The 126,712-nt window shown below is 43.2% G+C and overlaps 3 protein-coding genes and 1 non-coding gene across 8 annotated transcripts; 2 read left to right on the top strand and 2 right to left on the bottom strand.

Moving 5' to 3' along the window:
* Positions 1–15,343: 15,343 nt before the first annotated feature.
* Positions 15,344–76,615, bottom strand: Pak2 (p21 (RAC1) activated kinase 2). Of its 3 annotated transcripts, none has more exon segments than NM_001393703.1 (16): positions 15,344–17,735; positions 19,049–19,186; positions 21,543–21,739; positions 24,944–25,043; positions 29,062–29,179; positions 31,364–31,476; positions 32,145–32,193; positions 34,559–34,622; positions 37,185–37,317; positions 38,667–38,774; positions 39,767–39,798; positions 40,698–40,845; positions 43,140–43,240; positions 54,151–54,358; positions 74,571–74,687; positions 76,395–76,615. In NM_001393703.1, coding segments are annotated over 14 exon segments (1,575 nt in total). In that variant the 5' UTR covers positions 54,338–54,358; positions 74,571–74,687; positions 76,395–76,615; the 3' UTR covers positions 15,344–17,648.
* Positions 64,293–64,422, top strand: LOC120095749 (small nucleolar RNA SNORA17). The gene has a single exon (XR_015633803.1). It is a non-coding gene; the product is annotated as a small nucleolar RNA SNORA17 (small nucleolar RNA).
* A 4,873-nt stretch (positions 76,616–81,488) lies between the features above and the next one.
* On the bottom strand, positions 81,489–97,018 carry Pigx (phosphatidylinositol glycan anchor biosynthesis, class X). The gene is given in 6 exon segments (NM_001100651.1): positions 81,489–81,685; positions 82,309–82,409; positions 85,463–85,676; positions 89,971–90,112; positions 94,852–94,915; positions 96,767–97,018. Coding segments are annotated over 6 exon segments (759 nt in total). The 5' UTR covers positions 96,861–97,018; the 3' UTR covers positions 81,489–81,541.
* Positions 97,019–97,083: 65 nt separating this feature from the next.
* Cep19 (centrosomal protein 19) lies at positions 97,084–106,234 on the top strand. Of its 3 annotated transcripts, none has more exons than XM_087575404.1 (4): positions 97,084–97,402; positions 101,188–101,265; positions 102,116–102,294; positions 105,109–106,234. In XM_087575404.1, the coding sequence occupies exons 3-4, from the start codon at positions 102,129–102,131 to the stop codon at positions 105,468–105,470; spliced, it is 528 nt and encodes a 175-aa protein (XP_087431530.1). In that variant the 5' UTR covers positions 97,084–97,402; positions 101,188–101,265; positions 102,116–102,128; the 3' UTR covers positions 105,471–106,234.
* The last annotated feature ends 20,478 nt before the right edge of the window (positions 106,235–126,712 follow it).

The raw sequence follows: 126,712 nt of genomic DNA, 5'->3' as shown, positions 1-126,712 counted from the left end.
ATACTCTAAAACCACAGGCTAGCAAGCGAGATGTGGCAGTGAACAGGTTGTTAGGGGAAACGACCCATTTTTTCCTAGGTGGTTCTGTTTCAGGTACACATGAAATCAGGCCTGGCAAATGAATAGGCAGTACAAGCAGAACTTTAAGTCACTAAATCAACAAACTTGTATCTAATAATTGGATTTTTACTTTACTGTACTTCACAACTACTTTTCACTTTCAAGTGGAGCGTGTTAGCATATAGTAATCCCATAGGAAGAGGCTGAACTAGGAGGACTGCCATGGATTTGATGCCAGCCTGGTCTGCCCAGTGAGATTAATGTGATGATTAATTTCAGTTGTGAACTTGATTGGATTAAGAAACACCTAAAAAGGAGTGGTGTCACCTACTTTTAATCCCAGCACTCAGGAGGAGGCAGAGACAGATGGATCTCTAAGTTCTAGGCCAGTCTAGTCTACATAGTGAGTTCCTGGCCAGCCTGGAAGACAAAAGAATCCTAAGAGAAAGTTTCCCAGAGTTAAGAACAACTAGATGCTTCCAGGCACTTGTGAGGCAGAAGCAGGCAGATCTCTGAGTTCAAAGTCAGCCTGGTCTACAGAGTGAGTTCTAGGACAGCTAGGGCTACATAGAGAAGTCCTGTCTTGAAAACAAAATAAACAAGCAAACAGAGAAGGAAAGAAAGGAAGAAAGAAAAGAAAAGGAACAAGATGCTGATCAGATACAGGAGGTGTTTAGTACACCAAACAGACAAGACCAGAATAGAGCTTCCCTTCATCGTATTACAATTAACAAGTTAACTATACAGAACAAAGAAAGTACATTGGAGTGGCAAGAGAAAAACACCAATTTACAAGCAAAGCCCGCTCATCGGAATAATACAGGATTATTTGCCCGTAACTTAAAAGCCAGAAGAGGTTTGGCACGATGTATTTCAAGTTCTGAAAGCTAACAGTCGGGGCTGGATAGGGATTTGGTGGTTAGGATCCCTCGTCACTGTCACAGAAGGCTCAGCTTCAATTCCCAGCACCAAAACGAGGGCTCACAACCAACCGTATGCAACTCCAGACCCAAGAGATCTGGTGCCCTCTTCTGACCTCCTTAGTCACCAGGCACTCACTCACGTGGTACACAGATATACCTGTGGGCAAATTATTCATACACACAAAACCATGAGATAAATAATCTAAAAAAGTAGTAAACCTAACAACTGCCAACCTAGACCTAATGTGTCCAGCAACACTGTCATAACTTAAAAAAAAAAAAACCAACAGAAACTTTCCACAGTTAGAGTAGACTAAAGGAATGCATAGCCAGTAAACCAGTTCTACACAGCATACCTGAGTGAATCCTTAGGATTGAAGAGAAAAACAAATCCATAGGATTGAAGAGAAAAACAAATCCATTCATGAGGCCACAGGAAAAAAATAACCCATAGGAGAAGAACAGTTTAAAAAAAAAAGGAAGGGGGTTGGGGATTTAGCTCAGTGGTAGAGCACTTGCCTAGCAAGCGCAAGGCCCTGGGTTTGGTCCCCAGCTCTGAAAAAAAGAAAAAAGAAAAAAAAAAAAGAAGAAGAAGAAGAAGAAGAAAAAAAAAAAAACAAACAATGCCAGCTCAGCAAAATGGCAGGAATGAAGAACCAGAATCAGCTCTCAGTTATAATAATGTGTTCATTGGTGGTCTCCACTCCCAATCAAAAGATTCTGACCAGTACACTGGATCACAGAGAAGGAACCATCTCTTTCTTTCTTCCAAGACACTCAAAACACATGCATGCACATGCACTGTTAGGTAGAAGGATGGAAAAAGATGTTCAAAGTAAAATGGAGCTAGGAAACAGTGGGTGTTACTGTTGCGGGATATTTGATCACATTGTGAACTCCTAGATTGTGAACTGTAACAATGTTTCTTCCCTTCCCCCACCCCAGCTGGGGACCGAATGTAACAATGTTTCTAACTGTGGCTCAGCCTTTGATCCTAGAGCTTTCTGTTTACTATAAACAAGTAGTTGTGCTAGAGATCAGCCTTAGGTCAAGAGGCAGAGCAAGCAACCAGCTGATAGGGCCTGAAAAGGTAAACCGGAAGGAGAGCCTTTGCGTTGAAGCCTCTGCGAGGAGACAGAGCCCTTTCTTCCTGGGACATCTGTGGAGCAGGAATGTCAGCTGGGTGCTTTCTCTGACTCTCTGAGGCAGCAGGTTTTCAGCAAAGCACCTGGGTCCTGAGTTGTCACTGGTAAAATTAAATGTCTGGGATTTTTGTGTTTTAGCACAACTGTTCTTTCAAATACCTTAAAATATAATTCTCAAAGTAAAACTAGTAAGATGAGTGAAGAGGTCACTTTGTACTAATCACAGGCACAAGCCAATAAAAGGACACTAATAATCTAAGAGCATATCGCCTGAACACAGGTGTGCTCAACGTCATAAAACAAATATAACTAAAGTCACAGGTCAACCCCAGAACAATAGCAGTGGGTTACTTCAATACACCGCTGTCATCAAGTGACAAGTCATCCTGACCAAAGAACAAAAATACAATAAAATAAAAAACAAAACCAGAAACGTCTGGATTATATGACACCACGGGTCAATGGATTCAACAGATATGTCCAGAATATCATATGTCAACACTACACAATGCACCTTTTCTCCACAGCCTTTCTTTTAGGTCATACGTTAGGACAAGACTAGGAAAGTTGAAATGATCCCAGGTATTCTCTCTGATGGCAAGGGGATAAAGCTACCAATGAAGAGCAAGAGAGATGCTAGAGCATGGAAACCTCATGGAAGTTAAAGAGCATACGGCTGAACAACAAATGTGTCCTTGACAAAACCAAGGAGACTTAACCATAGAAACAAACGCAAATGAAAACATCAAAACCCACTGGACAGAAGGAAAGCAGTCCAAAGGGGGAGCTCTAAGTGCCTACCTTAGGTAATCAGATAAACCTCAAGTAACTCAAGGATACAGCCTGTGGGATGATCTCATTACGCAGGTGAAGGCAGGTACAAGATAGAAGGAGGCCTGTCATTGGACGAGAAGGAAGGATGGCAGGAAAAAGTTTGAGGGAAGAGACTGGCACCAGAAGGCAGAGGAAGCCAGGGAGAGAACATAGAAGCTGATGTTAAGATTTCACTCTGTGTATTTACAGGTTGTTATGAATTTTCTTTTTTTTTTCTTTTTTTCTTTTCTTTTTTTTTTTGTTGTTGTTCTTTTTTTCGGAGCTGGGGACCGAACCCAGGGCCTTGCGCTTCCTAGGCAAGCGCTCTACCACTGAGCTAAATCCCCAACCCATGAATTTTCTTAAGGGATGGATGTGTACAGGGCTTTGTATGTTCAGGTGGGCGATTGTATCTTATCAATTGGATCAGAGGTTATTGTGTTGTGTGTTCTTTCATACAGTGATTTAAGTTTAAGAGTGTGCAGCGGCTAGAGACCCCGGGCTGCCACGGAGTTGGGATGTGTGCTTCTGGCATGGTGGCAACCTGCCTTGGGAACTAGATGGGTAGAGAGATTGCTGCCAGGCTCAGAGAGAGGCCATCGGCAGTGTGATATGGCAAGGAGCAGATCAGGTGAGACGCTTTGCTGACTGAGATGAAGATATCCACCAGATATCTTGGTGCACTTGGCTGCAGGAGCTAGTGTGGGACAAAGTAAAGCCATTTTTTATACTTTTACAGCAACAACAGCCTAAAGCCCTGCAAAGAAGCGAAACAGTCGAGGAAAAGAAAACATTAAGATCAGGGCAGAAGCCAGGCATATGGAGGTAGGGGCAGGTAGATCTCTGAGTTTGAGGCCAGCCTCTACTGCCTACAGAGCAAGTTCCAGGACAGCCAAGGCTACACAGAGAAACCACCTGTTAAAACAAACAAACAGGGCTGGAGAGATGGCTCAGCGGTTAAGAGCACCCGACTGCTCTTCCAGAGGTCATGAGTTCAATTCCCAGCAACCACATGGTGGCTCACAACCATCTGTAAAGAGATCTGATGCCCTCTTCTGGTGTATCTGAAGACAGCTACAGTGTACTTATATATAATAAATAAATAAATCTTTAAAAACAAACAAACAAACAAACAAACAAAAAACAAAACCTGAGTTTGAGTCTTAGTACCCATAACCCTGTGTGGTAGTTCATAACCGCATACAGCCCAAGTACAAAGGGATCCAATGCCCTCTTCTGCCCTCTAAGGACATGCACATACAAAGACATATGCTTATATAGACACACACACACACATATATATATGTGCATATGTATATGTGCATATATATATATATATGTGTGTGTGTGTATATACATACATACATATATATATATATATATATATATATATATATATGTTAAAAAATAAAAGTAAGGGGTTGGGGATTTAGCTCAGTGGTAGAGCACTTGCCTAGCAAGCGCAAGTCCCTGGGTTCAGTCCCCAGCTCCGGAAAAAAAAAAAAAAAAAAAAGAAAAGAAAAGAAAAAAAAAATAAAAGTAAATCTTTAAAACAAAAGTTGGGAGGGAGACAGCTCTAAGAGCATTATAGACGCTCCAATGCTAAGCATTAAGACTAGCCCAGTCCTGTGACGCTGAAAGGGTTTGGACATGCAGGCTAGCCCTTGGACATGCAGGGTGTTGTTTGGACATGTAGGTAGGTATTGCCTCGCCGTAGAACTAAGACTAAGGCTCGGCTCTGAGAGGAATATAAAACCAGGGTGAAAGGTTTGCAGGGTCTAGAATCTTTAGTGTTGTGGCAGTCAGAAGGGTCTCGTTGATCTTGGGGAGCGGGGGTTGGCTAGGTTGGGAGGGGTCCAGAGAGGTTTGGGTAAGACTTCAAATTTGGGAATCCAGACACAAAGATAATCTGCTAAGCCCAGGAGGAAGAGAAGGTGACTGTTTAGGGTTTGTTTGTTTGTTTGTTTGTTTGTTTGTTTGTTTGTTTGTTTGGGGAGGGTTATATCCTGGATTAGAACTTTGCAGTTTTGAGCTATGGGTAGGAAGAGGGATTCAGGATGAGACCAAGGTCAGTTCATATGGGGAATGCTATCTGGACCTTGGGAGGGAGTGTCAAGTATTCCAGGTCATCCAGAAAAGTAAGGGCGGTGGAAATGTGTGTACAGTTTAAAGAGAGGCAGAAAAGAAGAGTAGGGAGAGTGCTGGGTACAGGAGGCTTTACAGGTAGCTAACAAGAGTCTGGGCCCAAGAGACGCTGCTGCCGCCTCCTCCTTTCTCCTTCTTTCTTCTCCTCCTTCACCTTTTTCCTCCTCCTTAACCCCCGCCACTCCTTCTTCTCCCTTTTCCTTCTCTCTACATGAACTTCTCTGGCCTCCTTCCTTGAGGCCAGTGAACTCACCCACCTGGTAGCAGCATCTCAATAAACTTGTACACACACACACACACACACACACGCGCGCGCGCGCGCACACACACACTAATCAGGCTTGAATTGTCTCATTTCACCAGTAGAGAAATAACGTAACAGGTCTGAATGTCAACAGCTATTTTCCCTTGCAGGACATTTTTAGGGCATACCTCCTCTGACCAGTAGTCAGGGTATACCCATTGTCAAGGGAATACTGTGCGACTATAAGTGTTACAGTAGAACTTGAGATTTTTTTTGACTTAATTGAGCCTGCGGTAGATAAATCTGTGAGAGACACACAAAGGCAGAGTTCCTAAGCATCTTAGAGAGACTTTGGTCTGTGGCTGTGAGGAGGGAATAGAAAGGAGCTATTTCCTAGCAGAGGTGGGCCAAAAAGAAGGGGCATCCTAGCTAAGCATGGATTAACATTTAATCTCAGAACTCAGGAGGCAGAGGCAAGAGCATCTTTGTGAGTTCAAGGCCAGCCTCATCCACAGAGCTAGAGCCAGAACTGCATAAAGGGACGTCTCTGAGGAAAGGAGCGGCATGTCAGGGGAAACTCGAGTTGGCACAGAGGATTCAGAGACGTGTACCTGGTGGGTGACTACGATGGTTAAGTCAGTGTGGAGCTACCTGAGGAAGGCAGACAAGGAGCCAAGAAAGGGAGGAGGAGGAGTGGAGGCCCCACATCCTGATCCCCATGTGGGTCACCACATGAAAGGTCAACAAGCTCAGACAGCTGAGCGGTAATACCTCAGGGCAGGCAGCACAGGCCCAGGCATGGTGCAGGAAGAAGGCCCGCACACTGGGCCTCTAGAATGCAGCCCGGAGCAGGTAGTGGCTGCCGGGCAGAGAAAAGGAAGTGGGAAGAGATTTAAAATCCTCTCTCTTTTTTTTCTTGCCCTTTGGCCCGGCGTTGCTAGGAGTATCCAGGGAATGAAGATGAACAGTGGGTTAAAGAATGTCAGGTAATAGACAAACATCTCCCCTCAGGGAAGAATCTGGACCAACAAGTTACTTTAGTTTTGAGAACTGTCATTGTTTAACCAAAATGGAGGCACTTTACAAAATGGTGCTGTCATGGCCAGAGCATTCCAGTGCTCCCCCTTCCCCCCCACCCCAGCACATATACACAGGGGAGGGTAGTAAATAAATTCTCTGTTGACAAGTCTTCAGCCATCTTGTCACCAAGGGCAGGGTCCTGACACAGACATTTCAAGCTTGCTCCAAGCAGGACTTACTTGTGCCAAAAACTTAACTAGAGGTTGAAGCAAAGTTTAGCTCCTCTGTCCTTCCTTCATTTTGGTTTGTACTTCCACAGGGACACAGAGGTCAGTTTCTTCTGGAGTCATCTTGAATTCCATGAGGAACAAAACCTTACAGAACAGGCTCATCTCCCCACCTAGATGAATACAGCAATTCTCACCTTTCCTAATGCTGTCGCCCCTTTAATACAGTTCCTTGTGTTGTGGTGACCTCCACCATAAAATTATTTCCATTGCTACTTCATAAGTTTAATTTTGTAACTGTTATTACTTTTAGTGTAAATATCTGTTTTCCAATAGTCTTAGGAGACTCCTGTGAAAGGGTCATTCAACTCTAAGGTTGAGAGCCAGTGATCTCAGAGGTCAGCAACTCTGGGATGGCCTGGACTCCACCTTAGCCAGGACTGTCTAGTTATGTGCTTGCCCTCATACTGCACTCTCCACTACAGATGTGGGATCCCTGGGCTCCATTTATTTCTCACTGGCCACACTGCTTTTCACCATCCCACCTCTCTAATTGATGTACCGGAGACTGGAAGAATAGCCTAGCATTGAGGGGCGGCCCAGGCAAGATTTTGCCCTAAAAACTCCAGTCGTGGTCCCTTTTACAAGATCTTGTGTTGCGACAAAAGATACTCAGAAGGAAACTCGGAAGGAGAATTTTCTTGCACTCTGCATGATGATGCACACTTGTAATCCCAGCCCTTGGGAGCTAGAAGGATGCAGAAAGATCTGGAGCTGAAGGCCAGACTATGCTCCACAAGACCCTATCTAAAAAGGAAAGGAGAAAAAAGAACGATAGCAAGAGTTACTTACAGGAGTGTGGGTGAGGGGTTACTTATAGGAGCAGAAATGACTCAAAGGCAACTGTGTCACCAGAGCCAGACAGCATAGGTGATAGCTCATGAAAACTGGAAACCTGGAGCACACTGCACAGCCTGCAGGCAGCTTGACAGGTTTTAGTCTCTTTTTCAGGCAGCTCAGATGGTCTGAGAGTGTCTCTCAGTCCTCATTGCTTACATAAGCATGGGGAAGGTGGAGCCTCACATGGTTGGCTGAATTGGACTTTTGTGGTATCCTTACTTTGGTCTGTCCCTGGTTACTTATCTGGGGGGGAAGTATATGTTTAGTCACATCTTTGGGAATGTGTTGACATGCGGACATAACACACACCATCCTGGTTAGGATTGTTAACTTGACATAGCCTAGCCTAGAGTCATCAAAGAAAAGCTTCCGTGGAGGAATTAATTACCTTGATCAGATTTGATTGTAGGTTATGTTTGTGAAGAGTGGATTGGGGCACAGCCCACTCCGAGTGGCACCATCCCTTAGCAAGGAGTCCTGGGCTGTATACAAAAGCCAGCAGAGGATGAGTGCACCAGCAAACAGTAGTTTTTATTGTACGTCCCTGGATGGAGTTCCCTGATCAGAGGAAATGCTGACTGGAGCCACCTTAAGATACTGCCCTAGCTTCTTTCAGTGACAAACTGTGACCTGGAAGTAGAAGTCTACCATGAAATAAACACTCTTTTTTTTGGGGTGGGGGGAGCTGAGGACTGAACCCAGGGCCTTGCGCTTGCTAGGCAAGTGCTCTACCACTGAGCTAAATCCCCAACCCCCGAAATAAACACTCTTACTCCCATAAATTGCTTTTGGTCAGTGTTTTGTTTTGCAAAAGAAAGGGAACTAGCACACCATGTGTGCACACACACACGAACATGCACACACACACACACACACACACACACTTTTTTTTTTCAAGACAGGGTCTCACTATGTATGTAGCTCTGGCTGTCCTGAACTCACTGGCCTCTAGACAGGCTGGCCTCTAACTTGCAAAGATACAGTTGCCTCTGCTTCCTGAGTCCTAGGAATAAAGGCTTTCACCACCACATCCAGCAATGCGTTATTTTTAATTTTTGTTATTGTCTTTGCAAGACAGTTTCTCTGCATTGCCCTGGCTGTCCTGGATCTCCATCTGAAGATTAAGATGAACTTGTCTGCCTCTGCCTCCTGAGTGCTGGGATTAAAGGCCCACTACCTGGCTATTTTTTAAAAATTTAAAAGGAAGATCTGGGTTTGGGGTTCGAGGGACACTGAGGTGTTGGATTATCCTCTTGGGTGAAAAATTTATCCCAAGAGTTATTTTGTAAATTGTCATTACATTTATGGAGGGATGCATTCCAGGGCATGTGGTCAGAATGAATAATCAGTTCTCTCCTTCCACCATTCAGGAGTCAATCTTGACAGCAGAGGCCTTTATGCTGAGCCATCTCACCCGTGCCATGCCTTGCAAGGGCATATGTATGCTTCACATTTGCAGAAAGGGATCTGCACACACACTCTAAGTGACTTAGCATAGACACTCTCTAATGGTTCATCTGCTCTGACTGGATCTCTAACCCAGGTGCTGCCTCAGGAGAAACGTAAGGCTTCAAGGCCCGGCAGGCATGCAAATTCTTCAGCAGAGACCATTATGCTAAGGTGTAGGAGATAACAGAGATGAGGCTGACTGCACAACCAGAGGGGCAAGACGGAACTTGGGAATGACCCCCCCCCCCCCGTCTTTGTTTCCCATCCCTACGAAACATGCAAGCTTTTGGCTGTTTCTGAGGCAGGTTTGATATAGCCCAGGGTGGCCTTACACATTGTATGCAGCTGAGTACAACTCTGAACTCCTGATCTCTTGCCTCCACCACCCAAATTCTGGGTGCCACACATACATACCACTGTACCCGGCTTTTTTGGTAGGGCTAATGCTGCAATCCAGAGCCTCCTGTGTACTTACTGTGAGGGCATTCTACCCATGGCTTCAGTCCAAGATGAGGCAATGCTTTAAAGATGTTAATGTGTCACCTTCTCAAATCACCAGCTCTATGAAAAAGGAACAACTCAGGGATTTGACTCGTGACTTGCTGGGGTGACAGGCAACACAAACTCAGGTACCATGGTTATAGTTAAATGATGCCATCTTTAAAGGTAACAGAATCTAGGCCTCTGTTTTGTCTGCCTCAACTGGACTTTCAGATAGGGTATAGGCAGAGGACTAAGAGGACCTAGAAGTTGGCCAAGGACTGTCAGGCTGGGCACTTTTGCTATTGACGAGGGAATCTAGTCTGACAGGTTTTCACTTTTCTCTCCCCTCTCCCTCTCTCAGATCACTTGTATCTGGGGCTAGTCTCAATCTATATAGCCAGGTATGTTATGGTTTCTATTGCTACGATTAAACACACCAAAACCGAGTTGTAGAGGAAAGGGTTATTTGGTTTACACTCTTTTTTATTTTTTATTTATTTATTTTTTTTTTATTTATTTATTTTTTTTTTCGGAGCTGGGGACCGAACCCAGGGCCTTGCGCTTGCTAGGCAAGCGCTCTACCACTGAGCTAAATCCCCAACCCTGGTTTACACTCTTACACCACAGTTCATCATCTAAGGAAGTCAGGACAAGAATTCTAATAGGGAAGGCACCTGAAGGAGCCATGAAGGCCAGGAGCCACTGCACCCGGCACTTACTGGCTTGCTCAGTCTGCTTTCTTATAGAACCCAGGACCACCAGCCTAGGTCCTCCCACATCTATCACTACTTAATACCCTACAACATGATCTTATGGAGCACCTCCACACACACACACACACAACTCCCAGGGTGTCTCTGTCTGTCCTGGAACTCTCTGTGGACTAGGCTGGCCTCAAATTCAGAGATCCACCTGCCTCTGCCTCCCCAGTGCTGGAATCAATGGTATGTGCTACCATGCCTAAACTCTGTCCGTCCATCCATGCATCCCAGTTGAAGGGAAGGGTTTTATTGTAGACATGAGGGAAGAGTGCTGCATCTGGAAGAGTTTAGAGCAGGGAAAGCAGACTAAGCATGGAATGAACTTGGCCATGAGAGGAGAGTTGGGCAGACAAGAGAGGAAGAGAAGGGGGCAGAGGGGCGAAGGCCAGGAGCCCAGAGGTGGTTTATTTAAGACTGGGCCTATGCACTCCTGGCTGATCTTGAACCTAGAGATCGAAGTGTCTCTGCTTTCCCAGTGCTGCAATTAAAGGCAAAACAACCACACTTGCTTTGCACAGCTTTTTTTTAAAAAAGGATCTGTCCATCTGTCTGTCTGCATAAATATGCATTTCTTTGTGGCTCAAAGCCCAGAAGAGGGCCTTAGGCCTCTTGGAGCTAGAGTTACAGGCATTTACTGAGATCAGAACTTGGGGCCTCATGATTGTGTAACACGTGATTTTAATGACTGAGCTATTTTTCCAGTCAGGTTTTATTTCTTTCATCTTTTAAATTTTGTGCATGCTTAGACACAACTGTGTACTTCTTTACTCTCAGTACTCAGGAGGCAGAAGCAAGTGGAGTGTGTATTTTTTTTCCCCAGGACAGCTCGGATTATGTAGAGAAACTTTGTCTCAAACATAAACATAATTGTATTACCATGTACGTTCTGTTGTGAGTAGTTGTGTATAAATGTGGGTACATGCCTTACAGTGAGCAGGAGTCAGAGGATAGCACTAGATGTTTGTCCTCAACTTCAAGACCAGCATGTACATTAGCTTCTAGGGATAATCATCTAAACATAGCACATGCCCATGTCATGATTACAAATGTTCCTGCTTACACATCCAGCATTTATGTGGGTTCTGGGCATTTGTTCAAAAGTCTGCCAGCCCACTGGGCATCTCATTTTTTCTTTTTTTTTTTTTTTTTTAAATGTATTTATTTATTATATATAAGTACACTGTAGCTGTCTTCAGACACACCAGAAGAGGGTATCAGATCTCATTACAGATGGTTGTGAGCCACCATGTGGTTGCTGAGAATTGAACTCAGGACCTCTGGAAGAGCAGTCAGTGCTCTTAACCACTGAGCCATCTCTCCAGCCCCCTCATTTTTTCTTTTTGTGAGTCAAATCAACTACTATGTCCAATGTGACAGAAGTCATCCAGAAAGACTAAAAAGAGCTGGTAAAAGGCCAGGAAGATAGCTCAGTGGTAAATGCCTTTGATACTCTAAGACCTCAGTTGAATTCCCAAGTCCTTCTCTGATTTCTTTCTTTTTGGGGTGGGGTGGGGATGGGGGAGCAGAGTTTCTCTGTGTAGGTTTGACTGTTCTGGAACTCACTCTATAGACTAGGCTGGCCTCGAACTCCCAACCTGGGAATAAAGGCATGCACCACCACTGCTGGCCTTTCTTTGATTTGATGGTATGTGCCCTGGCTACTGGGGAAGCTGAGAAAAGGCACTACTTGATTCAAAGAGCTTAAGGCCAGTATGGGGAGCACAAAGACCACCTTGCTTCAAGAAAAACAACAAAACACCCCACAAAACAAAAAGACCAAAACTTTAGAATACAGAATTATGTATGTACTCATGAACGTATGTAAATGAGGTCATTAGCACTCCTACCTCCAGGACTTGGAGGCAGTTTAATGTTTGCTGACAAGGAGAGACATTATTTTCTTCATGGTATATCCACTTGGGCAAGATGCTCACACTCTTATAAGCAACCCTAATTAAGTTTACTAGGGGTTCCCCCAATAAAACCAAACATAAAGTAGAAAAAGGAGACGAGAGAAGGTAATGAATGGGGTGTGCATAATAGGACTAAAGATAATATACATAAAGAAAGTATAATGAAATCCATTATGTATAGTAAGTTCTTTGTGTATGACAGAAATTCCGGCTAGACATTTATTACCAAGTCAAACAGGTAAATGTTAGTTTCTATGGTCCTCAAACAGATCTGAAGCGCTCCCCACCCTCCAGCTCAGGACAGTGTGTTATGGAAGTCTACATGTGTATTGGGACGCAGAGGTGGATGTCGGGTGTCTTCTGCAGCTGCTATTCCCCTTACATTTCAAGGTAGAGTGTCTGTCACTACTGGATCTGGAGATTATAGGGATTGGCCAGACTGGCTGGCCAGTGAGCCCCAGGGACCTGCCCACCTCTACACCATCTTTACCACTGGGATTCCACATGCATGGTTGTGAATCACTCTGTGGCTGCTGGGAACTGAACCTGGATGCTCTTCAGGATTAAGTACTCTTAACCCTCAAGCCATCTCTGTCCCCCTGCCTCAGCTTGGGTATAGAGTCAAATAATGCCAGGTGAGGCAGCACAGCTTGTACTCTTAGCACCTGGAAGGCGGGGGTGGGGATCAGAAGTCCAACACGAATGTTGGCTATGTATCAGATCCAAAACCAGCTAGAGCTACATAAAAAACAAACATGGTACCACGACACAATTAACAGGTTTAAAACATTTATCCTGGGGTTGGGGATTTAGCTCAGTGGTAGAGCGCTTGCCTAGCAATCGCAAGGCCCTGGGTTCGGTCCCCAGCTCTGAAAAAAAGAAAAAAAAATTTATCCTTAAAAATACCAGAGTGGGGGCTGGGGATTTAGCTCAGTGGTAGAGCGCTTACCTAGGAAGTGCAAGGCCCTGGGTTCGGTCCCCAGCTCCGAAAAAAAAAAAAAAATACCAGAGTGGACTCAGTGGAGTGCTTGCCCACCATTGTGAAGTCCAGGGTGTGAGCATTTGTACTGCATGAAACTGACTATGTGGTGTGTGTCTGAGTGCAATCTTAGCACCTGGGAATGTGAGGCAGGGGACGTTTGTCATCTCGGGCAGTACAGAAAATCTGAAGTCAGCCTCAGCTATGTGAACCCCTGTCCCTCCTGCCCCCTCCAAAATACTAGTATTTTCTTTGAGAATCTTTTTATTTCTTTTTTTGGCTTTTAAAATCCTTTTATTTTATGTTCACTGGTATTCTGTCTGCATGTATTCTGCATGTATGTCTGCATGTATGTCTGTAGAGGGTGTTGGAGCCTCTGCAACTTGAGCTACAGATGGTGGTGCTGGGAATCGAACTCAGGACCCTTGAAAAAGCAACAATTGATCTTAACCACTGGGCCGTCTCTCCAGCCTCCTCCCCCCTTTTATTTTCAGGATTGGGTTCTCTGTGTACCTTGGCTGTCCTGGAACTCTGTAGATAAGGCTGGCCTCTACCTCCTAGAGACCCAACTGCCTCTGCCTCCCAGAGCGCTGGTATTAAAGGTCTACGCCACCACTGCCTGGCTGAAAATCTGTTAAGACTTTTAAGTATTTATGCTTTTATGCTATTCTGACAAAAATGGAAATTTATGAAAATGGACATGAAAGTTTATTTCTAGCCCTGAAAGAACAAAATTATTCAGTCATCAAATACAGCAGTTAATAGCAAAGTACAGTTGATTATGTTAGATTAAATTAAAAATAGAGGGCAATATAAAATTTGAAAACAAAACAGAAATAGGCTACTTTTACCCAACTCAACTTCTACCTACCAAAACAAGGAAAACAAAACAAAAAATAAATAAATAAAAAAGTGACTACTTTCCAAATCCTTTGAACTTCAACCAATTATTTTGACACAGAATGAGCATGTCTGACAGGGTTATCATATTTTTTTCTGCTCTTTGGGTAGCACAGAGCAGTGAATGAGAAAGTCTTGAGTCTTTTAAGGCCAGGCCAGTGCTTGAATCTGCTCTGAACTCTAACACCGGCAAACACAGCATCCTTGTCAGAGTGGTTAGCGAATGCACGGACAGGAGATGGAGGGTGTGTGGATGTTTCCTGCACACGTGCTACAGAAAAACCACTCAAATACCTATCACAGAGTAGTGGTGGAAGGCCAATCTGTTTTGTACAGTGCGATGAGATTCTGTTAGAAAAACCAAAAAGGAATACTTAACAAGATTTTAGCATTTTAAAATTTGAAATTATATAAGACTGTCAAGTAGTGGCCTAGATACTTTCTAATTTTAGTGGAGCGAGGAATCAGGCTTGGGGCTTTGTGCATGATAAGCATGTGATTCCCCACCGGTCCCATTAGTTACAGTCTGAATCTACACTAGAAAAAAACTTAAACACAGGACACAATAGTGCATGCCTTTAATTCCACTAATTGGGCAGCAGAGGCAGGAAGACAGCTGTGAGTTCCAGGCTAGACTCATCTAGGCTAGCCAGGCCTATATGACAAAACCCTACCTCAGAAAAGAAAGAAACCATTTTGTTGTCTATGAGACTGTGTGTATGGGGGAGTGTACACTGAGGTCAAAGCCAATGAAAAAGAATCAGTTCTCTCACTCTAGTGGCTGGGCTTAGCAGACAATGCCCTTGCCCACTGCTCACCGGCCCCATAACATTCTGACAATTTGTTGATTACAGATCTCAATATGCTTCTAAGATTTTCATATTCAAAGCTGGATGCACCTGTTTAAACACCTGCCTTCTAACTCGAACCATGGTCTGATATGGTCTAAAACCATTCAGGCAGGAACACAGTGCACACACGTGTGCCCATGAAGAAATATTTCTTGGCGGCTTAAAGCTGCCTGTCAAGGCACAGCAGGTCTAGGACTGGCGGTCACTAGATGCATTTCAAGCAGCGTGACTGTCTCTGTTGAAGGGATCTCCAGGAAATCGATGCATGAAGACACAGCTGTCCCAGCCAGGGTGCTCACACTCTACTGTTCTAGCTGGGCATGGTGTTCTGTAAACACAGCGGGAGAACGAGAGAAGATACCTTTGTGGCCACCACAAAGTCTGTAAGGTAATAAATAGTAAGGCAAACAGTTCCTAACGACACAATAGGACTGCTAAGGGAGGCTCCGATGGGCATTCTTAATCTAAGAGATGGCAAAGAGGGAATACAGAGGCAATTATTAAAAAAATATGAATCTCAATTCATACAATTGTCTTTCAACAGGATCTCAACATTTTAATTTAAAATTAACTAATAAATCACAATTCTATATTGCTTTAAAGATTATTTTTGTTTAAAAATGACACATCTCAACATTAGCCATTTCTCTTTGCTATTCCAGGTTAGTTTATCCAGGTCAGAAAGAATAAACCACAGTGCAGCTCCCTTAACCTCGGAGTCAGGTTTGAATGACAGAGTCCGTCGCCAGCAATGGACACGCAGATAACCATCCAAGAAAGTGAAAATACAAACCCCAGACTGCTCTGTTGCCTAAAAGCCCTTGTGGAGTCACAGCACAGGAGGGGCAGGGGCACGTGTCCCCTGCGCTGTCTCTGACGTAGGATGGAGCACCTCCTTGAGCAGTCCAAGACAAGCAGTCCCACTGTGTGGCTGGCTTTCTACTGTGTGGCAGCACTGTCACCACAATCCACCCAGACAGCTGTTTACAAACAGTGCACACAGCCAGAGCATGAGGCAGCACAGCGTCCCACCACAAACAGACCAGTTTGCCTCTGTAATTTAGTGACAGTTGTAGAAAAATATAGTCCATAGGAGAAAGAACTCATGGAAAACAGGCCAGGAAGTTCTCTGGATGTTGACTTTCGCTGAAAATCTGTTATCAAAAACCCCCAGTGATCTCTTCTTACCCCTGTATTTTAATGGGAACAACAGGAGATGAAGCCCTGCCCTTCCCCTAATACCCTGAAGAGCATTCGTGACTCATCCATGGTTCGTACTCTGCAGAGTGGCAAGCATGTGTCAAGTTCTTTGAAAGGGGATGGTGGGGACAAACCTGAACCAACCACAGAGATTTCTTTTCTATGGCGGCAGGAACGTAGAACAGACAGTAACACCTCCTCCACAGGCAAAGCAACAAAGCAGAGAGAAGGAAAGACAGGAGGGGAAAAGGGCAGCTAACAGCTAATACTACAGGTCACAGACCTTTTATTAAATCTTTAAAATAAAAAGTATTACTAACAATATGAACACTGCAGTTCTTTCTCCAGTTTGTTTGTTTGTTTGTTTTACAATGAATACCCTACTCATTGGAAAAACAAAGTACCCAACACCCCAGATGATCCATCAAGCTTCACCTCTCGTGAACAGTAAACACTGACAATGGGCTGGGAATACTGTAGATTAGATGAGTCTTTACAGTTTACTGCCATAAGCTTCACCTCTACAATATTGACATTTCATTATTACAACTAGCCTAGAACCTACCAAGGTTCAAATCTTCCTTGGTTTCTGCTAGTCCCAAATATTTTTTCCTTTTAAACAGGAAGTCTTTTAACTTTTAAATTCTGACAATTCAATGGTTGTTATTTGCCCTAGAGGATAGAGGGGGTGAAATATGTGAAATAAGGGTTGATTCAAAACTGACACCTAAATCAGAACATACACAGACACCCATTCCCAAGGAAGTGCAGGGAGGCAGCGGCACCAAAGCCATAAAGCTTGTGTGAACAAGCACAGATCACTTTGGTTCCTAAAGCCGAGTATGAGGAGAAACAGGCAGAGAAGAAGACAAAATGGTGAGAACATACAGTCAGTGGGATTTTTTTCTCTGTATCAATGATTTAGCTATAAATATAGATTATTAGTCTTTTTTCTATACATGTAACAAATGTCAAACTCACTACCATGAAATTTCTAAAGCTGACTCTTTCACATTTGTTAAAAAAGGTAAAAATCACATACTTTCTTTCCCCTTCAGTTTAAGCTCTAACTGAAATACTACACGTACAACAGCTGGTCCTAACTTCTATAAAAAGTTAAAACATGTCAAGCTCCTTTCCCAATATAAAGAACTACATAATTTTTATCACATCTCTCTTGGATTTAGGCATAAGAAAAACTCAAAGCAACAACTTGAAAGGAACGGGTTAGAGGAAGGGAAGGTTACAAAGGAGAGGTAAGACCAGCAGATGCAATCTAGGAAAAACTCGAATCTGACATTCAAGTATGGGAAAGACCCAAAGGAGACACTGAGCAGGATCTACCATACTAAGAGTCATTAAAACAATATGCAAACGTCAAGCACTGTCTGCTGGGAAATGTAAGGCTAGTGATGCAGTCCACAACTCCTTTTGGACCCTAAAGCAGGGGCTCATTGCAAAGTTGTAACTCTCTTACTGCAATTTTCTCTTGGTCATCTTTAGAAAATAATAAGTTTGCTTGCTTTTCTCCATGTGATGCAAACTGTCTCTTTACACCCCTCAGAGTAACAATTTCATGTATTAAAAGACTTCTTTAGAAAATGGATAAAGGAACATGAGGCCTCGCTGACGACGTTAGCGGTTACTCTTCATTGCTTCTTTAGCTGCCAGGATCAGAGGCGTCAAGCTGGATAATGGTTTGGCCAGTTTCAGGAAAGGATGCTGCCAAATGGAGGGAGAAAGGAAGCGTACATGTTACTCATTTGGAAACTAAAGCCCCCCAGTTGCCACTTAACAGCCTCAAACCCTCACACTCAGCACATCACTTGTACAGCTCCAAGTGGGTGGTTTGTGTGTGGTGTATGAGCTTGCCTATGTCTGTATGATGTCATGACATCTGTGTGCATCTGTGGAGGCCAGAGGTCAACGTCAGGAGCTCTCTGCTGTCACTCTTCCCCTTCTTTCCTGACAGTCCCCACTTATTGGTGGGGTTGAGCTGACAGGCTCCAGGGGTCTGTTTATCTCCTCAGCACTGGGTTAGGACACACACAGCCTCCTCACTGAGCTTCTCATCAGTTCTTCATGTCTGTGTAGCAGACACTTCATTCACTGAGAAATCTCCCAGCCCTGGTTTTGGCTTTCTGAGCTAGGGTCTGTACAGCTTATCCTGGCCTCAAACTCACAGCAGTCTTCTTGCTTACTACCTAAGAAGTTACCCACTTTCTCCCCCTCCTCCCACCTCCTTGTTCTCTCTCTACTTTTCTGTCTTTTGAGACAAGGTTTAACTGTGTAGCTCTGGCTGTCCATGAATTCAAAGATCCTCAAAGTGCAGGACTACACTTGTATCCTTTTTTTCTCAAATCATATTTATTTAGCGTGCAACTGTGTGTACTGGGGGTGGGGAGTGTTCCAGAGATCAAGTTTAGGCATTCAGGCTTGGTGGTAAGTACTTTTACCCAGAGAACCATTTAACCAACACCAAGTAAGTTTTGCTCACTGCTTAACACTTAAGGGGGGGAAAGACAGCTCGGAAGGTGGAGTAAGCACTCCGCCTTACACACATAAAGCCCTGGGTTCAATCCCTAGCACTGCATAGGCAGGATGCTCAAGATCACTCCCTATCTTTAAGCACATTAGTGAGCTGTAGGCCAGCTCGGGTCACATATAAAGAAATGAATAAAGAAATAAAAACTAGTTCTTCAGAGTTAATAGTCATAAATGAACATTCTTTTTTAAGGGCCAAAGAGATAGTTGAGCAGATAAAGGCACTTGCTAACACGTCCGATGACCTGCCTCCCATCCCTGAGCCTTACTTGGTGGAAGGAGAGCACCAACCACCAACTCTTAGAGTCTCCTTCATGCATGTCTGTATGCACACATACATGTACTCGCACATGCACACAATACACACAGTTAAATTCTAAAACAAACTTTACTAACAGAAATGAAAGCCTAAAATGCAGCAGCTGCTGTGTTCTTGGCGAATAAATAGGCAAACATCAGCACCATCAAGTTTACCCCCTCACCAAACTTACCTGTAATAGTTCTTTGGCTGAACCCCTCTTCTCCACATCCATTTCCAAACACCGATTTAAGAAATCCCGAAATATGGGGGAAAGTTTTTCTGGATTCTGGAGCTCAGGTGTTCCATTCGTTGCTATCAGGTATAATGCCTAGAAATACAACATTTTGGCACATTAAGGTTTCACAAAATGATCGTGCACCGTGCACCAAGTTTCACACTCTGGCCTCTAGGAGCCACTAGAGGCAGGGACTAGAGAGGCCAAAGGCTTTAGGCTCCTCGCTGCTCTGAGACCTTCTGCACCCACCTAACTCATGCACCCAATGGCGTATGGCTCTCTTCTTGTCTCAGTGCCAAGGACGTGCAGGTGACTATCCTCACTCCTTCACTAGAGCTCTTTGCACCTGGATCTCTAATGCTACTAGTTCTCAGCACTGGGTTAGGACACACCAACTTGTGTCCCAATTTGTGGTAATTTCAGCAGCCACAGAGAAGCACATCACATTCCCGACTGCTCTCCCGATGCAGACACATGCTTCTGGGCACACTCTCCCTCCGTCAGCACGGGCAGCTGCAGTAACTGACGCACTCCACAGTTCATCCTTTGCACATGGAGTGCCCCAACACCAGCAATGCTGGGACCCTGCTCCTCCCAGTGTCCATCATCTCCGTGTGTGTGTGTGTGTGTGTGTGTGTGTGTGTGTGTGTGTGTGTGTGTGTGTGTGTGTGTGGTGTGCGTAGTGGGGATCAGGCCTCACTGCCAGCTCCTGTCACTTCTTTGCCTACTTTACTTCACAGTATTCTCTTGGCTCAATGTGGTTAAAGTTCTTACCACTTCTTCCCTAAGTCTATGCAGATAAGTATGGTGACCAAAAAAGCAAAATCATATTGGCTAACATCTCTCAAAACTGACATCTGCTTAAACTGGGTATGCGATCTCAGCATTCCAGAGGCAGAGGCAGGAGAGTTAGCTGCTGTATGCACAGCAAGTTCTAGGCCAAGCAGGGCTTCACGGTGCCTACCACCCACCCAAGAAACAAAACAAAACCACAACCAAAATAGAGTAAAAATACCCCTCATTGCCTCATATAGGATTAGTGTTTCCAACAACCAGGAAACATTTCCCTACTCCCATACTCCCTGTCCTTGGGGGGGGAGGAGTGGTGAGGGGAGGGAAGCGGTGGCTAAAAACTCAAGACAGGGTTTCTCTGTGTGACCCTGTCTATTCTGGAACTCACTCTGTAGACCAGGCTGGCCATAAACTCAGAGATCCATCTAACTCTGCCTCAAGTGCTGGGATTAAGGGTGTGTGGGGCCAGTCCCCTTTTCTTACTGCAGGGCGTACTTCACTGCTCATGGAGAGAGTGGCATTACTCAGTGAGGACACACTTATCTCCATCATAGCATAGCAAAGGCCCACGTTAGCAAACAGCCCTCTCTTAGCCCATCTCTTTCTTTAAAGTTGCATTCTCTTACTTCATGCGTTTGGTTGCTCTGCCTGCATGTGTGTCTGCAGCCTGTGTGTCCAGTGCCTCTGGAGGTCAGAAGAGGCTGTGGGTCTCCTGGACCTAGTGTACAGATGACTGTGAACCACCATGACTCTAGGAAACTAACTTGGTCCTCTCCAAGAGCAGCTTGTGCTCTTAGCTGCTGAGCCATCTCTCCAGACCCTCTCCTGGTCTCTTGAGATAGCATTTTGGCTTTGTAGCTCTGGTTGGCCTGGATACGTAACTGAGACTGGCTTCAAACTTGTGGCTATCCTCCTGCCTTAGCTACTGTAAGGAATTTAAAGGAAGGAGTAGCAGAATCCCCTCCTCTCAGCCAGTCTACTCTGTGAGAATACAGTGTAGGGGACCTAGATGTGTAGGGAAAGGCACCGAGTGGGCTGGTTCGTGACCAAACAAGGGTTCTTCTTCCTCAGCATCCATGATGCCATGGGTGCAGTTCTCAGCACCACATAAAACTGTGTGGTAGATGTACCCATTTGTATTCCCAGAACTTGGGAAGTTGAGGTAGGAGAATCAGAAATTCAAGGTCATTTACAGCTGCAAAGCAACCACACACACTGTAACCAAAAGAAAGAAAAAAAAAAAAAAAAACCAACCCCACCTATTTAGGGCAATTTAGGTGATTAGATTTACAGACACACAAAACTATGTAACTCACTACCCCAAATCTACAACCTTTGAATTCTACCCTGTAACTCAGAAGCAATACAATACTTAAATACAGAAGAGGAGATTAGTTTCATCAACCATATATATTCAAAATTCTAGTACAATGGTAGACACAAGCAAGTGCAGAGTATGTTCTGAAGAGAAGAACCTTTTCTGGGCCAACTTGAGTTAAATCCGAGAACCTATAAGGTAATGGGGAGAAACCACCCCGACATGTTGTCCCCTGGCCTCAGTGCATGGGTTGTGGTAAACTTATATGCAAAACATTTTTTTAAAGAAGAAAGCAAGCTATTATTTTTTACAGCTAGGCTAGTATTTTGTTAGTCTTACCCGTAAAGGATTTTCATTGAGGTATGGAGGCTCTCCTTCCACCATTTCGATAGCCATGATGCCCAGAGACCATATGTCAACTTTGGGGCCATAGGCTTTCCGCGTGACTACCTCCGGTGCCATCCAGTATGGCGTTCCAACCATAGTACTGCGTTTGCTCTGTTCAGGGGTGATCTGGGCACAGAAGCCAAAATCAGCTACAGAAAAAGCAAAGCACCAAGATTAATGGCTTCAGGGGAGTTTCCCTGTCTCCTCTTCAGAATAAAGCAGAGCACCAGGGTTAACATCTGAGGCGCCCACATATCCACGTCACTAGACACGGCTGCACGTCCTCCATCCAACTTCTTCTTTGTAAAGAATGAGAAAATAAAGCAAAGTATGCCAAGCTTAAAGATTTTTAAGGTTCTAATTTGTTAATAATTTTCACATTTACTTTTGACAACAGCATTTAAGTTATCAGGCCTTTATCTTCTGAGTAACTTAATTCCTAAGAGTTAAAACTGAATGAGGTCTAAAAACATTCTCTAAGGTGAACTATAAAACTAAAGGCAGTGACTGAATTTGAACATGCTCAGTACATGGAATGACATTTCTCTTTTGGTTGGCTGTTGTTTTTTAAAACTTTCCTTTAACATTTATTTGTGTATATAAGATGTATACCTGAGTTTAAAGGGCAATTTTCAAAAGTTCATTTTCTCTCACTGTGTGAGTTCTGACAGCAGGCTTGATAGCAAACATGTTCACTGGCTGAACCACCTGGCCAGGGGAACTCACACTTGAGTAAAATAAGCAAAGCCCGAGTCACTATGCATCCAACTGAGCAGAAGGTTAGAAAGAGCACACCTGACTGGGCTGCACAGCACAGGAAGGTGCTCCAGCATCTTCCTTACATTCAAGGAACAAGGGCTCTGCAGCACCTGAGGCTAAATGGCTGGGACAAGAAGTTACAATCTTTTCTTTCCTTCTAATGTTAAACCTATTAACTCCTCACTTTACGTTTTAGATTTTATTCAGACAGAATTTCATGTAGTCTGGCTGGCTTTGAACTCAAAATATAATCAAGAAAGACCTTGAAGGTCAGGCATGGTGGCACATGCCATTAATCCCAGTGACTGATAGGGAGACAGAAGCAGGCCTATGCATTTAAGGCTGGTTTACACAGTGAGTGCCAGGACAGCCAGGGATACCTACTGAGTGAGACCTTGTCTCAAAACAAAAATAAAAACACAATAACAACAAAAATCACGCCCCAACATGATCTCAACTGAATCTGGACTCTCCTAACTCTCCCTGAGTGCTAGGATGTGCTACCAGGTCCATCTGGCATCCACTGACTCCTGATGTAACCTCTGTTAGCAAGTGGTCGTAACCCTTAGATGTTAATTATGCATTTACTACTTATAACTAATATTGATGAACTGCTTGACGTGTTTTATTTTGTAACTTGAAACTTCATTTTTTTGGAGATAGAGTCTTAATGTGTAGTTAAACTGGCTTTCAACTCACTGGAATTAAAGGTATGTGCCACCATAGTTGGCTTTATTTCTGGCTTTGTGAAGATAGGGTCTCTCTTACTATGGTCCTCAAATTAGCTGACCTCAAATTAGCAGCAATCCTTCTGCCTCAGCAGAGTGTAGGGACTATGGGTATGCCCCATCCCAAATTATTATTTTTATTTTGAAAAATGATCTCTTTTTCTTTTAGATTTATTTATTTATTATATATACGTACACTGTAGCTGTCATCAGATACACCAGAAAAGGGCATCGGATCCCTTACAGATGGTTGTGAGCCATCATGTGGTTGCTGGGAATTGAACTCAGGACCTCTGGAAGATCAGTCAGTGCTCTTAGCCGCTGAGCTGTCTCTCCAGCCCAATATTTATTTATTTATGTATATTATATATATGAGTACACTGTAGCTGTCTTCAGACACACCAGAAGAAGGTATCAGATCTCATTACAGATGGTTGTGAGCCACCATGCGGTTGCTGGAAATTGAACTCAGGACCTCTGGGAGAGCAGTCAGGGCTCTTAACCACTGAGCCATCTCTCCAGCCCCCTTCCAAATTATTTTTAGATTATCTTTTCATTTTAGTACATTTATTAGGTGAATTCTTAAAACTAAAGATATTAAATATCAATGTTCTGATCAACATTTAAGATACTTTAGTTTTCCCTTATAATGTTCTGGGACGCCCTCATATATATATTCAGTAATTCTATAAATGAAGACTATTAAAAGTGTAACTGTTGGGTAAAATATTATTTATAGTGAAAATGAGTATTTATAATAAGCCAGGGACATCGCAAGTAACCTTTAAAAAGTTATTTAGTGGGTTGGGGATTTAGCTCAGTGGTAGAGCGCTTGCCTTGGAAGCGCAAGGCCCTGGGTTCAGTCCCCAGCTCCGAAAAAAAGAACAAAAAAAAAAAAAAAAGTTATTTAGTATGTGTAGGGGAAAGAAAAATGAATACACACACAAACATCTTGAGGCTAGAGGAAATACAGGATACTGTCTCAAATATAAACACACAGCTTGGAAGAGTTATCTAGGTTCAATCCTCAAATTGCATAAAACTGGGTATGGTGGGACACCTGTAACTTGAGAGGAAAAAGGCAGGACTGCTGCAGGTTCATGGCCAGCTTTGGCTATACAGCAAGCCCCATAGCAAAAGAATAACAATTTTTGATTATTAAATAACATTTTAGAAAATATCTCTGAGAAAGGAGGGTGGGAGTGGGAAACAGGCCCTTTTAGCAGATCAGATCTAAAATAATCTTGGTTTCTTATTCAATGCTTTGAGTTTTGAAACTAGAGAATTCTTGAGTCTTGCTGACTCCTCCAGAGGGTTTTCTTGGCACTGTGGAATTATGTTCCTAAAGGAAAAATGTCTGGCTGTTTCATGACTTTCCTGCATCTGACAAATAAGATCTTAGGAAAAGGAGACCTTTGTCACCCCTGAGGCAAAGGTCACACAGCCTTCCTCTAATTAGGCTATCTCCACAAAATTCTTTTCTTTTCTTTTCTTTTTTTCAGAGCTGGGGACTGAACCCAGGGCCTTGCGCTTGCTAGGCAAGCGCTCTACCACTGAGCCAAATCCCCAACCACTGAGCCAAATCCCCAACCGCTGAGCCAAATCCCCAACCACTGAGCCAAATCCCCAACCCACAAAATTCTAAGAGGGTGAAGAGGCGGTAAGGTAGCCCAGACACTGGTCCTCTGAATATTACTTTGTTTTAATCTCAAAAATAATTCCCAACATTTTTTCCTTATTGTACATCTGCAAAAATAGATCAAGTAACTCACTCAAAATATTCATCAAGTTGTAATAGCTTTGCTATGAACACAAGGTGCCCAATTCACATATATATTAGTAAAATATCACTTCATTGCTACTCACTGAGTTTAACTGAGCCTTCCATTCCCAAAAGCACATTGTCACTTTTGATGTCTCTGTGGATCACTTGATTAGCATGTAAAAACTCCAACGCCTGTAAACACTGAACAGAGAAAACATCTATCAATGAAACAGCTCAACAAGTCTAAGCGAGGTCACACAGAGCTGCAGTAGTTCGAGTACTACTGCTCTATCTAGTAGGAGACCCTCTAAGACTGAACATCTATAGAGAAAAGATAACCTCTCACCTGCAAAGTTAAGTACAAAGCCACAACTCTGTGTGGACATGATGCCACAACTCTGTGTGGACATGGTACAACATGACTAGAATCTAAGCACTGGGAGGCAGCAGGCTGTACAAAGGAACACTATTAAAAAAAAACAGCCTCAAAACCAAGGTTTTCTTCCCCGGTCTGCCCTTGAATTCTACTGTGTAGCAAAAGATGACCAGAACTCCTGATCCGACTGCCTCACCAGATTTATTAAATAAAGCCTCCTTATTTTTTTGGTCACTGCTTTTGGGGGTTGAGGGAGGTAGCATTTTCTCCTATACCCTAAGCCGGCTTGGAGAGCCCCGTAATCAATCCTGTTGCTTCCGTCTCACAAAGTACTAGGACTACAGGTGCAAGTCACTGTACCTAAGGATGGCTTCCCAAATCATTAAAAAAAATTTATTTATTTATTTATTTATTTATTTATTTATTTGTAGGAAGGGTAGTTTTTATTTATTTATGTGTAGGAAGGGTAGTTTTGCACATGAGTTCATCGCTTTCAGAGGCCAGAAGAGGACCCCCTGTAGCTGGAGTTACAGGCAGTTGAAAGTAGCCGGATGCGGGTTCTGGGAACCAAACCCTGGTCCTCTGAGGAGCTGGGAGCATTCTTTTTTTTTTTTTTTTTTTTTGGTTCTTTTTTTTTCCCCGGAACTGGGGACCGAACCCAGGGCCTTGCGCTTCCTAGGTAAGCGCTCTACCACTGAGCTAAATCCCCAGCCCCGCTGGGAGCATTCTTAACCACTGAGCCATCTTTACAAGCTCCACTTCCCACTGATTTTCCAAACTTGTTTTCAGTGGCTTCACTTATAAAATGCTGACTGGGCCTCTCTAACTTCTAGGTCTTTTGGGGTTTAAATGACGAAAGGTACACAGTATTTGGTAAGCACACACGGGTTCTTGAGAAATGATGTCAACGTAAAGGGGACTTATGACCAGGCACAGAGTAGGCACACATCTTTAATCCCAGCACTTAGGAGGCAGAGGAAGGAGCGTTTTTGTGAGGCCAGACAGAATGAGACCTTGGCACACAGATACAAGAATGAATTGTGATTACTCTCATTAGAAACTGAGATATTGGGGGCTGGGGATTTAGCTCAGTGGTAGAGCGCTTACCTAGGAAGCGCAAGGCCCTGGGTTCGGTCCCCAGCTCCGAAAAAAAAAAAAGAACCAAAAAAAAAAAAAAAAAAAAAAAAAAAAGAAACTGAGATATTTCAAGGTCTAATGTAAGCCATGGAAAAAGAAGATTTGGGTAGTCTGGCTGTGGGTCAGGGCTGCAGTGTGTAGGCTGACATTCTCATACTTTCCCCAATGCAGTTTGATGAGATGAGGGCTGGCAGTAGGCCAGGGGCAAAGCACTAGCACCCATGAAGCTCTGGGTTTCAGTGCCAGCACAACAAAGACAAGATAGAGAGACCTCAGTATAAAAGGGGAACTTTACCCTGATGCTTCACACCAGAAAGCACTGAGTAGAAAAGACTAGGTTTCTCCCTTCCTTAAATAGAAAAGGAGATTTTAGGAGGACTGGAGAGATGGCTCAGAAGCTAAGAGCACTGGCCACTTTGCTAGAGGTCTTTGTTCACAGTGGCTTCAGTCCAAGGGGATCCAGTGCCCACTTCTGGCCTCCTTAAGGAACTGCATGCACACAGTACACTGATATACACACATACAAAATACCCATAAACACAAAACAAAACAAAACTGTTTGGTCCAGTGCTTTTTTTTTTCCAGAGCTGGGGACCGAACCCAGGGCCTTGCGCAAGCGCTCTACCACTGAGCTAAATCCCCAACCCCTAGTCCAGTGCTCTTAAATATCAGAGATTGTAAACTGTGAATCTGAGGAAAGTCAGTTGTATTTTCTTAAAAACTATTCCCATCAGAGTGGAACAAAATCTGTACACCATTTATAACAACTAAAAAAAAAAATCTTATTCCAAATACTCAACTACTCAAAGGGGGAAAAAATAAAACAGACGCCCAATCAGGTTATTGGAAAGGATAAAGGGTAGGAAAATACTTATACAAATGTACAAATGTGTTACAGTTCTAAAATGCTGGCACATAAAGAAAGTCAAATTGAATGGATGACAGAACTTTATATCAACTGTTATATCAACTGAGAAGAACTGCTAAAAAAAAAAAAAAAAAAGAAAAACTAAACAAACCCTTAGTCAGCTTTTAGGTGATCAAACATAAACCCGCTTTAAAAGGGCTGAGTGCTGTGTGGGATATGAAAGAGTTCAGTTGGTAGAATACTGGCCAAGGATGGGTAAATCCTGGGTAAATCTCCAGTACCTTGTCATACTGGGCATGGTGGTACATGCCTATAATACCAGCACTCAGGAGGTGGAGGCAGGAGGATTGTACTGGTTGGTTTTGTGTGTCAACTTGACACAAGCTGGAGTTATCACAGAGAACGGAGCCTCAGCTGAGGATATGCCTCCATGAGACCCAGCTGTAAGGCATTTTCTCAACCTGTGATCAAGGGTGGGAGGGCCCACTGTGGGTGGAGCCGTCCCTGGGCTGTAGTCTTGGGTTCTATAAGAGAGCAAGCTGAGCAAGCCAGGGGAAGCAAGCCAGTAAGACACATCCCTCCATGGCCTCTGCCTCAGCTCCTGCTTCCTGACCTGCTTGAGTTCCAGTCCTGACTTCCTTTGTTGATGAACAGCGATGTGGAAGTGTAAGCTGAATAAACACTTTCCTCCCCAACTTGCTTCTTGGTTATCATGTTTGTGCAGGAATAGAAACCCTGACTCAGACAAGGATCATGAGGCCATCCTCCCTGCATACTGTTTGAGGCCAACTTGGACTACATGAGGCTTTATCTTACATAGCAATGGGTTAATATTTTCTAAGAATCATGTTTTAAACACCTTTAATAAAAGCTGAAAAAGAACGATCTCATATATGCAATGTTTCCAGCTCACATATCCATCACTGTAGCTGCTGAAAGCTAAAGCAAATGACAGAGAGCACAGGACAGCATTGCCAACTTAGCACTCTGGCTTAGGCAAACAGGAGTCCAGACATTCAATAGTAAATATGGAAGGCAGGCCAGGGAGGGGCTCTGCAGCATGTATGGGCTTCCTACTGCCAAGCCTCAAGATCTGAGTTCACTTCCCCAGACACCCATGGTGGAAGGTGAGAACAGGCTCCCACAAGTTTTTTTTTTTTTTTTTTGTTACTTCCATGTATGTGTCATGGTATGCACATGCTCACACATATGCATACACATACAAGTAAAAATTTTAAAATATGTAAGAAAATAACTAGTCTCTTTACCTTCAGTGGTCTTTACGAAGACCAAGGGCAATGCACTTTAGCAAATATGTCTTGTTTATCACACTGGCTCTGCTTTTCGCTACTAAATTACATATTTACAAAAAGATTTATTTATTTATATCGGTCCACTATAGCTGTCCTCAGACATACCAGAAAAGAGCATCACATCCCATTATAGATGGTTGTGAGCAACCATGTGGTTGCTGGGAACTGAACTCAGGACCTCTGGAAGAGCAGTCAGTGCTCTTAACTGAGCCACCTCTCTAGTCCTGAATTACACATTTTTAATGCTATCACATTTTACTTTGGAAAGTGTCCTATCTGAATGGCATAAACTGTTATGATTAATGCTGCTAAGGTCAGCCTGTGAGATCCATGCCTCACAGGACTAAGTCTTGTTCCACTGGAAGGAAAGAGCTAAAGTTCGTTTTGTTTTTAGCTCTTACCTGATGACATGGTAGAGGAAAACCTTCCAGCATACAGAGAAAAATCTTTGCTCACAGAACCTTTCTTTTTCTCACCCTTGCAAGCACACAGCTCCCTAATGTCCAAAGGAGGGGGCAAACCCACCTCTCTGCACACAGCTGCGATCTGCGCTTCATCCATGCAGGTTTCTGTCACGACATCAGTGAGGGACCCACCAGCAAGGTACTCCATTACCACAAACAACTCGTCTCCTACCAGGTAACTGAAAAAGAACACAGGACATACACATGGCTCTGCACTGAGGAGTTAAAATCTCTGTGAGTTTAAGGCCAGCCCGGTCTACAGAGTGAGTTCCCAAACATCCAGAGATACACAGCGAGACTCTCTAGATGATAAAACAAACAGAAGAAAACAAAAACAAGCAAAAAAATTAAGATGCTCTCTGCAGGCTGAGGACAATCCCAAAACTCAGGAAACAATTAGAAGGATCACTCTGAATTAGAGGCTTGTCTCAAAACAAAAGCCACGAAAAAAGTTTCAGAATCATTTTAAAGCTAGTTTGCCCACAGCTTGAGTATATGTGTGTATATATGTTATTACAATTAGAATCATCCAAGGGAAACAGCTTCTTATTTAAATTGCCTTATATATTTGAGTGTTTTGCCTGCACCTATTCTGTGCATCAGTGTGCACTGTCTAGTAGTAGCACATTGCCTAGAGAGTACTGGATCCCCTGGGACTGGAAACAGAGTATGAGTGGGTGGGTGATCAGAGTTGAACCCCAGTCCTCTGTAAGAGTAGCTAGTGCTCTTAACCACTGAGCCATCCTTCCAGCACTGTGAAAATGTTATTTTAATAAGGCAAGAAAATGAGTGCTGGAAAGACGATTCGGTGTGAGAATTTCCGGCCTTTCCAGAGGATCTTGGTCTGGTTCCCAGCGCCCACATTGGAGTTCAAAGGCCCTTGTAACTCCAGTTCTAGGGCTCTACACTCCTGTGGCCTCCACAGGCACCATCATGCCAAGTAGTGCAAACGCAGACTAGCAGACACATACATAAACATCAGTTACAAACATTCGTAAAAGGGGAAGCGTAAGTGATATAACCATACTATATATAATTAAAAAGATAAAGAAGATTCCAAAAAGAAAGCAAGGAAATGGACCTGAAAATTTTGTTTCTTTGAATATAGTCCTCACAAATAAGGCTTAAAGTCTCAAAACATGTTATCTTTCCCTTATTCTAAGCAAATTTAAATATAGAAAATTATCTGTAATTTATTATAACTAATATAATCTATGCTATTATTCACTAAAGTAAATGTGATTCCTTTTTTAAAACATCATTTGTAATATATACAATTTTATATTCTGTCCTCTGTGGTCTAACACAATAGCTATGCCCAGAGACCTTTTGAGAGTCACCTGAGGTGGAGACATGGAAAGTAAGGTCTGCAACAGAACCGAGGGACATCGTGACAGACTCTGGAGACCAGGAAGCTGTAAAACAACTAATCTCATAGTTCAAAACTGGGTGGCTAGTGACCTCTGAGACCACAGCACATACCACAGACAGCCACTCCTCAGTGTCTCTGCTCTGTTCATTTCAGGGAGCCAAGCACCACCAGCAGCCCTTCAGGGGATGCCCTCTTTTACTGTCAAGCGAGAACCTTGAGGAAAGGCCCTCCCTCCGGTGCAGGCGACTGTCTTGCCCCACCCCGACCCCCTGCCATTTTAATCTGAAGTGCTACACCAGCACCAAACAATCAAACTGCAAATTTCTGTATTTTCTAAAAAGATCGTAGGTACTAACTGTCAGGTTTTATTTTGTTTGTTTTGCTTGCATGTAATGTGTACAGAGGCTGGAGGAGGGACCCGGATGCCCTGGAACCACAGTCACAGGTGGGTATGAGCCATTATGTGGGTGCTGGGAACCACCCTGTGTTCTCAAAGGCTCTCAACTCAACATCTCTCCAGCCAGACAGTTCCATATTTTTATTTCAGTGTATGTTTCTTTCTTCATTTATTTATGCTTTAAGGTTTATTGATGACTTTTTATGCATATGTCTGCCTTAGTGAGCTTCTGTGTACATGTGAGTGCTAGCAGAGGCCACAGCAGGGTGTGGCTCCTCTGCAGTTGACTTCCAGGCAGCTGAGAGCTGCCCTGCGGGTGCTGGGCCCTCTCATTTCATCCATCTCGGTTTTAAAGACAGGCCCTCATCAGGCCCACTCTGAACTCTCAACCCTCCTGTCTCAGCCTCCACGGCTGAGATTACAGAGATGATTCACCATTCTTCAGTTGGTCTCACTTTTAAAGAAAATACTTGGGGTTGGGGATTTGGCTCAGTGGTAGAGCGCTTGCCTAGCAAGCGCAAGGCCCTGGGTTCGGCTCCCAGCTCCGGGGAAAAAAAAAAAAAAAAAAAAAAAAAAAAGAAAATACTTAGTTACCTGTCCAAGAAGTTAACTATGTTGGGATTCTTTAACTCTTTCATCACCAGAATTTCATTAATGATCAATTCCTTCTTTGGTTGTTTCTGTAAATTAATCTGCTTGATAGCAACCTGTAATAAACATATTTGAAGCATCATGACCGCGTTGCTAATTCTCTAACAGAATTACAAGCACCAATTAGCTGGTGATTCACCAAGTACATTTCACACAGCAAGGCTGTTTTCACATGCATACAACTTACGCAGTGTTTGGTGATACAGATTCTAAATTATGCTTGAATCTGTACTTCAAACATTTTAAAATGATATTCTGTCTGTTTTCCGTGTGAGGCTACACATGCTGAAGCAGAGGGGTGAGCTCAGACTGGGAGTGCCCTTTCCCACAGAGCCATCTCACTGACCAACCCAAGGTCAGGCTATACAAAAATTAATTTTTAAAATTTGAAACTGGTAAATATTTTAAAAATACTTCTTTATTCATGATATTAAACATATTCCTTCTTTGCCATCTAAGTTCCTTCCAGCCCAAACCCTGCTGTGGTGGTTTGTGCTTATAAAGCCCAGGGCAGGGAAGTGCACGCAAGCAGAGCTGCTGGCTTCCTGTGAAGACAGCCTCCGGTCACTGCACATTCCTGTCCATGAAGCATGCAGTCATTCTCCTTCCCCAAACAAAGAGCTAACAAGCAGACTCGAGCAGTAGCTACACATTCCTGTCCATGAAGCATGCATTCTCCCTTTCCCAAACAAAGAGCTAACATGCAGACTCGAGCAGTAGCTACCTCTTGCCCCAGGGCCACATCAGTTGCAGTAAAAACTGTACCAGAAGCCCTGCAGAAAAAACAAAGACAGAATGAAATCCAAGTTCTTAAATTACAGCATTTACACAATTCGAAGACTTCAGACTTTGAACAACTAAAACATGATTTAACATCTTAGACTCAAGAGTTATAAAAAACAAAGAGAAAATGAAGAGGCAATACTTATGGCCAAGACTTACACATGAAGTATTTCAGACCTATAAACATAGAAAAACAGCATACTCTCACAAATCTACTCTGTGCTTAAGACAAAAAGAAGTGACGTGGTATGGTGGTGCACACCTGTTAGCCCAGCTCTCAGAGGGCGGAGACAGGGAGTTTGAGAACAGCCTGTTCTATAGAGTGAATTCCAGGATAGCCAGGGCTGTGCAGAGAAAGACCCTATTACACAAAACAAGAACAACAACAAAAAACCCAAGCAATGCCCCTCCCCCCAAACAGAAAACAAACCTAAATAAATAAATAAATAAATAAATAAATAAATAAATAACCCCTTCTCTGCAAAACAAAGAAATACGGCAGGGTGGTGACTGACTCAATGCTAACTTGGATGTCAGAGTTTGTCTCAAGAAAGCAAAACTCAAATCAACCATCAAAATCAAACAATGAACTACGACAAACTTCAAGGCTGCCTCCTCGCCTCTGTAACAAGGCTCTGGTTTATGTTCTATGTGTATCCTGGGTTTGATATGTGTAGAAAGAACACCTATGTCTGTATGGATGTAGCAACTAACAATAGTAAATTTGCTTAGGCAAGAAATAGGTGGGACACCCTGGAGGAAAAAGAATTCTGGGATAGAGCCAGGCCGGCGAATCACCTGGGAAGATGTGAGGAGACAGACACATGGCATCTGAGCACAGGTAACCAGCCACGTGACAGAATGTAGGCTAAAATAACTGGGTTATCTAAGTTATGATCTAGTCAGAGAAGGGCCTAGATACATGGTCAAGAGATTTGTAAATATATTTTGAGTCTGAGTCTTTTTCAGGAAGCATGGGGCTGGGAGGAAGAACTGGGACCTAACTTTACAGATGTGTCCATTCCTAAACATTTTTCTGAACTTCTAGTCACAAAAAGACATCGGTATGTTTCTCAAGAAAATATATTTGACTTTAATTTTAAACTTTACAGTGTTTTGTCTCATGAATTTCTCTGCAGTTTCAACGCTGGCTTTATGACTGTCATCCATACACATAAGATTTATTCTTGCTCTTCCATCGTTATTACGATGTCACTTCTATATCATTTATGCAAAACACAAAGGCGAAAAAAGGCTGGAGAAGTCGCTCAGTGGTAGAGCTCTTGCCTGGATTGCACAAAGCTCTAGGTTTAATCCTCAGCAGCGAAAAAGAAGTAACTTTCATTGTTTTGGTTTTTTCCTCAAAACTTCTTTTTTTTCCCCTCAAAACTTCTTTTTTTTTTTTTTTTCCGGAGCTGGGGACCGAACCCAGGGCCTTGTGCTTGCTAGGCAAGCGCTCTACCGCTGAGCTAAATCCCCAACCCCCATTGTTTTGTTTTTAAAACCAGTGCTACAAATAAGATTTGCAGAGAATAAACAAAAACCAATACTGCCAAAAGCCTGCAATAAATATATATATATATTTTTAGAGATTTATTTATTATATATGAGTACACTGGAACTATCTTCAGACACACCAAAAGAGGGCATCAGATCTCATTATAGATGGATGCGAGCCACCATGTGGTTGCTGGGACTTGAACTCTGGACCTCCAGAAGAGCAGTCAGTGCTCTTAACCACTGAACCAGCTCTCCAGTTCGCAATAAATATTTTAATTGTCTTTAAAATACATTGTGAGTGTAACATTTCTATCAATCTGATTCCTACCACCTATGGGAAATGACACACAGCAAAAAAAGCAATGGAAACCACACCTAGTGACACACAGCTGGAGTCCTAGCACCAGGGAAGCCGAGGATGGAGGATCACTAAGATCTGAACTACACAGTGCATGTAGGGCCAGCCTAGGCTACATAGGGAAACCTTACTGAAGAAAATGACAACGATGGAGAAAGAGAAAAGGAGGCGAATAGGGAAAGAGGGAGACAGTGGAAGGCTAGCAGACGGTCTACTAGTAACCAGTGCTGGACTACGTTTATCTTTTTGAGACAGGTCTCACTGTGAGCTAAGGCTATTCCTCAACCTGTGGCAATCCTGCCTCGCATCTCAGGGGATAGTTTTACAAGGGTGCATCATTACAGTTGACTTACAAGTACAAGTTTTATTTTAACATACATACATAATATACATACAACTGAGTTATATATTTACATTCTCCCAAAGCACCATGCAGAACAGTTCTGTGCTTAATGTCAGAGGGAAGTGCCATGATGTCACAAGAGAGCAATACTTACCCTTGCCCGATTTTTTCATATCTTGTGTATTTTTTCTTAGGGTCACCTATGCTCACAATAGTTCCTGTTTTAAACAAAAATTAGAAATCAGTCAAGCAAACTAAATGTAAACAAAATTTGACAATTATTCCTTTTAATAATCTACATTGATTATAAAAGTGCTTTTCCATATACACCAAGCTTCAAAAATAATTTGCTTTAAATAATGAACACTAATGAAAAAGAAGTAGAGGCTAAAGAAATGTCTCGATGGTTAAAAGCACAGGACCTGGGTTCAGTTCCCAGCAACCACGTAGTGGATCACATCCACCCCAACTCCAGTTCCAAGGGATCCAACACCCACCTCTGACCTCTGTTGGCACCAGATATGCACTCAGTACACATACATACATACATACATACATACATACATACACACACACACACACACACACACACACACACACACACACACACACACACACACACACACAGGCAAAAGGCTTAATACACAGAATTTAAAGTTGAAAAGAAATCAAGAATAAGCAATAAAAGGTGGTTGTACTTTTGCACCAGTTAGATTGTTTGTTTTTTGAAATAGGATTTCTCTGTGTCCTGGAACTTGCTCTGTAGACCAGGCTGGCCTCAAACTCAAGAGATCTACCTGCCTTTGTCTCTTGAATGTTGGGATTAAAGGTGTACGTCATCATGCTTGACCAGGTTAGACTTCTTAATTACTTTCTTAGAAATAATGATGTTGGGGGCTGGAGAGATGGCCCAACAGTTAAGAGCACTGACTGTTCTTCTGGAGGTCCTGAGTTCAATTCCCAGCAACTACATGGTGGCTCACATCCACCATGGGATTGGCTGCCCTCTTCTGGTGTGCATGAAGACAGTAACAGTGTACTCACATACAAATAAATAAATCTAATTAAAAAAAAAAAAAAAGAATCATGATGTTTTAGTATAACCAATTGTCTTAGTGAGTCTAAAACTCATGGAGTCCTCAAAATGTAGGAGTATAACATTATTAATTTAAAAACCAAAACCAAAACAAAACAGGGTTTCATCTATCCCAGGCTAGCCTGGAATTCACTACATAGCTGAAGATAATCGTGAAATTTTGACAATCTTCTTCCACCTAACAAATGCTGGGATGCAAGCATTCAGAATCCTATCCTATGTATGTAACTGTGGGATCTAACATCTTAGCACATGCTAGGCAAGCACTCTACCAACTGAGCTCCATCCTCAGCCCTTTCCTCAGACTATTATTTGTTTGAGAAAGCCTTGATTAACTCAGAACCTACTCTGTAGCTTAGGCTAGTCTTGAAGTCAAACCAATACTCCTGATCAGGCTCCCAGGTACTGAGATCAGGTAAGAGTCACCATGCCCATGTAGGACTTTAATAAACTGTGAAATGACTTACTATCAGAAAAAATGAACAAACAGTCAAGTAACCCTTATGTGGCTGTTCAGATGTCTCTAGTCCAGTCTCTCTCTTTCTGTATCCTTATGGAAAACTTATACTGAAAAAACTTCAATATGCTGAGATATTAAATCTAGGAAATTGGGAAAAATTCATAATTTAAACTCATATTTACTATTAGGTCAAATGGGAGAAAATGACACAGCACTGTCATGTGCTCAAGGTAAGACACGAACATGTGATGCTCAGAGTAGTCTACAAGTCCCCGCTGCAAGCCAGCTGCTTCACTCTGAGCTACACAAAAACTTAAAACTTGAAGTGAGACAAAGCTGCAGAGAGAACCACAGCAAAGAGGACGAGGTAACTGAGTCATGACTTGATGGTGGCATTACTGTTCTAGCCATCATCTCTCTGCTGCTCTAGCAGCTCCCCTAAGAGAAGGAACATTATGTATTTCTACAAAATGCCAAGGTAACAGCGGGCTCACACTTTAAAGTACTGAGGAATAAAAGCAGTAACTAGAGCACACCCATGTCTTAAACACCATCTACACCGAACCATTCCCTGACTCCCTCTCCCTGACCTCCACCACCTCCAGCAGCAGCAGCAGCAGCAGCAGCAGCAGCAGCAGCAGCAGCAGCAGCAGCAGCACCACCACCACCACCACCACCACCACCACCACCATCACCACCTCCACCAAGCCTCTGAAGCTGCTGGAGATTTGCCAGCAGATATTATTGTTACCTTTTAATGCTTGAACTAAACCAACAATGGTGGGTTGTGGGTTAAAAGGAAAGCAAAGAACCTACCCCCTACAGACTTTATGCTGACACATCAGAAAAGGATGTTCTTTAGGAACATTGGTGTTTGTTTACTGTCTTGTGCATAGAGGTCAGAACACTTTGGGAGTGGTTCTGTCTGTTCTACAATTGGATCCTAGGGATGGGACTCGGGTCATCAGACTTGGTGTTGTGACTTTTCTCACAAAACTCCTATGACGGTCCATAGGAGACATGTTCATAGGTTTGCCCTGAGAAATTGTAAACACACACACAAACATGCAAGCCCCCTTTGATAGAGTTCCACATTATGTCCTTTCAATGTGGCTGGCAGGGATCAATGTTTTACACAAACTAAGCAAGTGCTCCCAAATGAGAAAAAAAAATCCCCAGCTCTGGGACGAATGTTCTTTAAAAATTAAAGTACAGACTGCATACTTAATTTCTCCATAATCTCTTCATCGGTCATCTTGGCTTTCTTTTTCTGTTTGTCTGAAGACTTGGCACCACTGTCGACATTAGAGTCACCAACTGGAGCAGGAATAGGGTCGATGACAGACCTTGTGTAGATCTGCAGAGACACAGGTCCATTGATGGGCGTTAGAAAACACATTCTCAGACGGTCTTGGTAGCAGACCCCCCCACACACCTTTTTTTTGCAGAACTAAGTTATCTCTGCCACTGTTTTGAAGAATGGGAACAGTACGTCACACAGATATATACCTCCTACACATCAGATAAAAATGACAGAAGAGCAAGCTTGCAGCTTGGCATGGTGGCACACACCTGTATTCGGGGGCTTGAGAGGCAGAGACAGAGGTCAGGAGTTCCAGGCCAGCATGAGCTACACAGTGAGTTTGAAGCCAGCCTAGACTACATGAGACACTGGCTCAAAACAAAACAAAATGAACCCCAACACAACTTACTAGGAAAAAAGAAAACGGGTCTTGATATTGAAATAACTGTAACTACCTGCCCTGTAAATTTTTCACCAATTCAACATTTTCCTTTCTTTTCAAACAGCCTATCCTAAGTCATAAAGAACATAGTCGTCTATCCCTGAACCAGTCTCAGACCTGTCTGCCGAGCCTGCTCAGAGTCCTGTGGCAGCACGAGCCTCAGTTTGCATGCCAATCTCACCACATCGGGAAAGGTGGTGCTGGAGCAGTTCCTTACTGCCTGAAGTCATAGAAGCCCCTACTCTTAAAATTCCTTAGTTGGTGAGTAATTTCAGTCTTAAATACCTCTTCATTAGACATACAGCCTTTGAGAACAAGATTAAAATATATAACCGAGGGAACAGCAATGATGTTAAGTTTTAGATATAACAGTAACCTACATTGAGAAAGATAGAGAAATACATACTCTTTAGAATAGGGGGAAAATCTAGAAAGGAGAGCCTCGTGAGTTAAGAACTCTAACTTTTGAAGAAGCTGTCAACTTTCTTTTCTGTTTGTTACTTCAGAGACAGGGTCTAGTGTATCAGTATGCAGCTCTAGCTGGCCTGGAACTCACAGACACTACCTGCCCTGCTGGGATTAAAGTTGTACACCACCATAGCTACGCAGGGCATTACGTTTCAAAGGGGTTTTTATGAACTTTAATTTACTCATTGTGTGTATGTACGTGAACACACGCCACAGTGCGCATGTGGCAGTCAAAGGACAGCTTGCAGGCGCTGGTTCTCTCCCTGCACCATATGGGTCCCAGGAATTGGATTCGAGCAGTCAGCTTGGTGGCGAGCACCTTTACCTGCTGGGTCGTTTCATCAGCTCCAAAACACAGGTTCTGAAAGACAACTCGGTCTCTCACAGTACAGTATTTTAAGCTTGAAGCCTTTCTAATGTTTTGACTGCAGGTCAAACATAGATCAATGTGTTCAAAAGTCAAACAGTTACAGATCATCAGTCTGTCACTCACTGATTTTGTATGATCTGGCCGAGGGGCAATGACGGGAGGAGCAGCATCTTCATCGTCATCGTCTTCCTCTGTCACCATAGCTGATGTCTCTGACCCCTTGGTGTTCAGCTGCGTTCACCATAGCAGCAAACAGAGGATAAACCAATAACATCAAAGGTTAAAATGCGACTCCCCTATAAAAAGTCTTACAAGCTTATTTCTTCAATAGCTAGTATATAAAAACTACAGAACTTCACTGGTTCCAATATAACCAGTTAAAAAGGAAATAAACATATACGGTTGAGTATCACTTTAGTGGGGAGGGGACTCAGCTAAGGACTGGTCCTGAGGCTTGTGAATGGTGTGACTGCTCACCTTCTGAGCTACCTTCAGAGCTCCCAAGTGCGGCAGGCACTATTCCTGCCCTTCACATAAGCACACGTGGTGCTCTGTTAATAAGCACTCCTCTTCTGAGGACCAAACTGAAGGCTCTCTGGATCTGTAGACATTTGAGTGCTTTAAAAGATCCAGATTCACCAGTTAACAAAGCAAGAAAGGGAGCTGACAAAGGTTTTTACCTATTTAGAATGCGACACAGTTTACCACACCCAGAATGGTACTGGTAGGAGGTCTGGGGAGGAGAGACTATGCCATCTAGTTCACCATATTCAGGTTCAAAATGGCAACAATGGAAAAGTAGTTAATTTGCTCTGTAAGCCATTATGAAGATTAGTTGCTTTAAACTGTCCGACAGGAAAATCCTATTTACTTAATATAGTTTCTTCAATTAATCAAATGGCTAACTTTAAAAAAGAAAAAAAAAAAGAAAGAAAAAATAACTAAAAAGGTATTTATCTGATAGTTAATTTTATTTTACTCTTGGTTTGTTTTTTTTTTTTTGGAGATACAGTTTTGCTAGTCACTCAGTCGTGCAAATTCACAGTGATTTCAAGACTGTGGCCTCTTGAGAGCTGGGGTTGGAGACATGCCTACCACATCTAACTGTTTACATTTATTCATATTCTTTTCAGTCCCCTGTCCTTATATATTTACCAAGCAAAGTAAAAATAGACTTGTTCTAGGCAACCCAAATTAGAAACTATAATAAATTATTAACTTACTGCTGGTGTTCCAGAAGGAAAGCCATCTTTCTCTGAATGTGAAACAGAAAAGATATTAACAATTTGAGAAAGAGAACTGGGAAATGACAAAAAAAAAAAAAAAAAAAAAAAAAAGCAAGCAGACAGGGCTTTGCTATGCAGTCGTGGCTGGCCTGGTATTTGCTGTACAGTCTCTGATAGTTGTTTCTCCTCCCCACCCCATCTCTATTTTAGATTTTATTTATTGCATGTATAGGGTTAAGCGTATCCTTGGCTGGTGTGGAGCTCGAAATGTAGACCAGCATGGTTTTGAACTCAGAAATCTGCCTAGCTCAGCCTCCTAAGTGATGGGACTGAGGGTGTTTTACAAAACACCAGATGAACAGAAAGGCATTTTCACATCAAAGCTGCCATTTATGCACAGTAGTCACTTCCACTCTACCGCACTCACAGCACCACCTCCGGCATGAACCTGTCTGTGTATTGAGAAGCTTTGCCTCCGCCCTCCGTTGCTGGCAGTCATCTAAAAGCATCAAACGGGGCTGAGAGACGGCTCAGCGGCTAAGAGCACTGACTGCTCTTCCAGAGGTCCTGAGTTCAATTCCCAGCACCCACATGGTGGCTCACAACCATCTGTAATGGGATCCGATGCCCTCTTCTGGTGTGTCTGAAGACAGGGTACTTATATATAATAAATAATTAAAAAAAAAAAAAAAGAGCATCAAAGAGAAAAAGATTAAATAAGCAAAGAGCCCAAACATCCCCAACTCTATTTCTGGCAAAACGATGAGGTTAACTGATCTGCAGACATGCTCTGGGCCTACCTCATCACCCTCTAAAAGGGAGATTTGTGCGGGAGAGAGGGAGCGACAGCGGCTGTACTCCATCTTTCACCCGGGAGGGCTTCGGCTCTCCCACCTGGTCCAGCCTCTTACCACGGTCTGGGTCTTACCAGGAGGAGTGAAGCTCAGGTACTTCTGCTTCACAGTGTTGGAGTCGTAGAACTTCAAGACATCCAGCACAGCCTGCGGGTTCTTCTTCTGCTCCAGTTTGGTAATGTTGGAGGTCTGCAACAGCCGTGCCCACTGCTCTGGCATGCCCTAACCAAAAGAAATCCACAAATCAGTTACGGTTTAATGCTCTAATGAAAAACATTTCACAGGCCAACGACAACACCCAGGCAGTCGTGTTACGGAAGGCTCTGAGCTGCTGTGTGGGTGCTGGGAGCTGAACCAGGTCTCCTGCAAGAACAGCCAGTGCTCCGAACCTGAGCCCTCTACAGCCCTACTCACTTATTTTTGACACAGAGTTTTAACTATATAGCCCAGCCTGGCCTGGAACTCAAAATATTTTAAATTCCAGTTGCCTTAGTTGCCCACAGTTGCCTTAGTATTGGGATTAAAATGTACAGTGGTTTTATTCTGTTTTTTGAGACAGGGTTTCTCTGTGTAACCTCAGCCGTCCTGGGATTCACTTACTCTGTAGACCATGCTGGCCTCAAATTCAGAGATCAACCTACCTCAAATGCTGGGATTAAAAGTGTATGCCACCATGTCTGGCAAAAAGTCTAGGTTTTTTTAAAAGGACTATGTGGTCAACTGACAGGCTCTAGTGTGGTCCTCCAGTACCTTCCAAATTTTGTTTGAGATAGGATCTTCTACTGGCCTAAAATGCTACCAAATAGGTTGGGAGCGTGGAATCACGCAACAGCATTTGGCTTTTTTTTTTTTTTTTTTTTTTTTGGTTCCTTTTTTCGGAGCTGGGGACCGAACCCAGGGCCTTGCGCTTCCTAGGTAAGCGCTCTACCACTGAGCTAAATCCCCAGCCCCAGCATTTGGCTTTTTATGAGTTTTAAGGAAAGATCTGAATTCAGATCTTTTCATACTTGCAAGATAAGCATTTTGCCAACTGAGCCATCATCCTATCCCTAAAAGTTCATTTCTCTGTGTCTTAGTCATGGTTTTACTGCTGTGAACAGACACCATGACCAATGCAGCTCTTATAAGGACAACATTTAATTGGGGCTGGCTTACAGGTTCAGAGGTTCAGTCCATTATCATCAAGGTGGGAACATGGCAGTGTCCAGACAGGTATGGAGCAGGGGGAGCTGAGAGTTCTACGTCTTCATCTGAGGGCTGCTAGCGGAACACACTGACTTCCAAGCAGCTACAATGAGGGTCTTAAAGCCCACACCCAATGGCACACCTACTCCACAGGGCCATACCTTCTAATAGTGCCACTTCCTGGGCCAAGCCTATACAAACCATCACACTCTGTACCTGTTTTTCATAACTATAATTGATAGGCTTGGCTCTCTGGAGAAAAGGGTCATCCAATTACTAATCCCTTTGAAGGCTATGCTCTGTATGTGACTGACTATTCTGCCTGCATGTACGTATGTCCACCTATATGTTTCATGCCCTCAGAGGTCAGAAACAGGTGTCAGATACACCGGAACTAGAATTGTGGACCATTGTGAGCCACATGTGGGTGCTGGACACGGAACCCAGATCCTCTGCAAGAGCAACAAATGCTCTAATTTTCTGAGTCACACTAATATTTTTATGACCAGTAAGAATTGATAACTAATTCTATGTAGTCAGTGTATAACCCCACACTCTGACACCTAAAAGCAGGAGAATTTAGAATTCCAGGTTTTACTGGGACATAGTGAACTTTGTTTTAAACAAACAACAACAACAAATAAAGAAAGGATCATCATATGGGATAGAAAAGTTCAATACCAGTCATGTGACCCCATAGTTATCACCTTGGCACATGGACAGCAGAGACAGGAGGACTAAATTCAAGACCAGCCTTAACTACAAAATAAAGTTTGTGGGAGGCCAGCCTGGGCTACATAAAAATCCAGTCTCAAAAAACCAGAGAGAAAAGTTAATTTTAAGCCTAACATTGAACAAAATGCTGGAGTTCCTTTTTTGGTTTCTTATTTTGACTGTGTGCACATTTTCAGAAGCCAGTGGATCATCTCAGGCATGGTTGTCTTCCTCCTTGAGAAAGGTCGCTTGCTCTTACTGCGTCACCATAACCACACAACTCCATGAGCATGCAGTCTCTCTTGTCCCCCACTACATAGTAGGAGCACTACAATTATGGTTATGTGCAAGCTGGAGATTTGAACTCAGGTCCTCATACTTGCATAGTAGGTCTTTCTCTCTCTCGCGTTTTGGAGACTGGGTTTCTCCATGCAGCTTTGACTGTCCTGAAACCATGTAGACCAAACTGGTCCTGAAGTTAGAGATCCACCTGCCTCTGCCTCCCCAGTCCTGGATTAAAGGCTGCTACTGCCCAGCTAGTGAGTGCTTCTGTCCACAGAGCGATTCCCCAACCTTTCAGCACTGCTTTAATAAACAAACTTCAATTGGTAACTTACAGTGAACTCTCCCGTAACAGCATCAAAGCCAACATGGATGGTATGCTCAAAATCAGACGGCGGAGAAATCTCTGGCCGTTCTTTTTCTTTCTTTTTACTTCCTGAGGGATGAGGGAGAAAATTATCTCTTTAAACAAAGCTAATTATGGCATTTGTTACTGTGTTTGTATTTTCCTGAAACCAATTATGAATAAAATTATGATAGGACACAGGTACACACATCTCGCGCCCTGACGGAGGGGGCCTCCAATGACACAATTTACAAACGCCACTTGTGAAAGCTGATTTCTTCCTTCATTCCCTTCCTCTTCTTCCAACTTGCTTTTCTGAGACAGGGCCTCATTTTCCAGCCCACACTGGCCTCAAATTCATGGCAATTCTCCTGTATAGCCTAAGAATATTAAGATTGAATGCATGAGTCACCATACCTGGCTTATACTTTCCTTTTTATTACAGTCTGTAAATATTACATCTTTAAATTACCCAACTCTCCTATAGTTGCACTGTAAAAAAAATTACTGCAACATCAGTAACATTTTTTGCACATTTAAACACATCAATTCCTTCTCCTCTCCAGTCCTCCTCCTCTAATCTGTAGCTCTTAAAACCATGAATCTATTTCTGGATGCTCTGCTCTCTTAAAGTCATCTCTCTATCATTATGCCAACCCCGTGTACCTTGATTACTGTCATCCTTATAACAAACATCAAAAGAACAGTCTAAGGCCTTTTTTTTTTTTTTTTTTTTTTTACTGTTTTCAAATCTGCTAGGATGATTTCAGGTCCTCTACATTTCTATATGAAATTAACAATGCTTTACATTTCTACAAAAAGCCTTCTCAGGCTGTGACGGGAACTGCATTAACCTATAAATCAACTTAGAATTTATACACATTTTGCTTTCTGATCCATGGCCAATAACAAATCTTTATAAATTAGGAGTTTAATTTCTCTCAGCAATGTTTGCTAGTTATTGGGAGACAGAATACTGACCCTGCCATTACTTTCATATTTCTGTAAAGGAATACTTATTTTTGACGCTACAGTTTGTGGGTTGGAGTGTAACTCAGAGGTAGCTTGCTTGCTTAGCATGACTGGAGCACTGGGATCAGCCCCACCAGAGAACACAAAATAAACTTCATTCTTTAGGCCTGACCTTTGAACACTCTCTTACTTACTTTAAAATCTGTGTAGGCCTCACAGAGTTTTCTATAAGTAATATGCTATAGTGAACCAAAGAGAGGTGGCCATATCCTTCCTAATTTGGAGCTTTCTTACTCTTTCATTCATCGCACCTTACTGAATTGGCTAGTCCCCAGACCATGGTTAAGTAAAGGCCTTAGTAAGTATTTTTGTGTTTTTACTGAAACAGGAAATGAAAATAGTCAGTTTTTTTTAGTTTAATAAACAGTCAATGTTTCTAACATGCCCTTTATCAAATTTATTACATTTCCTTTGATTTCAAGTTTGCTCAGCACATGTCAGAAATGAATGTTGAGTTATGTTCAGTGTCTTTTCTACTTGTACAACCACACTGCTTATCCTAAGTTACACCACCTTAATCGTCCTTGCAGTCATGAAACAAGCTCTATCTGGCCCTGGTCTATCGCTCTTCTCACACATTGTTGGAGTACCACTGTTAAAACTTCGCCAACTTCAAGAGAAAAATATAGCTCTCTTGTAATGTTTTGGTCTGGGTAAACTGAAGTCACTAAATGTGTCAGAAACATCTCATATTCTATTTTATGGAAATTATATAGAATTGTTTTATTTCATCCATAAACATTTTATTGATTCACTAATGAAGATAGGTAGGTTTTAATAATTTTCTTTTTTTTTTTTTTTTAAAGATTTATTTATTTATTATATATAAGTACACTGTAGCTGTCTTCAGATACACCAGAAGAGGGCATCAGAACTCTTTACAGATGGTTGTGAGCCACCATGTGGTTGCTGGGAATTGAACTCGTGACCTCTGGAAGAGCAGTCGGGTGCTCTTAACCGCTGAGCCATCTCTCCAGCCCCTTAATAATTTTCTTTGTAGAAAGGGTTTTAGCTATAAACTCAATTCTTCTAGGACATACACAGTCTTTAATCATTTTTGTAAAAGTAAACTTTGGAAATCTATATCGTTTAAGAAAAAAATTCACTTTCCATAACTTGAATTTATCAGTACATACTTGTATATAACATTCCATTGTGCCTTAGTGAAGACTGAACCTGGGCTTGTATGGGCTAACCAGATGCTCCGCCCTGGCTTTCACTCCCAATTCCAGCAAACCTTTCATTATAACCTGACATGCAATTTAAAACAACAACAACAACAACAACAACAACAACAACAACAACAACAACTACTACTACTTCACATAAACAGGTGGTAGTGGCACATGCTTTTAATCCTAGCACTCGGGAGGCAGAGGCAGAGGTAGGCAGATCTCTATGAGTTCAAGGCCAGCCTGGTCTACAGGGCAAATTCCAGAACAACCAAGGCTACACAGTGAAACCTCATCTCGAACAAAACAAAATATAAAAAAAAAGTAGAGTTCCTATAGGCTACAGTTTCGGCTGCTTTATTGATCATTTTTTTGCAATTGGCTGAATCTAGTTTTATTATTCTTTCCCATCTATGCTGTATTTACTTGTTTGAGTTGTATGTATGATCCAATGAGGTTTAATATATTCATAATGTCACAATCATTATCACCATATAACTAGTATATTTTATCAACCCCTAAAGAAACCTTTTCTCGGGCTGGAGAGATGGCTCAGTTGTTAAGAGCACTGACTGTTCTTCCAGAGGTCCTGAGTTCAAATCCCAGCAACCACATGGTGGTTCACAACCATCTGTAATGAGATCTGACGCCCTCTTCTGGTGTGTTTGAAGACAGTGTACTTATATATAATAAATAAATTTTTAAACAAACAAACAAACAAACAAACAAGAAACCTTTTCTCAATTAGCAATCACTCCTCATTCTACTCTAACCCTTCATCAAATAATAATGTCTTTTCAGTTTTTTATGACTTTTATGTGCATGTGTCTGCTTGAGTACATGCGCACTATTTATGTGCAGGTACCCTCAAAGGCCAAAAGAAGCCATTAGCTGCCCCAGAACTGAAGCTCCAGGTAGCTGTCATCTATGTGATGTGAGCGCTAGGAACCAAACCTGGATCCTCTGTAACAACAGCAAGTGCTCAGTGCTCCTAACTGCTGACTCATCTCTCCATCCTCCAGTTTCTTAAAAAAAAAAAAAAAAAAAAAAATTGTTTCCTAGTATGTATATGGACCGTATGTATATAAGGGCACCACCTTTACACAGTATCCACGGAGGTCAGAAGAAGCATCAGATTCCTGGAACTGGAGTGTCAGATGGCTGTGAGCCATCCTAAGAGCATTAGGAACCAAACCCAGCAATAACTGTTCTTAAATCCAAGCCACCTCGCCAACTCCTGCGTCTTTTTTTCATATTATTTCTTTATTTCCCTTATTCTATTTAATTTGTTCATTATTTCCAACTATTATCTTTCACATTTCCCATTCAGTTACCTTTGAAAAAGAAAACCGTGGGAGAATTTTCTTGATTCTTCTTTCAGCCTCCAACTGCTACACATTTGTTCTGTTAATTTTTGTTTTTTCTTATCCTTTTTTTTTTTTTTTTGGTTCTTTTTTTTTTTCGGAGCTGGGGACCGAACCCAGGGCCTTGCGCTTCCTAGGCAAGCGCTCTACCACTGAGCTAAATCCCCAACCCCAATTTTTGTTTTTTCAAGACATGATTTCTCTGTGCAGTCCTAGCTGTCCTGGAACTTAGAGATCTGCCGGCCTCTGCTTCCCAAGTGCTGGGGATTAAAGGCATGCGCTACCACTGCCTGGCTTGCTCTGCTGATTTTTTTTTTTTTTAAAGATTTACTTTATGTCTATGAGCATGCTGTAGCTGTCTTCAGACACACCAGAAGAGATAGGTATCAGATCCCATTACAGATGGTTGTGAGCCACCATGTGGTTGCTGGGAATTGAACTTAAGACCATTGGAAAAGCAGTCAGTGCTCTTAACCACTGAGACAGCTCTCCAGCCACCTGTTCTGTTAATTTTAAATACTCATTCCCCAAGAATTATTTCTCACTTGATCATTATTTTCTTCTGACAACAGTTTTCGTGAATTTGTCTTCTGTCCTCAAAGAATAGGTTGTGTATATGTGTGCGTTGGCTGAGATATTTGACTTACTGGTTTTCTGCTTAAATGGAATGCTTCTTTTAAGTTTCTTTTTTTTTTTTTTTTTAAAGATTTATTTCATGTATGTCAGTATACTGTAGCTGTCGTCAGACACACCAGAAGAGGGCATCAGATCTCCATTACAGGTGGTTGTGAGCCACCATGTGGTTACTGGGAATTGAACTCAGGACCTCTGGAAGAGCAGTCAGTGCTCTTAACCGCCTGAGCCATCTCTCCAGCCCTTAAGTTTCTATTTAACAAAATTACAGATTTTTGGAGATAGGGCAATGTAGCCTTTTCACTTAGTAGTCCAAGCTGGCCTCACAGGAATGTGTCATCTGGTACTCCCTGCTGCTCTGGGCTCTTCTGTCTCCGTGATGTCTGGTGACTATCTGCTGTCCACTTTTACAGAAAAACATTACACAATTAAGTGGGAGACAAACTAGATCAAAGATCAGGATAGGATTCAGTGTGTCAGAAGTACTTTCTCCAGAACATTCTGTTTATCCAAAGAAACCTTCCAGTGTCTGGTCTGAGGGCCAGGTCAAGCAGAAAGTACTCTGAAAGCAAGGCAGACAAAAGAAGTTTTGTGTGATGACTTGGATCAAATCTTTACTTTTTATTCTGATGCTTCAACTTTTCAGATTTGGTCATCCCAAGGGGGAGAGCAAAGTGTTTTTTAAACAGAATTTGAACAATTAAAAATGTGGTCCACGGGGTTGGGGATTTAGCTCAGTGGTAGAGCGCTTGCCTAGCAAGCGCAAGGCCCTGGGTTCGGTCCTCAGCTCCAGGAGGAAAAAAAAAAAAAAACGTGGTCCACATGTCATGTTTAACTAAGATTCTACTGCACTGCTATTTGATAAGTCTGTACATATGAAGGTAAACATGCCAGCACATGCTTCTCTTTGCTCACAAAGACACTACTAATTACACTCACAGGAAACAATACCAGTTTTTGACTAGTAATGACACATTTCTGAAAAATGTCCGTACTTCTTCTAGATCCTCCAGGTACACATATTCATCAACAAGAGATTCGGCAGGAAGGCAAGTCACATCGATTGCGGAAAGGAGCGGAGGGATGGCAATTATTAAGCTTGCATAAAATTCTGTTGTCTTTACTAAAACACACAATTACATCTACCGTATGCAACCTTTCATTTTCCACCAGACTGACTTGAGTAATCTGAGGTTAGGACTTCTAGTTTTCTTTATGTCCTTGTACTTCTAACTCATAATGCAAACAAAAAGTATTTGCTGGCTACAAACTAGCAGTTTAATTTGCATATCGTTTTTGTAGAAATGACAGAGAAACAAAACCTTGTGCATTAAGAAAAACCTTTTTAAATCCATCTTTTTAAATCCTCTCCAGAGGAGTTTCCCCTGTCATCCTGGGAAGTTCCTCACTATTCCCCAATGTGTGTTATTGGGAAAGATGCCATTTTTTATGTGACCTTGATCATGGATACCTAGTCCAACATGGGCATCCACTTCAAGCTACATCAACTACAACTGTCCCCTGCTGACCTAACATTCCAGGCAGCTGCTTCATAGGGTGACTATCTGAGTTCTAGAAAAATCACCATATTTCCAGTGACCAGATTATAAGGAAGGCCAGCTGGTGTGGACAGAACACCTCATAAATGTTAGAGATATAGAGGAAAATATTACAGGAAGACATGAGCATGACTAAGCAGCCCAGAGATGGACAAGACATATTCGTCCACTCAATGAAAATGGCGGGTGAGCAAGGTGTCTCCGCGGGTAAAGATGCTGGCTGCCAAGCCGCCAACTTGAGATTCATCTCCTGGACACGCATGGTGGAAGGAAAAAAAAAACAACTCTCACAAGGTGTCCTTTGACTTCTCCACAAGCACTGTGATTCAGTTCATGTAAATGTTTTTGTTTGTTTGTCTGTTTGGAGCCAGGATCTCCCGTCATATTTTGCCCTGGCGAGAGTTTGAGAACTCACAGACATCTTCCTGTCTCTGCTTCCTGAGTGCTAGGATTAAAGATATGTCTCCACTCTTAGCCTATTTTTTTTTTTTTTTTTGAGATACAGTTTCTCTGTATATCCCTGACTGCTGTGGAATGCTCTGCAGAGCAGGCTGGCCTTAAACTCAGAGATCTACCTGCCTTTGCCTCCTGAGTGCAGGGATTAAAGATGTGCACCATTACCTCTGACCAAAAAGAAGAAGGAGGAGGAGGAGGAAGAGGGGGGAGGAGCAGGAAAAGAAGGGGAGGAAGAAGAGGGGCATCTGCAATTAAAATAAAATTATGCGAGACACCCTAGCTTTAGAGAAGAAAAACAGTCATGTTTAAAAACATAAGTCCATTTCCCACTTTTGCATGCCACACGTAATAAGTTATCTACAGGTAACAGATGACTTGATGGAAAATAATGGACCATGGAAACTTCTCGAATCATTTCTGAAACCTAGTAAATTACAAAACAGCAGCAGGGGCTGGGGATTTAGCTCAGTGGTAGAGCGCTTGCCTAGGAAGCGCAAGGCCCTGAGTTGGGTCCCCAGCTCCGAAAAAAAAAGAACCAAAAAAAAAAAAAAAAAACAAAAAAACCCAAAACAAAACAAAACAGCAGCAGTGGGAAGGAATAAAATCCCAAGGCACATACTGACATGGTATCTTGATGCCACTCCTTTTTCTACATTTCACCTAGCTCAAGTCACAGTTAACAGCCTCATCTGAAGCTGAGTCTGGTGTCTTATGCCTGGGATCCCAGCTCTTGGCAGAATGAGGTGGAATACCGTTGTGAATTCCAGAACAGAAAAGAGGAAGAAAGAAAATATTTGTTTGTTTAAACAGAAGGCTCTTCTTGTGATTTGCAATAGCTTCAAGTGAGAGAAATTAAACTTGTTCTATCACACACAAGGGTATTTATTCTCAGGGAAGTAGATTAAAGTATAAACTAGTATTAACATTAATACTGGGTTTCTGGACAAGAAAGATGTTCACACACCACCTTTGTAAGCTATCAGATATTAGTATGCACACACTCTAGACTATAGAGTGTAAAGCTGGCTCAGTAGACCGCTCCACCAGCTCAGCTCTCTGACTGAGCCACGATGAAGGCTCATTCCTGTTCTCATTGTCAAAACCACTAAACGGCTAAGGGCTCCTGCAAACGCCTGACAGTTTCCAAGGCAGTCAGTCTTAGACCTCCAATAAAATGTTGTTTCTGTATAGCTACTGCCAGTACCTCAAATAGAAATGTGGCCAGCTCTTGTCCTGATTTAAAGTCTGCAATGGTTCCCCAGGAAACAAAAAAATCTCAACTCCATACCACAGAATACTAGGCCCTTTGTGACCAGATCTTTCCCCACCTTCTCTGCTGTGTGCAGTTCTGTGTGAATATCACACTTACCTGTAATTATCAGGTGCCCTGTTGTTAAATTACGTTAGCGTGTAGTAAGTCCCATGGGTGCACATGACCCTGTTGCCTGGCCATTAACAGCTCCTCTCTAGGCACAGAATACACTTGGAATGCTGCTGCATCCTTACTCTTCACTGTCAAGCTGTTTTCATTTCTGTAGGAAGCCTTCCCCATAGCGCTGTGCCACTTTTCATAGCTCACAATTACAAGCTTCAACATTTTCCCCACCCTGCTGAAATGAACCTCGGGCCTCACAACATGCTGGGCACTCTGTAACCCAGGAGCTACAGCCCCAGCTCCACTAGCTTTTGGGCTAGTGTCATAATGGTGGGGACCGTCTGCTCTGCCTATCATTTTATTCCTGGTGACTCACACAGTATGAAAACATTAATAGGAAACCAAAAAGGATCCCGTCTGAATTGTTATAAAAAGTGTAATTCCATGGGACTGTGCCAAACTGACAAGCCTTTCTAACATAAAAGAGTCAACAGCATAAAAAAAGCAACCTCCTGAATGAGAGAAAATATGCAAACTAGTCAACAAGGGATCAGTATCCAGAATATATGAGGAACTCAACAAGCAAAACCAACCAACCAAACCAACACTCAGATCTGAACGACTTTTTTCTTCTTTGGGGAGACAGGTCTCACTCCACAGCCTTGGCTGGCTAGCCTGAAAGTCAGAGGCCTCCCTGCCTCTTCCTCTCAGTGTTGGGACTGTGGGACTAAAGGTGTTCGTCACTACTTTTTTTTTTTTTTTGGTTCTTTTTTTCAGAGCTGGGGACCGAACCCAGGGCCTTGTGCTTCCTAGGCAAGCGCTCTACCACTGAGCTAAATCCCCAACCCTTGCCACTACTTTTGTTTGTTTTTGAGACAGGGTTTTTCTGCATATCCATGGGCTATCCTGGAATTCACTCTATAAACCAGCTGATCTTGAACTCACAGAACTGCTTGTCTCTGCCTCTGCCAGTTCTTAAAAGAAGACATGTTAAGGCTGCATCAATTCCTTCTGACTATGATAGGACATAGGACCAAATGTTACATTACCACTGAAAAATTAGAAAAACTCTTAATTTCTAATCACAACCAACTACATATTTCAGAAGACTACAGCCCCTATGCAGTCATTTGTGTGTGTGTGTGTGTGTGTGTGGTGTATGCATGAGTGTACCTTGGAGTTCAGAGGTCTACGATGTCCTTCTGTATCACCCTCTCTACCTTATTTTCTGAGACAGTGTCAGACAGTGTTCTTACTGACTGGCTGGCCAGTGCACCCTTGGAATGTGTCTGACCACACCCTCCCAATGCTGGGCTTACAGGAACACTTGGCTTTTTATGTAAGTGCTGCGGTCAGAACTCAGACCTTCAGGCTTCCAGCACAAGCACTTTACCCACCACTGTCCCATATTGCCTCCCCCCCACCCCCCCTTGTGTGTGTTTAAGTAAGAGGACAGTTGGTTCTCTTTCATTATGTGGATGTTGGGGCTTCATTCAAAGTGCCATTCTTATATCAGCAATGTTTTAGTTTCATTGTCTTTCACTGACATTGTACCTGCAATCAGGAACCAAGAAAGAAGAATGCTTCTGCCTTTCACTCAGCTCCCTTTTCCCACTTAGACAGTCCAGGATTCTAACCAGGGAAAACACCGCCCACAGTGGGCAGGTGTTCCCATCTTGATTATGATCAAGGTAACACTGAGACTAATAAGACTAATGAGTAGGTACCCTCAATATCACTGCTATAGTTTAGCTATGACTTTTCTCTAAAAGTTTATCTCCTGGAGGCCTGACTTCCAGTCAGCAGTATAGAAAAAGGGGGTGCAGTTCTACATGCCTGAAATCATTCACGTTCTTTCAGAGGTGGAAGCAGGAAGACCAGCAGTCACAAGACCTGTCATAGCTACATACAGAGACTGATGTCAGTCTCAGCTACAGGAGACTGTCTAAAGACAAAACAAAAAACCCAAACAACAACAATAAACATATAGAGAGGGGCCTGCAACTCTAAGGGGAAGGACCTCACAGAAGTACCTGGGTCACGACCACCTTCAGAATGGATTAATATTACTGCCCATAGCACAATGACTTCTGAGTGAGCACAATCCCACAAAAGCCCGCTCCTGGATTTGAATAGTCTCACAGGATCCTCTTCTGAATCTTCACCATGCTGTGACCCTGTCTTTATCAGGCACCTGGGCTATGCTGTTTATAGTTTCTAGCCACCAGAGGCACAGACAAACCTCTTTTGGGGAAGTGGAGTAAGAGTTGAGACAGGGTTTTACTTATAGAGCCTTGGATGACCTGGAGCTTAATATGTAAATCAAGCTGGTCTCCAACTAGTGAAGATCAACCTGCCCGTGCCCGTGCCCGTGCCCCTGCCTGCTGAGTGATGGGATTAAAGGTGTGTACCACCATACCTACATAAAGTACCTAGACTTAGATACTTTGTTAAAGCTACTCAGAATAGACCAGGGAAATCAAAAATCTCATTAATGTAATGTTAGGAAGCTGTAAAAATATTTCAGAGAACAAAGTGCAGAAATTCACCATCTGCAGCAAGCACATTAAACAATCAGTCACCGTTAATAAGGTGATCTTGCTAGGTATGGCAGCACATGCCTGCAGCCAGGAGGAGCAACAGCTTGGCTAGATGGTAAGACTATGAATGAATGAATGAATGAATGAGTTTATTTGTTTGTTGTTTTTAGAGACAGGGTCTCTCTAAATACCTCTTAGCTGGCTTTGAATTCTTGTGCTCAAGTGATTCTCCTGTCTCAATCTTCCAAGTTCTTTTTTTTTGTTTGTTTTTGTTTTTTAAAGATTTATTTATTCTATATAAGTACACTGTAGCAGTCTTCACACACACCGGAAGAGGGCATCAGATCATTACAGATGGCTGTGAGCCACCACGTGGTTGCTGGGATTTGAACTCAGGACCTCTGGAAGAGCAGTCAGTGTTCTTAACCACTGAGCCGTCTCTCCAGTCCAGCCTTCCAAGTTCTAAGTGAGAGGTGTGCCACCAAGCCCACGGAGATTCTGTTTAATAGTGCCTATGACCAGCATCAAGTGTTTCCATTCTTTTTTCGGATTTATTTATTTTTACTTTACATGTATGGGTGTACGCCTGCATGTATGTATGCACCAGGTGCATTCCTGATGTAGGTGGAGCCTATAGAGGCCGGAAAAGAGTGTTGGATCCCCTGGAGTTGGAGTTACAGACTGGTAAAGTGTCCTGTGGGTGCTGGGAGTCATCCCAGGTCGCCCTCTGCCAGAGCAGCCAGTGCTCTGGACTCCTGCCATGTCGGCAGCCCCCATGTTTCTTATATTTGTAATTCACATGAAGATATCAAGATGGGCAAGGAATCATAAGCCAGTGTGAGGCTTCTCAAGTTGCAGCAGCTGTTTACCTTTTTCTGTGCTTGAGAATATGGAGATGATTTTGTTCCTCGGTTTTTTTTCCTCTGGAACAGAAGGCAAAGGCTTCAAACTGTGATTGGCTGATAAAGGATCCTTTCCTCCAGTGCTAAAAATGGTGCTGCTCATCCGCACTGGAGGTGCTGGGGGCTTGTCCTCTAGCTCCCCGTTATCAGACATGATTCAGAATTAGGAAACGGCCTGAAAGAGACAATCCCCAAAGCACCAATTAATTACAAGCTGAAAGACAGCACCATCACAGCTGCGAATTAGAAAAATATAATCCAGTTAGTGACATTTGCAAAATTTTTAATAAAAGATAAAACAAATTTCATAAAACCAATCAATCCTCACTAAATAGCCACAGAAATGTTTGAAGAGCATGTTCACACTAACTCATTACAAGCAATTTACCTAGCGATTCTGAGATGATTCCAGAATACAAAAGAAACGTTTGTGTACTGCCTCATTTTCCTCACCAAGATACAAACTAAATCACCAGGGAGGAAGAACCCTTAGCTGAGGAACTGCCTCATCAGACTGGCCTGTGGATAAACCTGTGGCTGGTGTCTTGGCTAAAGACTAATGTGGGAGGGCCCAGCCCACTGCTGGCAGTGCTGCCCCTGGGTGGGTCCTGGGCCATATAAGAAAGCAAGCTGTGCAAGGCATGGGGAAGAACAAGCTAATAAGCAGTATTCCTCCTGGTTTCTGCCTCAAGCTCTCGCCTTAGCTCTGCCTGGTAACAGACTGCAATCTGTAAACCAAATTAACATATCCTTCCTCAGACTGGTTTCAGTCAGTATTTTAATTTTTGTTTATTTTAAAATTTCCACGTAATATCAGTGTTTCAACACAGCATTAGAGAAGCAAAATAGAACCATTTGTATTTTTTATGATTTAATTTTATTGTATGTGCTATGTTTTGCCTGTGTTGTAGACAGCTATGAACTGCCATGTGGCTACTAGAAATCAAGCCATCTCTCCAGCCCATTTGTTTTTAAGTAATCAGACCTAAACTTGTAGGGCTCCTCCTGCCTCATAAATTCTAGGATTACAGGAATGGCACATCACATAATATGGAATCTTAAGAAAAACAGATATAAAACAGAAATTAATCCAACCAAAGAAGTAACAGACCTCTAAAATGAAACCTTTAAAACATCAAAGAAATTGAACACCAGAAGATGGAAAAAACCTGCCACACTTGGATTAGTACAATTAGTGTTATAAAATGGCCACCTTACCAAAGCGATCTGCTCATTCAAGGCAACCATCAAAATTTCAATGCCACTCCTAACAGAAATAGGAAAAAGAATCTTAAAGTTAACAAGGAAGCACAAAAGACCCAGGGAGTCAAAGCAATCCTTATCAGAATTAAGAATTCTGGAGGTAACACCATACTTGACTCCAACTGACACTATGAAGCCAGGGTAATAATGACAGCACAAAACCAGACATCCAGAGCAGCTGAACAGAAGACTCAGATATGAAACCCTGCAACTACAAAAACCTCATGTTTGACAAAGATGCTAAGAATACTACATTGGAGAAAAGATAGCCTCTTCAACAAATGGTGCTAGGAAAACTGAATGTCCATATACAGAAGAATTAGATTCTTATATCTCACAAAAATCAACCTGAAATGGATCAAAGATCTTACTATAAGATTGAAATTCTGAAACTGCTAGAGGGAAAATGATTTAAGATGCTGGCATGTGCAAGGAAGTGCTGAACAGGGCCCTTAAATTCTGAAACTGCTAAAGGAAAAACTAGGGCAAACACTTAACACTGTTCTGAATGAACTCCTCTCACTCAGGAAATAAGGTCAACAAACGACAAACGGGACATCATGAAATTAGAGCTTCTTCACAATAAAGGAAATAGTTAATCAAGTGAGAGACAGCCCAGATAATAAGGGAAAACACTTGGTGAGGTTCAGTGTCACACGAGTGTATTCAAGCCTTCTGCTACTGAAGCTCAGGGTCACCTACAAACAAAACAACTAAATCACACACATACAAAGACAAAAACCTCAAATACTTGAACTAAGTTTAATATTTTGTTTTGGGTTTCTTTCTACCCATGTGGCCCATGAACTGCAGGCTGGACATTCTTGACAGAATATACAAAGAAGTAAAAAATAAACAAAAACCCTAAATAACAACAACAACAAAACCCAAATCAAGCAGCACAATCAATCAATGGGCTAATGAAAGTAACAGACAGGCCTCACAAAGTAAGGACCAGCGGGGTGGGGGTGGGGGGTGGCGCTCAGTAGGCAGAGTTGCTCACACCCAGGCCTGACCACACTTGATAGACTCCTATAAGGTGACAGCAGGAGAACTCAATTCCAACCTTATCCTCCAGCACTGTGGCATTCAGACACATGGACACAAAACAAATCTGAACACAGACAGCAATATGACGAATGCCCAATCTCAATAAACCATTGGGGAAATGCAAATCAAAGCTAGGCTGAGATTCCAGCTTAACGGTAATCAGAATGGCAGTCACTAAGGGAACAAGTAACAATAAATGCTATTAAAGAGTCCAAAGAGGACTCAAGCATTGCTGGTGGGAGTGTAAACTAGTTCATCTGTTATGAAAGCAGTGGTGGAGTTCACCAAAAACCCAAAACAAGAACTTCTGTAAGCCCTGGCTGTATCATTGATGGCTCTGCCAACAGACTCCAAGCCAACGTGTCACGGAGACATTAGAAGGCCAGTGCTCACTGCAACACTAGTCAAAGGAACTACACCATGGCATGAACCATAGGCATCCAACAAGAGGATCAAGAAAACCGGAGCTATCTGACCCAGGAGTATCTAATGGGACAAAAGGATCTAATGGGAAAGTCAAGGAAGAGGGAGCACAGGGCATTGTAGGGAATCAAAGACTCAAATACAACAGTGTACTAGGACTAAAATTTACGGAATGTGCTGTGCATACAAGATCAGTCTCTGAAAATATGAAATATGAAACCTGACTGGTATGAGTACAGTGATAAAGTTAAATGTATAGCAAGCCCGAGCATCAGTGTGACTGTAATGCCAAGACTCTTACCTTTAATACCCTGCTCAGATAGACAGATAACATCTTTCTCATAGCTAACTTGGTGGACATTTTAACTCCACTTGCATACATGTATAGATATATATTTTGTCTTTTATATTTTTAAAAAATTGTGTGTGTGCTTGTGTGAGTATATTCTGCCTGTGTGGGGGTGCCTGAGGTAGCCAAAAGAGGACATCTAATCCACTGGAACTGGAGTTACTAGAGGTTGTGACTCACCTGATGAAGGTGCCAATAACTGAACTTTGTCCCCTAACTGCTAAGCTATCTCCAAGTCTAAGCCTTGTCTTTGTTACTTAATCTTGAGAGTGTGTATGCACACATACGGAGGTCAGAGGACAACTTCATGTATGAGCCCTTTGCTTTCCACCAGGTTTTGAGCCAGAGTCATTTATTGCTGTGCATGCCAGGCTCTCTGGCTCATGAGTCTCTGAGGTATTTTCCTGTTTCTGTCTCCCATCTTGTTACAGGAACACCAGGAATGTGCTACTATGGATACTGGGGATCCAAACTCAAGGCCTGACACCAGCTTTGTGTGTTCTACCTACCAAATCATCCATCCACCCACCCGCCCATCCATCCACCCATCCATCCATCCAGGATGAACATGAAGGAGTGTGTGTAGGTCAGAAAACAACCTGAGACAGTGAATTTGCTCCTTTTTCTGTGTGGGTCCTGAGGATCAGACTCAGGTCATCAGGCTTGGAGGTGGCTACCCTGACCAGCTGAGCTCTAGTCTGTCTTATAAAAACTGTGGAGTACAGCAGTAGAAGATCCCTACAGTACACAAATTCAAGTACATATGTTAGAAACCAAACAACTCCTCAGTAAGCAAGGTACCGAATGGTAACTGGATCTTGATGTTTTATGAGAAAACTTTTATCTACAACAAAAATGAAAGTAACTATATCCAGACAAAATTTAAAATAATCTTTATTTTTTTCAAGTTAGCTCAAATTCTAGGACTTGGGGAAAAGTAGCTATGATCTGAGAACAACTGGGAGAGATAGACATTATTCCTCCCTCTGAACCGTGCAGCTTTCCTTTCTTCTAGAGATCACGTCACACGCACTACCTACTCTGGCACGTTACTCTGACATATACTATCTGCCACACTGGAGAGCCGAGTATCAAGAAGTAAGACTTACCTAAAACCTGCACACAGATCTCGTACTAGTACCAAACCCTAAGCTTACAAAAACTGTAGAGTACAGCAGTAGAAGATCTCTACCTTACATCAGTTCTGACGTAAAAGTCTGTATGTTAGAAAACCAACATTCCTTATGCTTTTCTCTATACTAATCCAGTGTGCTGGATAACTTCTGGCACTGAATTATAACTGTGACAAATAGTCAATGACCTATGTCACTTCCCTCCCCAACTACACTCAGCCTGAAGGGCAAGGACTGTGCCTATCTTAGGCAGGACTGCTGACTGACTCATGTTGACCACACTCTAGTCCCCAATGAAGCCTATCCTTCCTGAATATAGTGGTCATTTTCTCACACAGCAGTTCACTAGACACAGATAAAGCATGACATAGTAACAGGATTACCTTTGAAAAGATTTGTGCTTGCCCCTCACAGCTGATTTATGGCCTTCGTTTCTTTCCCACAAAGCAGCTTTTGGGCAATGCTTCTTCTATAGACAGTATTAAGTGCCTGTAAAGTCCCTAGTAAGGTTTGGCTGAAATTCTTTAATCTTGTATTTTAGACAAGTATAACAGACGCAAGAACAATTCACAGGATTGGAGATGTAGCTTAATTGGTAGAGAGTGCTTTAGTGTGCAAAACTCTGGCTTCAATCCCCAGTACTGTACAAAACCAGACAAAGGGATGCACACATCATACCACAGAGAGGTTGGAGGCAAGGAGTTCAAAGTCATCCTTGGATGCATAGAGAGTTGAACGCAGCCTGAGATACACAAGACCCTGTCCCCAGACCAAAACAAGTCAAACAAACTTCACAATAACATGATAATTTATCCTATATTCTGTTTTACCACTACTCAAAAATGCTACATTAAAAAAAAAAAAGGCAAGTAAATAGCGCCTCTCTACAATCTGTTCACTTTTTGACACTTTTCAGTAACAATCAAGTAGGCAAAACAAAAAGTGTGCCCAAAACACACTGTACTCTTTAACAGGCCCATTGTTTAACTGTGGTGAGCCTCAAACACAAACAATTCCTCAACTGTGTATTGAAGAAGACCAGAGGTAGCTACATACGACAGAAATAAAGAGGTGGTATCTGGAATCAGTCAGTCTCACTGGTGGAAATGAATTTATTATTATCTACTGGGATCAACTGTGGCACAGAAGTGAAAAACACATTACCAGAAAACATGGTTCATGATTCAAAATATTACTTAAGTTTTAAATGTGTTTCCAGGAGCTTATTAATATAATAACATTGACCAGAACTCTAATAATCTCTTCATGAGCTGACACCATTGCATCCCAAACCTTAGGAACCTCTGTGAGCATACATAAATATAGACGAAACAAGCCCAAACTACCTGCAGGTGCCGCCACACACTGAGACAGAGGCTCCACACTGGGAAGGAAGTGATGCGTTCACCTGGTGAGTATGCCAGTCAGAACGTCAGGCCAAGATGGCAAAGCGCCAAAGCAAGGGCACGATGCAGAGAGGTGCAGAAACGCAGGGAGGACTTGTAAGGAGACTGCACCCAATTCAGATTAACACAAGTCCATGGGACCGATTAAAAGATTTATGCCATGGGGCCAGGGAGATGGCTCAATGGGCAAAGATACTTTCTGCCAAGCCTGACAACTTGGTTCTTTCTATCTCCAGAAACTACATGGTGCAGAGAATGCCTACATCTACCTACAAACTGTCCTCTGACTTACACACACACACACACACACACACACACACACACACACATTAAATAAATAGAAAAGCAAAAGCTTTAAAATTTTAGTACACAAAGCTAGTAAATGAAACAAGATTTCAGTGAATCCAAAAACAAACTGAAAATAGACACTCTAAATAGTGAGTGGGCCAAGCCTACTAATTCTCAATGATGTTTGACTAGACCTACCACGCTTCTACTTTGATGGGAGACAGAAGGAGATAGGCAACAATGCCAGACTTTGCCTAAGTCTGAAAGCTATACTATAAGTCCCTTTTACATAAAGAGGATCTAAAAAGCTACAGTCTACAGGGACAAATTAAAAATAAACCTCTCTGGCATAAAAGAAGGAAAAAAACCTTAACTACCTCCACCATCCTTTGATTGCTGTGTAGTGAAGGTTGGCCTTCAACTTGTGATTCTCCTGAACACTGAGGATGCGGAAATGAACCACCACATCCATTCTGAAGAGTCAAAAACAGAACAAGCCAGTATAAAACCTCTTCAGGAAAATGAGCTTTAAACTCTTATCAACTAATACTCATGGATACATACATACACTGGCAACAGGGTCTGGTGTATCAGGCTGACTTGAAACTTGTTATTTATGGAGTATGATATTCAACTGTTTAGACAGAGTCTCACCCTTTAGCTCTCAAAGTCAAGTGTTGGGATTAGGCATAGCCACCAAGTCTGGCAACTTTAAACTTCAGTCTTCCTGCTTCCATTTTCCAAGTGCTGGGATTACAGGTGTGCTTGACCACAGCTACTTTTTAAGGTTTATTTTCTGTGTATAAATGTTTGCCTGCATGTAAATGTATGAGTACCCCATATATGCCTGGTGCTGATGGAGGTCGGGGGCATCCAATCTCCTGGATCTGGAGTTACGGACAGACCACTGTGAGCTGCCATGTGGAGGGCAGAGAATGAAATGTGAACGGCTGAACAAAGCTGACTGAACAGTGACTGCTAACTTTCATCTTGTCTTCATATATTCAATGACAACTACAACGGGAACTTTCTGTACTGCATATTAAACAAACAGACTAAATTAGGACAATGCCACTATATTACCTAATATGATGTATCTTATTTCCTCTCCTGAGGGGGAAGACACTAACTTTATAGGTTTACAGAGGGAGGATGGAAAGGCTCCCAACCAACATAGTCCAGGTGGACCTGAACCTTCCACCTGCCTGCCTCAGCTACAGATTGCTGGGATCACATGTGTACCACCATGTCTGGCATATCTTTTTTGAATTATCTAGAAGTACATAGCAAGGTATTACACAGACAACAAAACCTGAAAATGTTTTTCAGATGAACAATGATAGCCACATTAAGCAAACTGCTCCCATTCATTCAAGTTGTATCTTGAAAACAAAGTGAACCTTTCCTTTAGTCACCAGCAAACTGATCAACACTATGAATTGTCTGTTCTTTCACAAAAGCAGGGTGGGGAATGGCAGATGTGCAAAGTATTTTGAAGTTTCACCAGCTACTTTCCTTGTTGCTGTAATAAAATACCTAATAAAAAGAGCTTACAGAAGAAACGTTTATTTTGGCTCACAGTTTGAGTGTACAGCCCATTGTGGTAGGGAAGGTGTGGTGGCAGGAAATGAGGCTGCTGGCCACACTGAAGCCACATTCAGGAGGCAGAGCCAAAACCCTAGTTCTCAGCTTCTTTCTCCTTTTTTATTCAGTCTAGGATACTAGCCCATGGGATGGTTATGTCCAGAGTTGGTTCTTCCCACAACACACTTAGTCCAGATACCCCTCTCACAGATACACAGAGTTTTGTTTCCATGGTTATTATAAATCCTGTCAGGGTCACAACCAATGTTAACCATCACATCATCTAAATAAATTTCTATTACAAAACTCTTTTGTCTCCAAGTGTTATTTATCACGAATAGTTGCCTATAAAATTCAAGAAAAGGTTAAAGGCTATCATTGATTGATTGATTTTTTTCCCCCAAGATAGGGTTTCTCTGTAGCTCTGGCTGTCCTGGAACTCACTTTGTTGACCAGGCTGGCCTCCAATTCAGAGATTCGCCTGTCTCCGCTCCCTGGTGTGCACCACTACCACCTGGCTGAGACGAGCTTGGATGAAACTGTCATTTATAATAACATTCAAAGTAGAAAGTTCCTATGACACATTCTCAATTCACTGTATTTCTCTTATCTCATTTTAATTATTGCATGATACCCCAACACCAAAAGAAAAGTTTTTAACCATGTCATTTCTTTATTGAACTGGTTGAAACAATTTGCCATTCATGTCTTTAAAAAGTAGTACTTATTTAAAAGTACTACACGTGAGTCAGGGGAAAGGGGAGCATCCTTCAATGCACACTGCAGGTTTCCGAGCCCCCAGTTTACCCACCTGACTCCTTTCCTTCACACTGACTGCAATCAGTCCAGCTCAACAGGCACCTCACTGAGCTGGACACCACGCTACAAGCCCATGGCCAAGTGAGTCTTCCTGGAACTAGAAGCCTGCTAAGGCCAGTAGACTTTGTTTACTGTTTAAAACCTTAAAAGACTCCATGGTGCCTATGAACTCAGTGGGGTGCCCTAGACTCTACACATGGCTTGGGAACTGGGGGCTAACAGGTCTAAAAGGGGAAAATGTACTGAAAGACATTAAAGCCCTAGGTGGAAAGAGACATTAATGTTTATGAAGTTACTCAAAATTGTAAAGAATCACCATTCCCCAAACTGATCTACAGATACCTTCCAATCCTCATCAATTCTATGATGCCTCTGTGAAACAATGGGACAAATTCTAAAACATATGGGAGACCAAAGGCTCAGGATGCCTTGGAAGAATAAGTATATAGGTATATAATTATGTTTAGCTCACCTTAATAGGAAAACATTTTATAGTATAAAATTAGTTTCTGATACTGTGTTACTTGTAGCTTTTCAGATCCTCTGGGCTCATCTTGCTCAAGCTACTACCCCAGCAAACAGCTTTTTGTTGAGGTCAACTTTTTTATTCAGGTACAGCATAGTAAAATTCACAACACTGCCATGGTTTTTTTTTTTCCTTTTCTTTTTTTCGGAGCTGGGGACCGAACCCAGGGCCTTGTGCTTGCTAGGCAAGCGCTCTACCACTGAGCTAAATCCCCAACCCCACAACACTGCCATGTTACGCTGCACCGACACATAAAATCTGGTAGTGCACACTGTGTTGGATGGGACAATGCAGAAACTACTGGTTACACTTCCCTTTAGGTGCTATTACTCCTTCCAGGGTTCACTCCCCCACTCTGTCTAATTCTGCTTAGAGGGATCCAGGCAAAGGAGCAGATCTACGGTCACATTCATTCCCTCTCCCTCTCTCCCTTGCAAGTGAAGGTACATAGGCAGGGGTATACCATGGGACATACAGTAACTTCCATGACGAGGTGTTTTCTATGCTTGTTTTATTGTGTGTTTGTGTGTTATTTTAGAGGGGAGTATCAAGGACAGAGGGCTAATATGAGGGGACAGGGAGATGAATGGGACTGGGATATATAATGTGAAACTCACAAGGTAAAAACAAACAAACAAACAAGCAAGCAAACAACCCCTACCCCAAAAAAGTTTCAGGTCAGCCTGAGCTATATAACAAGACACCTCTTTTCATTTTGACATTTTTATTATTTTGTTTGGAATAATAATAATGATGATAATGATAGTAATAATAATAATTTTTTAAGGAGAAGAGGGCTAGAGAGATAGCTGAGTGGTTAAGAGCACAAGTTGCTCTCCCAGAGAGATTGAGTCAAATCCCCCATCCACATGAGTAACTCTAGTTTTAGGGGATCATATGCCCCTCCTCTGGTCTCTATGAGCACAGCAATGCACAGACATCTATGCAGGCAAAACACTATACATATAAAATAAAAATTTTTTTTATTTTATGAAAAAAATAACTAGGCTTTGCAGAATATACCAATGTTCCTTTTTTTCCTTTTTTCTTTTTTTTTAAGATTTATTTATTTTATGTATACAAGTACACTGTAGCTGTCTTCAGACCAGAAGAGGGCATCGGATCTCTTTACAGATGGTTGTGAGCCACCATGTGGTTGCTGGGAATCGAACTCAGGACCTCTGGAAGAGCAGTCAGTGTTCTTAACCACTGAGCCATCTCTCCAGCCCTATACTAATGTTTCTAAAACAAGTTTTATAAGCTCTAACCCTGTCCTGAAAGGTGTTGCACGTGTGGCTGCTGTGTCACCTGTGTATGAGTAGGTGACAGAGAAGACAGGCTATGTGTAGTCTCAGTGTTCTGACTTGTGAACACCTGCATGATTAAGAGCCTAACATTTCCAGAAAACAGCGAGGCTGAGATAACAATCCTGTGCCAGGGGGACATGGACAGGGAGCTTGCCTGAGGTGACCACCAATCTGGTACCAGGCAGGCCTTGGAGGGCAGGCCATACCCAAGATAAACCCTGCCTGGTACCAGTGCGTGAGCAGGGCATAGCACTCTGGACAACCCCAGTCACTCAGAGGTCCAGGTGCCACTAAGCAGAGCAAGTAGGTGGTGGAGAAATAGAAGAGAAAGAGAAACTGAAGGATGTGGGCACAATGAAGAGAGGCAGCACTGGAAAGCCGAGGGTAGTGAGGAACGGCCTGATGTGAAGTAACTGGTGATGCCACCTGAGACCCTTGAGGGGTCCTGGCCTGTGCTGCCACTAGGGTCATATGTGTCCATGGCCCTGCAGCAACAGGGCCTGTTTCCACCAAAGGCCAGGCTAATGTCCCTGGTCAGGGTTGCTGCTTGGGGACATGCTGATGTCTGAAGGTTGTGCAGAACTGGCCCCACCCCTCATCTGGGTATCATGGGAGAGTTGGCCCTAGGGGTATGAGAGCAGAAGAGCTGCCCCTGCCCTTAGCCAGCTGTAGTACCGGGGAGAGCAGGCTCAACATTTCAGGAGTTGGAGGTGGGCTGGCTCAGAGGATATGAGCATGGGAGCGCTCTCCCCTGTGTTGGCATGGGCAAGGGAGAGATACCTCCTGCCCCTTACCCCTTACCACCTGCAGCAGGAGGGAGATCTGACCCTGGTATCATGAGAGTAGCCCTGCCCCTTGCCTGAGCAGCACAGAGAGTTGATCCTGGTATGTTTGGGAGGAACAGAGAGGCAAGCTGGCCCGGAGGGCATGAGTGTAGGAAAGCTAGCTCCGCCACTTGTCTGCAGTGTGGTGACGTGTGCAAGGGAGAGATGCCTCCCCTCCCCTCCATCATCTCTGCCATCCATGGCAAGAGGGAGAGCTGGTTCAGGGTCATGAAAGTGGGAGAACTGGCCATATCCCTCACTGACTGTAACCTCAGAAGAGTGGGCCCTGCACCTCACCTGGGCAGCAGGGTAGAGTTGCTTCTGGTTGTGCCTGTGGTTGTGGTAAGTGTTGCTAGTGAGCCTGCCTGCAGAGGAGGCTGACCATCTCAGACACTTCTCAGATCCAGGGCTTTGAGTTGGCCAACAACTACCCCACTGAGTAACTGCTGGAGTGTATAAAGGGGCCAGCCCCACAGATCCAAAACTACAGGATCTCCATGATACAGGGCAACAAACAACAGGATATCCTTGAGGATTCCTCTCTGAGGAGTCTCAGTGAGATTCCAGTATTGATAGGCTAGCAGAAAGAAGCCAAAGGCCTCGTACCAGACCAATGAGTCATTGCAAAAAGCCATTTTGCAAGAAAAGAAATATGGACAAGAGGGTATACTGTAACACACATTGTAGCTTCCATAACAGATATTCTTTTCCTCTGTTGAGGGGGTAGGTTGCAAGAGTGGGACTGGGGTACACAATGAAAATGCACAAAGAACCAATAAGTTTTTAGATTGTAAATGTGATCTGAATGATGGAAGTGTCACTGGAGTGGTCGCACAGCTTTGGAGAGCGGCTACTTTAGAAGGTGACAAAACCACTTACACACTCTGCTATGTTCTAGAAAAGAGTCACTTTTATGATCTATCTTATGATTCACTTTTATCTGCATTTTATTTCATCTTTCTTTTTTCTTTGATACATGGTCTCACCATGTAGTTCTGGCTGTTCTAGAGCTCACTACATAGACCAGGCTGTCCTCAAACTCATAGAGACACACCTGCCTCTGCTTCCTGCGTGCTGGGGTTAAAGTTGTGCACCACCGCCACACCAGGCTGCTGTCACAGTTCTGTGTACAAGTATGTGTGTCCCAAACATTTATCCAGATTTACTCTTCTAGTAACTAATGACAAAAGTAATCAAAGTAAAAATATGGGACTAGAGAGATGGCTCAGCGGTTAAGAGCACTGGCTGCTCTTCCAGAGGTCCTGAGTTCAATTCCCAGCAACCACATGGTGGCTCGCAACCATCTGTAATGGGATCTGATGCCCTCTTCTGCTGTGTCTGAAGATAGTCACAATATATTCATATAAAATTTTTTAAATAAATAAAAAATAAAGTAAAACTACTTAGTTATTTCCTATTTTTAACAAATTAACATTTTAGAATATGATTTTTAAAATCATTTGAGTTTTCATACCTTGCTCTAGTTTTCAGTTCCCAAACCAGATTTCTCGTTCACTCCAGCCTGTCTTATGCATTACCCAACTATCCTCTCATTTGCTCTTCACTCTCAGACTTGCAGGCCTATCCCTCACAGGGCACGTAGTAACTTTAGAAATAGCACATGCTTTGGTTCACTGTATAAAAGCTTTTCAAGGGGTTTGGGATAAAGCCCAATGACACCTTCAGGACTAGGCTGCTTCTCTGTCCAGAGATATGTTTTTTTAGTCTCTTTCTGTCTAAGCTTTAAATATATCCACTCCTTAGTTTTTCTACCAGCCACCTCAAACATTCACACATGACCTTCCCGAAAAGGCTTTCTGCTTGGTGATTAACCGTTCCCCTCCTCTAGAACCAAGGGAGTTCCTGAGCCACAGACTTTTCATTGCTACAGTCAGAGGCCTCGGGGCAAACTAGGAAGAGCTGATCACCTTACTCCCTCTACCCCAATGCTATTCAGTAGGCACCACTCTAAGGTCTGGCCCTACTGCCACATTCCCCAGGAAACTGCCAACCACACCCATGGCATTAATTTTCTTCTAAGTTAACACTACAGTAAATGAATATTTCTTCCCTTACTACTTATAAGTCCTTCAAGCACACACCAAGTGAGTCATCTGACTAGCTAAGCATACTGTTCACGCAGTCTCAGCACTGGCTTTCGCCCGCTGCAGGTGATCGATAGGATCTGGTATCTGTTGGGCTGGCCAGGTAATCGATAGCATCTGGCCAGACGGCTCAGCAGGTGAAAGCACCTGCTTACCAAGCCTGACAGCCTGAGTTCACCTCCCAAGACCACACGGGAGGAGAGCACTGGGGCTTGTACACCCTTAAGCATACACAGACAGACAGGCAGACAGGCAGGCAGACAGACAGACAGACAGACAGACAGACACACACACACACACACACACACACACAGAGAGAGAGAGAGAGAGAGAGAGAGAGAGAGAATTTAATTCCTGTAAAGTGAATATGTATGAAAGAATTTTTATGTTCAATGGTATTAGAGTTGAATAAAGGGCTTTTTTTGTTCTTTGTGATGAGAAAGACCCAAATATTAGAAGACATATCACTATTATTTAAGGTAATATTCTTGAAAACCAAGACAACAAAAAATTTCATTATCTTGATCCTAACAACTAATCAGATAGACAGATCAGAAGCCTTACACCTTCACCATTTCATGTTAAAGACAAAGCCCAGGACCTTAACACTCTGGTTTTGCTTGAATGTTAACTTACTTATCCAAGTGGCAAGCAGCAGAAGGCGGGATTCAGGTAAGAACAAGTATGATGTCGCTCATGAGACAGTAAGGTCAGAAGGCACACGGTGGGGGCAGGTGGTGGAAATCAAGGCCACACTGGCAGTTCCTGGGCAATGGGGAACATGTAGAAGCTTGTGAGGGGTTAGTGTTAATAGTGTTTTATTCTGAAAATAAAAGCAGTATACGGTCATTCATGACACAAACCTCGAACACTACAACGTGGTCTTACAGACCACACCCATGTCCTGGGGCAAGTCTTCCTGAACACCCTTCTTTTTCTTAATACTCTCTTAACCCTATTTAACATGTCTAAAAATAACCCCTCAATCCAGAATCAAGTCTGAAATAAAAATAAGAACTCATTATCCTACTTTCTAGAAATAACTCATTTTTTTAATATTTTCACACTAGAAGTTAAAAGTATACTTAAGAATAAAGATTCTCAATCCATTCATTCATTCAAATATTTACTTAAGCTGGACACAGCGGCTCATGTCTTTAATTTCAGCACTTGGGAGGCAGAAGCAGGCCTGTTCTGAGTTCAAGGCCAGTTCCTGGTTTATAAGAGTTCCAGACTAGACAGAGTTACATGGAGAGACTGTTTAAAAAAAACAAACAAACAAACAACAAGACATTAACCTATTTATTAGTGCACGAATTTGTTCTATATTACAGTGAAGATTCAGTCCTGGTTCTGAGCACAGGTCATGGGGAAAGAACGGCACTACACCATGGTAAAGCTAACGGGCAGTAAACTGGGGAAAGGCTCCCTATTTTACACGCATTAGCCAGAAGCCACACCTGGCTTTTAAAAATAAAGAAGGAATGTTCCAGGTATGCAGAGGAAACAGCAAGTGTAAATAAACTCTGTAATCCACACTGTGACACTGGCTTCCCTCCTTGGCCTCCATCCCAGCACCATCTCTCAGAATAAAACATGACCTACAATGACATTAAGAGCACACAAGCAACAAAGATTACTAAAACCTAAAAAGTGAACAAAACACTTGGAGATCTAGCTTTCCTTAAGTTTAGTCAAACTCTAAATGGCAATTCAAATATGGGAAAGGAAAACCAACACACAGAACAGAGGGTAGAAGGGGCAGTAAATACCTAAGCACAGCTTCACTCAACAGCAAAGGAGCGAATTGGGACAACTCCATTCTTTCCTATCAAAGGAATGCCCACACGGTCTAAAACAAAGTATTGTTTAATGAAGAATGAAGGTCAAGCCTGAGTAGCAACATGTCTTTCCTCCTCTTTCTTTTGAGACCAGAACTCCCAATCTCTCACCGCAGCCTCTGGAGTGCTGGGATTACAGGTTTGTGCTACCACTCCTGGAGTATACTCTATCTTAAAACCCCAGAATAAGGCTGGAGAGATGGCTCAGCAGTTCAAGAGCTGGAAGTGCTAGTGCAGAGATACCAGGTGAGATGCTGACTTGCTGGACGGGATCCCAGGAGCGAACCAGTTCAGCACACTAGCCCTGTTGGCAAGCTGTGGGGTTCAGCTAGAGACACTGACTCAACAGATAAGGCAGGAAGACCAAGGAAGACTCTAGGTCAACCTGGGACGTCCACACACATGCAAGTACATATGTGCCCATGAGTGTCATGTGTCTGTCTGTCTATCTCTCTCTGACACACACAGACACACAAACGAAACATGGCTCAGTGGTCAGATTGTGCTTCGCATATGCAGTCTTCGGCTGGGTAAGGGAAACGATCTATTAAAACAATCATTAAATCTGGAAAGTCATGTTTTAGAGAAAAAACGATTTTTTAAAGATTTATTTTATTTTAATTTATATATCACTATGTGAGTGAATACCATGTGGAGGAAGTGCCCATGGAGTCCAGAAGAAGGTGTTAAATCTGGATGTGGGTTCTGGGACCCAAGCTTTAGGTCTTCTGAAAGAGCAGCAAGCACTCTTTTTTAAGACTGCTCTTCCTGAGGACCAGGGTTCAATTCCCAGCACTCATATGGTAGCTCACAACTGTCTGTAATTCCAAGATCTGACACTCTCACACAGACATATATGCAGGGAAAATACCAATGTACATAAAATAAAAATAAACAAGCTGTTATAAAGAACCCCCATCCCCAAAAAAAGAAAAAGTAAAGGAAAAAGTTAAGAAGGTAACTTCATAGTACATGGGTTCAATAAAATTTAAAAAAAACTCCCAACAGCAATTACAAAGGCAATCATTAATAAACATCAGAAAGCAATCACTCATTATCATCTTTTACAATAAAACATTTTTAAACATCCATTTTAGAATAAAACAGAAACCATAACAGGTTATTCTTGAGAGTCTGTAACGAAGGCTAGGTGCCATCTCTCCATCCTTCTGCCTCACTCGGCCTGCCGAGTGCTGGGGTCACAGGCATGTATGCTGCCCCAGACTACATCAGTTTACAAGAGAAGACGAAACCAAAAGGAAAGAAAGACAAAGCTTAATAATATATTGAGTCAAAAGGGTACCAACAAGATTTTAAAGCAAGTCCAAGACCGAACAGAGCAAAACAGTACACACCTATGATGCTAGTTACCCAGGCACTAAGAGAGTGGAGAGGTTAGGCCAGGAGGGTCAAGAGTTCAAGCTCATCCTCAGCTAGACATTTTTTTCCTAGGTCAGCTTGGGCTGCATGAGACTCCTTCTCACAAAGAAAATAAGGGAGTGGTGAGGTGGGTAAAGGTGCCTGAGGCCAAGCCTAACAATTCCGTTCATCCACTGAACCCACGTGGTGAGATCCAGATGCTGCAAGGTGCCCTCTCATGCACCTTTGCCACCACCACAGAAATAAATACCAAAAATAAGCAAAGATACAAAAATATTAAATAGGACAATTATTTTACTGATAACATACAATCTGTAAACAGGATCTCAAGAAATGCAGAACCTATTTGTCACCAAACAATACCACACCAGAGCACATCATAAAGTCACCAGTTAGGAGAACAAGGAGACAAGCCACAGACCAGTAGAAATATCTACCCAAAAAAAAAAGTTCCTCATAAGACTTTTACATGAACTCAAAGAAGTAATTACTCAGTAACAGAAAAATGAACTCTATTAAGAATGGACAAAATAGGGCTGGAGAGATGGCTCAGTGGTTAAGAGCATTGACTGCTCTTCCAGAGGTCCTGAGTTCAATTCCCAGCAACCACATGGTGGCTCACAACCATCTGTAATGGGATTTGATGCCCTCTTTTGGTGTGTCTGAAGACAGCTACAGTGTAATCATATAAATAAATTAAAAAAAATCTTATAAATAAAGTAAATAAATCTTTAACAACAACAACAACAGAAAGAATGGACAAAATAGCTTACGAGACAGCCTATCAAAGATGACATACAACCACAAATAAAAAGATTACAACATTACACATCATTGGAAGACTTTAAGAAACAATAACCAAGTACATACTGCTAATACGTGTTTTAGAAAAGATAAAATCCACACACTTGCAAGGATGTAGAATGCAAGAAAACTCAGTTTTGAAAACAGTACTGAAGCTTCTCATGAAACTAAATATATCACTACCACAATCTAGCTCCTTAATTTATTTAACCCCATCAGTAGAAAAGTTAAGCCCTCAGAAAAACTAACCTGTAAGGAGCTGATCTGACAAAACTTCAAAGTTAAGAAATGACAACACATGAAAAGACATTCAGTGTCACTAGTAGTTACTATGAGATACGTCATACACAGTAAGATGGCTACTATTAAAAAACTTAATCACAGCCAGAGGTAGGTTGTGGTGGTGGTGTACACCTTAAATCCCAGCACTCAGGAGGCAGAGGCAGGTAGATCTGAGTTCAAGACCACTGTGGTCTACAGAGTGAGTTCCAGGACAGCCGGGGCTCAAAAAATTAAAAAAAACAAAACAGGGGCTGGGGATTTAGCTCAGTGGTAGAGCACTTACCTAGGAAGCGCAAGGCCCTGGGTTCGGTCCCCAGCTCCGAAAAAAAGAACCAAAAAAAACAAAAAAAAAAAAAAACAAAACAAAAAAAACAAAAAAAAAACAAAAAACAAAACAAAACAAAACAAAAAAACCTCTTGGTAGGAAAAATGGGTTCAGTGGGTGGGTAAAGGTGCCGGCTGCCAAGCCTGATGACCATTTTCAATACCACACACATGGAAGGAGAGAACACAGGAAAGAACAGAGTCCCACGAGTTGCCCTCTGACCTTCACATGTCCCCTCCCACAATGTACATGAAATACTTTTTTTTTGTTGTTTTTTAATTTCTTTATTAACTTGAGTATTTCTTATTTACATTTCGATTGTTATTCCCTTTCCCAGTTTCCGGGCCAACATCCCTTTAACCCTTCTCCCTCCCCTTCTATATGGGTGTTCCCCTCCCCATCCTCCCCCCATTACTGCCCTCCCCCCAACAATCACATTCACTGGGGGGGTCAGTCTTAACAGGAGCAAGGGCTTCCCCTTCCACTATGAAATACTTTTTAACTTTAATAATAAAAACATTTAATCCTCTTACGAGAATGTACAGATACATGGAAGCTCATTAAGGCTCTGAAGGCTCAGAATCAGAAAGTCATAAATGAACACAGATAAGAGTACCATATATTGGGGTTGGGGATTTAGCTCAGTGGTAGAGCGCTTGCCTAGCAAGCGCAAGGCCCTGGATTCGGTCCCCAGCTCCGGAAAAAAAGAACAAAAAAAAAAAAAAAAAAAAGTACCATATAATGGGGCAGCTCACAGATAAGAGTACCATATAATGGGGCAGCTCATAACTGTTAAAAAGATGAGGCATCATTGTGTTACGTATATGGAAATCAATATACAAGGGGTCTTTTTTCCAATTTTAAAATCAAGGTAAACAGGTCATAGTAGCTCAACCTATAATCCTATCACTTAAATGGCTCAGAAAAGGGGGGACATCATGAGTTCAAGGCCAGCCACACTACATACTCAAGACTGTTTTCAGGAACACCAAACAAAAGACTTGTAAGAGAGGGGGAAATTAAGGGTTACAATAATCAGAATATTCTCTCTCTCTCTCTCTCTCTCTCTCTCTCTCTCTCAAACTGACTCAAAAAACAAATTCAAAAAGAAAAAAAAAGGTTATCTTGTCCAAGATCAATTAGAATACCAAGACTTAAACTCAGGTCTTCAAGCTCCTGGGATAGACAGAGTTAAATTTCACTATACAAGACAGGCAAGAACTTCACTATCCTGAATGAACATCCAGGCTAATTACCAAACCAGGAAGTGGTGGTGCACACTTTAATCCCAGCACTACAGAGGCAAAAACAGGTGGACCTCTTAAGGTGAGGCCAGCCTGGTCTACAGAATGAGTTCCAGAGCAGCTAAGGCCATGCAGAGAAACCCTGTCACAAATGAATGAATGAATGAATGAATGAATGAATGAATGAATGAATGAACGAACGAAGGAAGAAAGAAATGAAGCAGTAAAACCAATTTTGATCACAGAAAACAGTATTCCGTGATTATAATTAGGAACATTTTAAACCTCTCTCTGCTTCTACAGTGGCTTATAAAATAAAAAAGGGCAAGAGAGATGGCTCAGTTCAGCACCGGGCACCCTTGGCAGCTCACCACTGTCAGTAAGTCCAGTTCCAGGAATCTGACATGCTCTACTGGCCTTCCTGGGCACCCACGTGGTACATATACACACATGCAGGCAAAACACACATACAGATTGAAATATTCCTTAAAGAATAAGAAGGATACGAGAACTCAGTAGCTCAGTTTGCTAGTAGCAACCTCCCTCTAATTAGACAAGAATCAGTCAATTCTGTAACTAGAAGTGCTTGAGAGGAGAAAGACCTGATCTAGTCGCAAGAACTGAACACAGTCCAATTTGAACCAAATCCAGAAAACCGAAAGGACTGTATACTGAACATTATCACTGTATTAACCGACACTGATGAAGCTAGTCAAGATTCAACCACAGCTACTTGTTTTCTACTTGGCTACCTATACAAGTTCCTGCCCTTTGTGAAAGTATAATTCAGAGCCTAACTTTAGCTAACCAGCACAGGTTCTAAGTCCCCTCATTTAGAACAAGAAAACTAGCCTTCGTCTAGTCTACTTGGAAACTTGCCTATCAAAGATCAAAGAAACATGAGAACCCTTTATTAGACATATATCAACTAAAAATTATCACTTTATAAATTTAGGTTTGCAGTGCTGGTATGATAAGATACCAGAAGAATTAATCTCTTTCTCTCAAAAGGTAAATTTGGAATCAAGGCCCCAAGATAAGTGAAATATTCAAGAATTCTTTAAAAAAAAAAAATGTATGCTTGCCCAACACAATGGTGCACATCTGTAAACCCACTTACTAGGATCCTGATACAGATCTTAAGTCCAGAAGTTTGAAACAAACCTGGGTATCAAAGAAAGAGCCAGTTTTGGGGTTGGGGATTTAGCTCAGTGGTAGAGCACTTGCCTAGCAACCACAAGGCCCTGGGTTCGGTCCCCTTCTCCGGAAAAAAAAGAAAAAAAAGAAAAGAAAAAAAAAAAAGAAAGAGCCAGTTTTAAAAGAAAAATAAACAAACACCTGCTTCTGGAAAGAAATGAACCATTCTGCTGACACAGATTTACAATCTCAGCTACGAGGGAGATTAAGAAGAATCAACACCAGTTCAAGGCTCACCTGATTGAGAGGGAGCTCAATACCAGCCTGGGAAACTGGGTGGGACGTCTCAAAAGGGAAGGGAGAGCCGGGGTTGTAGCTCAGGGATGGAGGGCTTGCCTAGCATCACAGGGAGGTCTGTGGTTCAATCCAGTATGAGGGGTTAAAAAAGAGAAAGAAATAGCAGAAGCTCACTTCAAGGTACTTTTCCATTCCCTGACAATTCTACACCTAAATTCCTAGCACCAAAGGATGCCAGTACTTGATACTAAACCATTTCCCCCCCGAAAGCTTGGTAGAGGGAAAGGTAATGATAGACTACTGAAAACAAGAACAAAACATTTTTAATTTAGGGCAACCTCTTTTACCAAAACCCAAAAGTTACTTTATCATATCATATCAATCTGTCTGTCTGTCTATCTATCTATCTATCTATCTATCTATCTATCTATCTATCTATCTATGTAAGCAACAATATAAAATTTAGCTTCCCTATGTAAATGTACAATAGTGTTCCTGGCTAATTAATCTCTAGAAAGATCTAAAAACAGAGGCTGCCAAATGTGTTGGGTAACACGTGTAATCCCAGCACATAAAGCTGAGACAGGAAGAGTGTCAGAACAGCCAGAGCTGGAATGAGGCCCTGACTAGAAAAGGCAAAGAGGATGGGTGTAAAAGTACATGAAAATATTTCCTTCACACACACACACACACACACACACACACACACACACACACACACACACACCTGAAGAACTGAGGTAGAGACAAGAATGTTCTACAAATGCCACAGAGCTTCTGGCAAAGTTGACATGCCCTAACCTGCTTTAAAAATTACTATTCACTGCCTTCACCCCAACCTAATTTTATTCATACTATTCTTTTGGATAGCTCTACCAAAAAAAAAAAAAATTCCCCAGAGCAAATTCTTGTGTATTTATTTCAATATCCTGCCTACTTATAAGAGCGGAAGAGTCGAACACAGCAGGGGAAAAACGTGACGTGCACAGCTTTCATCCAAAACACAGCTCGACGTTGTCTAATTTTGGGCCTAACCGGTTTGGCTGTCTTTTTTAAAAGATTAGAAATGAAAAGCTAGAAGATCCACAGGTCACTTGTAAAGAAGAACCTGGCGGCTATCGATGGGAGTTGGTGATTTGTCAAAGAGGAAACAAATCTCACTTCCACTCTACCTATTTCTATTAAGACGGGATGAGGAGAGCCTCCCACCAAGCCACAATGGTAATTATTTTAAACATTCTGTCTTGGACGACTTGATCCACTAAGTTATTTGCAGCAACGTTTTTTTGTTGAGTGAGGGCGCGCGTGTTTCAGACAGCCAAACATGGTGAAAAGCCAACCTCAGCCCAAGTTAACCTTAAGAAGCAAATCTTCACCTCCTGGCTGACGATCAAGCAAAAACTGTAAGATCCTTAAGTTCTGTTCTTAAGCACAGGCTCCCAGAGCACTGCAAAACTTTCTCCTAATGTGGAGAACGAGGAAGAGTTTACAGACTCAACTTAAGGGGCTCAGGATTCCCGAGCGACGAGGCTGCAGAGAACGCAGCTGGTAAAGGAGGGAACATCCAGAAACAAACCCGAGGCGTCCGGTGCAGCGCCGGCCGGAGAGAAGGGCAAGAGCGGCCGCAGTGGCCAGGGTCCCCACAGCCCCGCAAGCTTCCTCTCGGTCGAAGCTGAGGAGAGCCAAGGCGCAGACAATGAGCCACCGCCCGGAGCCGCGGGCCCGCCCGCAGGTGCCCGCGTCCCGAGCCGCTGGGCCCAGGCCGCGGAGGCGGGAGGAGGGCGGCGGCTCGGCCCGGCCCGGGCCAGCGGTGTTCGCACTTACCAGAGAGGAAAGGTCTCCGCCCGACCCAGGGCGGGCTGCCGGGCCGACGCGGGCGAGCACTGTGCTGGGGAGCAGAGAGGGAGGATGGCAGGGCGGAGAGGAGCGGCGCGGGGCGCGGCCGTCGCTACCGAGGCTGTGAGGCGCAGAACCCCTTGAGCCAGGGAGGGGAGGGCAGGAGCCTTCGGCAATGGCGACGGCCCGGGCCGGAGGGGAAGCGGAACAACCGCTGCCTCTGCGCGTGGCCACAACCCTGGGGGAGGGCGGCGGCAGGGCGCGGGGCGGGACCGTAAGATAGCCCCGCCCCTACCGCGGTCATGCCCCGAGGGGCGGGCTCTCACAGGGCTGCTGGGAACCGTAGTCCAGTCATTTGCCGGGGAGGCCCGGGACAGTGGGCATTAAGGAGAAAACCTGTCCCTCATTTAATTCTGCATTCTGCATTGTCTGCAGTTATGTTTTACCTACTGAAGATGTTGACGGAGAACACCTGATCCGTACATGTTTGTGTATACAGGGTGTTTGTTTCTGAAAATTTATCCATTCACCACTTGGCTCTTTTTGGGGAGGGGGTGGGTTTTCAAGACAGGGTTTCTTTGTGTTGTCACTCTAGTCCAGGCTGACTTTGAACTAAAAGATCCACCTGCTTCTGCCTCCTGCGTGCTGGAAATCACTGCCCAGCTCACTTTGCTTTTATTATTATTATTTGTTTTTTTTTAACCTACAAATTTAACCAGATTATGCTGCTAAATTAGGCCCTCTCTCTTTGCAAAGATTTTTTTTTTAATTTTTCTGTTTTTTATCAATGGAGGAGTTAATCTATGTATTCTTTTTTTTTGTTTTTTTGTTTTTGTTTTTTTTTTTTTTTTTGAGCTGGGGACTGAACCCAGGGCCTTGCGCTTGCTAGGCAAGCACTCTACCACTGAGCTAAATCCCCAACCCATAATCTATGTATTTTTATTCCATAACTATGTCACTATCTAATATCTACAAAGGACACCATTAGGCACCAGAGATTTGAGGATGGGCATGCTTCCCCTAGTCTTTGTAAATTAAAGATATGAAAACATAATAATCAAAACATTGATACCCATTACAAGGTTAAAAAAAAAACCTGGGGGATTACTGTGGACAAAGTAGTCAGAGAAAGTAGCATTTAAAGTGAAAACAGAAAAGGAAACCTAGAAGGACTGAGGGGATGGGAAGTACAAGCAGGAAAAGGAATGCTATGGTCAGTGAAGACCCATGTAGGGCTGGGAGAGATGGCTGAACCGTGGAAGGCCAGGCTCACAGTCAAGCCACAAGAAGACTTGTGTAGCTGCAGCTTGGTCTAAGATGGGAAGGTTAGGAAGTACTACAGTACAAGATACAATTCCAGCACTTGGATGGCTGAAGTAAGATGAGGAATTAGAGTACTGGCAGGTAGAGGAAGGATAAGGGGATACAGAGTGACTTGGAGGTCAGATAAACTACATGATCCTGGAAGAAGCAAGACGATGAGTAACCAGTACTATGGCTGCTTAGGACAGTTCTGAAGTGCATATCTAGTGTGTACCATTTTATTCTCTGCAGCCTATCAAATCCTACATTCAGCCACCTGCTAGTAACATAGGGTGTACCCTTGATGTCTTAGTCAGGGTTTCTATTCCTGCACAAACATAATGACCAAGAAGCAAGTTGGGGAGGAAAGGGTTTATTCACCTTACACTTTCCACACTGCTGTTCATCACCAAAGGAAGTCAGGACTGAAACTCAAGCAGGTCAGGAAGCAGGAGCTGATGCAGAAGCCATGGAGGGATGTGTCTTACTGGCTTGCTTCCCCTGGCTTGCTCAACTTGCTTTCTTATAGAACCCAGGACCACCAGCCCAGGGACAGCACCACTCACAATGGGCTGGGTCCTCCCACCTTGAACACTAGTAGAGAAAATGCCTTACAGCTGGATCTCATGGAGGCATTTCCTCAAGGAAAGCTCCTTTCTGTGATAACCGCAGCTTGTGTCAAGTTGACACACAAAACCAGCCAGTACACTTGAGTAACATAGGACTGTATGTCACTTTACATGGATGTTGGCTGCTTAACTCTAATTCTGTTTTCCTATAATTAGCACTGAACATGGATTATCAAAATAAGTAGCTTCCCGAGAATAATCCTTAAAGCCATTATATTCCAATAGAGCTGCAGAAGATGATTTTATTTCCTAAAGCATGTAGCATTCTTCAAAATAACTAGCTAACATAAACATTCTTGGAAAGGGACTGAGATTCACATTAACACACACCTGCGTCCCTACCGCCACCCCTAGTTGAGGTGAGCTGTTTTTCTGTCCTCTGCATCCAAAAGGACCTAACACAACTCTGCAAGATAAATAAATCATAAAAATGGAACAAATCCTGGGAGATAATGAATAGGACAACAATATCCATTCTCTTGGCCTGAGACAAAAAGGACCACACACCGTATTAAAAAAACTGATTAAAAATATTGAACACCACTCAGTTATCGTCTATGGAAGGACGATAGTATAAATCGTAAATCAGTCAAACTCAGACACATGCTTGTATCAAAATCAGTACCATCTACTGATCAGGCAACAAGAACCATAGTAAAGGTGGGTGTCATTCATGTTTTCCTTGCACTTCTCAACACCCCCATAAATGAATATAGTGCTGGATTATATAGTAAGACACGATCTTAAATATTAACTTTATGTTTAAAGACTGATGAAATTTGGTTCAACTGAACAAAACTAGCATTTTATGTGTTCTCTCTTTGGGAGGGGGGAAGTTGAGAATGGTCTCATGTAGCATGTAATCCAGGAAGGCCTCAAATTGGCTATATAGCCAAGGCTAGTTTTGAAAGCCTGATTATCTTCCTCTCCAAGTGCTGAGTTTACAGGTGTAAGCCATCACCCCCACTCTCCTCTCAATAGCCTATTTTTATTTAGGGGTGGGGGTTAGGTCTCATTAAATACAAATACACTAAACAAAAACACAAAACTCTGGCTGTCCTGGAACTCACTATGTTGACCAGGCTGACTTCGAACTCGTAGATTCACCGGCCTTTGCCTTTGGAGTACTGGGGTTAATGCATGAGCCACTATGTCTAGTTCTAAAAATTCCTGATGGTTGTCCAACACTGGTGAGTCTAGTGGACTTTGCCTCTGTGAAGACACACTGTGCCTTTTTGTGATTCTATTTAAGCAAGCTGGAAGCTTAATCAGCTTTCCAGCCAACCAACCAAGTTTCTGCATTCAATTCTTAAATCCTATTTAAGTATTACTGTGGTTTGAAAGAAACAGTTGATTCTGATGTAATGGATTTTGACTGAGTTTGCTAATTAAAAAAACACTTTGGATTTTAATTGTGATATGGGGATTAAGTAACAAATATTTGGATGTTAATAGTAAATAAACACAGTAAGTATATCACCACTCCAAAAGAAAAAAAAGTAATCCAATTTCAATGTCACATTATTAATCTCATAGTTAATGCTTATAAAACAAATTTATTTTTCTTTATAACTATATATATACTAGTATCTATGTATTCATGTATTACAAATATATATTTTATATGTATTTATAATGTGAATACATGCATACAAACAGACACACATGTATTTGAAATGGTCTTGCTGTTCCAGACTATCTTCAAAGTCCTGATCCTCCTTTTGACTTGGATGCCACAGTGTAAAACTACAGTCAGGTGCTACCACACCCAGTCTGGAATTGCTTCCTATATAAAAACACAAAACAGGTATGGAACTCAGTTGGTTTGAAATTTTATAGTCATTTTAAAGATTTCTGGCAGTGGCACTTTTAATCTCAGGACTTGAAAGGCAGAGACAGAAGCAGGAGAAACCCTACCTAGAAAAACCAAAATAAAAAAATAACAACAAAAAAAGATTCCTAATATTACTAACTTTTATGGCACTGGGTTGCTTCTTCTAATACTTAAATTAATAAGGATTGTTGTGGCAAATCAAATCTTATATGTAAAATTATAAATGGCTTATTTGCCTAAAAACACTAAAAGACTTTAGCAGAGTAAGAAACTGTAGGTATGTAAAGAGTTATCATTTCCCATCACTCGACATAGACCAATGTCAATACACTTGGACTCCTGCCTCTGTCTCCCAAGGGCCAGATTAAAGGCATGTCCCACACTGGGCAACATTCTTATTCTAAAGGGGTGTGTGTGTGTGTGTGTGTGTGTGTGTGTGTGTGTGTGTGTGTGTCTGTAAAGGCCAGAAGTCAACTTTGAGTGGGTGTTCCCAGGAGCTATCCACCGAGTGGTTTTAGTTCTTGTCTTTGAGTCAAGCCTCTCCCTGGGACCTGGGGCTCACCAGTTAGTCTAGCTCGCTGGCCAGGCAGTTCCTGAGATCTTCCTGCCCTCCACATTCCTCCACCTCCCCACCACGAATGCATACCCACTTCAGGACTGAAACTATAAGTATTCACCATACCCAGTGTTTTACAGGGGTGTTGGGGAATGAACTCAGGTCTTCATGCTTATGTGGTGAGCAATTCACTGACTGAACTGTTTCCCTTAGCTGTAGAATGTGTTTGTTAATTAACCTGTAGCATTTATGTCCCAATTTTGTTTCCACCAAGTGTAACACTAAATCAAGACTATTTGGGGGTTTTTTGTTTTGTTTTGTTTTGTTTTTAAAAAAAATCATCTGAGGATTGTACTTTTTATAAATAATCATCTAAATTACTTTATTCTTAATTATAAGAGTATCTCTATGTTTAGGGTAAATTAAAGGTTCTATGCACAAAACAAAAAATAATGAACTCACTTTTCTATATCAAATGAAAGCAGTCACTTCGAAGTATTAATTTAACACAACGTAGCTTCTCTACTAGACAATCAAAGAGCATTTGAAGGTTATACAACAGAAAGCTAAAATTTCCAATTATCTGACAATGACCCAAAATTTCTTCTGGGGAACAAAATATTTTTTGTCGTTTGATTTTCTAGACAGTGTCTCACAATATAGACCAGACTGGCCATGAACTGACAGATCTGCCTGGCAAACAGAATTTTAACCACAAATGAAGGCAAAATGACCAGGTAATTCTGAAAAGAACACTCTTGTCACAATGAATATGTCTCATTTATTAGGTAGAAAACACTTAACTGCATAAAACTTACAGGGAAAAATGGCCGTATTTGAAAACAGCTAAAAGGATCAGAGTAGAACACAGAACCGTAATGAGCAGTGTCACGGAGCACACTAAGGAGGTGTGTATAGTCAGTCCCACTGGCACCTGCACTGTCAAATTCTTAAGTATCTGTGGAGAGAGGGGAACAGAAAATCAGACACATTCAGGGCTCAACTACGGATGGGCCACCCACACCAAGTTCCTACCACTCAACGCTCTGAGAACTTCTCACAAGAGGGGCAGAAAGAATGAGAGCCAGAAGATGTAAGACAGCTGCCAGATGTAAACTTCTGGACGTGCTATGGCTGTTACCACCGTCAGCTCACAGCAGCTGGAATTCCCTCTAGGGCCCTACTGCTACTGAGGGAGCTACAGGCAGTTGATGGTTTTTGAGGGAGGAAGAGTCACTCTCTTGGGCTCCAACTCACAGCATAGTTAAGGACGGCCTTAAACCTTAAACTTCTAGTCTTCGTGCTAAAGGAGACGGAATGGATTTACACTGCTTTTCCTTGCCATTTCACACCCTTACAAAGGGTGCCCACTACGTACGGTGTGCTCTGAACCAATAAGGAAAGGGACTGCCCTCCACCACCAGCTCCCAATTTAAATGATACCGACTTTACCGACTGTGGCTGTCAGTAGCGAAGAAACAATATTAAAACAGCCAAAGCGTTCTGTATTAGAATCTAACATGCTAACCCTTTACTTTGAAATGAGGCAGTGTTATTTAAGAGCAGCACAGAGCATCTTACTGATTTGTACTGCATGTTTTTCCACTGGCAGATCTCCTCACTCTTCAAAGAACAAGGAGCTGCTACTTCTGACTGAGCCCAGCATTTCAAAATTGGGAACTCTGAAAAAAGAAGGGGTTGGGGGATAAGATGTCAGAAAATTTGTATTTAGATTCAAGGCTAGAGCTGACTTTCACTTCACCAGAGTCACTCCTGCTAGGATATGAGAATGCAAACATTTCAGCACACACTGTACATGGTTCGGAGCCATCTGTCAGAGGCTGGTATGCTGGTGTCCGTTCTTTCGTGGATACCTAAGACATATGAAATTGCAATGGTGATCACAGAATCAAAACAGAATAAATTCCACTAAAAATGTAATGTTACCTCTTTTTGAAGGATCACTTCAGAAAAAAAGACCTACTGTTTCAAAAACCTGTTCTGAAGTATCTGAATTATATTCAGAAAAGTAAGAAGACTTCTTCAGTGTACAGCCTGATAAATTTCCATATCAAACATCCCTATGAAGAACGCGCAGATCAAAGCAAACAGTATCAGAATTCTGTGTTTTCTCAGGAGAAAAACTTCTTCAAAGCTTATGTAGATAAGTAACGGTATCATGAAAGGGAACAGAAAATTGACTGGATAAAGGTGAGCAGAGTGAAAGTCTCAATGCTCACATCATCAGAGACAGCCTAAGATCAAAACCCCTCTCTGCTGATTAATAGTAACAGCACTGTTGGACACTAGGACAAATCAAAATTCAAAGAGCTTTTCAAACTAAAGAAAAGGCCTCCATTCTGAGGTATGAAGAACTAATCAAAGGAGGACTTTTAGTCTTATTTTGTTGTTTGACAACAATTTCGTGGAGCCTAGATAGGCCTTGAGCTCACTATGAGCTAAAGATGGTCTTTAACTCCTGATCCCCGCTATGTATATGAGTACACTGTCGCTGTCTTCAGACACACCAGGGGAGGGCACTGGATCCCATTACAGATGGTTGTGAGCCACCATGTGGTTCCTGGGGTTTGAACTCAGGACCTCTGGAAGAGCAGTGAGTGCTCTTAACCGATGAGCCATCTCTCCATCCCCGCACTCCAATTTTACAAGCATACAAACACCTGGCTTTTTCCCTCTTGCATTTTTGAGACAGGGCCTCGAATACCTTCAAACTCTTGATCCTTCTCTCTCAGCCACCAGGATTAGAGGCATGCACCACCAAGTCCATCAAGAATAGTTTTGTAATTTACCCACATCTCCACATAAAACAGAACTGTAGAGTGAGCCCCAAAGCTCACGAACAATGTCTGTCACCAATGCAGGTGAGCAAGCACCCTATAAACAGTACCCCACAAACACAGCATCTCACAAACACAGAACCCCACAAACACAGCACAGGACAGAGGAGACAAAGTACGAAAGTCTCAAAGCCCTGTGAGCCATTGTAAAAACAGACAGCAGGATGGGATTCTGCAGTTAAGAGCATTCACTCTTCTTCGAAAGGACCCAGGTTCAGTTCCCAGCATCCAAAGCTCACAACAACCCACGGCAAGTACGTGGTGCATATACATACGTGAAGACAAACATTCATACATAAAATAGACCTAAAAATAGAGCAGAAAGCAGCAAAGGGGAGACAAATCACCATAAAGGGAGTATAGCAATGCCGCCACTCAGGAGTCTGAGGCAAGAGGATCAAGACTGTTAAGGCAAGAGAGACCTACATAGGAAGATCTTAGCTCATTTCCTTCCCCTAAAAAGAGAAATGGCCAGTTATTTCATGACTACTCATAAGAGAACATCATGTTACCCATGGTATTGAAAAAGGAGCCAGACACGACTGAATCTGGAGTCATCAACCAGAGATATGGGAACTGTAAACTCAAGAGACTTAAGAGAAACATTTTCGTTTTTGTTTTGTTTTTTGGGGGGAGGTTGTTTTGTTTTGTTTTGTAATGAACAGACTAAATTATAGTATTTAGGAATAGTGCTCATTAAGCCAGGGATGGTGGCGTAGCACGACTTGAATTTCAGCATTCAGAAGGCAAAGGAAGGCAGATCCCCGAGTTCCAGGTCAGCCACCACTACACTGAGAAACCCTGTCTCGAAAACACCAGGAAAAAAATTATTAATTACCATTAAGAATTGAGGATTGGGGGGTTGGGGATTTAGCTCAGTGGTAGAGCGCTTGCCTAGGAAGCACAAGGCCCTGGGTTCGGTCCCCAGCTCCGAAAAAAAGAACCAAAAAAAAAAAAAAAAAAAGAATTGAGGATTGGGGCTGGAGAAACGGCCCAGAGGTTAAGAGCATTTCCTGCCCTTCCAGAGGACCTGGGTCTGGTTCCCAGCACCCATGGTGGGTGGCTCACAACCGCCTGTAACTGCAGCTCCTCCAGGGACTCTAACAGCAGCTTCTGGGCACTTTGGGCACTATCCTCCGAGGTTCACATATCCACACACAGACACACAAATATACATAAAATTTAAAAATCTTAAAAGAGGAAGCAAGTGTTAGAGTAAGTAAACGAGTTGGTCCTAGAGGACAGGGGAGATTGTGACAGAGACGGACCACATGGAATAGCTGCGGGGTATTATCTTTAAATAAAAAGTAAAAAATAAGAATTAGAGCAGGGCGGTGGTGGTACTCGCCTTTAATACCAGCATTTGGGAGGTGGAGGCAGGCTGATCTCTGAGTTTGAGGCCAGCCTGGTCTAAATTGAGTTCCAAGACAGGGTTGTCCCACACACAGAGGAACCGTACCTCAACAAAACAAAACATTACAGTGTGTGTGTGTGTGTGTGTGTACACATGTGTGTATGTACATGTGTACCTTGTGTGTGTGTTTGTGTGTACACTGCACCATGCACAATTCGGAGGTCAGAGGAGTTTGCATGAGTCTGTCTGTCCTTCCATCATGTGGGTCATGGGAACCCATGCAGGTAGCCAGGCCTACCAGCAAGTTACCGTACCTGCTGAGCTACCTCACAGGCCTGTGAAGCTTTAGTTCCTGACCTAGGTGGTATTTATAGGCATCCGCCTTACAACAATTCACTAGATCACATGTGTATGTGGTTTTCTATGAGTTTAAAATTGTAACAAAAAAGTTACAAAGGGACTGCATTTGCCCTCTCCGTCCTCCACTGAGCCAGCACGCCTTTCCACTTGTTTCCGCCCTCACCTTGGTCACAGTGCATCAGTAAGTCAGGGTTGTTGACCACAATGAGGGTGTCTCCATCCTTCTTATGTGGACGGTGATATCGATAGTGCACAGGTAGGAAGGCCTGGAAGCAGTCGATGCACTGTGCGTCCTGCCGGGCATAAATGAGGACCGCAGACTCTGTGGATAAATAGCTGGGGGCTTCTAGATTAAAACTCTCTGATACCATCACTGCCTGTGGGAGAGAAAACAAATATCAACCGATGAAAAAACATGAGTGAAAAGAAATGAAGAAGACAAAGGGGCTGCTGTACACACAGGCAGAAGCTTCAGCTGTATCCTGCCATGGGCCATTCCTCAATTGTATGCAGAGAACACAGGATATGATGTATGAATAATAAGAGTAGACCAGGGGGGGTTGGGGATTTAGCTCAGTGGTAGAGCGCTTGCCTAGGAAGCGCAAGGCCCTGGGTTTGGTTCCCCAGCTCCGAAAAAAAGAACCAAAAAAAAAAAAAAAAGAGTAGACCAGGGAACAACGACTGACAAAAACCGCCCAACGTGTGTTAGGTTAAAATGACTGGTATCATCCCGGCCATTTCCTGTTTTTTGGTGAAGTAAGACGGTACTGAGCAAGACAAGAGTGCAGGCAGGAAGCCAAGCAAAGGTCAGCAACTTCCTAGGGTGTGCATAGAATGAAAATGTGAGAAACACTTTTATCTTTGAGGTGCTGGGGCTCAGGACCTTTATACAGGTAAGGGATCTACCACTGAGCAACACATCATTCTCATATTCTCTCCCTCCCTCCCTCCCTCCCTCCCTCCCTCCCTCCCTCCCTCCCTCCCTCCTCCAACAAGAGTGCCTTACTGTTAGGCTAAGGCTGCATCAGAATTTACTCTGCAGCTCAGCCTGGCCTTTAACCTGCAACTCTCCTGCCTCACCCTCCCAAGTGCTAAAGCTTCAGGTGTGCACCAGGACTCCTAACAGGAAGCCACGTTTTTTTAAAGTCTGAGCGATGGTTCCATAGATAAAGGACTTGCTGAGCAAGTCTGACGGCTTGACTGTAGACTCTGGTGTACATGGCGGAAGGAGACCGCTGACTCCACAAAGTTTCCCACTGGGCTAAAGAGAAGGCTGAGTGGTTAAGAGCAACTGTTTCTCTGTCTTGTAGAGCATTGTTTGAATCCTAGCTTCCATGATGGACTCGTACAAATGCCTGCAAACTCTAACTCCAAAAGACACAACACACTCTCCTGGACTCTGTGAACACCTACTCGTGCATGTACACATACACGTACATAAGCATACGTAAAAATCAGTAATAAAGAAATTAAATCTTTTTTAAAAGTTGACCTCTGATCTCTACATGTCTGTCATAGGATGCAACACCAAATAAAACAGGTGCTAGAGAGAGAGATGGCTCCGGAGTTTAAGAGCTCTCAGAGGGGACTTGAATTTAGTTCATAGTGCCCATGTTGGTCAGCTCACAACTCCCTGTAACTCCAGCGCCAGGAAATCCAATCCCTCTTCTGCCCTCCACAAGCGCGAGCGCACACACACACACACACACACACACACACACACACACGCAAAATAAAGGTTTAAAAAATAAGTTATGTGCCAGCATGGTGATGTATACCTTTAATCCCAGCACCTGGGAAGTAGATACAGATGGATTTCTGTGAGTTCAAGGCTAGTCTGGTCTACATAATGAGTTCTAGGCCATCCAGGGTTACACAGTGAGACCCTGTCTCAAAACACAAAACTAGCCAAACAAAAATGTGTTTAGAACATTTTAAAATAAATACCCTGGGTTTGGGGATTTAGCTCAGTGGTAGAGCGCTTGCCTAGGAAGTGCAAGGCCCTGGGTTCGGTCCCCAGCTCCGAAAAAAAGAAAAGGAAAAAAATAAATAAATAAATACCCTAAGCCAAGCAGGGTGCGACAATCCCTGTGAGGCCAGCATTACGAAGCTGAGCTGAGACTATGACACGTTCAGTTATCCAGGGAACCTAGTGAGCAAATTCCAGGTCACTCTAGACTACTGTGTCTCAAAAATAGGTGCATATTCTACACTAGCAGAGGAAATACAGAGGTGCAGAGGTTGGCTACACTGGAAATCTGTACACACAAATATATTCCTGGCTGGCCTGGAACTCTATGTAGACTAGGCCGCCTTCTAACTCACAGAAATCACCTGCCTCTGCTTCCTGAGTGTGGGGCTTACGGCAGGTGTCACCACAGCCGGCTATGGCTACATTCTGATATTTGAATGTCTGTAGTATAATAGAATTAATGCAGATATCGTAAGCAAGAACAACTAGTGAAATGCTGTTATGTATTTACTTAGCAATATTCATGTGACACATATACATGTGTCATAGATATACCCGCATATACATCCAGGGGTACCGTCTGTGAATCCACATCCAGGGATATGAAATATGTATATGGATGAATGCACACAAGTGCACATACACATACTCACGTACCCCGCTCTTCTCTTTAGGTTTTCTATGCTAAGCTCTGATACACCTCAGAGAAACCATTAGCATTAACTCCATGTCGCAGTAAGCATTACAATTTCCCTATTTAGCTGTGACAGCAAGCCCTATATGCTTTTTACATGTTCTTCTCCTCCTACCCACAGGAGTAACCACCCACTAGCAAATGTTCTCTACAGACACGAATCATTAAGGGACCTCGGAAGTGACCACATTAAACCACTGTCTCAGGAAAGATATTTACCAAGTATTCAGCCACTACTTCATACGTTAATGGCACAGGAGAGCTCATTAAAGACCATCCTACCTACCGTTAAAAGGGTATTTGTTTTCATAAGTGGAAACTTTAAGTACTAGCCTATAATACCACTTGTTCTTGCTTGTGGAGTTGCAGTAATTCTGTTTCCTGTTATACAGGGATCAGATCCTCCAGGAGCTGGAGTTTACAGGCAGCTGTGAGCTGGAAACCAAAGGGCCGCAATCACTGTTACCACTAAGCTTTTTCTCAGCCTCTTCGTTTGCTCGTCCTGAAGAAGTCCTGAGATGTGTGTGCGTGTGCCTGTGTTTGTGTGTGTGTGCATGTGTGTGTGCACACCTGTGTCTGTGTGTGCACACCTGTGTCTGTGTGTGCGTCTGTGTCTGTGTCTGTGTGTGCATGTGTGTGCGTGCACACTTATACGTACAGCAAACATGTACACATTTGGGCACCAAGAGAACAACCTCAGGTGTCAGCCCTGGCCTTGCAACTTACTTGAGACCCCACCATGCCTGCCTAGCTGGATTGTGAGCTTCTGGAATCACCTTCAATCCTTTCTCTGCCTCCCTTCTCCCCACAGAAGCTCCAGGATTGCAGACGCTCTGCTCCTCAGCGCCTGGATTTTACATGAGTTGTAGGGACTTGAACTCGGGTCCTCATGTTTGTTTATCAAGAGATTCCTCCCCCTGAACCTTCTCTCCAGACCCTTATTTACTCAAGATCTTTCTTCTTTCTTACATAGTCATTTGACACTATGCATTTCTTCCTAAGTAGTTTTAGCAGCAACCTACTAATGGTGACTTACTTTTACTGTTCTATAATACACTATTTTTCATTTCCCCTGGAAATATGACATTAATCCCCAAATACTAGAGGCATGGAAGACGCCTCAATGTGTAAAATACCCACTGAGCAAACTTGAGGACCTGGGTTCAGCTCTCTAGAACTCACATAAAAGCCAGACCAGTCCTGTTATCTGTAACCCTGGAACTGGTGAGGGATGGGAGGGGAGATAGGTAGATTCTGGTCTGGCTGGCCAGTCAGTCCAACCAAAAAGGACCATACCCCAGGTTCAGTGAGAGATCCTATGGTAGGATTAGCAGGTGTGTCCCTGTTGAAGGAGGTGGGGGGTCACAGGGGTCACGAGGGGAGGAGCAGGCTTTTGGGTTTCAAAAGCCTCCACAAACCCTAGTGTGTGCTCTGCCTCCTGCTTATGCATGACCTCTCAGTCATTGGTCCAGCAGCCTGCCATTGACTCTGGAACCATAACTCCGATTAAACTTTTGTTTATAAGTTGTATTGGTAATGGTGTTTTATCACAGCAATAGGAAAGTAATAGAGATAGCAACAAAATATAAGAGGGAGAGATAGAGGAAGACATCCTGTGTCAGCCTGTGGCCTTCACGCATGCACAAACTCAAGTACATACACAGCAAACACGAAAATAAAACGCCAGTGTCTTTCCTATTACCAAAGCTGATCACTATTTATTAACCCTTATCTCCTCAGAGGCTGAGACGCACGTGTATACATTAACCTTCTTAGTCACTAACCTATGAACTATAACCCTGCAAAGCCTTTAACTGCCTCAGGCTGGTTGGCTTAGTCCTGACAACTGTCACTCATTGGTTGAAGAATATGCTTACGCTATTGCTAAAAAGTACCTCAAAAACTTAAACAAAATTACAGTGATGTTTTACCTGCTATCTTGCCTTAATCCATGTCCTAGCGTTCCTATATTAATTTCTCTTTACACATTCCCCAGTATCCTCACCTCTGTTATGTTTCTTTCCCGTAATGAAGCCAACTCGTACGGGTCCACAAAGAGTCCTGTTGGGATGTAGTGTTTGATTAGGAGCCGGCAGGTCTGTAGGTCCTCGATGCTTTCCCCAAATTTCACTTTTATTAAAAGGTCTCTGGAAGACAAGGGTATTTAAAGTAAATCTCCTCACTCAGTTACTAAACAAGATAGATTTATATTACACTGATAATAGCACAGACACTGTATTTTGAATTCACTTTCTAAACGTAGATTATCATGTTGAATGAAATATTTACACCACAAGAGATCATGTGTTTCATGACCCATGCCATGAGTTGTCACAGCACAGGGCTAATGTGAAAACAGAAGATCAGAGTGAAGGAATAGAATCCAAAAGTAGTCACACTTATGTTAATATTTCCCAGAGAAGAGCCTGTGAGGGGACACTGGTTATCTATGTAGAAAAAGACTGACTACTTCACAAGCATCTACAAGAATTGACTTAGGTCTGGAGACGGCTCAGTGTTTAATAGGAGAGTGCTGCTCTTGTAGAGAACCTGAGTTCAGTTTCAGACCCATGCCAGGTTGCTCACACAGCCTGTAACTCTAGCTCTGAGAGACTAGACGCCTCTCTTCACTCATACATATCCACAGGTCCACGTATTCATGTACACATATCTACAGGTATACATAGCTGCACGCTTACCCACAGGTACACATATATACACACCTACACTCACACATACCCACAGGTACACACACCTGCATACGTGCAGGTATTCACACACATAAATACAAACACACACGCCAACCTGGACACATCATATATATACCTACCCACAGGTACTCATCATACACACACACACACACACACACACACTAAGTCTTTTTGCTTGCTTCTTTTTTTTTTTTTTTTTTTTTCAAGACAGGGTTTCTCTGTGTAGCTCTGGCTGTCCTAGAACTCACTCTATAGAACAGGCTGGCCTTAAACTCACAGATATCTACCTGCCCCTGCCTCCTGAGTGCTGGGATTAAAGGCAGGCACTACCATCCTTGGCTAAAATATGTCTTCTTTAAAAATTAGTTTAAGAGTTGGGGATTTAGCTCAGTGGTAGAGCGCTTGCCTAGCAAGCGCAAGGCCCTGGGTTCGGTCCCCAGCTCCGAAAAAAAGAAAAAAGAAAAAAAAAAATTAGTTAAAGCCAGGAGGTGTCTCAAAAAAAAATAAAGTTAAAAAATAGTTAATAAGAAATAATAAAAATAGGGCTGGAGAGATGGCTCAGCCGTTAAAGGCTAGGCTCACAACCAAATATGTAAGAAATAATAAAAATTAGCTTAAAATAAGTTACAAACTGGAAGAGAAGGGTAGACACCTATAATCTCAGCCCTCAGACCAATACGGAAGAATTTCTGAAAATTTAAATCCAGTTTAGGCTATTTGGTGAAACCTTATCCCAAAACAAGCAAAAACGACATAAAATAAAGTAAGATGCACAATTGTCCCAGCTTTCTGTCCAGAGGCAATTCTGGATGACAGTGAAGAGGAGATCCAAGCACAGCATGGTGCTTTGCTTAAGGAAACATCGAAACAGGCTGCCAGAGACCGGAGTGGCTGGAAGTCACAGAACCAAGTCCAGAAAAGAGCTTACATTAAAATTAAAGAAACGAATAAAATTCAAAAGTCCAAACAGAAATTTCTGCATGCTAAGCTGAAAGTCCAGAAGCCTGAGCAAAACGTGACCAAAGAGCTGGAGACTAGGGGTTGGGGATTTAGCTCAGTGGTAGAGCGCTTGCCTAAGAAGCACAAGGCCCTGGGTTCGGTCCTCAGCTCCAGAAAAAAGAGCTGGAGACTAAAGCATTCCAAAGCGTCACACATGATTAGAGAGCTTTCACGTTCTGACTGGTCAACACATAAAATACAAGCACTCGGTACGGATCCTATAGGATAAGGTCTTAGATAAGTTAGCCTCAAAGTGAAGACCTCCGTAACTTTATAAATAAATCAACAAGAGGTTATAGGATCAAGTGGATAAATAAAAACTGTACCTGACAGCAGGAAGAACCCACGAGTCTTTAAAGAAAGAAAACAGGAACTACAAACAACAAAGTCTTGACATCGTCAACATTCATCACACGCTCCTGAACATGTAAAGAGTCAGGATGATAGGAGCAAAAGCAAGAAAAATACCAGTCAACAAAAAGGCTGGCTTGGACCTGCTGTTTCAGTGCTACCTCTGGTTGAAAAAAAAAAAAGAAAGAAAGAAAGAAAGTCCCTACCAGGTGTGGCCTCTTGGGCGGGTTAGGGCTTGTGTTTTGTTTTTATTATTTATTATCTGTCTATTTAACACAAGTTAGGGTCACATGGGAGGAGGCAACTTCAACTGAGAAAATGCCTACATCAGACTGGCCTGTAGACAAGTGTTGGGGAGCTTTCTTAACTGATGATTGATATGAGAGGGCCCAGTCCACCGTGGGCGGTGCCGAGCAAGTCAGGAAGCCGCACTCTCCTATGGTCCCTGCCTCAGGGTTCCAGTGCTGATGTCCCTCATGATGGACTGTGACCTGAGGGCCGTAAGATGAAATAAACCCTTTCCTCCCCATGTGGCTTTTGGTTCACAGTGTTTAATCACAGCATGAGAAACCCTACATAAGACATACTTCATCCCTGTAACTCCAGAAACAAGAGCCAAAGCAAACCTCTCTTCTTTATGATTATGATTATGAAATAATCATAAGGGCAAGTAGACCTTAGAAGTCTGTCTAAGGGACTAGAGACGTGACTCATAGATTAAGAGCTTTTGTTCTTGTACAGAGGACCAGAGTTTGATCCTTAACACCCACAGGGTGGCTCCCTACTGTCTGCGATTCCAGTTCCGGGGTATCCAATGCCATCCATCTTCTGTCCTCCATGGGTACCAAGCATGCAACTGGTAGACACATACACACATGCAGGCAAAACTTACAAAAAAATACATCTAATACATTTAAGATATCTGTAAATATACCTAATGTGACCAAGGATTTAAAGATAAGCAAAAACTTTAGGAGAGAAAGGGAAGTGTTTTTAATAATTATTTATTTTGGGTGTTTTAATAATTATAAAATTATTATATAATTTTATTATATAAAATGGGAGTCAGCACGAGAAACCCTACATAATAGGGTGTGTGTATGGACATGTGAAGGCTTGCACTTGCCATGTGTTAACATGTGGAGGTCACAGGACAACCTGTGGGAGTCAGCTTTCTCCTTCCACTATGTTACTTCTGGGGCAAGCACCTACTGAGCCATTTCACTGCCTAAGTCTGTTTTTAATTTTTAAAGACTTGACCATAACTTCAAAAGATGTAAGCTTTCTGGATGCCTCATTAAAAGCAATTAGAGACTGAATAATGAGAGACCAAGGGAGTTGGAGACGGCAACAGAAAAGTATGAAAGCCGGAGCTTAAAAAGAAAAACCAACAAAGAGAAAGGCTGGTAGCAAAGAAGGAACAGAAGCAGTGAACTCAAAGTAACAGCACATGATCTAGTAACTACGTAAATGGTAAATAAACCACATTCAGTAAACCAGGCTGGCGTAGAACTCAGAGATATGACTGCCTCGGCCTCCAGAGGGCTGAAGTGAAGGATGTGTGCTACCACTGCAGGCTGGCCTTTTATTTCTTCTTCTTTTTTTTTTTTTTTTTTTTTTTTTTCTGGAGCTGGGGACTGAACCCAGGGCCTTGCGCTTGCTAGGCAAGCGCTCTTCCACTGAGCTAAATCCCCAACCCCTGGCCTTTTATTTCTTATTTTAAGAGTTTATGTATGGGCTGGAGAGATAGCTCAGCGGTTAAGAGCACTGACTGCTCTTCCGGACGTCCTGAGTTCAATTCCCAGCAACCTCATGGTGGTTCACAACCATCTGTACTGGGATCTGATGCCCTCTTCTGGTGTTGTCTGAAGACGGCTACAGTGTACTCACATATAATAAATAAAGAAAACTTTAATAAAAAAAAAAGTTTATGTATTAGGAATAGTAACCTGGCAAGAAGTAATCTTTTCAAAAGGCAAGATAATTATTAAAAATAAGAGCAAAATAAACCAGGAATCGCACAGTATACAGCTGTAATTCCAGCAGTTGGAAGGCTAAGTCAGATCACAAAAGTTTCAAGCCAACTCGAGCTACACTGCAATACTGTGTCTCAAGGAAGAAAAATAAAGGCATACAAAATTAAATAAAATTACACACATATATGTACATTGCAAGCAACGATTAATCCACTGTAATCATGTAATCATTTCAAAGTGCGAACCACATATGACAAATCTGTTACTCTGTGACTTTAAGAAAGACAGGCTCAGGGCTGGAGAGATGGCTCAGCGGTTAAGAGCACTGACTGCTCTTCCAGAGGTCCTGAGTTCAATTCCCAGCAACCACATGGTGGCTCGCAACCATCTGTAATGGGATCTGATGCCCTCTTCTGGTGTGTCTGAAGACAGCTACAGTGTACTCATATGAATAAAATAAATATTTAAAAAAAAAAAAAAGAAAAAGGAAGACAGGCTTAGTGGCATACATTTATAATCCCAGCCTTTGGGTGGATCAAGAGTTCGAGGTTATCTCAAGCTACATGGCAAGTTTGAGGCCAGCCTGGACTAGATGAGACCTTGTCTCAAAACAAACAAGCAAAAAAAAAAAAAAGAAACAAATTTTCTTTTTTTTTTTCCTTTCTTTTTTTTTCCGGAGCTGGGGACCGATCCCAGGGCCTTGAGCTTGCTAGGCAAGCGCTCTACCACTGAGCTAAATCCCCAACCCCTAGAAACAAATTTTCAATTTATCCATATTTCAACTATTAATTTATTGCTGTGAATGATGAGAAAGTACTTAATATAAGTAGAAACCAGTGGGCAACCTACCTGTGGAAACCATCTTTCAAAAATTCTTGCCTCAAAATAATTTCAGAACAAGTGGCCCTTACACCTATAAAAATCAAGACGTTAAAAATGAAAATACATTCAAGGAAAGAAATCTTAAGTAGTTAGAAAATAACTACTACAGTAAGCTTTACTTGCTAGAAAAGCCTAACCACCAACAGCCCAAGGTAAAAACTTTAAATGTACACATTTCAGCTACACAGAAATCTACTCCCAGTAGTACATCATCGAGGTTGAGAACACCTTTGGAATTGGCTTCTCTGTTTTCCATCATTTAACAGCTGTCTTTGAGTAAGACCAGTCCTCTCTGTGGATGTCTGAGGTATTCAACACAAGTAGACACAGTCAGAAAGCTGCTACCATACACAAAGGACTTTGATCATGTGACCTTGAGACATCACCCCGGCTCACCAAATCATGTTTAATACATAATACAGCAGCTTCTGTATTCTTTTTTTTTTTTTTTCCGGAGCTGGGGACCGAACCCAGGGCCTTGCGCTTCCTAGGCAAGCGCTCTACCACTGAGCTAAATCCCCAACCCCGCAGCTTCTGTATTCTTATATGTCCATATCTACAAGTCTTGGAAAATTGTACACAGACACTCTGTGAAGATGTTAGGAGAGTTTGAAAAGAAAGGCAAGGGGGTTGGGGATTTAGCTCAGCGGTAGAGCGCTTGCCTAGCAAGCACAAGGCCCCAGGTTCGGTCCTCAGCTCCAGAAAAAAAAAAAAGAAAAGAAAAGAAAAGAAAGGCAAGGTAAGAGAATCAGGGGCACGTAAGATTCAAACAGTTCACTTACACACTTGGAATAAACAGAAATCTTCATAAACTGATTCCATGCTTCTTTTGGCCACTAAAACAATTACTCAGTGACTAAAAATTCAAGACAGGCAAGATGGCACACACCTTTGATGCCAGCACTCAGCTTGGTCTACATACAAGCTCCAAGAGAGATCCTTTCTCAGATATCACAAATTAAGAAGCAAACAAAAAAAACCCTAAAGATTCAGTAGCCAGATACCTTGCTATAAAACACTGGCTAGAAATGTGTGGGAAGAACATTAAAACACAGTGTGAATCACTGATAAACCTGTTACTCAGTAACGTGAAGCCAGGAGATAAACAGATGGGAGAAGCTTGAGGGTCCTACCAACAGGGAGTCAACAGTTGCTGGGGGCAAACTGCAGAGAGAAAAGAGATGGGGGGAAAATCGTGCTGGCGCTGAAATCTGCCTGGAAGTTGCTTAGTGAGCTCCAGGGTTGCAGTTTTCAGGAGCCACCCATTTGGGGATGAGCGATGAAACTTCTTTTGAGTTATCCTTGTTCCTAGTAAGAAACCCCTCACCCATATTCCTACTAGTAAAGCCAATAAAAAAATTAATTGGGTAGAGCGCTTACCTAGGAAGCGCAAGGCCCTGGGTTCGGTCCCCAGCTCCGAAAAAAAGAACCAAAAAAAAAAAAAAATTAATTGGTTTACCAGACCGGACACTGGTACAAAGGTTACCTTTCTGGAGTGAGTAGTGCGTGCGTGCGTGTTTCTCTAGGAAGTGTGTCACATAACACACCACCTCACCCCTTCTCCCATACATGCTGTCTGGGCGTTCTCACACTTCGCTGGTTGCCGAGGGTTCGTTGCCTCTCAGCTAGCACAAAGCATCTTAAGGGGAACCATAAACATCTCAAGGTGCTTCGTGGCTGGCTGTTCTTGTTTATTAGCACTTTAGTCACAGCGTGGCCAGTCCCGCCTCGGGAAGACAAAGCCAGGCTCTGAAGCCCGGGATGGAACACCCAGCAAAGATCAAGCAGGAAAGGGCGCACGCAGCCTTCGTTGCTAACCTCCTCTGGACTCTGGTACCCCAGGCACCGCGAATGCTCCCCACCTCAGCCCCCTGACCTTTACCATCGCTGAAGCGGGCGTCGCTGATGTCTGCGGCGAGCCTGCCGACCAGCCCAGCTGCCCAGAGGAGCAGCCAGGCAAGGGCGCTGGCAGCCAGGACGCCGGAGCCCGACGCCCGAGAGGGGCGCGCGGAGCAAGCTGCGGTCACGGGAGGAACCTGAGCACGCAGAGCGTACCCCCACCTTCCACGGTGACCCGGACAGAATGCTCCTTGCGCTCCCACCCTAGGACCCCCTGTAACTCCAGGTTCCTGAGAGGCCGGCCCCTAGCCCCGCCCCTCGTCATCTCAGCCGGGGCGGGGCGAGAGGCTGCGCAAGCGCAGTTCGCGCGCCCCGCTGTTGCCTAGAGAACGATCTTTGGGGCGCCCTGGCGGGCCCTGGACCCGGCGAGCTGCTTTAGGACCGCATTCGCCGCGCTCAGCCCCGCTTCCTGTCCTCAACCGGATGCGTGCGGGCCGGGCCCCCTGCCGCTGAATTCACCCCATGGTTACTCCTGTAGGCTATGGCTGTCGCCGCTTCCTGCAGGGTCAGGCTCCACCTCGCCTCAAAGTCGATCTAAGTGCTCCTCTGTGCAAGGCGATAGGATGGAAACCATCCCCTCACTGCTGTTCAGATTTTCACGTCCTGTACGTCTTCAAGGGTAAGAAGGGCCGCGGAGGGTAGGAAGGGTCTCCTTGCATTGGTAAGCGCATGAATCGGAAACTCTGTATCCCCTTAGGTGCTCTAGGGAGCACAGTACTTGATCCCTGGTAGAAAAAGTATATTAGATAAAAGTACATTAGTTAAATATGATGTCATTCCTCCCGACTGCGGAATGTGTTAGCAGGCTTAGAGAGTGCTATACTACAGATCAGAAGGCTCGGAGTTCTCAAAAGTAGGAAGATAGTGTAATATAACACTACAAACAGGCTATTAAGAAATATGGACGAAACAAACAAACAAAAAGCCGGGTAATCTTAGCACTGGAGAAGCAGAGGCAGTCAGATCTCCGCGTTTGAGGCCAGCCTGGTCTATAGAGTGAGACCATGACAGGACAGCCAGAGCTACACAGAGAAATCCTGTCTTGAAATACCAACAACAACAATAAATTAAAAAGAAAACTCCATAGTCAAGACCTTAACATTATAATCGACTCTATTCACAAATGTGGCCATTTGCTTGTGTTTGTAGACCAGAGAGTGTCTAGAAGGTTCTAGAAAGTTTACTAACATCACACTTTAGTGAGGTGATCTGGGAATAGTGAGTGGTCATTGACTCAGATCAAAGGCAAACCACAGCAATATGAAAAGGAGCTCTTTATTATGACTAACCTGAGTAAAAATCTCATATCTATCACTAGGGGTGAAAATACAGATGATGACCCTATATGATAAGTCTACCTAGCAACCGTAAAATTTTCATTTTAATAAGGAAACCATATGTGTGATATAAAACTAAACCGTAGTTTTTATATTTATGCATATATGTATGTACACATATATATAGCTAGAAAAAAAGAAGCTAGATGAATATTCATTTTCTCTTTCCCATTTTCCCCTATTTTTCTATAACGAACTAATATAATGTTAGTTTCTTTTTTTTTTTTTCGGAGCTGGGGACAGAACCCAGGGCCTTGCTCTACCACTGAGCTAAATCCCCAACCCCATAATGTTAGTTTCTTAAACAGTGCACCTAGACTTGTCCTCCTACCAGAACTAAGTTTATAAAGATATTATTACCTTATGCTACCTTACCTCTGTTGCTGTAAAATTATTAAAAATGCCTTATTTTATCCCACACTAGGTCCAGCACCTTAGTGCCCCAAGATATCTTGTAGATATCTTCCTCTCACCCGCTTTGCTCAATCCCATATCACACTGCTGATGGCTTCTCTCTGAGCCTGACAACAGTCTCTCTACCCATCTAGTTCCCAAGGCAGGTTGCCACCATGCCAGAAATACACGTCTCCAGTCACCACATATACTCTTGAACTTAAAACATGAAAGAACACACAACACAATAACCTCCGATACAATTGATAATATATAATTTGCTCACCTAGACATACAAAAAGCCCTGTACACATCCATCCCTTAAGAATATTCATAACAGGGGGCTAGAGAGATGGCTCACAGGTTAAGAGCACTGACTGCTCTTCCAGAGGTCCTGAGTTCAATTCCCAGCAACCACATGGTGGCTCACAACCGTCTGTAATGGAGATCTGATGCCCTCTTCTGGTGTGTCTGAAGACAGCTACAGTGTACTCACATACATGAAATAAATAAATAAATCTTTTTAAAAAAAAAAGATTATTCATAACAACCTGTAAATGTGCAGAGAGGAATCTTAACATCAGCCTCCATGTTCTCTCTGCTGCTTCTCCTGCCTCCTCCAGTCTCCTCCTCTCTCTAAAACTTTTCTCCCGCCCATCCTTCCTTCTCGTCCAATGACAGGCCTCGTTCTATCTTGTACCTGCCTTCACCTGTATGACATCAATTCAGTTTCAACATTTGCAAACCATAGCCACTATGCAAGTGTAAGAATCTAAGTCATTCTTAAAATTGAGTGTACTACTTTGCCACTGAGGGTAGAGAAGGAAAGAGAGAGCAGAAAGTATTAATCTGAAAATATCTGCGTTTCTTATACCTGGAAAAGTACCATAGTCAGACAAATGAGCTGTAGTAAAGGCCACATACACATTACTGTTTTGCATATGGAGAGGCTGATTATCTACACACCACCCCTACCCCCTTTTTTTTCTTGAGACGTAAGGGAACAAACAGAGTTCTCAAACAGCTGTCCTGGAACTCAGGGCAGTCCTGCTGTTTTGGCCTTCTGCGTTCTGGGATTTCAGAACTCAGACACTATGCCTGTTCAGATCCGCCATTTTAACTGTGATTGATATTTCGGTTGTCACCTGTCAGCTGGCTGGGGTCATGTTGCTCTAACTGGATAGAAATCAGTAGGAGAAGTTCCCAGGCCCTTGAGTGTCCAAGGCCTGGACTAGCAGACTAGATGATTGCAATTCCAAACACTGAGAGGTCGGGACTTAGGGCTCCTGATTTAGAAGCTAGTGACGCATGGCTCTGGGTGCTCAGGTTGGATGCTGTTGGCATTCATTTGGCAAGCATTTGCCAGCCACTGTAATGCTCAGCGCCCAGCGGCTGTGAGTGAGAGCAGCAGTCATCTGCTGGACTTACAGATCCTGGAGGGGGGCCTTGACTGTTAAGACACTGTTGGTATCAGGAATTGCCTTTACCTCCAACAGCTGCAACAGTTGGTCACTGTTGCTATGGCAACAGCCATACATTCCCAGAAGACCTTTTGGCTCAATTCCCACCTCGACCTGGGAATAGTTACATCACATTCCAAATAAAAAGCAGACTTCCTTTGCCTTCCTTCTCTTTTCTTTTCTTTCTCTTGCCCCTTCCCCTAGTCTCATTCTTCATTAAATCTCTCCTTGTGGAACCGTATTGGTTTGGTGTGCTCTATCTGGATGGGTACAGGCCGATATTTAACAACAACAAAATTTTAATAACAACAGACACTTCATTCCTACAATGACTAGTATTACCGCTTAAGGCCAGGAAGCCTCCTGAAACTCTTCAGCACCTAGTTCTCATAGCTTCCTCTGCCTCTACTCCAGTGTTTCCACTTCAGTTATTTGCTTCCTCTCTGGAAGCCTTCCTGGGGCTTCAACTGTTACTAGTTGGAAGCTGCTACCAGTGTGCCAGTTCTAACCTTGTCTTCCTTGTGCCGATAGCTCAGTCTGATCTGCTAATACTAACAGTCAAAGGCAGGAGGGAAAAGGCCACTCGCAGAGCCTTTCAAATGAGCCTAATGTTATAGCATGTAACGCTGGGAGCAGCACAATGAGGGTGTATCCAGGTGACTTCAGAAGTGAGCTGCCAGGTGGACAGAGGCCAGAATATTTGCAGCAATCACAACACATCCCTTCATGCATCACAGACCTGCCGCGGAGCCAACATGATGAGTGCCCCTCTGCCTAATGCTCATTGAGGCTTCCGCTCAGCCTGGGCTTTCTGAGACCTGTGCAGACTGGTGGAGTGCTCCTGATGACTGTCTTCAGCTATGCTTCTGTAGTATCCTCAGAGAAACAGGAAGGAAGGAAGGAAGGAAGGAAGGAAGGAAGGAAGGAAGGAAGGAAGGAAGGAAGGAAGGAACCAGAGTCTGGCTATTAAGAGTAAAGGGCTGACAGTTCCACCCCAGGCTGCTAGGTTTAAGAGAAGGACCTGTGAAAATGTTGGCCTACATGGTCTTAGAGAAGCCTCAACACAAACTAACAATTCCTGTAACAGTACTTCATATTATATAACAATGTGTACCAGCATTTGACTCCTGCCCCAATGCCCCAGGATAATATATAGTAACTTTGCTTGTATTAATACACAGCACTGAACAAGTATTACCTTTATTATGTTCCAGACATGTACTAAGAGCTTAATGAAAATGGACACACTTCCTGCCTTCCTAGAGCAAATAGAATAACAGGGAGGATACATGGTAAGTAAAAATGATGAATAAAAGAATGGTGGGGGTAGGCAGTGGTGGTGCACACCTTTAATCCCAGTACTCAGGAAGCAGAGGCAGGCAGATCTCTGAGTTCAGGCCAACCTAGTCTGCAGAGTTCCAGGAATAGGCAGAGAAACCCTATCTTGAAAAAAAAAAAAAAAAAAAGAAAAGGAAAGAAAGAATGAATTGGATGAATTTGGAAAGCACAAGGCAATTACATCTGGTCTAGTGGACTTCTCAGTACAAAATGTTTATAAAGCGGAAAGTGCTGGGGACGTAGCATAGCTAAAAGAATGCTTGCCTACTCTGCATAAATCCCTGGGTTCCGTCTTGAGCAGCCCATAAACCAAGTTTAATAGCACATGCTGTGATTCTAACACTGGGAAGCAGAGACAGGAGGATCAGAAATTCATGGTAATCCTCCACTTCATAACAAATTCAAAGCCAATCTGGGCTACACGAGACACTGTCTCGAAAAAGGAAAAAGTTTAAAAGAACGTATACATAGAGGGTGACTCAGAAGTCCTTTAACTGAAACATCAAAGTGATTCCGAAGGCCAGCAGGTCAGTTCTTGGGCCCCTGGGAGGTTTGTGTGTAATCTCTGGTATGAGTGCAGCACACTAAGGGGTCCAGACAGAATGGCATTACCTACTCAGAGATCCAACGAGCTGAGGCTAGCCTGGACCAGACTAAACTTTCAGGGTATCCCTCAAAGTCTGGAACTTTGTGAGCATACAATCACGGGGCTAGTCCACAGCCAGATCCACCGAGGAGATGGGGAAGGATTTATTCAACACCTAGCTCGATGTGGTTGACCTCTCTTAGGAAATTGTTGCACAGCTGTCCTATCCGTATGAGATCTCCAGTTTACCCTGAGTTACACGAGACGATGAAATACATTGCCAAGAAGTGTGGAGTTAGGTTCCAGCCTCCGGCCATGATCTTGATTTATGAGAATGAAGCTGAAGGAAAGAGCCGCCAGCGCATCATGCCTGTCCGAAACTTTTCGAAGTTCTCAGGTACGCCTCGTTTTATCTCGCTTCCTGCCTAGCTGTCAGCTTATTTTATTCATGTGTCTGTGTCCACGTGAGTTGGTGTCTACAGAGACCAGAAGAGGGCATCAGATTCCCTGCAGCTAGAGTTGCAAGCCTAATCGTTGCTGAAGTTGGGAACCCTGCAAGCACCCCTAACCACTGAACCAGCTCTTCAGCCCTTACCTCCTGTCTTAAATATTCTTTTTTTTTTTTTTTATTAACTTGAGTATTTCTTATATACATTTCGAGTGTTATTCCCTTTCCCGGTTTCCAGGCAAACATCTCCCTCTCCCCTCCCCTTCTTTATGGGTGTTCCCCTCCCCATCCTCCCCCCTTGTCACCCTCCCCCCAACAATCTAGTTCACTGGGGCTTCAGTCTTAGCAGGACCCAGGGCTTCCCCTTCCACTGGTGCTCTTACTAGGATATTCATTGCTACCTATGAGGTCAGAGTCCAGGGTCAGTCCATGTATAGTCTTTAGGTAGTGGCTTAGTCCCTGGAAGCTCTGGTTGGTTGGCATTGTTGTACATATGGGGTCCCCTTCAAGCTCTTCCAGTTCTTTCTCTGATTCCTTCAACGGGGGTCCTATTCTCAATTCAGTGGTTTGCTGCTGGCATACGCCTCTGTTTTTGCTGTGGCTGTGTCTTAAATATTCTTAAGTCGTTTAATAAAAATAACCCGACATCATCAGGTATGGTGACACACACCTATAACCCAAGCAGGAAAGTTGCTAATGCAAAATATCTGGACAACTTGAGGTAGCCTGTCTCAAAATGAGAGCAGAAAACAAAAGGGATGGGTTGGGGAGGGGTTGAAAGTCAGTGGTGGAACCCTGACCTACTGTGTGCAAGGTCCTGGGTCAGTCCTACTGAGAGGGAAAAGGAAGGGGAGGGGGAGGGAGAGAAAGAGGGAAGGAGAGAAGGGAGAGAGGGAAAGGAAGAGGGAGGGAGGGAGGGAGGGAGGATATTTCAGTTCCTTGCGATGGAATGACAGGCTCCTCAGAGTTCAACAACCCTGGGTTTAGATCGTCAGAGACCCGCCTGTGATCATTGTGAGATCACTTATTCATCCACTTCAGTTTCTGTGTTGGTATTTTTAGGTCAACCTGACACAAGCTTGGAATCATTTAGGAAGGGGGAATGCCAAGTGAGAAAATGCCCCCAACAGATTGATCTGTAGCAGACCTGTGGTCCGTTTTCTTGATTGATTACTGATGTAGGAGGGCCCAGCCCACTGAGGGTGGGGCCACTCTGGGCTGATGGTCCTGTTTAGTATAGGCTGAGCAAGCGGTGGTGAGCAAGCCTGTAAGCCCATGGCCTCTGCATCAGCTCCTGCCTCCAGGATCATGCCCCCCCCCCTTTTGTTTTTGGTAGGAGGGGTAGCTTTAGTCCCAGCACTCAGAAGGCAGGTGAATCTCTGTGAGTTTAAGATCAAACCTGGTCTTACATAGTGAGCTCTAACCCAGCAGAGGCTACATAGTCTAAAACAAATAAAAAATCATGCCATTTTTTACCTTTAGACATTTTCTTCAGTTGAAAGTTTTTAACAACTCTACAAAGTAATTTTAAGTTTACAAAGTAAAAAATAAATAAATAAAAGAAACAGTTCATCCTTCTCTCTCCACACCAAAGTTAAGTTTGTTTGTTTGTTTGTTTATTTAAAATGTTTTATTTGGGGGCTTGCTGTTCTTTCAGAAGACCTGGGTTCAGTTCCCAGCACCCACATTGCAGCTCCCAGCCATCTTCTAACTCCAGTTCCGGGAGATCTAGCGCCCTCTACTGGTCTCTGCCAGCACCACACATAAGGTACACACTAACACATTCAGGCAAACACTCAGCATATACAGTCGAAATAAAGAAATTCTTTTTAAAAATTATGTTATTTTTTGGTATTTCTTTGAGACAAGATCTCTCTGCTTCACCTTGGATGGCCAAGAACTCATGAGTATCCTCCTGCTTCAGCCTCCTAATGCTGGGATGAGAAACAATTATAAACCTATAGCACCATACCCACCCTGTTGTAATTTTTGCTTTGAAGGCAGGACCTAGTTAAATAGTCCAGGCTAGCCTCAAACATTCTGTCCTTCCAACTCTTCATATGTGTGCTGTATGACCAACTTCTCCTAGGTTGAAACAACATAGTTAGGTGTGTTTATCTCAGATAGTGAACCCATGACCAAAGTGTGAATACCATTGAAGTTCAATTTAATGAACCCACAAGCTTTACTGAGGTCACTTACAGGAATATGGGAGAGGGGTTACTCACAGGAGGAGAAATGACTCAGAGACAGCTGCATCACCAAGGCCTATGCCAGCATAGGTGACAGCTCACAAAGCTGGGAACACTGCTCAGCCTGCAGGCATCTCAGAGGGTGGAGAGTGCCTCTTGTTTCTGTTAGGCTGTTTGGCAGGTCTCTAGAGTCTTGTGTGTAAATTAAGCTCCTTTGAGAGTGACCCTTAGCTGTCTTTGTTTATCCTCCAGAAGGGAGGAACCTAGTGAATTTGGTCAGTTTTAGGGATTTCCTGTGCTACTTTGAATTGTTTACTCTTGTCTGAAGGAACTTCCCTGTAAGGTGGGATGTTTTAATGTGGAAGGCTGCCATGTAACAGCATGTGTAACTGAGAAGTGTTAAAACTCAATTGATTATAAAAAACAGTTCTAAAGCATAATTGATTTAATAAACCCTTCTAGCCAGTTGTCTACCTCGGAGCAAGTGATCTCAGGGTTCGGTCTGTGTTTGTCCACGCAGTAGTTTGTAATGGGTGTGCTGTGTGCTGTAATACACTCTTCTCCCTCCCAGATTGCACCAGAGCTGCTGAACAATTAAAGAATAACCCACGGCACAAGAGTTACCTGGAACAGGTGTCCCTGAAGCAGCTGGAGAAGCTGTTTGTTTTTTTACGAGGTTCCCTACAGGGGCAGAGCCTGGCAGAAACAATGGAACAGATCCAGCGGGAAACAACCATTGATCCCGAGGAAGACCTGAACAAACTGGACGACAAGGAGCTCGCCAAAAGGAAGAGCATCATGGATGAGCTTTTCGAGAAAAATCAGAAGAGAAAGGATGACCCCAGTTTTGTGTATGACGTGGAGGTTGAGTTCCCTCAGGATGAGCAGCTGCTGTCCTGCAGCTGGGACACAGCATCCGTCGATGAGTTCTGAGACTACGCCACGTTTCCACAAAGAAGGAAGAGCGGTTCTAGAAAACACTGAGACACGAATGATCCGTAAAACCAAGACACTTAACATGTCCTACACAGCCCTATGAGAAACACAGAAACACAAGATAGGAATCTGCAATCTAAAGAGAAAGTAACTCGAGAACTTGTAAAAAGGTATTTTATTATATTACTCAGGAAAAAGCTAAGAGCCAGGTATTTGATGAAGGCTGTAGAAAGGTCAATACCTGCTTGACCTTGAAATGCTACAGATGTATTTTATAGAAATCGAGATGAAGCAAAGGGGGAAGGGGGAAGTAAAGAGACAAGAAATAGGAAAATCTGGGAAAGGGTGAGTAATTATAGTTTGACAAGACTAGAATTAACCTGTGCTCATTAGGACCCTGTGTGCATTAACTCTGGGGTAGACAGGAATACCTATAAATGCAAAATGTCTCACAGCTACAAGTACATGTGGCAGAAGGCAGGCAAGTCTACTCCGCGATCAGGAAATGTGTTCTAACGTTACTCTGAAACCCAGAGCCACTTCCTGTGAAAGACTGGTTTGTACAATGGGAAGTCTGCCCACAATGAGCGATAGGTGCTGCTGTTCAGACCTGTTCGTAAGTTTAGTTGTGCAAAGATCGCAGCCTCACAAGGCCTCTGTGTGCAGATGTGTTTGTTCTTACTAGAATGTTATCTGATTGATAGAAATCATATGTTTTCTACAAGGAAACCATTACGCATCGAATAAAGCCGTGAATGCAATGTTCAGTCTCATCGGTTTTTCTGTCCTCCAGTTTGGTATTTTGTTTTCCAGGTTTTGGGGTGTCCTGGTTTGTGTGAGTTGGAGGACAGAGTAGTGTGAGGACATATGTCTCAGTGTCCTCTGTTCCTCTCTGCTCCGCTTCTCTACTGTGTCCCCTTTGATCCCTTTCTCCCAAGCCATCCCCCTTCTGCTTCCATGGCCATGAACTTCGTTACCTTCTGTACCACTGGAAGTCTCTTGCGCCCCTCTCAGAGTGTCCTTTCTAGTACCCCCCCCACACACACACATCCATACCCACACAAAAACCAAAGGAGCCAAAATGCGGTTTTCCTGAGCCTGGTTTATGTTGTGTATCATGATGATTCCCTTTTCTCTCCATCTCCTGTAAATATTGAGATTTCTTTATGGCTAAGTAAAATTGCCCTGTGTATATGTTCGGTTCCTTTCCTGGTTCATCTGTCCATGGGTATCTAGGCTGGTTGCATTTCCTAGCTGTCGTGAACAGAGCTGCACTACCGTGATGTCCGAGTCTGTCTGTACTGTGTTGATTAGGCTGTTGCAGGAGTAGTGTAGCTGGGTCATCTCGTAGCTCTGTTTCCAGTTTTCTTCTGAACCTTCATGCAGACTATGCCAGCTTACCTTCCCGCCACTACCGCATAAAGATTTCCCCTCCACACTCAAGAGCATTTGTTGATATTTAGTTTCCTGATAGCCATTCTGACTGGGGCTATGGAGCCATTCCATATGCCTTTCTCTGATGACTAAGGATGTGAACACTTCTCAGTGCCCAGTTTAGTTCAGTGAACTGCTCCAGGCCACTAGCGTTTGCTCTTCCGAGAGCTGTGTATTCAGGTTCTGTTGTCCCACTCACTGATTAAATGATTTGGGGCTGAGGGTTGGTGCTTAATATTGTGACTCCTTTATGTAATCATCTGCCTTAGATTACATCTTATATAATCTATCTATATAACATTATATAAAGAACTCAAAATCTTTCATAGATAGGTGATACATATGTTTTTAGTTGTATAATTATATATACAACTAGATTTGCTCATTCTTTTTAAATGAGGCATGGTGGTACCTGCCTTTAATTCCAGCACTCGGGAGTCTGAGGCAGAGGGATCTCTGGGTTGATAGGGCGAGTTTTTCCCGGCTTATTCCCCCTAGCTTGCTCAGCCTGCTTTCTTAGACAGCCAAGGGCCCACATTGGGCTGCATCCTATCATATTGATGGAGAAAGTGCCCCACAGACATTGCCGCAGGCCAATGTGTGGAGCTAATTCCCCAATTGATGTCACTTCCTCCCAGGCGACTCTAGGTTCTGCCAAGTTGACAGAAAACAACCACACGATATTTGTTTACAGTGTGTATGTACGTATAGGCACTTGAGCGTTCCAAAGGAGGGCATCAGGTCCTCTATAGTTGGAGCTTGAGGTGGCTATGAGTCGCCCTGTGTAGGTGCTGGGCACCAAACTCAGGTCCCCTCCAAGAGCAGTATATGTTCCTAACCATCAAGCTGTGTCCCCAGCCCCTTTCTCCCATTCTGTAGGTTATCTCTTTATTGCTGATTGTTTTCTGCACGGAACCTTTGTCACAGGTTAGAAATTAGAATGACTTCCTAGGGGCTGGAGAGATGGCTCAGCAGTTAAGACCACTCACTGGCTGTTCTTCCAGAGGTCCTGGGTTCGATTCCCAGCACCCACATGGCAGCTCCCAACTGTCCACAGCTCCAGTTCCAGAGGATCCAACACTCTCACACAGACATACATACAGGCAAAACAGCAATGCACATAAAATAAATAATTTTTAAAAATGGATGGTTTCCTATGCTATTGGAGTCCTTTCCACAAAGCTCCAGCTTACACCTACTGTGATAGTTTACATATGCTTGGCCCAGGGAGTGGCAGTATTAGGAGGTGCGGCCTTGTTGGAGTAGATGTGCTACTGTGTGTGTGGGCTTGAAGACCCTCACCCTAGCTGCCTGGAAGTCAGTCTTCCACTAGCAGTATTCAGATGAAGATGTAGAACTCTCAGCTCCTCCTGCACCATGTCTGCCTGGATGCTGCCGTGCTCCTACCTTGATGATACTGGACCGAACTTCTAAAGCTCAATTAAATGTTGTCCTTATAAGACTTGCCTTAGTCATGGTGTCTGTTCCCAGCAGTAAAACCCTAAACCACCTACGTTAGTGTTTCCCTCCATCTGTGTGAGAGTTTTAGGTCTTACTCTAAGGTCATTGACACATTTGGAGTTTGCTATATTTGTTGGAATTTGTTTCTGTGTCAACTAAAAGGTACGGATCTAGTTCACTTTTCTATATGTGTGGGTATCTAGTTTTCCCTGCTGTGTGCTGAAGAGGCTTTCTTCTCATTCTGATGTATGTCCTCGCCACCTTTGCTGAAACCTAGATGGCTGTAGACGCATGGCTCCTCTGTCCTCTCGCATTTCTGATCTGGTGCTGGTATCGTGCTGATTTTTGTTACTGTGGTTCTGTACACAGTACAGTTTCAGTTTTAGAACAGATATAAAACATCCACCATGAGGTTGGGGATTTAGCTCAGTGAGTGGCAGAGCTGGGTTCGGTCCCCAGCTCTAAAAAAAAGGAAAGAAAAAAAAATCCACCATTGCTTTTTTTAGTAAACAATGTCACTGGAATTCTGATCACATTATAGGGATCACATTAAATCTTTAAATTGTTCTCTGTAATACAAACATTTTTTTGATATTAATTTTTCTAATCCACAAGCACGGGCTTAATGTTTTCTCGTTTTTATTTCTTCAGTGTTCATTAGAGAGTTCCCTTACCTCCCTAGTTAGGTGTTCTGTTTATTAATTCTTTATTCATTTCATACATGAGTACAGTGCGTTCGGAGCATCTCCACTGCCCACTCTCCAGCTCTGACTCCTCCCTGACAATATCCCCTAATCCCTTCCCTCCTTCATGACTTCTTTTTGACACACGGAGTCCAGTTAGTGCTTTCTGTGTGTACGTGGGTGGAGGGTGCCATCCACTGGAGCATGGGCAACCTACCGTGGACCACACCGCTGAAGAAAAATGAGGTCTCCCTCTTCCAGTGGCTGCAGCTGCTCTTCGGCTAGGGGTGGGCTTGACTCTTATGATCTCTGTCTAGGCAAGTCTACTATTTGTATATAGAAAGGCTAGTGGTTTCTATGCGTTGATTTTATATCGTGCTACTTTGCTGAAAGTGTTTTGTTGGGTATGAGGGGTTTCTCGTAAAGTCTCTAGGGTCTCTAGGAGTGTTTAGAGTCCTATGTCATAGGGACAAATCTTCACGTCCTTTCTACCCTAGTATGCTTTGCATTGCTGAGATAAATGCCATGGCCAAAGCGATGTAGGGAGGAAAGGGTTATTTCCCCTTACAGACTGTAGATAGTTTTTGAGGGAGGGCTCCCCTTACAGACTGTAGATAGTTTTTGAGGGAGGGCAAGAACTGAAGCAGAAACCATGGAGTAGTGCTACTGGGCTTGCTACTCATGGCCTGCTAAGCTTCCCTCCCCTCTGCTCCCCTCCCCTCCCTTCTCTTCTCCTCCCTTCCTCTCCCCTCCCCTCTCCTCTCCCCTCCCCTCCCCTTCTCTCTCCTCTACTTTCCCTTCTTTCTTTTTTTTAATTCCTTTTTTTTTCCTTTTCTTTATTTGCTTGGGTTTTTTTTTTTTTTCTTTAATTTTTGTTTTGTTTTGGCTGTCCTGGAACTCACTCTGTAGACCAGGCTGGCATCCAACTCACAAAGATCCTCCTGTCTCTGCGTCCTGAGTGCTGGGATTAAAGGTCTACGCTGCCTCCACTTCCTCCTCCACCACCTGTCTTCAGCTTCGTTTCCTGTGCAGCCCAGGACGCCTGCCCAGACGTGGCACCACCCATGCTGGCATGGGCCCTCCTGCGTTAATGATTAATGAAGAAAATGCTTCAAAGATTTGCCGGCAGGTCTGTCTAATAGGAGCATTTCCTCAGTTGAGGGTCCCTGCTCACAGGTTATACTAGCTTGACTAAGAAAGCTTGACCTCACAGGGTCAAGTTGTTCCTTCCTCTTGATTATCTCACTGACATTTCAAGCAGAAGGAACACCGTTGTCTCATTCCTGACTTAGGAGAAGCGCTTTAACGTTTTCCCCATTTAGAATTGTGTGGTCTGTGGGTTTGTCATGTGGACCCTTGTTTATTTTTAACTGGGCAGACAGCCACTGTTTACTTCAGCAGGTGAAAGGCAAAGGCAGACAGCGTCTGTTGTGGGTTCCTCAGTGCTTGGATTGCGCTGCTTGTGATGTGTGTGTTGAAGTTGTTTATGTCGTCTTGGTTTAATTTTACTATGTCATGTGTGTCTTAGGATTTATCCATTTTCTCTAGGTTTTCTAGGGTTTTTTTTTTTGGGGGGGGTGAATTTCCAGTATCCTGTAATGGCCTGCATCGATCGTTTATGTTCAAGACAAAAGGAGTGTCCTTCAGATGAAATGAACCCTCCTTATTTACTGGACTCCTGTCCCAGGAAACTTTGCTAGGATGAGAATTCTTACGTTGGCACATCTGACTGTTAATTCCTGGTTGCCCATGACCTTGTTAATTGCAGCCAGATGATATAGCTTAGTTATATGCCTCTTGGCTTAGAAGGGAATTTTAACCAAAGCCAAGAAATCTATGATTGCTACTATTAAATAGTCTCAATTACATTCTCCTTGTTAGATGCTAAGTCCTAAAGAATTTTCATAGTTTAATCAGTCCTACATTAGCTTTAGTATGGTGGTGCATGCCTGTAACCAAAGCACTCCACACTAAGGCAGGAGGATCAGAGTTCAAGATTAGTTTTCCCCGACTGGAGAGATGGCTCGGTGGTTAGAGCACTGACTGCTCTTCCAGAGGTCCTGAGTTCAGTTCCCAGCAACCACATGGTAGCTCACAACAATCTGTAATAGAATCTGGTGCCCTCTTCTGGTGCATCTGAAGACAGCTACAGTGTACTCATATAAATAAAATAAATACATCTTTAAAAAAAAAAAAAAGACTAGCTTTCCCTACACACTGAAATCCTGTCTTCAACAAGACAAAAGTATCCTTTGTTTCTGATAAATGATGTACAGAAATAGAGGAGATAAATTAAAATTTCTAAAATAATACCACACTGATAGGAAGATATGTGTGTATTTATGTATCCATTGTTGAAATAAATAAAATTGGTGATTTTTGACGGACATGGTAATGCCTTTAATCTCAGCACTGGGGAGGCAAAGGTAGGCCAGCTACAGGTAGAGACGTAGTGTAAATGAGACAAGCTAGGGAAGAAAATAAGGTGTGATATAAGCTTCAAGCTTCATTGTATCCAAACCCTCTGATCTCCTGCCTTTCCTCTCTTCCCCTCCCTCTCCACTACATACACAAAACCCTAAAAGTGGGACCACCAGCTAGTAAGGAAAGGAAGTGTATCCACTTGTAGCGATTGTACCAGTGAGGCAAGAGTTGAGGCTGATGTCTTCCCAACCATATATATAAATGCTTGGAAGTTACAGGAGGGATCTTTTCTCCAGAGCTGAAGACAGACACCAGGGTGCTGTGCTCCCTGGGCAGTGTTCTACCACACTGACCTAAACCCCAGCTCTGATCTTCCATAAACAGCTGCTTAACTTTGCTATTTACTTTTTTATTAGAGCCTAGTTAGTGTGCGCTCCTATGTTAACTAGAAGGTCTCTGCCCAGGAAAGAAGTTAACCATGGAGAGTGTGGTTTATTCTTCTGTCACCATTAACCATGTCCATAGCTAACCAAAATATAATTTCAACATCTCTCCCTGAATGCCCTGTAAGTCTTCGGTTCTTCACAAGTATCTGAACAAAAAAGAGAAAGGGAGAAAACACGCGGACTGAGAGGGAGGGAAGATTTAGAGGGGAGGAGATGATAGTAGATTTGTTCCACACGGACATGCACATGCATGAATCATAAATAAAAGACTTAAGCCAAGGTGGCCTCTTACCCTCCTCATAAATGAGTTGATATGTATTCATTTCATGTTATATATGAGATCTTCAGTCAAGGCTGGCCTCGAACTCCTGATTCTCCTGCCTCAACCTCCTGAATACTGGGATTACTGCAATGCAACATCACACCTAGCTTGAGTTTCTTTTATGTGTAGAGATCAGAGGACAACTAATGACAGTCCTCTCCTGCCACCGTGTGGATCCCGGACTCTGAGCTCTGGTCAGCAAGCTTAACGTAAACCATTTTGCATATCCCCTTTTAACAAGTTTTAAAAGATTTAACTCATGTATATGAATGCACTGTCCCTGTCTTCAGACACACCAGAAGAGAGCATCAGATCCTATTACAGATGGTTGTGAACCACCATGTGGTTACTGGGAATTGAACTCAGGACCTCTGGAAGAGCAGTCAGTGCCCTGAACTGCTGAGCCATCTCTCCAGCCCTTGAACTACAAGTTTTTGTTTTTGTTTTTGTTTTTTTTTGGAGCTGGGGACCGAACCCAGGGCCTTGCGCTTGCTAGGCAAGCGCTTTACCACTGAGCTAAATCCCCAACCCTGAACTACAAGTTTTTAAAATGCAGTTATTTGATTATTCAATGTACATGTGTGCCTGTATATATGCATGTGAACCACATGTGTGTCTTGTGCCCTTGGAGATCTAAAGAGGCCCTTGGGTCCCCTGAAATTGGAGTTCCAGACAGTTGTGAGCCATCATGTGTATCCTGGGAATTGAACAGGTTCTCTCTTAATCACTGGGCCATCTCTCCAGCCTCCTTTTTTGAGACAGCATTTCCCTCTACCTCAGGTTGTCCTTAGTAGGCCTCATGTCTCAGCTTCTCAGCTGCTGGAAGCTGGGAACCACAATACCCACTATATTTTCATCCTAAGAAAAGCAGGATGCGGGGCTGAAGGGATGGCTCAGTGGTTAAAAGCACTGACTGCTCTTCCAGAGGTCCTGAGTTCAATTCCCAGCAACCACACGGTGGCTCGCAACCATCTGTAATGGGATCTGGTACCCTCTTCTGGCCTTCAGGCACACATGTAGGCAGAATGCTGTATACATAATAAAATAAATAAGTAAATAAACAAACAAATAAATAAATAAATCTGGATGTAAGCCAAGCAGTAGTGACACTCACCTTTAACCCCAGCATTTTAGAGGTAGAGGCAGGCAAATCTCTGAGTTTGAGGCCAACCTGGTCTAGAGAGTGAGTTCCAGGACAGCCAGGGTACACAGAGAAACCCTGTCTCAAAAACCCAAAATCAACCAAACAAAAAACAACAATCAAAATCAGGATGTTTATTGCTGCTAAAACAAAATGTGAAAGAAAAAAAAAAACTACCATCAGAGGGCAGTATTCGTTTTTTTAACTTATCAAAGTGTACCTTTCATCTGGTAGCAGAAGGTTTTAATCAATCTGTTTGATGACATAAGCAATGTGCCCTGGTGGACATCCATGAAGAGCCTTGCTCAGCCTCTTGTTGCCTTTTCATAATCTAAGTTAGAGTCGTTCTTTATTCGTCTTAAATCATTTCAAGCACTGACGAGATGCCAAGTGCTGTCCCCCTTAATGGGAACACAGCTCACATTTCAGTAGGGAGGACTGTCCATAAAAATGCCATATGGTCCTAAGTGCCGCAGACTAAGTGGGTGAGAGGAGGTCCGTCTTCGCTGACGTCACCACTGACGTCATCGCTACGCAGATCCCGAAAGGCGGCAGAGGAGAAAGTACAAGCCCAGAGGACTCCTGTGTATGCAAATTAGCTTCATAGAATTAGGGCACTGTATGGCCAAATCACATATTATAGAAACTTATGCTCAAACCAAGCTTGGAAGAGCGTACTTGTTATCACAGCACTCAAGGAGGCAGAGGCAGGGGGATCTCTGAGTTCGAGGACAGCCAAGACTACACAGAGAAATCTGTCTCAAAAACCCAAAAAAAGGGGGAAAAAAGAAAGAAACAAAATTTATGCTCGGTAGCTTTATGGTAAAATCTAACTTTATCCTTGGAGTTCTTTCCCTCTGACTTTATTTTATTCTCAAGGCTGAGACCTGTCACCCCACAGGTTTCTGCTTCCCTTTCTTCCAAATCCTAGGCCTTCATCTCTCTGCTGCTGAGCCCGGTACCTCCTATAACACTGCAGACTGCGGCTCCAGCAGCCACATCCACATCTGTATGCTTGGTTATCCCTGAGACTGCTGGCCTAAAACACAAACAAGCAATTGATAGAATACGTGTCAGTTCTTGCATGGGTAACGGTTGTACTTTTAATCAAACGTTATTAATTGTGGGGATGGAGATGAGCGTCAGAGGACCACTCTCAGGACTCAGTTCTCTCCTTCCTCCAGGTGGATTTCATGGATCAGACTCTAATCAGCTCGGCAGTGGGTCCCCCATCCACCACCGAGTCATCTCCCTGGGGCTTGCTAGTGCAGAGTGGGAGAGTCACAGCTGTTAGCAACTTGTTTCACATCTGCAGAGACCTCTGCATTCAAATCCGACTGCTTTATCAAGACATGACCTTCAAGCCTCTAACTCAAGCTAGATTTCCATCTTGAGGATGTTTAGACTCTCACCCACCACAACCTCTGCCTCAGGGGTTCCCATTCCTGAGCCTGGGGGTACGACTGAGAATCTTCGATCCAACAGCCTCTCCAGACCCCACTTGGAGAACAACCATGCTGGGCTTTTGTTCTTCAATTTTGGAGACCCACAATCCACAATTCTCTCTTTTTCCCGTTAACGCCACCACAATCCCACTGTGGGTCTCTGCTCAAGAAACGCTCAAATAACTTATTAGATAACTTATTCTATTAGATCCAAGTTACCTTCCATTCAAACCTTCCCACAGCCACAACCCTTGGACATTGTGGCTCACTGGTCCACCCTTACTCGGGTGCTAAGCACGTGGAAGGCATTGTCACAAAAGAGATTCCACAGACAGAAGGATTGATCCAGGCTAAAGCAACCGGGACACTTTAAAATGGGGACCAGGTTCAGCCAGGAGGTGGTGGTGCACTTGGGGAGCAGAGTCAAGCGGATCTCAGAGTTCACGGCCACATGGTTTACAGAGTGAATTCTAGGACAGCCAGGACTACACAAGAGAGTCCCTGACTGGGTTCTGTTTTATTCTCAAAGGTAAATGTGTCTGTTTAGAATGCAGAGGAATGAGCATTGAAGAGAAATGAGCACTGCTGACACAGGAATTATGTGACCCCAGAGAGCAGGAGGATATACTGGGAAGGCAACAAGGCGGTAAATTATTCCATGGGAGGGGCCTGTCTTTTGCCAGAACCACTAGTCCAACCAACCTGCACTTAAGCCTGAGTGCTACCGAGTACTACAGGGTGAGGCAGTGTGCAGCCACCCGGGGAATGGGTGTGTTTACTTAGGCCGAGAGCAGATTAATCTACTTCTTCTTTCTGTGGAAAAAACTGCTCACCCCTGCAGGGCGCGGCAAAAACTGACCCGAGGAGGAAGCTTTGCTCAATAGGAAATGAGCACCAACATTAAAATGGGGAAGCACTGCTTCCCTCCAGCTCGATGATTCTGAGCTGAAAAGAGTAAGAAGTGGACCTGAACGGCAGGGGGTCCCTGGAAACAACCCACGTGGGTGCCAGGAAGACAACGCGAAATCACCGTGGAGCATCTGTGCAGTGGCTTACTGGATTAGCTTCACCTCGTACCCGTGATAAGGTGTCCTTACAAAAACAATTTTGGGGAGCTATTATTCTAGCTCACAACCTCAGACTACAATCCATGGAGGTCTTGGTGTTAGAGGCTTGAAAGAGCTGGTCACATGATAACTAGAACAAGTGCGCGCGCGCACGCACGCACGCACGCACGCACGCTTCTCAGCTCAGTCCTTACTGTCTGGCGTTCAACCCATGAAATGGTGCTGTCTGTCCACGTTGGAAGCGAGTCTTCCCACCTCAATGAAGGAAATCCCTCACAGACATGCTTGAGGGCCAACTTAATCTAGACAGTTCCTCCTTCAGACTCCCTTCCTAGATGATTCTAGATTGGGTCAAATTGACAAATAAAACCAACCATCATACTTGGCCGTAGTGGCTCACGCCTTTAATCCCAACACTCAGAGGCTGAGGCGGGCAGATCTCACTGAGTTCCAGGCCAGCCTAGTGTACAGAGTGAATCCCAGGACAGCCAGGCATACACAGAGAAACCCTGTCTTGAAATCAAAGACTAGAGTTGGAGAGATAGATGGCTCAGCAGTTAAGAGCACTAACTGTTCTTCCAGAGGTCCTGAGTTCAATTCCCAGCAACCACATGGTGGCTCACAACCATCTGTAATGGGCTCTGATGCCCTCTTCTGGTGTGTCTGAAGACAGCTGCAGTGTACTGTACTCATATAAATAAAAATAAATCTTTTAAAAAGAAGAAAGAAAACAAAGACTGACCTGGAGACCAGGGGTAAAGCCAAAGGTGACCTGGAAAGAGCTCGGGATGGGATCCATGACTAACTGAAAAGCAAGTTGCCACACAGAGAGCAGAGTCTAAACCCCGTCCCATCGCCCAGCGGACCCCCCACCCTCACAGGTCCCAGGACCGCAGCCAGCTGAGGAGGGACTGTGCCAGAGTAGGGCTTCAGCACTTAAATGCAAAGACTTGGTTCCCGCCCTTTCGTTGACCTAAATCCCATCTCCAGATCTTTGCTTTACTTGTCCCTCCCTTGTTGCTTCCCTCTCCCACACCAGCTCCACACTCCCATATACAAACCAAACTGGACCTTTTAAAGAGGTGTCCTGCCAACCGAGCTGCGGTTGTAACGCCCTTCTGCTTAGTTCAGCGGGAAGCCTAATTCTTCAAGCTCCTTTCCCCGTAATTAAACCCAATTAATCAGTTTACAGCTTTGTTCAGTCTTGAATTCTTTCCCTGTTCTTTCACTTGCCCATGCCCTCATAGGCCTACTCATAGAAATTGCTATTGGCTGGATTTCGTACCTCTCCCAAGGCTTGGACTTTCATCATATCCCCTAATGACAGGAAGACGTGGATATGTTCCACAGATTAAAGTTCACTAAAGAATCAAAAAGAAAAAAGAAAGCAGGGGAACTGCAATTCCTGTGAGTAGGTGGGTGGCTTCTGACACTTCCTGCAGGTGTAGTGAACACTGATGGACAGGAAGCACCAGGGAGGCAAGAAAATTAACCATTTATTTCGGGGTTTTCTTTTCACGATTTCCACCTCTCGCGCGCGCGCTCTCTCTCTCTCTCTCTCTCTCTCTCTCTCTCTCTCTCTCTCTCTCTACCCCTCTCTCTCTCTCTCTCTCTCTCTCTCTCTCTCTCTCTCTCTCTCTCTCTCTCTCTCTCTCTCCCTCTACCTCTATCTCTCTCTCTCTCTCTCTCTCCTCCCCCCCCCCCCCCCGCCCCTTTCTCTCTCACCCACACACCCCTCGGGCAAGCACCTCCGGCCTTGTCCATGCAGTTCCGAACATTGCCACCAGGGAGCAGGAGTGTTCCGGTGACTCTATGTCTTAACCTGCCTGGTTGGGGCTTTCCTTGAGAGCCTTCCGAAGAATTTCTAGCACTTTTAGAAACGACTTGGGAGTGGGTGACGGGTGACGTAAACAGCAGGAGACTTAGCATTTGGTGAACGTCAGAGGCGAGGCTAATCCGTGGTTAAGGGTCTTTAGAGATCATTGGAATTTATAACTTATTTCTCCATTTTCTTCAAACCCCCCTTACTAAAGGCAACATCAATGTTACTGCAACTCCTTTTCCCGGTTTATTTCACTTACTGTTTATTCATGTGATTGTGCTCACGTGTGTGAGGTAGTTCCAGAGGCCCAGAAGAGGCCATACAATCACCTGGAACGGGAGATACGGTAGCTGTGAACTGACAGATAGGGCATTGGGAACTCAACCCAGTCCTCTGCTACAGCAGCGGGTGCTCCTAACCATTGAGCCGTTTCTCTAGCTCTCCACCCTTAGGGACAGTTCTGTGTATCCCAAGCTGCCCTCAACCTCACTAGGTAGCTGAAAATACCCTCCACCCTCTGATCCTCCTGTTTCCCTCTCTTTTTTTTTTTTTTTTTTTGGTTCTTTTTTTCCGGAGCTGGGGACCGAACCCAGGGCCTTGTGCTTCCTAGGTAAGCGCTCTACCACTGAGCTAAATCCCCAGCCCCCCTGTTTCCCTCTTTTCTGCAGGAATTGCAGACACGCAGCGCCTACGTTAATAGTTTTATTTGGTGCTGGGATGGAACCCAGGGCTTCATGCATGCTAGGCAAGTACCCTACGGAGCGAGCCACATCCCAGCCAAGGTTTATCATTTCCAATACCACCTGCCCTGTACTGAATATCAAAGAGAGGCTTAGCCACACCCACCGACCTTGACATACGTCTTCCATTGAGAAATAACTTCCACAGTGGTGTTTGCGTTGTTACAGCTTTCTTCTTTTTTTTTTTTTTTTTTTTTTAATATTAAAATGCTACTCCAATTTTAATAAATTTAAAATGCTACTCCAATTACTCCAAAGAATCCCTGAGAAGTTAAATAAATGCATATATACATACCCATACATATACACATGTACATGTGTGTACACATGCCTGTATAGCATGGAAAGTAATTTTTTTTTTTTTATTAACTTGAGTATTTCTTATATACATTTCGAGTGTTATTCCCTTTCCCGGTTTCCGGGCAAACATCCCCCTCCCCCCTCCCCTTCCTTATGGGTGTTCCCCTCCCAACCCTCCCCCCATTGCCGCCCTCCCCCCATAGACTAGTTCACTGTGGGTTCAGTCTTAGCAGGACCCAGGGCTTCCCCTTCCACTGGTGCTCTTACTAGGATATTCATTGCTACCTATGGGGTCAGAGTCCAGGGTCAGTCCATGTATAGTCTTTAGGTAGTGGCTTAGTCCCTGGAAGCTCTGGTTGCTTGGCATTGTTGTACTTTTGGGGTCTCGAGCCCCTTCAAGCTCTTCCAGTTCTTTCTCTGATTCCTTCAATAGGGGACCTATTCTCAGTTCAGTGGTTTGCTGCTGGCATTCGCCTCTATATTGCTGTATTCTGGCTGTGTCTCTCAGGAGCGATCTACATCCGGCTCCTGTCGGTCTGCACTTCTTTGCTTCATCCATCTTGTCTAATTGGGTGGCTGTATATGTATGGGCCACATGTGGGGCAGGCTCTGAATGGGTGTTCCTTCAGTCTCTGTTTTAATCTTTGCCTCTCCCTTCCCTGCCAAGGGTATTCTTTTTCCTCATTTAAAGAAGGAGTGAAGCATTCACATTTTGATCATCCGTCTTGAGTTTCGTTTGTTCTAGGGATCTAGGGTAATTCAAGCATTTGGGCTAATAGCCACTTATCAATGAGTGCATACCATGTATGTCTTTCTGTGATTGGGTTAGCTCACTCAGGATGATATTTTCCAGTTCCAACCATTTGCCTACGAATTTCATAAACTCGTTGTTTTTGATAGCTGAGTAATATTCCATTGTGTAGATGTACCACATTTTCTGTATCCATTCCTCTGTTGAAGGGCATCTGGGTTCTTTCCAGCTTCTGGCTATTATAAATAAGGCTGCGATGAACATAGTGGAGCACGTGTCTCTTTTATATGTTGAGGCATCTTTTGGGTATATGCCCAAGAGAGGTATAGCTGGATCATCAGGCAGTTCAATGTCCAATTTTCTGAGGAACCTCCAGACTGATTTCCAGAATGGTTTTACCAGTCTGCAATCCCACCAACAATGGAGGAGTGTTCCTCTTTCTCCACATCCTCGCCAGCATCTGCTGTCACCTGAGTTTTTGATCTTAGCCAATCGCACTGGTGTGAGGTGAAATCTCAGGGTTGTTTTGATTTGCATTTCCCTTATGACTAAAGATGTTGAACATTTCTTTAGGTGTTTCTCAGCCATTCGGCATTCCTCAGCTGTGAATTCTTTGTTTAGCTCTGAACCCCATTTTTTAATAGGGTTATTTGTTTCCCTGCGGTCTAACTTCTTGAGTTCTTTGTATATTTTGGAAATAAGGCCTCTATCTGTTGTAGGATTGGTAAAGATCTTTTCCCAATCTGTTGGTTGCCGTTTTGTCCTAACCACAGTGTCCTTTGCCTTACAGAAGCTTTGCAGTTTTATGAGATCCCATTTGTCGATTCTTGATCTTAGAGCATAAGCCATTGGTGTTTTGTTCAGGAAATTTTTTCCAGTGCCCATGTGTTCCAGATGCTTCCCTAGTTTTTCTTCTATTAGTTTGAGTGTGTCTGGTTTGATGTGGAGGTCCTTGATCCACTTGGACTTAAGCTTTGTACAGGGTGATAAGGATGGATCGATCTGCATTCTTCTACATGTTGCCCTCCAGTTGAACCAGCACCATTTGCTGAAAATACTATCTTTTTTCCATTGGATGGTTTTGGCTCCTTTGTCAAAAATCAAGTGACCATAGGTGTGTGGGTTCATTTCTGGGTCTTCAATTCTATTCCATTGGTCTATCTGTCTGTCTCTGTACCAATACCATGCAGTTTTTATCACTATTGCTCTGTAATACTGCTTGAGTTCAGGGATAGTGATTCCCCCTGAAGTCCTTTTATTGTTGAGGATAGCTTTAGCTATCCTGGGTTTTTTGTTATTCCAGATGAATTTGCAAATTGTTCTGTCTAACTCTTTGAAGAATTGGATTGGTATTTTGATGGGGATTGCATTGAATCTGTAGATTGCTTTTGGTAAAATGGCCATTTTTACTATATTAATCCTGCCAATCCATGAGCATGGGAGATCTTTCCATCTTCTGAGGTCTTCTTCAATTTCTTTCCTCAGTGTCTTGAAGTTCTTATTGTACAGATCTTTTACTTGCTTGGTTAAATTCACACCGAGGTACTTTATATTATTTGGGTCTATTATGAAGGGTGTCGTTTCCCTAATTTCTTTCTCGGCTTGTTTCTCTTTTGTATAGAGGAAGGCAACTGATTTATTTGAGTTAATTTTATACCCAGCCACTTTGCTGAAGTTGTTTATCAGCTTTAGTAGTTCTCTGGTGGAACTTTTGGGATCACTTAAATATACTATCATGTCATCTGCAAATAGTGATATTTTGACCTCTTCTTTTCCGATCTGTATCCCTTTGATCTCCTTTTGTTGTCTGATTGCTCTGGCTAGAACTTCAAGAACTATATTGAATAAGTAGGGAGAGAGTGGGCAGCCTTGTCTAGTCCCTGATTTTAGTGGGATTGCTTCAAGTTTCTCTCCATTTAGTTTAATGTTAGCAACTGGTTTGCTGTATATGGCTTTTACTATGTTTAGGTATGGGCCTTGAATTCCTATTCTTTCCAGGACTTTTATCATGAAGGGGTGTTGAATTTTGTCAAATGCTTTCTCAGCATCTAATGAAATGATCATGTGGTTCTGTTCTTTCAGTTTGTTTATATAATGGATCACGTTGATGGTTTTCCGTATATTAAACCATCCCTGCATGCCTGGGATGAAGCCTACTTGATCATGGTGGATGATTGTTTTGATGTGCTCTTGAATTCGGTTTGCCAGAATTTTATTGAGTATTTTTGCGTCGATATTCATAAGGGAAATTGGTCTGAAGTTCTCTTTCTTTGTTGTGTCTTTGTGTGGTTTAGGTATAAGAGTAATTGTGGCTTCATAGAAGGAATTCGGTAGGGCTCCATCTGTTTCAATTTTGTGGAATAGTTTGGATAATATTGGTATGAGGTCTTCCATGAAGGTTTGATAGAATTCTGCACTAAACCCGTCTGGACCTGGGCTCTTTTTGGTTGGGAGACCTTTAATGACTGCTTCTATTTCCTTAGGAGTTATGGGGTTGTTTAACTGGTTTATCTGTTCCTGATTTAACTTCGATACCTGGTATCTGTCTAGGAAATTGTCCATTTCCTGAAGATTTTCAAATTTTGTTGAATATAGGTTTTTATAGTAAGATCTGATGATTTTTTGAATTTCCTCCGAATCTGTAGTTATGTCTCCCTTTTCATTTCTGATTTTGTTAATTTGGACACACTCTCTGTGTCCTCTCGTTAGTCTGGCTAAGGGTTTATCTATCTTGTTGATTTTCTCAAAGAACCAACTTTTGGTTCTGTTGATTCTTTCTATGGTCCTTTTTGTTTCTACTTGGTTGATTTCAGCTCTGAGTTTGATTATTTCCTGCCTTCTACTCCTCCTGGGTGTATTTGCTTCTTTTTGTTCTAGAGCTTTTAGGTGTGCTGTCAAGCTGCTGACATATGCTCTTTCCTGTTTCTTTCTGCAGGCACTCAGCGCTATGAGTTTTCCTCTTAGCACAGCTTTCATTGTGTCCCATAAGTTTGAGTATGTTGTATCTTCATTTTCATTAAATTCTAAAAAGTTTTTAATTTCTTTCTTTATTTCTTCCTTGACCAGGTTATCATTGAGTAGAGCATTGTTCAATTTCCACGTATATGTGGGCATTCTTCCCTTATTGTTATTGAAGACCAGTTTTAGGCCGTGGTGGTCCGATAGCACGCATGGGATTATTTCTATCTTTCTGTACCTGTTGAGGCCCGTTTTTTGACCAATTATATGGTCAATTTTGGAGAAAGTACCATGAGGAGCTGAGAAGAAGGTATATCCTTTTGCTTTAGGATAGAATGTTCTATAATTATCCGTTAAGTCCATTTGGCTCATGACTTCTCTTAGTCTGTCTACATCACTGTTTAATTTCTGTTTCCATGATCTGTCCATTGATGAGAGTGGGGTGTTGAAATCTCCCACTATTATTGTGTGAGGTGCAATGTGTGTTTTGAGCTTTAGTAAGGTTTCTTTTACATATGTAGGTGCCCTTGTATTTGGGGCATAGATATTTAGGATTGAGAGTTCATCTTGGTTGATTTTTCCTTTGATGAATATGAAGTGTCCTTCCTTATCTTTTTTGATGACTTTTAGTTGGAAATTGATTTTATTTGATATTAGAATGGCTACTCCAGCTTGCTCAGCTTTCTTCTAAAATGCCACCAGAGTCCACTGGCTGTACGTGGGTGCATTCCTTAGATTAGATCTCTATGCTGAGCTGGCTAGATGCCCTAAACCAGTGTGTGTGCTGTAGGAGTGGTTAGCCAGGCAGGTTACACGCTTCAGAGAGCTCTGGGGCCAGCATGGTGGATGTGAGAGATTTTTTTTTCACTGGGGAAGTTGGTAGTGTCTAAGATGTGTGGCTTCTCTGGAAATACTGGGGACCACGCCCTGCCAAGCAGGGTCACAGGCCTGTCACCCACATGCTGTAGACTGAATGGTATTGAAGCCTGTTCTAGATGACCTGCAATTCACTGCTGGCTCAGAAAGACTTTTGTCTTGGCCCTAATTAAGACTTGATAGGGTGACAACCTCCTGGGGGGGGGGAGGATGGGGGTTGGGAGAGTGGGCAAGAGGGTGGTACCTGGAGAGACAGAGGCCTGAGGCTTTGTGAGTCCACAAAATATGTCTTATGACGATTTTGTTAACGTATCTGATAGCAAACATTGTACACATGTGACCAAATTTGGGCAGCAGACCCTAACATAAGCAGCCAATTTGCCGCAGGCTGTTTCACAACACCTCGTTCACACAAAAATCTTCCTAATAAATGTATCTTCCAGGAGGGAGAGAGATCTTCATGGTTTAGTAAGAGGAAATAGTTCTCTTTTCTCCACTGTTTGAAGAACCATTTTCTACAACATGCTTTATAAACAAGGTGTATTCAATAACTGAATAGCCCTTTGGCAAGTTTCCCTAAGCTAGATCTTCTTAGATAATTTTTTTCCTTTCTTTCTATTTTTTTTAATTATTATTTTGTTTTTGACATAGGGTACACAGGGTGTCATTGTATAGCCTTGGCTGGCCTAAACTTGCTACATAGAATAGGCTGGTCCTGAACTCCGAGATTCACCAGCCTCTGCCTCTAAGTGCTAGATTAAGGGTGTACTCCACCATCCTGGGCCTGTTGTTGTTTTTAGTTTTTGAGACAGGATTTCACTGTGTAGTCCTGGCTAACCTGGGACTCACTAGGTAGACCATGCTGGCCACAAACTCATAGCACCTTTCTGCTTTTCAGAACTCAAGTACTGGGATGACAGGCATACGATTCACTTTTTTTTTTTTTTTTTTTGGTTCTTTTTTTTCGGAGCTGGGGACCGAACCCAGGGCCTTGCGCTTCCTAGGTAAGTGCTCTACCACTGAGCTAAATCCCCAGCCCCACGATTCACTTTTTGAAAAACATTTCTATCAAATATTTAAAGAATCAATGTCCCTTAAAATATAAGATAAAACTGCAAAGAAAGAGCATTTATATATTTATATACTCATCCGGGGAGGATTAGTTTTAGCCCTTTTTTTTTTCTCTAGGGTGACGTTCTTGTGGTTCCCTCCAAGTCTGTAAGCACCAGTCTCATGAACTCCTTCCTTCGCCCTATGTCCACATTTGCTTTCCTAGTCTGCTGTCTACTGTTCCAGTTCTCCACCATTGCTATCCCATAGTGCTTTTCATTGTGCGGAAGGACAAGGTGCACCTGCTTTAAATGTCTGGCCCGATTAATGTGTCACCTCACACTGTTCGGTCACCTCACACTGCGCCCCCAAAGGCAGCAGCCACTCTGAATCTGCCCACATTGTTCCCGTCTTACACATCATTGGCTTTTGCAGTGCGATCTCTGGCAGCTGACGTCTTTGCCCAACACAGGACAGTGAGACCCAGGTACCAGCATGTGCTGACACTTTACTGTTTGAGTTGCTATGTAACATCCCATTGATGGCTGTGTTACAACTTGGCCATCTTTTTTATCTGTGTCTGCCATGTGAGGTCAGGTACCCTTGGAGGCCAGAAGAGGGTACAGGGTACCTTAGAGCTGACCGTGAGCTTCCCCATGTGGTTGCTGGGTGTCAAATCTGGATCCTCTGGAAGAGCCGCCAAGTGCATTTAAAAGCGAAGTCTCTCCAGCTCCAGTGTCCAACCGAGAGTGGTGAACAGAGTTTTAAGCTGTTGCCAGTTTAGGGTTATTGTGAAGAATGTCAAATGTTCAGAGAAATGTCTTTGTCACGCTTTTGTTTTCTTGTATAGTAGAATGGGATTGTGGACTATAGGATATATACATATGTCTATGCATATTTACTGTGATGATTTGTATATGCTCAGCCCAGGGGTGGCACTATTAGAGCATGTGGCTCTGTTGGCATAGGTGTGGCCTTGCTGGAGTAGGTATGGTACTGTGGGTGTGGGCTTTAAGACCCTCATCCTAGCTGCCTGGAAGTCAGTGTTCTGCTAGCAGCCTTCGGATGAAGATGTAGAACTCTCAGCTCCTCCTGCACCATGCCTGCCTGGATGCTGCCATGTTCCTGCCTTGATGATAATGGACTGAACCTCTGAACCTGCAAGCAGCCCCAATTAAAGGTTGTCCTTATAAGAGTTGCCTTGGGGCTGGAGAGATGGCTCAGTGGTTAAGAGCACAGACTGCTCTTCCAGAGGTCCTGAGTTCAAATCCCAGCAACCACATGGTGGCTCACAACCATCTGTAATAAGGTCTGATGTCCTCTTCTGCTGTGTCTGAAGACAGCTACAGTGTACTTACATATAATAAATAAATCTTTAAAAAAAATAAGAGTTGCCTTGGTCATGGTGTCTGTTCACAGCAGCAAAACCCTAAGACATTTGCTTTAATAGATATCATAACACTTCTACAAACTGCTTCAATTTGCCTTCCTATCAGACACTAGTGGTTCCATAACCTCAAGAAATTGGTATCACCAGAGTTTTTAAACCCTTTCTTGTAGGCCTGTGTTAGTAAATTATTTTGAGGTTGAATCTTCATCTTTTCCTGATTTTGAGCATCTTGTGTGTTTTTCGGTTGATTTGATATCCTGTTCTTGCAACACAGCCCTGGCTGACCCCAAACCCGCAGCCATCCTCTCGTATCTGTCTGCCTCTTGAGTGCTGGGGTTAGAGCCATGAGCCACCACACTCAGTTGAACACTGCAGCTGGAGAGACACTCAGCATTTAAATGCACTTGGCTGCTCTTCCCATGGACCCGGATTAGACACCCAGCACCCACATGGGGAAGCTCACAACCCCCTTAACTCCAGCTCCAAGGGACCCTGTACCCTCATCTGGCCACCAAGGGTACCTGACCTCACGTGGCAGACTCACAGATTAATAAGTAAACATTATAGTGTTTTATTGACTTTTGTTGTCCTTTTTTAAAAAAAGATTTATCTATTTATTATACATGAGTATACTGTAGCTGTCTTCAGACACACCAGAAGAGGGCATCAGATCTCATTACAGATGGTTGTGAGCCACCATGTGGTTGCTGGGAATTGAACTCAGGACCTCTGGAAGAGCAGTCAGTGCTCTTAATCACTGAACCATCTCTCCAGCTCCTTGTTGTCCTTTTATTGATTATATAAGTTCTCTGTATGTGCAGATAGTGAGTACAGGCTATGAACCTCTTCTCCCAGGTCAAGGCTTGTCTTTTCACCTTTTAAATAGTGTCTTCAATAAATGACTTCAATTACTTATTTATTTTTATCTT

The sequence above is a fragment of the Rattus norvegicus genome, chromosome 11 (assembly GCF_021556685.1).
Source record: "Rattus norvegicus strain SHRSP/BbbUtx chromosome 11, alternate assembly SHRSP_T2T, whole genome shotgun sequence".
Taxonomy (NCBI): Eukaryota; Metazoa; Chordata; class Mammalia; order Rodentia; family Muridae; genus Rattus; species Rattus norvegicus.
Note: the sequence above shows the minus strand (reverse complement) of the source record. Positions and strands in the feature narration are given on the sequence as shown.

Excerpts from the sequence above, each read along its gene's own strand:
- Pak2 (XM_087575985.1), bottom strand. The coding sequence starts at position 54,337 with ATGTCTGATAACGGGGAGCTAGAGGACAAGCCCCCAGCACCTCCAGTG. Across the intron at positions 43,241-54,150 it reads ATTCTCAAGCACAGAAAAAG|GAAGTAAAAAGAAAGAAAAA; the intron begins GTAAACAGCTGC and ends CTCATCCCTCAG. Across the intron at positions 19,187-21,542 it reads TCAATGAAAATCCTTTACGG|GCATTATACCTGATAGCAAC; the intron begins GTAAGACTAACA and ends TTGTATTTCTAG.
- Cep19 (XM_087575404.1), top strand. The coding sequence starts at position 102,129 with ATGAGATCTCCAGTTTACCCTGAGTTACACGAGACGATGAAATACATT. Across the intron at positions 102,295-105,108 it reads AAACTTTTCGAAGTTCTCAG|ATTGCACCAGAGCTGCTGAA; the intron begins GTACGCCTCGTT and ends TCTCCCTCCCAG.